This window comes from Chenopodium quinoa, unplaced genomic scaffold (assembly GCF_001683475.1).
Source record: "Chenopodium quinoa cultivar QQ74 unplaced genomic scaffold, ASM168347v1, whole genome shotgun sequence".
Classification (NCBI taxonomy): Eukaryota; Viridiplantae; Streptophyta; class Magnoliopsida; order Caryophyllales; family Amaranthaceae; genus Chenopodium; species Chenopodium quinoa.
The window spans coordinates 3076518-3220696 of record NW_018743616.1 but is presented as its reverse complement, the minus strand read 5'-3'; the positions used below and the strand labels follow the sequence as shown (position 1 = coordinate 3220696).

Sequence of the window (144179 nt, the reverse complement as noted above, 5' to 3'; positions counted from 1 at the left end):
CATTCGTCCTGACGACTCCATGATGGTAAGGGGCCGCTTGATTGGTTGGTCGGTATACACAACGACTGCATGTGCCAAAAAGTAGGGCTTCAATTTTTTAACAGCCATGAAGAGTGCAAGACCAAATTTCTCCACTAGGGGATACCTCAACTCGGCATTTTTCAGTACGTGACTGACAAAGTAGACCGGGAGTTGACAGCCGTCCCTTTCAGCAAGGAGCACAGCGCTTAACGCATGATCAGAGACGGCCAGGTACATGTAGAGATTTTCTTTGGGCAAAGGACTAACCAGCCTTGGCAAGGAATGCAAGTGAGCCTTTAATTTCTGGAAGGCGGCCTCAGCATCCGGCCCCCATTCAAACCTTGCCTTTTTCTTAATTGCCTGGAAAAAGTATAGGCATTTGTCGCCTGATCGGCTTAGGAATCTCCCCAAGGCCGCCAGACAACCTGTTAACTTCTGAACCTCTCGGACGGTACGAGGCGACTGCATGTCAATGACCGCCTGCACCTTCTCAGGGTTCGCCTCTATTCCTCTCTGGTTGATAAGGAATCCGAGAAATTTCCCAGACTCAACTCCAAATACACATTTCTTGGGATTGAGCATGACATGGTGCCGCCTGAGTGTGGCGAAAGTTTCTCGGAGGTCCGTCAGATGATCTTTCTGAAATTTAGTCTTGACAATCATATCATCAATATATGCCTCGACGTTTCTCCCAATCTGATCAAAGAACACTGTATTTATCATTCGTTGGAAGGTAGCCGGGGCATTCTTAAGACCAAACGGCATGACCGTGTAACAGTATAATCCCTGATCTGTGACGAAGGCCGTCTTCTCCTGATCCTTCTTCCATAAAGGAATTTGATGAAAACCAGAATAGGCGTCCATAAAACTCATCAAGGCATGGCCGGCTGTTGAGTCGACCAGGTTATCAATTTTAGGCAGAGGGTAACTGTCTTTGGGGCACGCCTTGTTCAAGTCTGTGTAGTCTACACACATTCGCCAGGTGCCATTCGGCTTTTTAACAAGCACCACATTTGCAAGCCAATCTGGGAAGTAACATTGCCGAATGAACCCTGCATCAAGTAATTTTTTGACTTCGGCGGCTGCCGCCTGACTTCTTTCTTCACCATGGTTCCGCTTCTTTTGCCGTACCGGCTTCTTTTTCGGATCCACAGCGAGTTTATGTACTGCCAGATCAGGACTAATGCCTGGCATTTCATGGACTTCAAATGCAAAGATGTCCTTGTATTCTTTCAACAGGTTGTGAAAGTCATCACCAAGGTTTCTCAGAGCAGTCGTCCCAACTTTGACTGTTCGGTCAGGACGAGAGTCGTCTAATATCAGGTCCGCATGCTCACCACCCGGCTGAGGGCGGAACTCATCCGGCCGGTCCTCTGCCAATGATTGCTATTTTCTTGCTTTTCTTGCGGACTCTGTCTGGGGCGCCTTTCTCTTTTTGTCGCCTGTTTCTTGAACAGGCGCGCTCTCCTTGACGTTGTCAAGGTCTGTTTTTTCTCCACTTGACCCAGTGGCCATAACAGTGGGCTTGACATCCGAGAGATAGCACTCTCGGGCCATCCTCTGATCTCCCCTTAGGGAGCCGACTGTTCCATTATCCCTTTCAAACTTAAGCAGCATAAGTGACGGGATTATAACAGCCTTGGAATTATTCAGGGTTGGTCGACCCAGAATCATGTTGTAGGCCGAGAGTTCCTCTACTACTAGGAATCGGACTACCATGTGTCGTCCTTCCCCTTTTTCGCCCAGGCGAATGGGTAAATCTACTCGTCCCAGTGGGTGGACGACTCCTCCTCCAAAACCTATTAAAGGGTGGGAGGCCGGATGTATGCAGTCCGTCTGATATTTCAGTTTTGACAGACATTTGCTGCTGATGAGATCTGAGGAGCTCCCGGTATCTATAAGAATTCGGCCAACTCTCTGGTTGGCCACTTTACATTCAATAACGAGAGGGTCGTCATGCGGCCCCCTTATTCCTCCTAGATCCTCTTCAGTGATGACAATCTCAGGAAATGTATATTTGGACGGCTGTTCTTGGTGAACGGAATTTACATCTAACCGCCTTATATTATCTTTGTTGCCCCTAATAGTGGGGCCGCCTCCTGAGAAGCCGCCTGCAATAGTGTAGACGACTGCATCATCTGTATCGGAACTGTCGGCCTGTTGATTCTTTTTGGCCGACTGCTTTTTTGAGGAAGTGTTCCCCGTAGATTTCTTGACATAAGTGTCAAGATCACCTTGATCAGCCAAGCGGTCTAGGTACCGCATGAGACTGATGCAGTCATTGGTGTGATGCCCAACGTCATCATGATAAGCACATATTTTGTCTTGGTTCCGGTTGCTCACAGAACCCTTCATGGGGAGCGGCTTCTCAATTGAGAGCCGTCCCTTTATTTCTTTTAGGATAAACTGGTTATCCTTGTTAAACACATACTTCGGGGAGTATGGTTTGAATTCTTTTTTCTTTTTCTGAGTCGGCTGTTTAGAGGAATCAGCCGCCCAGACCTCTTTTCTTTTCTCATCTTTGTTGGACGACTGTTTCTGTCGTCCCTCTCTTTTGTCGAACCTCTTCCCGTCCGACTGTTTCATCGTACACAGATCAGTTGCCTGTATATAGGCTTCTGCTTCAATCAAGGCCTCTTGAAGAGTCGCCACCCTTTTTCGAACTAAATCAAATTTGAAGGTAGACCCGTCTTTGAGACCTCTAAAAAAGTCAGTATAAGCTACCTCATCCGGTAACCCTTGAATCTGTATTCTCATCAGGTTGAACCGCCTGATGTAGGAACGAAGCCCCTCCTTTTCACCCTGCTGAATTGTTCCCAAATCAAGGGTCGTTTTCTTCGCAGGGATGTTCATAGCGAAGTTGGAGGCAAATAAGTAAGCAAGCGTCCTGAAGTTGTTTACACAACCAGTCGGCAGGTTGCCGAACCATTGCTGTGCGATTCCCTTGAGAGTCGCTGGGAAACACTTGCACCAGGTGGGATCGTCCAACCCTTGAAGGTACATCAGGTTGGTGAATGCCATCAGATGGTCTTCTGGGTTAGTAGTGCCGTCATAGGCGCCTACTAGAACATTTTTTACTTTGGCCGGCTGAGCGGCTTCAGTAATTTCCTTGGAGAAGGCCGACGGCTGTTCACCAAGTCTAAGCAGCCGTAGCTGCCAGTCCATAGGTTGGACGTTTTTTGCTGCAGGTCCGCCAAATGGAGGTGGCTGCATAAAATACTGTTGTTGCGGCACAAATGGTAAGTTTGGTACCGCCTGGGCACTATGAAAGCCGGACTGACGGGAGGTGCCGCCTGACTGACTCTCATGGTACGACTGAGTAGGCCTCATCGAGGCATTTCGCAAACTGTCCTGAAAATTTGAAGTAGAAGCCGACTCTGATAATCGGTCACTCTTCTTCTGCTCTAGCAGGTGCCGAGCATCTGTGAACGTTTGCTTTGACCCGTCCGCCTGAATATGACGAACCGGTTTCCTATTTCCCGTAGGATAACGGAGTTTTGTGAAATCAAGAGCAGATGGCTCCCGCTTCTTGGATTTAGGATGAGGAGTCGCCTCTCGCCCTTGAACTGGCTTCCTCTTCAGTGAAGTGGAAGGTTTCTTGGCCGACTGCTCTTTGACTGAAGCAGGCGGTTTTTTGTTGATCAACTCTTGGATCTCTCCCTTGAAGTCCCTCATGAAGGTCATGAGTTCGTTTCTTGTGATGGGAGCAGACCCATCAGTCGGCTGTTGCCGAGCAAGCGGTGCGCCTGCTGGCTCGCTTCCTGTTTGAAGATACTCCCGTTCCCTCATTTCGGTATGACGGGTACGTCGGGCCCTTAGGGTCCCGTCTGGAGCTGTATGAGTTTCAACTTCAAATTCACTTTCGGTATCATGGTCCGATTGGACTTGAGGGTCGTCTAGGGGACGCCTCTCTTCTGGAGTCGGTACAGACTTGGATGCCATCTCTGAAGTACTCTCCCCACAGACGGCGCCAAATGTTTCGGGGTTTTCTGATGTCCTGCGGGAGAGTTACAATTCCGAGACTGGAACCGGACGCCTGTACCTGCAAAATAACGGAGACTCCTGAGAGCTCCGCCTCCAACGGTCAAGTTAGTACCTGATTAAGGAGTAATTAATACAGAAATTAAAGTAATGAGATCTCTCCAGGTGAGAGTGCTTAGTGTTGGTAATCTGCGTCGCTAGCGAGATTAGCCGGTTGTTAATAACTCTGTTCTTCTCTGCTTGATCTCTTGATTATTCGATCCTTTGATTAATGAGGATTAATCGAGTATTTATAGCCTTGGGAAGCGTGCAACTCTCTAGGTTTAAGGTAAACCTAGGGCTGACCGGGCCTCTAGACTGGACTGGGCCTTGATGGCCGGTTTTCCCATTTGGCATGGGCGGACACGTGGCGTGTCTTAAGTGGTCCGTAGAGGACGTATCTGTGATTGACACGTGGCAGGCTCCTGTTGGCCTTCGTGAAGGACACGTGGCGGAACCTGGTTGGTCCACTTGTCAGACGGTGATTGGTGGATAAAAATCCCCTAATCAGCTTGCTTCGCCAATCTTTATATTTTTCCGTCATCTTTTCAATGATGGTCTTCACATTCTTGTTGGCTGATTCTACCACACGATTTGTTTGTGGCCTGTAGGGCGATGATCTTGTGATGTTTGACGTGGTATTTCTTTAATAGTTCTGCGCACTGGGCTTGGAAATGCGTCTTATTATCACTGATCATTTCACGAGGCACACTATAGCGACATATAATGTTTTTCTCAATGAATTGAGCTACATGTTTTGCTGTGAGCTTAGCATATGAAGCAACTTCGACCCATTTAGTGAAGAAGTCGATTACTACAAGGATGAACTCATGTCCCCCTTGTCCTGGTGGTGTTATCTTCCCAATGATGTTGATTCCCCAAGTAGAAAAAGGCCATGGAGAAGTGTATGTGTAGAGAAGTGATGGTGGAACATGTTGCAAACTTTCATAGATTTGACACTTCATACATTTCTTAACGTACTCGTGACAATCTTTCTCCATGGTAGTCCATAATAACCTTGTCGTTGAATCTTCTAGACTAACATCTTTGCATTCATATGCGTTCCGGATATTCCGGCATGAAGGTTTTCCATGGTTTTGTGTGCTTCTTTCTTAGCTATGCACAACAAGTTTCTTCCTAGTGCGGTTCTCTTGTGGAGTTCTCTCCTAATGAGCATGTACTATGAGGCCAGGAGCCTCAAAGCACGGCGTGCCCGTTTATCAGTTTTGGGAGGGTATTATCCCTTCGTCACATAGTTAAGGATATCTGTGTACCAGGGCTCTTCATCCTCTTCTTGTGAGTCTTGTTCATCATCAAGTTCATGAACACAAGCCGACTCATATCTTCATTCTATGATCAATGGCATTATGACTGTATCTCTTGGAATCCGGACCATCGAAGCCAACTTAGCTAGCGCATTAGCGAACTGATTTTCTTCTCTAGGCAAGTAACTGTATTCCAATTCATCTAGTTGCTCCGTGGGAGTTTCCAGATGAGCTTGATACGTAGCGTGACTTTTACTTCTTAATTTTCATCTCTTGGAGATTTGATTGATGATTAGTGAAGAGTCACCATAAATTCTCAGCTTCTTGATTCCCAAGGTAACATCTATTTCTAATCCCAAGATGCATGCTTCGTACTCTGCAGCATTATTGGTGACATCAAAATCGAGCTTCATGGAAATTGGGATGTGCTCTTCATTGGGTGATACGAGCAAGACTCCTACACCACAACCTTTTTGGTTTGAAGCTCCATCGAAATAGAGCGTCCAACTATCATCCTCAGTCAAGAGTAGATCTTCATCAGGGAAATCATACTCTTCTTCTGCCGTCTAAGGTTCTTCAATTCTAATGGAAATCTGCTAAGAACTCAGAAACTGCGGAACCTTTGATGGCCTTTTGTGGCATGAACCTCAAATCAAACTCAGTCAAACTCAGCAAGGTTGACTATCCACCTTGACAATCTTCTGTTGAGAGTTGCTTTCTCGAACAAGTACTTGAGAGGATCCATCTTTGACACGACATGTATTGTATGAGTGAGCATATAATGTCTTAGTTTCTTTGCGGCCCACACGAGTGCGAGACACAACTTTTTGAGCTGGGTATACCGGGTCTCGTAGCCTTGAAGCTTCTTGCTTAGGTAATAGATTGCATTCTCTTTTCTCTCGATATCTTGTGCTAGCATTTCCCCCATCGTTTCTCTTGTGACCGTAACGTAGAGTCGAAGAGGAAAGTCAGGTACTGCTGGTGCTAGAACAGGTGGATTTTCCAGGTACGCTTTGATCTTGTTGAAAGCTTTTTGGCATTCATCATCCCACGTGACTGGAACATTCTTCTTGAGCTTTTTAAATATAGGTTCACATACCGCAGTGAGTTTGGATATGAACCTGCTTATATATTGCAACCTTCCAATGAAACTTCGAATCTCCTTCGCAGTCTTGGGTGGTGGCATGGACATGATTGCCTTAACTTTTGTGGGATCTATTTCAATTCCTTGAGAACTAATCACATAGCCAAGGAGCTTGCCTAATGTAACTCTAAATGCACACTTTTCTTGATTCAATCTCATGTTGTACTTGCGGAGTCATTCAAAGAATTTGCGAAGTGCAGTGATGTGGCATGGTCGATCCTTTGATTTGACGATTATATTATCAACATAGACCTCCACTTGTTTATAAATCATGTCATGTAATAATGCTGTTGCTGCTCTTTGGTAGGTGGCACCCGTGTTTTTCAACCGAATGGCATTACCATATAGCAGTATGTACCCCATTGTGTGATGAATATAATTTCCTCCATGTCTTCCTCGACCATCAATACTTGATTATATCCGGCGTACCCATCCATGAAGAAGAGGAGTGCATGGTTTGCTATGTTGTCAACTAGAACGTCGATGTGAGGTAGAGGGAACCCATCTTTTGGGCTTGCTTTGTTGAGATCCCTGTAATCAACAAACATTCTGACTCTCCCATCTTTCTTGGGAACTGGAACCTCATTAGCTATCCATTGTAGATATTTGGACACTTTGATGAACTCTGCGGCTAGTTGTTTTCTGATCTCTTCTTTGATTTTGACAGCCACATCAGGTTTCATGCGGCGTAGCTTTTGTTTAACTGGATTTATACCTGGGATGAGTGGTATCGTATGCTGAGCTATGTCCCTGTCAATACCTGGCATATCTTGGTATGACCAAGCAAATACATCAACAAATTCACTAAGCAAGTTAATTAGTTCTTTGCGTTCGTCAGGTTTTAGTATTAATCCAATTTTAACCTCTCTAAGAGTAGTGTCATTGGAAATATTAATTGTTTCTGTATCTTCAATTATTGCAGTTTTATTATCATGTTCTTCCATTGCTTTTATTATCTCTTTGTCATTTTCATCATTAGCAAAGCAATATTGATCAGGGTTAGGGGAATGGCGCGCATCGTAAGCAAAGGTACTCATTTCATTGAATTCATTAAGCATTATATCAAAGAGGGCAAGGTTAGCTGCGACCTCGCCGGAATTATTTGGGATAGATGGAGGAGATTTGACAAGAGACTTGACACTAGGAGGAACTACAGAAAGGGACTTAATAACATATTGAAGTTTAGCCTTAGATCCTACAGGCTTACAAACAGGCTCAGACTCAGACTTGGACTCGGACTCGGATGATTCAGATTCATCAAACATAGGGCCCTCGCCAGTGGTAACTTCCAGTTTCTCTCCTCTTGGCGTAGTGATCTTCACAGTCTTGCGCCAACCCTTCAAAACACCTTCAGCTGGGACAATGAGCTCAGAAGGGTCAAAATCCTTGTTTGACATGTCAGCATGAATGAGCGTAGAGTTATCATTGCCGATGCGCTTGGGTTCATTCTTTTCGAGCCTAAAGAGAAGATTAATAGTCATATCACCAGGGCCTGGACTAGTTGTTCCCCAGCTATTGAGAACATATCACCTTCATCAACGAAGTCACAATCCATGAACACCTTGAATCCTGGCCCACGCCTCCCATTGTAGATGAGAGGTTCAAGAAATTCATAGCATGGAAAGTCCTCCCCTTACTTAATGTACTGACCATTGAGAGTGAGGGGATAGGGATCCATAGGCGTCTCTTTATTCATAGCACGAGCTGTGTTGCGAGCAACCATCTTGAGCACAACTTGCTTCATGTCTTCTTTTGTTGGCTTGAATCCCAAGCCAAAGGTGTCTTTCTTGGGTTCACCAGGATAACCCAAAATTCAGCCATTTTCTTCTTGATTCCAAGGGTCATTCCAGGGAAATTCCCTTGTTTCTTCATGATTACATTGATATTGACATTGGAATAAGGATCGAAGTCGAGGTGACATTTCTCTTCCTCCTCGATCATGAGAACATCTTCCAGAGAAAAGCCCCAAAGATCGTCATCTTCATCATCGTGTTCAACATGGAAAATGGGGGTTTCGATGACTTGGAAACGCATAGGAGAGGCATTAACGGTGATTGGAATCCCTCTAACTATAGCTTTGGCTTTCTAGTGCAGCGATAAAGGGGTCGCCTTTAACTCATGAAGCCAAGAGCGCCCTAACAATAGATTGAAAGAAGCATTAATGTCCACCACTTGAAACTTGGTACGACGTTTAATAGCTCCAGTAGTAATATTCAACTCGATAATTCCCACAGCTTGACGACGGGTATTATCATAAGCACGAATCCTTTGAGTGAAGGGAATCAATTCTTCATCTTTTATGCCAAGCTTCTTCGCAGTGCAAAGCGGGCACACATTGATTGCTGAGCTATTATCAACTAGGATCATAGGGACATTCATTTTCCTGCATACTACAGTAAGGTGCAGGGCCTTATTATGTTGATCCCCCTATGGGGGCAAATCCTTATCGGAAAATGAAATCAAATTGTTGGTACTTGGTAATTCAGTAATAAGGAAGCTAACTAGCCCTTGAAGAGTCATGTCACTATCAACTCCTATTTTCACGAGAGCATTCATCACAGCCTTTCAATGCTCATGTGAGGTAGCCAAAAGCTTCCATACATTCATTTCCACCTTAGTCTTTTGAAGTTGCTTGATCACATCGTTGCTTAGAAGGTCGATGGGATCAACTACTGGTTGTGCTTGTGGTGGCGGTGGAGGTGGACTAGGTTGTTGCAACATTCCTTTTCTAGTGAGGACCTTGACCTCGAGATCGCCCCAAACATCTTCACTAACTTCATAGTTAACGGTGCCAAGAGGTGGACAGACCATGTCTTTGAGATAGATGTCTTCATCGTCACTATCCCAAATTCCATTAACTTCTTCATAGCTTGGTATAAAAATAATTTATGGCAGAGGTTCATCCACAGATTGAATGAGTAGCGACGGATCAAAGGAGACTTCATCTTCTGTGATAGTCAAAGCATCAGAAAGGGGACCTGTTTGAATATTGGGCTTCTTGGCCCCTGGAGGGACAGGAAGCTGATTGACATCAATCAGGTCTTGAATTGCATCTTTTAACTTCCAGCATTGTTCGGTGGTATGACCCTTACCTTGGTGAAACTTTTTATGAGCATTAAGGTCATAGCTAGCACTTCCATTCTCAAGTCTGGGTTCTGGAAATGGCCCAATAGGCATGATCAACCCTTGACTGTGCAGGCAATTGAAAGCAGTATCATAATTCATTCCCAAAGGTGTATAAACCCTCATTTTCCTTTGGAATTTTTGTGTGGGAGCATTAAGAGCCAACACGTCATTGATATTAATGTTGTTGGTAGCATTGTTGGGCTTGGAAGATGAAGAAGAAGGATTGTTGTTCTTCTTGTTTTTCCAAGTGTTATTGTTATTGTTACTACCACCATTAGACTGAATCAATTCATCTTCAACTCGATGCCTACATTGTACACAGCTTCAAAGGTGTTCAAAAGCAAGAACCTAAGATGTTGCTTGTACTTGTGAGTTAGGTTCTGGATGAAGAGGCGAACCATCTCTCTTTCTTTGGGAGGATCCACCAAGAGTGCAGCTGTTTCCCTCCACCTGTTCAGATAAGCGGTGAAGCCTTCATTCTCTTTCTATTTGAGAATAGAGAGTTCACGTTCAGAAGTCCTAGCTTGGACATTACACTTGTAACGATTCATGAATCTCTCAGTAACATATTCCTAAGTCGTAGTATACTTGGATTCCAAGGAATGGAACCATTGTTGGCAGTCATGCTCCAAGGAAAGAGGGAACACTATAGGGAAGAGTGTTATATCTAGTCCTTTAAGAGCCATAGTTGTAGAGAAAGCCTTCAAGTGGAGCATTGGGTTGTCAGTAGGCTTGAATTTTGGAATATCAGCAGTTGAAAACTTCTTAGGGAATTTTCCCTTCACAGCCAAAGAAGTGGCAGGTTGCTCCACATAGGTGAAGTCCTCATAAATCTTGCTCACTTGCTCTTTGATCCTATCAACTGTAGCAACGGTGACCTTGGTTTGCTTTATGGTATTGACTTGGGTAGTGAGCTTTTCCATCGTGGCAGTAAGAGCCTCAATGGACTTGTGGATTCCCTCAATATCTTCCTTAGTAGCCATGAGTTGAAAATAAACTAGAGATGGAGATGAGCTTTATGGAGACACTTGTGGTGGTTTCCTTGTACGCCTCTTATGTATAAGAGGTTGTTGTGACAGTGACTCAAATCGTACCAATCTACCCCTGTTTCTCGACCAAGCATTGCGATATTAAAACAAACGCACCTTTATTCCTTGACACATCCGGAAAGTAAGAAAAAAAAAGAAAGTTTTCAATTTTTTTTTCTTTTTTTAGAAAAAAGCATGTATGGGAGGATACCATCCGACTTACTCCTAAAATAAATGGAAAAAATGACACAAGACCATCCTAATGTACGGTCATGAACTACATGGTGCATGACTCGAATAAGAAAAAGGTGTGTGAAATCGACTTAACTTGTGAGTGATTAAGTGGGGTTATGGACACGTGTTATAACTGTACAGCTAAACATGACGCTAAACGGGGCACATAAACCACAAAAATACGCACGGGAGAACAAAGCAGGACTGACATCGACAAAATCTGGGCACCGCGCCACGGTGCAAATGTCGTGGCACAGCAAACTGTACTGTGGTGCGGTATAATTTGCCGTGTCACGACATTAATTACTGCACCGCGACATTTCTGGCGTGTCATGGTAATTAATTCCTGGTTCGACTTTGTGTTTTTTCCAATTTTTATTCGATTTTAGGGTCCGTACAAAATACTATGTGGAATGAAAACCCTCGGTCATACGTTAGTCCAAATAACAAGATGAACAAACACACTTGGGGTTAGCAACACAACAAATAAGCCAAGTAGCACTTAGTCACGATGATTCAATGAAAAAGTTCACAACCTAAGGTCAAGATCTATGTTCCACTATGGTCAAGATTTTTGGTGTCAAAGGGTACCATGGTTAAGAGTTTGGACGCGTTAGCAAGGCAGCCTCCCTTGAGGGTGTATGCCAACGGGCGGCTCCGCAAGTTCGTGATTAAATCGAACTCGACTCGATGGTTTGGGTGGATTTAATAACTCGGATAAACTCTTATTGTCATGAACGTTTTCGGGTTCATAGAGCTTAAATCCCCCGGGGCTAAGACGTATGTAGAACACATACGTTTTTTCAGAAAAGTCAAAGGAAGCTGATAACGAGAAAAATTACAGAGCCACTGGAAAGATTTCAAGACTGCCATGACACAGCATAAATTACCGTGTCACGGTACAATTTGCCGCATGACGGTAAACTGTAACGTGACACGACAATTTTTCCGTGGCACGGCGGTCAGAAAATTTGACCAGTGCCCCTGTATTTTTCATTCGCGATCAGGTTATTCGATTTTTCCTACTAGGCGAACCTAAATACGACGTTAAAACGTCAATGCATATGCAAAAAAAATGCCAAATTAATCACAGGAATACGACTCCAGAATCTTTCAAGTCTCGTCCACTCATCTCAATTAAATACCGATCACTCAAATTGATAAATAATCAAGAATCGTCCCAAGTGGAGTCGCCAAATTGCAGGCATCATTCAAAGCGCGCCTAAGTTAAGCATGTTTTGAATATGCTTGGAACTCATAGGAAGTGGGAATTGACATACGATTAGGGACAACAATTAGGGACAAATAAAGTAGGAAGCCGCCAACAATTTTTTAAGGAACTTGTAAACCGTTTGCGAATTATAAAAGGCAACCACGATTAATGGACAACGAAAGGCAACAACGATTGACCCGTGAAAGTTACACCCTATTCATAATCCATGAGATTATTAACTCCATATGGTTTAGAACCAAGGATCGGGGATGATGGTACAAAGTGAGTCATGGAGTCACGTTCGCCCGTATTGACCTCTACTCGATTCTTATTGTGAAAAGTATTCCTGTAATCTCAAAGGTATGCAAACAAAGATTCAATTTGCTCCAAACAATTATTAAGTTAAATTGGTTGAATGTTAATGCAACACATAATTCTAATTATTAGTGATCACTTCAATTAGTGACAAGATTAAAAAGGAACTTAAACCGGTCGTCCAAATTATCTTATTAGGCATTTTATTCAATTACATATTCCCTTTAACATGCAATAGGGTGATCAATATAATAATAAAATAAACATCAACATTGGAAGCAATTTAACAATCATAATAATGATTAATATATGAAAAACATAACAAAAATCGTTAGAAAAATAACAGGAACAAAAGGAACATGATTCCTTACTTTGATTGTGTTTGCTTGCAACTATAAAATAATAAACGCGTTAGTAACTTCAAGGAAAATAATAAAAAATAATGGAAATTAAATTAAATTAAAGTAAAGTTGATTTGAGGCCAAACCCTCAAACAGTTTTACCTTTCACGCCTTGGTTTAATTGTGGAACTTCAGGTAAAGTAAGGACTCCTTGGAGTGCTTAGGGAAGGAATGGTGTAATTAGGAGAATAGGGAAGGCTAGTGTTTAGGGTAGAGCATAAGAGAGAGAAGAGAGAATGATTATTTGGTGCCCCGAAACTGAGAAATCAGCCTCGTATTTATAGAGGAAATGAACAGGGTGATGCACGAAACCCTACAAATGAAATGCGCCGCGGAGGGAACCTTAGAAATTGTTGCGTCACAGCAGGATTTGCCGCGACACGGCGCAGTTTGCCGTGACACGGCAGGATTTGCTGTTGCGCAACATTTCTGCCGTGACATGGCAAATCTGTTTTCCATATTTCCGTCCAAATTCATTTTAACTCTATTTCTTAATCATTAAGTACGTGATATTTAGGTGTCGTTTCAGGTGTTCCGGGCTTATTTCAGGTTTAGGGTTTTGTTATTTTATTAATCGGCCTCAATTAATAAATAACACGAAATGAATCAAAAAGGTTTAAGGCTGAAATGTGAGTTGGATTGAGTTTGACTAAATGTTTGGACTGATTTCTTGACTGATTTGTAAGCTGTATTTGATTGAATGTGGACTTTTAAGCACTCCCGAGATTAAATACTCGACCCGGCCAATAATGGCGGTGAAAGGTTGTTCATCATCGGGTTTGGTTATAGGGAGACATTTTTAGATGTCTACAGGTTGGTCTTGGAATCAAGCTTTGATCTCTAATCTTTCGGCATATGCATGGATGCTTTGTATCCAAAGACTCTCAGGTGTGAATATTAAGGATCACACCCCTTCCATGCTCTCTCAGGATTATCAAGACAAAGAGGAACTGATGGAGAACGGTTGATCAAATACAAGGCACACTGAACTACTTCAGCCCATAATGCCTTAGGAAGATTAGACATTCTAAGCATACATCTCACTTTCTCCACTATGGTTCTTTTCATCCTTTCTGCAACTCCATTGTGTAACGGTGTATCGGGCTCTGTCTTCTCATTTCTAATGCCATGTTGTGAGCAATAATACTTGAACTATTTCAAAGTATATTCACCACCATTGTCAGTTCGAAGACGCTTCAGCTTTCTTTTTGTCTCCCTTTCTACCATGGCATGAAATTTGTGGAAGACCTCGAACACTTGGCCTTTTCTCTTCAACATATACACCCAAGTTCTTCGAGTAGAATCATCAATGAAAGTGACAAAATATCTGTTGCCACCAAGAGATTCGACTTCAATGGGACCACAAACATCGAAGTGTACTAACTCCAAATTGGCTTGCTTTCTAGCAGACTTCCTGGAAAAGGAAGCTCTATGCTACTTTCCTACCAAACAATGATCACAAGGGTCAAGAGAAACAAATTTATCAATAGAAATCAATGTTTTAACTGTTGGAAGTTTCAATCCCTTGTCACTCATATGTCCCAATCTTCGATGCCACAAATTAGGAGAATTCTTCTCTTCAACTGCATTAAGCTCACCAGAAAATACACTAAAGTATGTCTTATACAAAGAGCAACACAAATCTCCTCGAGCAACTGTCATCGAACCCTTAGACAACTTCCACTTACCATCACCAAAAGTATGTCGGAGGCCCTCTAAATCAAGAACATTAGCAGATAACAAGTTAAGGCGTAAATCAGGAATACGGCGCACATTCTTCAATGTAAGCATGCACCCAACACTTGTCTTCACATGAATATCACCTAACCCAACAATGCTTGTCGAGCTCCGATTTCTCATCTTCACACTACCAAAGTCACCAAACTTGTAGTTCATGAAGTACTCTCTCTTGGGAACACAATGGTATAAAGCCCCTGTATCTACAAGCCACTCTGTGTCTAAACTGTCAACATGATGAAACTCACTAGCTAGTTACATAAATCAAAGTGACCTCATTATCACTCTTAGAAGCGGTTGCTGCAGTGTTTTTATCATCTCCCTCTTCGGTGAATCATTCTTCTTTCTCTGTTCCTTTTTTAAACGAATACTTCTTGATGACCAGGCTTCTTGCAATAGTTGCATGTAGTCACATTTCTTCCATCACTGGATTTGGACCTACTCCTTGAGTTATCACGACCATTGGGACTCCTACTCTTGCCTCTTCTCTATTCTCAACAACAAGAGCTTGTGAATTATAAACTCCCATCTCCTTTCTTCTGATTTCTTCATTAAACATGCTCTATTTGATCACATCTAATGATATCACACCCTTTGGAGCAGAGTTACTAATAGTCACAATCATAGTTTTCCAACTATCTGGCAAAGAACTTAAAAAGAACAAAGCCTGCAATTCATCATCAAGAACAATCTTCATAGTAGTCAACTTGTTAATAATATCCTGTAAGTCATTAAGATGCTCAAAAACTGACTTTCCACCCTTCAATTTCAAATTAAAAAGTTTCTTAATCAATGAAGCTTTGTTATGTGCGGTCTTCCTTTCATAAAGACATTCTAGTTTCTTCTACAAACCATATGGGTCGGACTCATGTGACACATGGTTGAATATGCTAATATCAATCCATTGTCTAATAGTCCCTAAAGTCTTTCTTTTCAACTTTACCCAATCTTTCTCATCCATCTTTTCAGGTTTTGTTAGTCTAACAATGCTACCATTAGTCTTTGTGTTTGGTTCATGTAAGTCTTTACATTATAACAAATCTTCCATCATAGGTCTCCAAATTGAATAATTAGTTGATGTCAATTTAACCATCAAACTAGCACTAGTAGACTCCATATTGTGACAAATTAAATTCCGGCTCTAATACCAAGTTGTAGGGATCGAAAGGGGGTCACTACGACACCCACTATGTCACGCACAAGACAATCAACCTAAATTCAATCCAATCAAATCAAATTCTCACACAACCAAGATTACACAACCAAGACAGCAATAGGGAAGTAGAAAAATGACAATAACACCAGCAATACTAGCAAGAACCAATCACAATCAACACACAAGGATTATACGTGGAAAACCCCTTCGATGTGAAGGATAAAAACAACGGGACCGTTTAAGGAGTCCATCCTAGATTCTCTTATTGATAATTGAGGGTAAAATAAACCCAAATAATTCTACACAAGGTTTACACACCCACCAACAACAACATAAAATAAGAGATTGAAATTAGAGAGCAAAAAGAGTAGAATTCACCCAAAAGACAACAATTCTGTCTAGAGAAGATTCTGACCAAACTAGAGCTCAACCGACGATCCAACTGTCCAAAATGAAACCCTTGATGTCAGGAGTAAGCTTTCAAAATTTGAGCATGATCCAACGTTGGAACTTCTGGCAACAGGCAATTTACTGAAAGCTGTCCAGAAAAATCCAAAGTTGGAAGCTCTTGTTTAAACCCTCATTTTCTCTCTGTTTTGTGTGTGTGAATGCCCAGCTGCTAGCTATTTTCTTGGTCACTTGTACACCACAAGATATTCCATTTAAATTTTCCAAGAGAAGCTACAATAGTCATGCCAAATATGGACAAAAAATAAGACTTAATAAGTCCATGATAAGAGCCCATAATACATGTCTAAAAAAAACAATATATGGGTATTGCAAATTGGGCTGGATCCATACCAACATGGTGCTCTCCTATCCATCATACCAAACTTAATTTGATAAATGTACTTGAGATTTATGAAGTATGTATGTAGTACCTTTGTATTAAGATGTGCTGATAGGAAGTAGTGATATTGAAAGGTTCAAGGTGACTACGACCCTTATTGGGTTAATTAAGGGTAGTAGATAGTAGTATGAGAGATAGTGAGGCTTAAGAATTGTGGTTCAAAGTACGGAGTATTATATAAAAATCAACGATTGAGATTGGGAAAAAAATGATAGAAAAGTGTGTCTTATATATGTACCTTACAAAAATGTATAACCGTTAGGTATCTATCTTATAGTAAAAATACAAAACAATTAACCTAGTTGTGTGTGTTGAAATCCCGATTCAATCGTACAATTCTACGATCTTATGATCCAAAGTATGGTGATCGATTCGGATTGTAGGTAGAATCTTAAGATTTGTAGAATCACATGATCCTACTTGGATAAAAAAAATGAGGGGTAGAATCTTAATACGATTTTTAGAGGTGACCGAGAATGAGTACCTATCCCTTACGGGAATCGAACACATGTCTTCGACATGAAAAGACGATGTCCTAACCACTGAACGAAAGGGACTAAAAAGCCATTCTTCATATACCTCAACTCCGAGAATAGAAGTGGTTCGTTATGTTTCTATACGCAATTAAAGATTTAGTTTGTGTTCATGTTGGCGATTTCTGATGTGAATTCGGCCTCACGTAGCTCGCCTTCCTACGGGTTCCCTTGCCAATCTAGTGACACACTAACCACGCCCCTTACCTTTCTCCGATCATAAAACCTTCTGATCTCTATATTTGTCTTTCATCTTCCCTGAATAAGTAGGGCCCCATTCTTTCTAATTAAAAAGAAAAATGGATGTTTCCGGAATGGTGGGGAAGGAGGCCCTCCCTACTTCAACGGAAAGGGGGGCATCGCCCTTTCAAATCCGCTCCTCTAAAACTACCTTTTGCCCAACATGATCACGAACGAAGACAGAAAATAGGGTAGATGGGAGGAGGAAACGAACCAACCCACTTGTCCTAATCGGAACAATTGAAGAATGAAAGTGAATGGTGGCCCCTTCCGTCCAAGGGACATCGTCGGAGAACAATGCCCGGGACAGGGGGAGAACCTTCCGTTGGTTGCGCCCTTTAAGTGCTGGTTCTTCTATATTTAAATTCTGCTTTCAAGATATATACCTATGAACAAGAGAGACCTCTAAATATATCCATTTGAAAAAAGAGATGAATAGATAGGGCGGATCCACCTGAAGGAAGAGATCAGCGATCCCTTGCAATCTTTCTAAATCAAGAAGCGAGAAACTTGACTTTGAGAAATAAGGGCATTCTATTAGAAAGTAAAGGCTCCTTATACTATCTATAGCGATCACTATAGAAAGGCTACCCTTTCTTGTTCGTTAGCGCCCTCGCCCTTATATATTTGTTAAGTTATAAAGGAAAGTTTACTTTCGCCTTTTGACAATCTTACTGACTGAAAGGGGTATCCGCTCAAACATGCGAAGAATGTCCAAGACGAAACGCCTTATATTATAGAAAAGCTCTTTGAGCGGGCTTTTCCTAATATCCTATTAAATGAAAAAGTAGGGGCTTCAAAGCGTGTAGTTTAGGGGTGCGCTTCTTCCAGAACCTATACTTTGTTTTGCAAGAATGGCTTTCTTTGATAGAGTCTCGCTTCGCTTTTGTTGTGCCGAAGCTTGCTGCTTTTCATATTGTTAGGAGTAGGTGCTTGCTGCTTGCTCGTTGTATATTAAATTAGCCTTCACTACCCGCATGCCCCTATCTTTACTTTAATCTTAAGTAAAGTGAAGTAAAATGAATGAAGTGAACAACCCAAACTTTGAAGCTTTGCCAGGCAATCGGAATCTATTGTTGAAGCCAGGCTTCAACCTAATTCCAAAACACAACAATAGACTTATAGTATAGGAAAAAGCCTCTCTTTGATAGTGGTCATAGGGGTTGGTTCTGAAAGGATCTGATCGTCGATAGAGACTTAAACCCATTCAGGGGTAGGGGCGGATGTAGCCAAGTGGATCAAGGCAGTGGATTGTGAATCCACCACGCATGGGTTCAATCTTTGTCATTCGCCCATCAATAAATGGACCATTTTTTACGAAGACACAAAGCAAACCTAGAAAGATTTTTTTTCAGCAAGCAAGTCATCTCGAGGCTTTCAAAAGCATCCAAGCAATTGGTATCCGATTAAAACATAGAAGCCAATCGCCTTGCCTAGCACAAACAAATAGAATTCATGGCTGATCATGAATTCTATTAAGTTCTGACCTCAATAATAAGCCTTACTTAACTTAGTGGAAAATGAAAGAAATGAACCCCCGGATGAAGAAAAAATATCCCATCCCTATTATTAAAGGGGAGCCCCTATAGACGTAAAGACTTGACTTCACTGAACCGGCACTACTATTTGTCTTGTCGGCTCTTACCATTTGTTCTTCGTCTTCTCGTTGAGTGCCATCCTCGTCCTTTGCTCCTTTCTAGTAGCCGATCGAGTTTTTTTGCCCTAATCAATAAGCAGGAGATGGCCTTGAAGTTGCCTCTTTTTGGTAAAAAGGTTGGGCGTAAATAGCGCCTCTAGACCAAGTATAACAACGGATATGAGGCTTTGACCCTTTAAATGAAAGTTATTACCATTGGCAAACGCTTTTTTTGCTTGAAAGCCTGAAGCTGATTCAAGCTAAAGCTTGCCTCCGCTATGGGCCACTGCTTTTTTGGTTCTCAGTCAACGGGATCGGGGACTGGACGTTTATTTAATTATATCGCTTTTCTCTAAGAAAGGCGGTTGCCTCCGCTCGGTCAACCGTCTCTGGAATTGCTGCCTTTTCTAGTTCTGTTTCCACTCCGCCTAACATCCAGTGGGATCTTCGCCTGGCTAGGATTCTTACTCTTGAACATGGGAATGCAATCTATAAGATTGTTGACCCGGCCTATGAGTTCGTAATAGGCTGAAGTAATGTTCAGCCTATTACCAAATATAGGTATGGAATGATTTTGACCTACCTGATAGATGTGTGCATTTGACCTCTACCCACACCTTTGCTATCTATGCTCCAACCATGATAGCGATTGGTGCTTCTTTCGGGGGTTCAACCAGCCTAGATAAACCACTTCTAGCTTTGATTCCCCACCAGGTATGGAAAGAAAAGTCACAAAAAGCGACCCATCATTAAAGAAAGGCTTGTATATACGTCTTTCTAGCCTACGCTCGGTTCCTTTCGATTGGAGCCTTCCGCTACCTGAATCAATCAGTCTATTCTAGTTTGCCTTGTGTCATCCAATTTTAGGGAATTCATTGAATCGTGAAGTTGCTTCACACCTGGCCTTTGATCTTTCGCTAGGAGTGAGTTATTTTACCCTTAGCTATAAGGGTTAGAACCGAGCCCCTGGTCAGACCTATGAGACTACTCTCATGGGGCCTTTTCAATAAATCTCGCGTAGGGGCTCTCCCCTTCCCCTTTTTTACTTAAAATTGAGTGAACGAATTGACTCTGGTGATGGATCGGGGCCGTAAGAATTCTCCATCCTTTGGGTTGTTTTCAAGCTGAGGGAAGGGTTGGGCTTACCGGCTAACAAGATTTCAAACTAAATTTCCAGCTCTATTTGAAAAGAAAATTCGAATTCCAAAGAGATATTAACAGACACAGAAAGATATCAATCCTGAAGTTGGCGAAACAGAAGTCCCATAAGCACCCACGTCTAAATAAGCAAATGCTCTCGCCTTAGGTAAGCATACACACCTACCGCGAATTAGAGAGACCTGACCTACATTCATTAATCATCTTGTAGAAATTTCCCTTTTCAAGGTAGGTCCAAAGAGCAAGCCGATGAAAGCTCTCGAAGGGTGTCTGCTTGTGGAATAGAAAGAGTTTGTTGCATTAACGTAGTAAAAAACGCTTACTTAAGCTCATCGATGTGTACTCCTCGGTTGTGAATGAGAGGGCGGACCGGGAATTGAATCAGTGCATCGAATGCCCATGCCCTGTTAGTAAGAAAAGAAGGTAATGTCAATTTGCTTACTGGTTAGAGTAAGGAATTGCTATTAAATCTACAGCTAGTCTATCTCTTGTGAACGACTCCGCTACAAGAAGAGTAAGCGCTCTTTTCAATATCCAGTTCGTAAGTAGGAGCTCTAAGCCTATCTGCTGTTGAATAACTGGTGTGAGAGTTAGAAAAGAAAGCTAACTTCACTTCATGCGTATCAGCTGTGATCGAATCATTAAGCGCTGCAGATCTTACCGTATAAAAAAATATGTCATTCGATTTTAGATGGGCAAAGGAAGGCAGGGAGTAGCACTAGTCTCAGAGGCATGCCCGGAAGAGGTTCTTAACGAAGGAGAACTTTGGAAAGACTTTCTTGGGTCTATGGTAATACGTACCGTTTAAAGCAGCCCTCTGTCGGGCGAGAAATTGAAGAAGTTTCGTCTAGGTAGATATACTCCTTAATTATCTCAGTGTCAGTGTTTGGGGAACAACAGCGAGAAAGAGCATAGCCATTTCCTTTGTCTATTTCCTTAGCTTAAGATGAGTTCATAGGCACAGTACAGGTTACGTAGTAAGAGTGAACAAGATCCGCTGCTAGTCTTTGCTTCGGTTGGTCTACCTGCTGTTTACAAGATCCAAGGTTGGGCATGAAGCTTAGGCTCAGTAGGCTTTGGGAAATAGAAGAGATCGCTTACCTTTCTTTGGCATGCTAGAAAGGTAGAACTCTTGCTTAGTGCTTGCAAAGTATTAAGGACTGCAAGAGCTTCGATTTAGACCGAAACAAATAAAAAGAAAGGTAGTTTACTTGCTTACTTATTCAAGTTTTAAAGTAAATTACCTTTCTCTATGCAACCCGAGCGGAGTCGAGCCTTCACTGCCTTTCCTCGGCTTACTTCCCTTATAGTGGTGAATCCCGTGAGTCAAAGGACTAAGATCAGTCTATTGCTACTATACTGACGGTGATAAAGAAAGAGTGATTTTCTTTCCTTAGTAAGCTCTCCACCAGTTATGCCTTATATGCTTGCTAAGCTCTTTATGAATGAAGTCAGACTATTACGGTCGAGTAAAAGCTCTCACTTTTTGCCCATTGGCCTTAGAGGAGGTGTGGACTACAGTGAGTGAGTAGCCCCACTAGGAGGTCAATCGCACATCCGAGATTCTTATTCTGCTTTGACCCTTCTCAAGGAGGGAGGACTATTAGCAAATAATGCATTGCTCAACTCATCAGATTCTTCATTAGCCCGACTATGAAAGATAACTTTATGGCAACAGGATCCACTAGCAACCGCCTTTTCCTTTGACTTTCTTTTATTTAGCTTTTTAACCTAGAGTTCGTAAATACTGGCACAAATACCCGAAGATGGAATAATAGGCTTTGCCAACATTTAGTTCACGAAGTTCCGGTACAAATAAGGTGATTTGCGAACAATTCATTGAGAAAGGGTTTACGGGCCAACATTGGCATCAAGATTTGGGTTTTTCATCCAAGTTTGTTATGAGGAACCCGAGCTCAAAAGCTTTTCCATGAAAGACTTCCCTTTCTTTAGGATACCACCAGGGTGGAAGTAACTGGTTCCTTTCCTTTTCAAGAGGAAGTCACCTAGAAAAAAACCGTTTCTACGCCCGTGGGACACCTCAATCCTCTTTAGAGGAGGACTCACACTAGCCAAGGCCAAGGAAGACTTTTAGACTAAGGGATTTCACTCAATATTCACATTCAAAAGAGCCGAGGAATAATTTCCCCTGAGCTTTTGAGTAATATAATAAGACATCGCAATCGCAGTGAGCAAAGAAGCAGCTTACGGGTCTTTCTTTCCTTTCTTGAGTTTTCCCGGGAAAAAAGCTTCCCTCGAAGTGAAGTTCCCCCGCTCTCGAATAAAAATGAGTAGTCGGCCTTAAGCCTAGCCTCAATAAGAGTGTGTTACAGGATCGTGTTAAAGAAAGGCAAATAGCTAGGCTTCAATGGAGGCCTTGCCCGCTCTCCGTTCTAAAATAGAGAAAGGGAATAGTGGAGCCGGGGAAGAATTCTAACCAGGGGGTTTTTTTTTACTTTTTTTATGACATTCTTTATTTTGTAGCTTAGAAGGTTGTACCCATCCGCGTTTTATCTATCAGATCAGAAAAATTATAGCAAGAAGACAACACAAACCGATCTGGACTTTCTTTAAGGGGGAAATTTAGAAGTTTGACCTGAAGGCCTTCCTCAGAACTAACTATCATGGGAGCCCATACCTAAGAAGAGTTAGCCTGTCAAAGTTTGACTGGCAGATGAGTCTTTCTATCTATTATATTGATACCGGTGTTGCTAAATCTAAGAATATTGGGGAAGATGAAGCGGGAACACTCATTTTAACAATGGCACCAACTGATACTATCACAGCTAATTTAACTATCAGTCCTATACCACCGGGTAGAAGACCCAGATCTCCTCAACGCAGACTCTCTTGGCATAGAAGTTGTCTTCATTTCTGCTCTAAGTCTTACCGGTGCTTTAGCCATATTTGTTGTTAGAGTGAAATCATCTGCTCTTCCAGTAACCGGTGCTAGTGGTAGTAGAAGTTCTTGGTCAACTATCATTGGTGATGCAGAAGAAGATTGAGAAAAAAGAGGATCACAATAAAGCTAGTAAGGCAAGGTGTGTAGTGGGAATGACTAGTCCCACTCCCACGGGCATCAGGAAGAAAATAGGTTGTTCTATAATCTCCTTTCTTACCACTTATATGAAAGACTATTAGATTCCAAAGGCTTTCATATTCATAAACTAGACTCATATTGGATAGTTATAATATTAATTGCCCTAGAAAAACTTGCACGTTCTATTGTCCACACCCTTAGCTTTTGGATATAAGTTTGGCATATATTTTCTTTCTATCGGATGCGGCAAGGCTTGCTTATTTTGATCGTTGGACACATCCTCTAATCGGTCCCGGAGCGTAAAGTGCTTCTGGATGTGAATAAGATTAAGAAAAGGAAATGCCGCTCGTTAATGTTATTAAGCGATTACATACCTAAGGCACTTGGTTAACCTTCATGCTTCCTCATTTCTCAATATCAGTATCACGTATTTCTATCTTAATTAAAAGAAGTTCTTTGTTTGATGTTTTGATGATCTATACATAGGCGTTGTTGTATTAAAAGGAAGGAGAGTGAGTTCCGACTGAATGAGCTGATATGAGCCTAGCCAGGATAAACCTCTTCTTTGAGCCTGGAATTGAATGACATGACTCAATGAATCCAGATAAGAAGACGAGCTTGACTGTCTACATATTAGGCTCTATCGGGAATAGGTACTTACTATAGGTCTTGGTTTCGAAGTGAATGAAAGGGTTTTATTAGCAGCACGAGTCCTGAATGTTTACTTGCAAACTTGATTTGAATCGTATTTCATATTCTGCCTTAGTACAAAATCTTGTCATCAAACTCGCAAAATAATGTTAGTCCTATAGGCCCAAAGTGAGCTTTTTAATTTTATTGGGTCAGGCTTGAGTTTTAAATTAAATATACGAGTTTAAGGTTGCTTAAACCTGTACTTTTTTTGAGTTGAGTAGAGTTAATCCCGATTACATCTAGTAAATTTCATACATATTTATAAAAAAGTGCAATTAAAAATATTTTGCAATAGGTAAACAAGAGCTAAAAGTTTAAATCATGATTAATCTGAATATTTCGGATCTAATTCCATTTGATCTTATTTAACGAAAAGGAAAAATTGCCCGAAATAATCCCACCTTTGGGGCGTTTGCCAAAAATAATACCACCTTTAGGTTATTTTTTAATAATCCCACCTTTAATATCAATCCGCTTTAAATGGTCCTAACCGGTCATTTAACTTGTTATAGCAAGTTACATGACACGTGTCGGCATTTGATTGGTAAAAGAATAAAAAAACATAAAAAAAATTAAATTTTTTTTAAAGAATAAAATAAAAAAAGTTTTTAATTAATTAATTAAAAAACTAACCCCATTAGCCCAACCACCTTCCATGGCCGCGCAGCCCCACCAGCTCGACCCCCTGCCTGGCCACCAGCGCTGGAGCGCCGCGCCAACACCCCCCCTGAACCGTCAACTCCCTTTCCTCTCACCCTGAAGCCTAGCCACCAACACCACCGCCGGGCGGCCCCACTGCTGCGACCCCAACCAAGTCGCCCCGCTGCCGCAAGCCCTACCAGCCCCTACCATCACCGTTTCCAAACTCCTACCACAACAATATCACCGTCGTCGAACCGTCGAACCCCTGCACCTTTGAACCTACCGCAAATACCAATCACAATCACAACCAATTCGAACCCCAACACCTTCGAACCACCGCAAATACCAACCTCGTTCTGATTCAATTATTGTTTAATTCAATTATTGTTAAATTCAATTATTGTTTAATTTTAAATTTTTGATGAATCACGTAGTGACACGTGTATTTTAAACTAAAAAAACAAAAAAAATTACCTATTTAATAGGTTACCGGTCACCTGGGACCAATTAAAGCGGATTGACATTAAAGGTGGGATTTTTAAAAAATAACCCAAATGTGGGATTATTTTTGGCGGATGCCCCAAAAGTGGGATTATTCCGGGCAAATTTTCCTAACAAAAATCAATACTCAGTACTTCATCTGTAATTTATTAAGCGTTACACTTTGACTTTTCGCATTATTCACTTAGTTGTTTTGACTTGATTAATTAACTACGAGTAATATATAAAAAAACAAATGTTATCGTATTATATATTGTTGGATTCGTTATATTGTATACTTTCATAATATTGATTTTTCTGTAAATTTAGTATTAGTAACATATAATTAAATAAATCAATGGTCAAAGTCGTGTCTCAATATGCGTGTTTGGTGAAAGTGTAATATTTATTAAAACACGAAAAGAATACAAAGTACTTCTTAACATGTATTTGAATTATGAAATAGGTTGAACGGAACAATTTTTTTTTTTTTTTTTGTTTATCGAGCCCCAAAGGCGGGTGATGAGAATCAATCCCAAAATCTCTTATAATCGATAGGGGAGATTTAACCACTTAATCTATCTCTCATTCTCTGAACGGAACAAATCTTAATCACCTAACACTGACCTTAATTTCAATATGTTGTTTAACAACCTATGCCGCATTGTCAATATTTAAAAAAAAAAAAAAAACCATGGGCCATTCGGAATTTCATTGTCCAACTAGCAATATAGCGTGCACAATGACGCGCTACTCGCCCATATCATACACGTCACATCCACGTTCAAGTAATTTCTCCCAATTCGTCTACATTTCTACGTACATTCCAGGAAATTATAATTATACGCCGCACTCCTTTACTTGTACGCGTAACAACTAATATTACCAGTATATATGTTACGTAGTATAACTTCCCTCCATATCAAACTACATACTGCATTACATACATTTAAAAACCAGCCTTACATTACAACGTTCGATTACATTGTTAATTATTGCACATCTATATTATACCTATATTCCGATTATCGACCGTCAACTATTAGCCATAACCCAAAATTTTCATTGATAATAGTATTACTATCAGCTAAGAACGCTTTCTAGCAAACAAAGGCATACCAACGTACATGACGAGCACATTACATGCGAGCTTAGTATGCATTGATGTTTTATTGAAGATACCCGAAACCCTCAGCAAGCCGAGCAAAAGGTGGCAAAGGGCTTTTGCTAGCATCTACTATTCGAGAGCGTTACTATTGCCTCCTCGGAAAAGGCAACGCAATGAGTGTAAATTATTGCACTCTTCTTCTTATACTGTCCTAAACCTAGAACCACATCAATCTTTTTCGAATGTTGATCAAATATCCCTAAGCAAACTTACCAAACAAAAAAACCTACAAACACTTCGAGATTTTGGTGGGGTAGACTCCATTGCTTCTGCTATCAATACCAACTTAGAGAATGGTATTGATGGTGATGAGCGAGACCTTGCAAACCGCCATGAAGCCTTTGGCACAAACACGTACAAAAAACCACCTTCTCAAGGGTTCCTTCACTTTGTGTGGGAAGCCTTTCAGGACTTCACCATCCTTATTCTTCTTTTTTGTGCTGCTCTTTCTCTTGGTTTCGGTATCAAGCAGAGAGGACCGAAAGAGGGATGGTATGATGGAGGGAGCATATTTGTTGCTGTTTTTCTAGTCATCATTGTTTCTTCTCTAAGTAATTTCAGACAGAGTAAACAGTTTGAAAAACTATCCAAACAAAGCAACAACATCAAGATATATGTAATAAGGGGTGGGCGACGACAACAGGTATCAATATATGAGATTGTTGTCGGCGACATAGTCTGCTTGAACACTGGAGATCAAGTACCAGCAGATGGTTTGTTCATTGACGGCCATTCATTACAAATTGATGAGTCTAGCATGACAGGGGAAAGTGATCATGTGGGCATTGACAGAGTTCAATATCCGTACTTGGTATCAGGGACAAAGGTTGCAGATGGTTATGGTAAGATGCTCGTCACCTCAGTTGGCATGAATACAGTCTGGGGAGAGCTGATGAGTTCTGCAAGCCGCAACTCAGATGAACAAACACCACTACAAGCTCGGCTTAACAAGCTAACTTCTTCCATCGGTAAGCTTGGTTTAGTAGTGGCCTTCCTCGTACTTGTAGTGCTGTTGGTTCGATACTTCACAGGGCATACCAAAGATGAGAGTGGAAGAAAGGAATTCAATGGAAGCAAAACAAATGTGAATGATGTGCTCAATGCTATCGTCAGGATTGTTGCTGCTGCTGTTACGATAGTTGTGGTTGCAATCCCTGAGGGACTGCCATTGGCAGTCACTCTCACACTCGCTTATTCAATGAAAAGAATGATGGCTGATCAGGCTATGGTTCGCAAACTCTCAGCATGTGAGACAATGGGTTCTGCTACCACCATTTGCACAGACAAAACAGGCACACTCACCCAGAACCAGATGAAGGTCACAAAAGTCTGGTTGGGCCAGAATCTTATTGAACACGGCACAACCTCTGAGATTGATGCTGATCTTCTTGCATTCATCCAACAAGGTGTTGGGCTCAATACCACAGGAAGTGTCTACAGGAGTTCATCTTCAAGCTCAGATTACGAGTTCTCAGGCAGCCCAACAGAGAAGGCCTTACTCTCTTGGGCCGTGTTGGAGCTCAACATGGACATCCAGAAGCTGAACCAGGGTTGTACGACCCTTCATGTGGAAGCCTTCAATTCACAGAAGAAAAGAAGTGGGGTGCTAATAAAAGATAAAGAAAACAATAAAGTTTATGTACACTGGAAAGGTGCAGCTGAAATGATACTAGATAAATGCTCCTCTTACTATGATGCATCAGGAAATTTGAAGCCTATGAATAATAAGGCAAAGGAAACTTTCGAGCAGATAATTCAAAGCATGGCAGCTAGCAGCCTCAGATGCATTACCTTTGCTCACAAAGAAGTAGTACATAAGGAAAATGAAGTAATGGATCAAGAAAAGCTCACTGATGATGGTCTGACGTTGCTCGGAATGGTTGGTCTAAAGGACCCGTGTAGACCTGGTGTAAAGAAAGCTGTTCAAGACTGCCAAAATGCCGGAGTTAACATCAAGATGATAACAGGGGATAATGTTTTCACTGCACGAGCAATAGCTGTTGAGTGTGGGATATTGCAGCCTGGTGACGACATTAACAGTGCTGTTGTTGAAGGTCCAGAATTTCGGAGCTACACAGAGAAAGAAAGAAGCGAGAAAGTTGACAAGATACGAGTCATGGCTAGATCCTCTCCTTTTGATAAGCTTCTTATGGTGCAATGCCTCAAACAGAAAGGCCATGTGGTTGCAGTAACCGGAGATGGCACAAATGATGCACCAGCATTGAAAGAGGCTGACATAGGGCTCTCTATGGGAATACAAGGGACCGAAGTAGCAAAAGAGAGCTCAGACATTGTCATCCTGGATGATAATTTTGCTTCGGTAGCAACAGTTTTGAATTGGGGTAGATGTGTCTACAACAACATTCAAAAGTTCATCCAGTTCCAGCTTACTGTAAATGTTGCTGCTCTGACGATCAACTTTGTAGCAGCAGTTTCAGCAGGTGAGGTTCCACTAACCGCAGTTCAACTCTTATGGGTCAATTTGATTATGGACACCTTAGGTGCCTTAGCACTTGCAACTGAGAAGCCGGCAAAAGAATTGATGGACAAAGCACCTGTTGGAAGAACGGAGCCACTCATCACAAACGTGATGTGGAGAAACCTTATGTGTCAAGCCCTATACCAGATAGCAGTACTCTTGACCTTACAGTTTAAGGGAGAATCGATCTTTGGTGTAGGAAGCAAGGTGAAAGATACACTGCTATTCAATACCTTTGTGTTGTGCCAGGTTTTTAATGAATTTAATGCAAGGAAGCTGGAGAAGAAGAACATACTTGAAGGGATACACAAGAACAGGTTGTTCCTAGCCATCATTGCCATAACCATTATCCTCCAGGTGGTGATGGTTGAATTCCTAAAGAAATTCGCCAACACAGAAAGATTAAATTGGGGACAGTGGGGTGTTTGTATTGGAATTGCAGCAGTGTCCTGGCCTCTAGGGTGGCTCGTCAAGTTTATACCTGTCGCAGAAAGACCATTTTTCAGCTACATCAAATTGCAGAACGCATGCTTCTGGAAGAAAAACTAAGCAAGGATAATTCACATAATATTATTAGTATGTACTGCTAAAATTCTTGTATTGCTATTTATTTCCAGTGTACATTTGCTGACAACAATTTAGCTTAGCTAAAATTCATTGTATGTACATACCAGTTATGTATGTATAGAAAGAATCATATTCCTTTGCCAAATACATGGTACCATCATATGCTTCATACAGCAAAGAAACATAACTCTAAGTACAAAATTGGATACCATCAATAACATATGAAAACTACCACAACATACAATTCAGTTCTTTGCTACTCATATAAACAAGCCTTTTGGCCCATGCAATGCACGGGTTATTGACAGAAAATTACATTGAGAGATGAGTAAGGAAATATCAATAAGTCATTATAGATTTATAGGTATAATGTGTAATCGAATATATGATTAAAGAAATTAAATTGTTGGAATTTTAATTGAAAATGAGGCTTAAATAAAGGAGGTGGAGGGGCTAAAATTAAAGAGAGAAAAGGAAAAGGTTGGATTAAAGAGTGGAGATGAAGATGAAGTGTGCATGGAAGATGAAGTATAAGTTTAATGAAAGAGTTAACAAAAAAACTTAAAACATTAATAATGTAAGAAAACATGTGGCACTTGGGTTAGAGAATAAGATAGAGAAGTGTAATGGGATGGGAACATGTGTTTTTTCTGGTTAGAGTTTTTAAATATTAAGTATAGATGTTTAGTTTTCCAGTGGCAGAACAAAATGTTAAAATAACACTAAATAGATACTTGCTATAACTCAATCAACCAGATTCTTAAACATAAACAAGCAAGTAGCAGCTTACCAAAATCAATCTATCCTATCCTACACCAAAATGCGGTTACTGATAAAAAAATATTTGCATATCTTTCTCTCTCACATACCATCAAGACTACCTTATAAATAAAATTGATTTGAAGTTTTTGGATGACAGCCTCATATGCAAGAAGTTTTCTGCCCTAAATGCAGAATTAGTACCCTGCTACCATCATCTAAATTGACTAGAAGTTTATAAAGAACTAAACATTGTTCCAAAATTATAGTTGTGCATCTTCTGGCAGATGGAGTACAGATAATCTCAGCTATGAATCCCATGATAGGACATTTCATGCAACATCAAAGAACATTTTCCTCTTAGGCTCTTATCAGTGCTCTCAAAAATTCAATCTGTGACGACAATGTATAAACTAGGATACCCACTTTTTTTTTTTTTTTCTTTTAGTCGATTCACAAGGAGTCTTATAGGAAAGAACAATGACGTAGGGTTACAAAGCCGGAGGCTAACTATCTAAGCTAGTTGGCATTGCTATTGGAGCGATGACACTTAAAATTGAGTTTAGGGGAAGGAATTTTTTAACTATAAATAATTCCAACTTTTGGCTATCGTTTATATTGATGTTATATTTGGATTAACTCGAAATAACACAACCTCCAACTTTGAGGGTCTTATTGTTATAGTAATCTGGGATTAACATTTTTGGGCAATTTTGAGGCCTATGAGTAATTAAACATCACTAATCCAATGCTTCACTAGTAATTGCTGTGAATTTATGATATCTGGATTTGGTTGTTTAATGTTAATCAAAATACTTGGGAGTAGAGGGGAGGGTAAGGAAATTTTCTAAACCTAAGCACCCTCACTTGATAGGATACGATTTTTTTCACTCACTGTTTTCCCTCTTTCTTTTACAGTATTGAACATTCTCTCATTTCTCTGTTATTTTTATCTTACACCCACCTAATATTTTACAAAAATTAAAATATGTATCTACATTGAATTGAACAAAATAAACATAGTACTCTCTCTGTTTCCTAATAAATAATTTCCTTTTTTTTTTAATTAATAGTTAATCAATCAAACTCTATTATTTTATTCACATTCCTAAAATTTGTGCAATAAGCTAATGAAACTTTTATTTGGGAAGGAATGGAATATTCATTTCCCCATTTATTAGCCCAAATGAATGCCCATAAACTCAAAATGATACCAGATAAGTATTGTCAAATCAAGTACAATAGGGCACAATTTTATCAAAATTATGGCAAATGTGTGAAAAAGAAAAAACAAAATATTAACTTAAGAAAAATTAGGAAATTAAAAGCACCTTATTAATGTGTGAATTCTGAAAAGAACAGCTTGATGTTGGTCCCAAGCTTGCGGCATGAAGCTGGACCCATGCGGGGGAAGAAAGCGGACAAAAGAGAGCACTTTAGAGCGACTAATTTATGAATTACTCCGTACGAAGTATGATGATTCACAATTTGATACGGTGAAATGAGTAGGCAGCGGAAAGGCCAGGCGGGGCGGAGGGAATGGATTTGGGTATAAAATTCGAGCATTTCTCGGTCTGTAATAATTAGAATAATGCTTGGTATAAAATTGTAAAGAGTGCTCTGAAATAGGGAGAAACATGAGAGATTGAGAGAGAATTAATGTGTATATCTTTATTTCATTTGATGGGGTATATATATATACAATATAATTAGGGTTTGCTTGGATAACAATAAACCCTCGGTCTAGAATATTCTGGATGATACAAGAAGAATAATGGGCATCCACCCAATATTTCATAACACGGATGTCCATTATTGAAGATTGTGTCTCGTTAAAACCTTAATAGAAAAAACCCTGTGGGATAAAAACCTAATTAAGGAAAAAGAGTACAATATTATTAGGAAAATCAATGTGGGACAAAACCATGGTCAAGGGAAAAAGAGTACAGCGCGTATTTTTTCCCCTGATGAATACATAACTCGAGATCTTTTAGTGTCGCAGCAATGAATCCAATATGGTTGGATATCTTCTCATATGTAGTAAAATATCATTCATTGAACTTCGATCCTCCTAAATTGAATTTGCACCTTCAAGTCTCCAAGTCTTTATGTGAACATGTAAAGTGTCTTCATTTCATCATACATGTGTTTATCTCTAATATCATTAATTTCAAATCTCTATTTAATAGTTGATTTAAAAGTTAAACTTATGCAGTTACGCCTTCTTCTGAAGGTTGTGAATAATATATAGAAACTGATGATCATTATTTAACAAAACATTCTTTAATAATTATATGGCAACATATGATATTATTAAAGATGCTCTTCAATCTCATATGAATTAATAATATAACACGTAATTATATTCATTGATCATGGTTCTCCTGGACCATATAAAACAGTTCACGTATAAGTATCATGTTGATATTCTTTAGCATTTTCATAATTGACATGATAGCTCTCTTGCAAATACAAATAGTAAATCTCACTAATTAACTTTCATATGCTCAAACATCAGGTTGAGATGTCAATGATGTAGTCACATACACTTTTCAAGAGTTTGATATATAATAATTGCAATATTCAAGATATAAACTTTATAGGGCTGGATATTTAAATACATCGTATATAAGTTCTTCGGGAACTCTTCTTGCATGATTCATAACATGCCATTAAATTGTTTTCATCAATAATTTTATCACAATTATAAGCCCATCGGAATATAAATATCTCTTTCTAATTTTCCATTAAAGTTGTATATATGTCTTACTATACTTTGAATGAACATTCACATACACCACAATTATTGTATAGAAACTAATGCATCCAATATGGGATATAAACATATTAAACAAAATATATAATGAGTAATGCATCTAACAACTTCTGACATATGCAATGAATAATCCATTAACCTATGACTCACACATGCATATGAACATACATAGGACTCAAAATAATGCAAGACACTGTACAGTGTGGATTTAAAAATCCATATTTCATTGGACTTCTGGTCCATGATAAACTTCTAATTATTATCATTATGCCAACATTAAAATGAACATATATATTTCAGATCCCTTATTCACTAGTCCATTCTATAATGCATATGCATATTATTTATCGGTTTCATAGTATACCGGTATTATAAAATTCAGCAAGATACAATTTCGCATGCTAATTTACTATGATATCTGAATACATCTCCAATTGGTACCATTATAACCTTTTTTCATATCACAGGCCATCTATTATAATTCTTAGATATCTATATATATACCACTTCTATTTGCAGTATTTCATACATTATGGTATTAATATCAACTGCACTATCTTGCCATATATCACATATATTGGAACCGATCTTACAATCTACACTTCAGGTGTAGTGATTCAAAGAAAAATTGGCAAGATCTATCTTACTGTATACACATAATATCATCATCATTATGAGCGGAATGTATCTCTCTATGCCTCTGGTTGGGTCATAACGGTATATAAATCAAATCATAAATGTGCAACATATCTTGATACAAAAGTTGGCATGTAACTTTACAAAGTATCATTATAGGGATCAACTAATTATAAATTTATAATTTTGCCAACTTACTCCAATTCTTCTCCCCCCTAAGTTGGAAAATATCTCAAATATTGGGGCAATTCTTCACCAACTTAGAATATAATTTCATGTGCAACAAATTCATCTCGCGGGATAATCATATTCAACAATTTTCACGTCTTCTGGAAAATAATGTAATTTCTATCTCTTCTGGAGATCAACCTTAATAGGGAGTCATGATTTGTGTAGTTGTCTATTTTCTTATTCTATTTCGTATGTGCTGACATAAAATAGCCCCAATCAAGAGATTAATTTACTATTAAATCACTTGTATGAAAAGCCACTAATCTTCTAATTCTCCAAATACTTTAATAATGAATTTCTAGTTACTCAAAATCTCTACACATACAAGTTGTTTTAGTGAGCTTTATGGCCACTTATTACTTGTTCACATGCAAAAGCATATAATAATCTCTTAAAATTTCTTCAAAACAAACTATTAAATCATAATCTAAATATAGCCCAATCTCAATGTTGTGTCTTGCCATTCAATTCATTTCATAATATCTAGTATGAGAGAGTGTCAGCACATTATTTCTTTCATATCAAGTGAAAGTTAAAGTTTCATGACGGGTAATTAATTATTAAACCCGGATGGCCTAATTTAATTATCACATCCAACCACTTCTCTAAATTTGAACTCTGGTCAGTTTTTCAACACTAGTGATCACTTTATTAAACTTACTTTATGCATGGCCATGAATATGATGTGATATTTGAACACCAACATGTGTTTCTTTATACCATTGGCAAGACAATCAACTAATATTTTATCCAATAGTTAATCATACTTTGCTGGAGTTTTGACTATGATCTTGATACCTGTTAATCTTGTAGGATATTTCATACTCTTCTGGAGTCTTTTATGTAATCATGATACATATGAATTGTACTAAAAGTGATTTCTTCTAGAAATGTAACAGGATCTATCACTTCCTCAAATTTGTCATTATCAATAGCGGTTCCTTTCTTTTTCGAAGATACTTAATTATCTTTAGAACCTATTGATCTATCACGCTTTAGGCGTGCTATAGGTTCATCAGCAATTGATGTTGTCATTCTAGGATATCAATTTTAAATTGGAGCATTTACAACTAGTATATGATCGATGACATTTATTTATATCCATCTTCAGGATGGTAACATTTCAAAATATTTAATTAACATGTTGTCACTTCTATGAAATAAATCATTAGTATTTAAGTTAATGTATGTACCAAACTGACCATCAATATATTTTATTATTTATGTGCAAGGATTACATAAAATAATGGAATAAATACAATCTCCCCCTAATCCTTGCATGTGGGGCATGAAATGAATCCAACAACCTTTAAATCTCTTCCACCTTTTAAAGCATAAATTCTTTTAGCAATGCATGTATCAAGTATAATAAAATTATTTTTATATACTCTTACTCGTAACTCTTGCCCAATTACATTAATCTCTTATAAGTATGGGCATAATAAATATATTTTTCAAGTTAGTTTCTCATAATGTCATGTCTAATATAATTTCTTAAACTCATAAACATTATTTCTCGGTCAAATAGTTGATATATAATCATGTTTGCAATTTTAATTGAACTTTTCAATGATTATAATAACTAAAACATCATGCAAACATGCTTCTTTCCAATCATACAAATTCTCATTCACTTCTGGGAGTGCGTAAATCTAGTAATTTATAAATCATCAATTTTGACCCATAGTTCGATAAACTATACAAAAACTTTTGTATATTCTTTCTCATGACACTGTGTTTATAAAATCACATTAGTATTGTGAAACTAACAGAATTTCTAAGTCACATATGTATCTTCATATTAGTTTTTGAGGGTTTTTAAACCTTCATAAATTTAAAGAACTTCAAGTTCATATGTACGAGTATTTCATGTTCAACTTATTCATCATTCCGATAATCCAACTTAATGTAGGCATATAATATCATGTATAATTGAATTCAATCACACATCACTCAATAATTTCAATGTTGAAAGTGGTAGTATGTTTCATAATAGGTTCCACTTATAAGGTTACTGACAATATGACCATATATGGTACATACCAAGTTAATGTCAATTATAATGCATGTACATTAGATAGTCCAAAGTACTAAAAGAATAATATTTGAAACTTCAAGTCCCATAAATGGAGAGAGATATGTAATTATAGAGTATTAGATTGCAAGTTACTAGTATGACACTATATGTCTGAATCGATCATTTCGTAAATATCTTATATATCTCATGTAATAGTCATTATTGTCATCACAAACTATTGTTCATCAATCAAATCTTTTCCCATCTAACTAACAAAATAAGAGAATTTTAACATTACAGGTGGAAAAATAAGATAGATTGTGATTAGCATAATTTGAGGTCAACTAGAAAAATAAAGAGTGTTGACATCTAGTTAAACATCATAGGCTTGTGAAAGGGAATCGGAATCATATATATTAGTTGTAATGCATATGCATTATTAAAGTTAGCATAATATAAATATGTAACTGTTGAACCCACAAATCACGATTTAAGCAAGTATATAATATTATTATAGTGACCATGCATAAATTAAGTTGATATTCATATAACATGTATATATAATTCACAAGAGTAATATGAAGTATGTTAGTATTTGATGCAAATTATTATGAAGTATGTTATGCAAATTAATAAGAGATAATTCTCTATAGTCTGTTATTGTTTCTTTACATTTGATGCAGTATATACACAATATCATCAAGTAAAACATTGGGCCGCAGGACAAATAAGGACAACTAGGAAAATCAAACATTATGATTTTCTAAGACAGAACTAGTGTCAATAAGATTTCTTTCAAAAACACTTGGTTCTTTATATTGCATGCTTACTAGTAGACTAGATAGAAAGATCAACTATTACACTTCAAGATCAGCATTAACTAACTCTTAAGGATAAGGATTAAAACACATTAACAAGATAAAGATTATGTCTTGAGTGTTAACATGCAACACAAGTACAAAGTACAGTATATAACAATATAAACATAATAAACCAATAAAAGACAAACTAAACATATAATTAGCTCATAGGTGTATAAGATCATGGAAAGTCATGATAAATTTGATAATTTGATTTAACAAGTATAGTTGAATGCATTAAGTTGCGACTGAACATAAAACACAGTAGAAAAAGTATAATAATTATATACATGATAAAGTAACTTAAAATTAATTCACATAAGTATATATAATTTATATGTAATCTAAAGACTAAAACACCCATCATCCAATAGACCAGTAATACTTATATCATGGTTTATCGTATTAAGGAAAGAAGATCATAAATCAAACAGAATAATCATTAGATTAAAAGGCAATAAATTCAATAACATGCACCAACGCTATACAAAGTTGATCATTCGCCATATAAACAATTACGCAAAACATCAAGTAATCAATAAATAGTAACAATAACATAATGGATGAATAAAAAAAAGTATCATTATAAAGTTTGTATAATTAAAGGGCCTATAAATTAACACGAAACAATTTATTACTACTCGTAAATCATAAAATAAGGCCGGGTCTTTATAAAACTCTTTAGAATATCAATTACGATAATTGCAAAATGAATTTCATATGAAATATGTACCAAAAATTTCCAATTCACTATATTGAACTTTGCACTCAAAAAGTCGAGAACCCCCGAAGAGCGAAATAATTCAAATATGAATTACGACACATTAAAATTATGCTTTTAGCTATCTTTCAACCATTAATAATCTTCTTAAGTTTATCAAATCAACCAAAAAAACAAAAATATTCTGACAGATTATACTTTGCTAATAAATTAATAATTGTGCCATGGTATTATACCAATACAAAAGCAAATTTCAAATTAACACAGAATATTAGGCGAATAACAAACCATTGGGAGGAAAATTGTTCCTTTTTTTCAATCAAATTGGCATATCAAGGTACAATCATGATCTTTAATATAATATTCGAGTAGAGCCGTGGTGCTGATAACGTATTGTGAAATAGGGAGAAACATGAGAGATTGAGAGAGAATTAATGTGTATATCTTTATTCCATATGATGGGGGTATATATACTTACAATATAATTAGGGTTTGCTTGGATAATAATAAACCCTAGATCTAGATATTCTGGATGATACAAGAAGGATAATGGGCATCCACCCAATATTTCATAACAAAGAGATCTAATGATTCGAATAAAGCATTTTTCTTTTGCTGGTATTATTGAAAAAGTATATTGGTATAGTATTACCACTTAAGCACAAATTAATACCAACAAATCATTATTAGAGTCATACTGATAATCAACCCTTAGTCCCTTACAACATTAGGAGGAAGTATAGCCCACTACTTGGTATGGGCGGCCCTTGCTCAATACCCCAATATAATATTAATTTTTTTCAAAAAAAATAAATGGAAATGAAATAATAGAAGGTAAATGAAATAAGGGTAGGGTAAAAAAAGAGGAGAGAGAAATTTCCCCCTTGTTTTATCAAATACGCGCGAAAATTCTCCCGGCGCCGAAGAGAGAAATTTCCTCCCTTAAAATCTACAAAATTCTACAGAAAATTCCGGTAAAATTCAACGCTCCCGCTAGAGAAGGCTGTTTTTTGAAATGGAGGATAAGATAAAGTAATCGAGCTGGTGATATTGTTGTTGGAAAAATTAAGGTTTAGTAAAATAATGAATCTGTTGTTTTGGTGTGTGCTATCGGAAGAATTGTCAATGGAAGTCGGTGTAGATCCTTGTGTAAACTGTGAACTTTCTCAACTTTCTTATTCATCTTTTTATTGTTGTTGTTTCTTTTCTTCTTCTTTATCTTCCCCAAACACCTTTGAGAAGAACCACTTCTTGCATTCTCGATCTTGGGAGGGCCAATCACACCCTTCTCAAGAGAGTCTTCAAACAAGGATGAGATTCCTACCAAATGATCCTCATTCATCATAAATACTTTGGCCACCTCCTTTGATTTCTTGAAATGGGACTTAGGACTCCCTTTCAATCCCATCTCTCTTTTCTCAAGATCTTCCTCTTGTGGGGAACCTACCAAATCCACTCTACAAATCTTCTCCACCATGGGATTCTTAAATACCTTGGAAAATTCAAACACTATCTTTTCATCGGCAACTTCACAAGTGATAGTGTTGTTCTTGCAATTGATCACCAATCCCAAGGTCTTAAGAGCTTCTCGACCCAAGATCAAAGGTGTATTGTCATCTTCCTCTATGTCCATGACAACAAAATCACAAGGAACATAGATATGTCCCACTTGAATGGGAACATCCTCAAGCTCTCCGCATGGCAACTTTATCGATCGGTCGGCAAGTTGAATTGTTTTCCTTGCAGGGATCATTTCAATGTTGAGTTGTTGAGGAATGGACAATGGAATCAAACTAACACTAGCTCCAAGATCGGCCAAGGCACCCTTTGCTTCCAAATTCCCAATCTTAACCGGCAAAGTAAAGCTCCTTGGATCTTGTTGCTTCTTGGGCATCTCATGTTACACTAGAGCACTAACTTGAAAAGGAAGAGTGAAGAGATCTTCATCGGTCTTCTTTTTGTTGAAAAGAATTTCCTTGAGAAACTTTGCATAGGAAGGCGTTTGTGTGATTGCCTCAAGGAAGGGAATATTGATATGTAGACCCTTCATCACCCTTAGAAACTTAACAAACTTCTCCTCCAACTTCCTTTCCGCTAACCTACTGGGAGAGGGGACCAGTCCATTAAGATTCCTCGCATCACTAGGGTGTGACGGTGTCTTCTTCTCGTTAAGATTTTTTTTCTCAATGCCCTTTCCTATCTCAACAACTCCATCCTTAACCACCTCATCCTCACTTCTCTTCTCGTCACTAATCTTCTTCTTTGGATCATCATAGGTGGTTTCTGACCTAAAGGTTATAGCTTTGCAAGACTTGGTTTTGTAGGTATGTGAAGGGTTAGGGTTCGGTTGACCGGGAAGTGTAGATGGTGAATTGAAGGAAGACCTTTCGGCCAATTGAGCCAATTGTGAGTCCACCATTTTATTATGGGCTTTGACTTCTTGTATTTTTTGGTTTTGGGTTTGGATTAGTTGGCCAAAAGCTTGGAGTTGTTGGCTCATGGTTTGAAGGAGTTGGGTTTGGGCTTGGTCCATTTGTTATGGGGTTGATTTGGTTGGTTCCATTGTTGGGGTTGAGGTGCAAAACCGGGGGGGGGGGGTGTGGTTGCCTCCAAGCAACTCTAACTTCGTTGCTCACAAAACCATCTTGCCTTGAGTTTAAGGCGGCAACATGCTCAGGGTTCAAACCTCCACAATAAGATGTATCATGGTTTGTACCACCACAATTTTGACAAGAGAAAGCATTGACTTGTGAGGGGCTTGAGCCAACAATTCCACTAGAACCCAACTTGGATACACCTTTACTCAAAAGCTCCACTTGATGTTGAAGTCAATTAAGCTTCCCCAACTCATCCTTTCTCCCCTTCTCAAGAGTAGTCCTTCTTCTACTTCCCCATGAATAGTTCTTGGTCACCTCCTCAATTGTTGCTTCAACTTGGTTTTGGGGAATCTTGATTAATTGACCACCCGCCCCCACATCCAAGTTTGCTCTAGATATAGGTTCCAACCCATCATAAAAGAAACGCATAAACAAGCTTTGATTGTATTCATGGTGAGGACATGCTTGAACCAATTCTTTGAACCTTTCCCATGCTTCACTAAGGGTCTCATCCGCTTCTTGTCCAAATGATGCAATCTTCCTTCTCATTTTGGCGGTCTTTTCCTCAGAAATGAACCTCTTCAAGAATGCCTTGACTATCTCTCTCCATGTTGTGAGAGGCTTGACTTGCTTGAGCCACTTCTTTGTTGTACCCGAAAGAGATTGTCGAAATAAGTGCATTCGGATGTACTCTTGAGAAACTTGATTAGTTTGAATCATGGCACAAAGCTCAAGGAATCTATCAAGGTGCTCAATAGGATCTTCACTTGGAGAACCCAAAAACTGTTCCGCTTGTACCATCCTTGTATATTGGGGATGAATGGTAAAATTGGTTTCCGTGACGGGTAGCAAAATCCCTCCCGTGAGCTCATAATCTTCCCGGATTTCCAAACTCACGAAAAAAAACATCATCTTCTTGTGCCGCCATTGCCTCACTTTGAGAACTTGAAGACCAAGAATCACTCTCATTATCAACAATACCACCACGACCCCGGAATTCTTCTTGATAAAGCCTACGGACTTGTCTCAAAGTACGGTCGATCTCGTGGTCAATGTAATGTGTGGGTAGTCCTTGAGACCTCCTTACCATCCACCAAAGCTAAGCAAACAATTAGCAATGACTAGCAAGAGAGTAAATGAACAAAAGCAAAAGCAACAAATCCAAAAATATCACAATAAAAGTGCAAAACTAGTCGTTTCCCCGGCAACGGCGCCAAAAATTTGATCGCCGGATAATAGGTCATGTCTACTATCCTAAATCAAATCAAAAATTTATATTCCTAACCAAACTCTATCAAGTTCACACTAAATAGTGGAGCGCAAGGGTCGAACCACAAGAAAACGAGGCATTGCACAATCAAAGTGGAATAAAGAATCTATTGCAAGTAACAAGGGGTATTTTGATTGTTTTTGTGAATTTATATGATCAAATTAAGTACTAAAAAGATTAAAGCAAGCAAATCAAGAAAGTTCAAACTAGAAACACTAAAATAAGGATGTAAAACAAGATTTGAGAGAAATATGATCAAAACACTAGGAAGAGGGGGTTCCAATCATGATCAACTAAGACAAAAATGATAATCAACATGGATTCATGCCAAGGAATACAAATTCTACTCAAATAATTCATTCCCATGCAATTACTCAAGCAAATCGATGAAATAGATCAAACCTAAACTAGATCATTCCCATGCATCTAATTTGGAACTCAAACATTGGAATTAAAGGTGCACATCAATAACTCCAAGCAATTTAAGCACAAAATCATCAACTCAAGGCTAAATCCAATCAATCATCAATATAATCCCAATCAATCGTGATCTTCACCCCCTTCTCTAGCTAGAAATCTAAGCTAGAGAAAAGAAAATAACCATCACAACTACACTAAGCATGGATTCAATATTAACAAAGCTAAACATAATTCAAATTCAAAGGAAAAAGCAATCAAACAAGTAAAATCAAGGAAATAGATGGAAATCAACACTATCAAAAGCAATTAAACCAAAAAAAAGGTAAGAGTAAAGAGATTACTACTATGAAGCTTGATTGATGAAGAAAGCATGAAATTCTTTTATTGAATTGAAGAAATCTTGATTATAATGATGAAACTAGAAGATTAAGCAACTTTCTCTCTCTAAAATACTAGAGTTTCTCTCATTACAAAGTTCTAATTATATTTTGAAAAAATAGCCTCCATCATAAATTCAAGAGAAAGTCTATTTATAATGCATCAAAATTTCAGAAATAACGAAATAAGGAGAGCCTTCTCGAGCAAGGTCGCGCCCTCTCCAGGATGGGTACGGAACTGCAAAACCTAGGAGTCCGCGCCCGCATCATGAAGTGTCGCACCCGCGGTGGTTGGTGGAGAGGCCTCTCTCAGCTGGGGAGAGGTCGTGGCTTAGGAGTAGGGGAAATCAGGGCCTCGAAATGCCGTGCCCGCGTCATGAAGTGTCGCGCCCGTGGGTGACTGGGGAGAGCCCTCTCCAAGGGCTTGGCCAGCTTTCTACTGTTTCAAAGGTTGAGCTCCAATTCTGCTTGTCCGCGCCCGCGGCTCCCTGCAGAGCTACGCGCCCTCTCTCTTAAGCATCTCCTCCTCTTCCTTAGCCAAATTTCCTCCTTTAACTCCATCCAAGAGTGCCAAAGACCTTCAAAATCAACACAGAAAAGATATAAAACAAAAGAAAAGATAAAAGAAGAGGAAAATCACGAGAATGAACAAAAATAACCAAAACAAGGGTAAAAACGACTAGAGAAGGCACAAACAAGTGACAAATAGGGGAAAATCATTAAATAGTGGCATAAATGCCACTCATCAATGCTTGGCTTCTTACTAGCAGGAGGCACTAGGAGCTTGTTGTTATCAATTAAGTCTTGGATGGCTTCGTTGAATTTCCAACAGGTCTCAGTAGAGTGGGGCCCCTACCTTGGTGATATTTGCAATGTGCATTCGGATTCCAGCTAGTTGTTCTCTTTTTAGGGGCAGGATCTTGAATAGGTCCAATAGGAGTGATGAGTCCTTTTGCATGAAGACGGTCAAAAGCAGTATTATAGCACATCCCAACAGGAGTGAAGTCTCTCCTAAACTGTTTCTTTTGCCCTTGATTATTCATGGCGAGGACATCATTTAAGTTAAAGGTGCTAACATTGTTACTAGAATGGGTGGCTTTGGAAGAAGAAGGATTGTCGTTCTTCTTTTCTTTCAAGTCATTGTTGTTGCTATTGTTAGCAGCTTTCGGTTTTGCAAGATCATCTTCAATTTCAATGCCTATGTTATAGACAGCTATGAAAGTGTTTAAGTTGCATTGATATTTGAAATGCTTTTGATACTTGTCTTGGAGGTTCTTAAAGAACATCCTTACAGATTCTTTTTCGCTTGGAACTTCGATCATTTTAGAGGAAGTTTCTTTTCATTTATTATAGAAAGCAGTAAATCCTTCATTTTCTTTCTGTTTAAGTATTTCAAGTTCCCTATGATCAGTTTCTACTTGGATATTACATTTATATCTATCAATAAAAGCATGTGTAATAGATTTCCAAGTAGCGAGCTTCTCTTTGTCTGTAGAGAAGAACCATTGCTGACATACTATTTCAAGAGAAAGCGGGAAAAGTGAATGGAAAACTCTCCCATCAATTCCCTTGATGTCCATGATTGTTTCAAAAGCTCTTAAGTGAAAGTAAGGATTGTCAGTTAGCTTGAACTTAGGGATGTCATTGGCAGAGAACTTTTGCGGAAGAAGTTCCTTATCCACTGAGACTCCTTTGGAGCTAATCCCATGGTACTTGTAGTCATTAGACATTTAATTTGACTCAAGCTTTCTTCTATGTATTTGATGGTCTCGACTGGTAATTGCTTGCTAGGGTCGTTAACTTGACTAGTGAGCCCTTTAAGCATCTCGGCAAGTCCATTGACGGTTTGTTTAAGTTGGTCGACTTCTTCTTGACTGACCATTATTCTAAACTTTCTTCTTTGTCGAATCGGTCTATCAAAGAGTAGTACTTGAACGAAGGTGTTGTCCTTGATCAAACACCCTTCTCTCCTCGACCAAACGCTGTGAAATTAAACCATTGACTCTTTAATGACTTGACTCGAATTGACTTTTATTTTTATTGGTTTGAAAAAAAGCAAAAAATGGGCAAAAAATGGGTGCATATTTTGAAAATCAAATGTGGGGATCAAGTTTCAAGCAACATGGTTTATGTTGGGAGGATAATATCCGACTTACCCCCCTTAAAAAAATGAAGGAAAAGCGCACACAAGACTCTAGACATGGTCGTAACATAGACAGAGTGTGTGCATTGGTTAGTGAGTGGAAGTGACAGGCTCAAGACTCGTGTAATGACCATGGGACTATGTGATTAGACTCAATCAAAAACCAAACTAAGACCTTGGTTATTTAAATTAATTAACCAAAATAAGTTTAGACTCGACGTAGAGACTTAGAAAGGAAAACCGAACCATCGCAAAACGATGGAACCATCGCATCTCGTTGGTTCTATCGCAGCGCGATAGAAATATCTATCACGTCGCGATAGACGCGATAGAACTAACGTTCTGCATTACAAGTCAAACTTTTGCGCCAGAACTGGAATGTTAGTTTTACTTGTTTTCGGTAATTCTTTCAAAAGGGAAGCCAATAGTCTAGGTAGGTCGAGTATGTTTAGACTTTACTAATCCAACTTAATTAATTAATTAATTGAGCAAAGTCCGTCTTTAGTCATTAGTTAGTTTGTTAAGACTTTAATTACAAACACAAGTCAATCACAAAAGGTTAGTTTAATCACAAGTAAGCTATGCACAAGTAAGAGATGCACAAGTAGTCACAACGTGATGCAATGAATTTACAACCTACCGATGCCTCTAGTTCTCAAAAGTTCAAGGATTATGGTAGTCAAAGAGAGTCCATGGTTATGAGTCCGAATGCATCGCACGGAAGACTTAGCTTTGGAAGGGTTGGCACGTATGGATGGGACCCCGCAAGTTAGACTTGCTTCCATGGTTTAGTGAATTCACAAACTCGGATGTACCTGTCGTTGCACGCAGCGTTCGATTGGGTAGATGGAGTGTGAATTCCCAGGGGCTAAAACCATATGTAGAACACATATGGGTTCAGAAAAGAAGGAAAAACTCAATCATGAAGTAGAATCGCCGAAACAGTACTAGAATCGGTCAAAACAAGAAGGCAGATTTCTGGCTCGATGTTGGAAGAGCTCGACGCGAGAAAACAAGGTCCATCACACAGCGATGACTCCATCGCATGGCGATGGACACCGTCGTCTCGCGACAGTTCCTACACTTCGAAGCAGTTTTCTGTGCTCTCAAAATTTTCCGATTTTTCAATTCGTAGTATTTTTTCGATTCTAGTTATGAAAGATATTTCAATTCCCAATTTTCCTACGTGTAAAATTCCTATGTTTTTGACACATTTCGGATGGTCTTTCCAATGCGGACCTTTTTATGCTTATGCCACAATGTTAATCAAAATTACGCATAATGAATATCTAGAATATTTCAAGTCTCGTCCACTCATTCTAAAGTTAATTGCCAAAATAAATTTTAGGAATCAAAATTAGAAATCCTCCCCAGTGGAGTCGCCAAAAAACTGTTGGGAATATTTCAAACATCAACTTTAAGCCCCACGGTGATCATGCATTTAAGCATGGTGGCGTCCAAAGGGAAAAAAGCTAGAGCAAAAGAGTCGCCAATAAGTTTTAGAAACTTGTAAACCGTTCACGGGTGTGAAGGTTATACCCCATTCACGATCATGGAGATTGCTAACTCCATAGTGATCCGCAACCATGACTGGATATTCGGGGAAGATACAACACACCCTTATAATACATGTCTCAACATCTCCTTAGTCCTTATTGGATCAAACATGTATCTTAATCATAACTTTAAAATTGAATTTAATATATTTTTCAAAACCTTTCAATTTTGTATACCAAAAAACAAAATTATCACATTAACACAAAATGATAGTTATTAGTAGCCATTAAAAAAACGGCTTAGTTAGTTAAAGTTCCTTGCTATTTCCCGGGGATCATAAGGTCGATTCCCATCACATATCCTTGTGGCTCTCTAAACAAAAAATAATAATTTAATAATAAAAGTGTAATAAAAAATTCTACTTTTAATGATTTTTTTTTTTTGACATTAAGAAGAATATTATCATTAATAAATAGCAATACGCCATCTACAATAACAATAAAGATTTGTAAACCACGGATCTAGAGAAAATAACATAACTTTTACAATCAAAATTATAACTATTTTGCATATCGGGCATAGCTCAAACTCCACCGCTTTAAACTTAATGCGAGCAGTGATTTTCGATATCTGCGCTGATGTTTTGATCGTAGAGTTGATGACACCCTAAACCCATATGAATCCAAATCACCTTCTCAATTATTATTAAAACCCTAAAAATAAAATTCTCAACCATAGATGAGAACCAAAATCCCAGAAAATTGGAAAAAACCCAAAATAATTGGGACAGACTCTCACAAAGGGAGAAAACGAACAAAACAAAGCAAAACAAATCAAATAATAAATAACAAATAAGCGAAATAATTTTTTAAAAAAGGTCAAAAATAGTCTAATTTTTGAAGAAAATTAGACTATTTTCGGCCTAAACAGCCAAGAAAATTTAAACCCTAAAGAGAGAGGAGAGAGAAGAGGGAGGCGTAATTTGACAACTAACATTTACATTTACATTAAAAAAAAAAGGCTCGGTTAGTTAAAACGCTATGTACTTTTATTTTAGTATTTTAGTCAATTTACAAACTATCAGTTATGAATTGTTAAAAACTAAGCGTAAGGAAATTAAAATTTTAGTCAAACAATATGAGATCTTTTTCTCATTATACCTTATATAAAAAGAAAACAATATTTTTTTTTTGAAGAAAAAAGAAAACAATATTATATACAAATTAAATCATTTATATAGATCAGATCCAATAAAATGATCATATAAATTCTTTTTAAAAAAAAAATAAAAATAACAGTAATGCAATCAATTATTTTCATAACGTTAAAGATTCCTTTCATCATATAATTTTGTTAAAAATATGATTCATTTAACAAAGATTATATAGTATTCTGTAAAATTAAGTACTTTACTAAATTATGAATTTTTTTGAAAATTTTTTCACTTTATGATTTTTTTGTTAAAAAAATTATAATTATTTGACAAAGATTTTATACATTTTTATAGTAAACAAAGTAGTACTATGTAGTACCCGTGTGATGTCCCAGATGTTAACTCTGTACATCTATGTTAATAATTATCGGTATTATAAAAATTTAATAGCCAAGCTTAGTAATTTAAATTACAAATATTTATTCAATTGAATGATACAAATATAAAGAATAATGTTGTTTACAAAAATCTTACTCCGTATTATATTACGAACATCGCCTTCAGAAAGTATAGGAGAGAATGTATGTACCAACGATTTCTTCACATGCGTCGAAATTTTAGAACCCTACAAATAAAAATTAATCAACTGAATTAAACTTATTTAATATAATATTAAAATAAAATATCCACTTTTATTCAAAAAAAAATAGTAATTAAAATGTCCACTTTGGGATAATAATAATAATAATAATAATAATAATAATAATAATAATAATAATAATAATAATAATAAAGAAATCATTTACCTTTTCGTCCATGAGGACTATATCAATGGTATTTATTTCGGATGAATTGATAGAACTTCGAGATTTCCATAAACGAATTATTCACACCTTAACCTTCCAGTTATCCTTCATGGGTTTTATTTCTTCAATGAGATTAATATTGAAATCCATCTCCTACGATTGAATTAAAAAAAAATAAAAATAAAAATAAAAAAGTTTGTCTTAACATATTCAGATTAGTAATTATTGGAACATATGCAAAGAAAAAAGAAAAGTTTAACGCGAGGGATTGTGTTGGCTTGCTAAATAATAATTCATAAATTTGAAGCCCCTGACGAAGAAGTTGCACCTTCATCACTAACCTCCCCAAAATCACCCTGTAAGTTGATCTCATCGAGTACTCCCTCTTTTTCTCTAAGTCCGATCCCAACTCTTGGTGAAATAACGTAACACACCTAGATTGCTTGTTTGGGATCCACGGACACGACCAGACAGGGATGCTCAAACCATCACCCACCTTCCACCTCATTCCTCTCTTAATTACCCATTTTGCACCTACTTGAATATACTATCGACTGAATATTGTAATTCTGGCTAGTATAATACAGTAGTAATATTTTTAGCATTATATTAGATTAATTTCATTAGTGTAATAACTTTGATTGGATAAGCTTGAATAGAAAACCAACCAACCAAATGGCAGCAGAAAAAATAGGTAGGTAATAAAAAAAATAAAAAATAAAAAGAAGCAAAATACTAGGTATAATTAAAATCATTAGTGTAACAACTTTAATTAGATAAATTTGAATAGCAAACTAACCAACCAAATGGCAGCAAACAAAGGCCAAATTTTGTATGTGGCTGGCCATAACGTGTGGCCAACCACAAATTTTTTTTTAAAATTTTTTTTTCCCACTTCTCACTCATATTCCTCTTCTCATGCTTTTCTATCTCTTACCTTCCATGAGGATGATTTCTCTCTCCTACCTTCCATGAGAATGATTGGTACAACATACAAACAAATTCATGCAAGAAATGTACATAAAGAGCAAGTAATTTGAAAACCCCCAAATTGATTTTTGGGGTTTTTACGTGCGATCTTTGGAAAAATTCTCAAGCAATTCCGCAACAAAAGCATAAAAGGGGGTAATTAGGTTTCTGGGTTGATTTGGTGGAGTTGGGATTGTTCGTAGTCGTCGTCTTCTTCGGCGCCATTGGAGTAGCTTCGAAGGAGATTTATTAAAGAAGAAGATGAAGAAAAGGGGTTACTTATAATATGGGTTAACTGTTGAGGGGTTATTGATAGTATTGGTTACTTAAAATTAGGGGAAATTTATAATATGGGTTACTTGAAATTAGGGGTTACTTATAATATGGGTTACTTGTTTTTGTCTTATGTTCTGGATATTAGGGTTTACTTGAAATTAGGGGTTACTTATTTTTATCTTATGTTCTGGATATTAAGGGTTACTTGAAATTAGGGGTTACTTATAATATGGGTTACTTGAAATTAGGGGTTACTACTTGAAATATGGATTACTTGAAATTAGGGGTCACTTGAAATTGGGGATTACTTGAAATTGAGGGTTATTTGGGGTTACTTGAAATTGCGCGTGAGTGTTAGACTCCATTATGCACGTTAGACTCCGCTATTTTTTCTGAGTTGGCAGCAAGCCACACGGTGTGGCCTGCTGCACCAAAAAGGTACCGCAAAAAACTTAGGGGCGAAATTATAATGTTTTTGGAGGGGAAAAAAAAAGTATCACTTTAATATTATAGTATAGATAGACATAGATGTGTAGTTTTAAAAGATCAACTTTTTTATTTAAGAAATTTTAAGGAACAACTTATAATTATATTGTTAATATTTACGGAGTAATTACAAATATTGATGGTTAAAACACATTTTTAAAAACTGCCTAAAGTAAAATAAAAATAAATAAATAAATAAATAAACATACGACCATAAACTGTATTATAAAACGAAAGAAATATCAATTAACAAGCTTGCCAGAAAAATTAGAATTTTTTTTTTTTTTTTTTTGACGGGAAAAATAGGAAGTTTCTCACGGGTGGAGAAGTAATTACTCCGTAACTCGTACCATATTCTATAAGTGTGTTGTCAAACAAAATGATTTCAACGCCAAAAGAAAATTTGCTATTTAGTTCCACCAGAATTTCAACTTCTGGCGAAAGCGGCATATTATTATTAAAAGCATTGATCTCCAACCTCACTGATTACGTGCCTACGAAGGACCATTATTTGCTTCACATACAAGTCTTAACTAATTGTTCATTTTAATTTTTTATAAAGTAACACTATAAATATGTATATGAACAAATATTCATAGCACCGCCACTTCCCCTCCAAATTAACTTGCATTTTGCTCAAATTTAATGTTATACCAATCTAAATAACAATACTTCTCATAATATTTCCCATAAGCAGCTTCGTCCTTCAAACCAAAGCCGGCCTAAAAGAGCATCTGGCCTGCTCAACAAATCCTTAATAGCACGAAAATAAGTAGCAACTCAACGACAACATTTGTCTTTACAATTACGTTTTCATAGTACGAACAACAAACATACCATTTTCGTAATACAAACGACAAATATATATCGGCCTAGTAAATCTTACTCCTGTGTGTGTGTATTTTTTTTTTTAACAAAGACATGTCTAATTTGATGCATGCAAACATGGCCTGCATTGAGTTTTTATTGAAGGTACCTGAAAACCTCAGCAAACCCAGCAAAAGGTGGCGGCGTGCTGTTGCTACCATCTACTATTCAAGAGCCCTCCTCTCTACATCCCCCAAAAGAAACGTGGATATAATGAGCCCAGTAAGTTATCGCACCCTTCTTCTTACACTATCTTAAGCCTTGAACCGCAACATTTCACGAATGTAGATCAAAAATCCCTTAGTAATCTTACCAAACAGAAAAACTTCCAACAACTTCAAGAGTCTGGTGGGGTAGACTCTATAGCTTCTGCTCTCAAAACAAATCTTAATGACGGTATTCATGGTGATGAGAAAGACCTTGTAAACCGCCATGAAGCCTTTGGCACAAACACGTACAAAAAACCACCTTCTCAAGGGTTCCTTCACTTTGTATGGGAAGCCTTTAAAGACTTTACCATCCTTATTCTTCTGTTCTGTGCTGCTCTTTCTCTTGGTTTCGGCATCAAGCAGAATGGACCGAAAGACGGATGGTATGATGGAGGAAGCATATTTGTGGCCGTTTTTCTTGTCATCATAGTCTCTTCTCTGAGTAATTTTAGACAGAGTAAACAGTTTGAGAAACTATCCAAACAAAGCAACAACATCAAGATAGATGTAATAAGGGGTGGGCGACGACAAGAAGTCTCAATATATGAGATTGTTGTTGGAGACATTGTCTGTTTGAACACTGGAGATCAAGTACCGGCGGATGGCTTGTTCGTTGATGGCCATTCGTTACAAATTGATGAGTCTAGCATGACGGGGGAGAGTGATCATGTGGGTGTTGACAGAGCTCAAAACCCGTACTTGGTATCAGGGACGAAGGTTGCCGATGGTTATGGTAAGATGCTCGTCACCTCAGTAGGGATGAATACAGTCTGGGGAGAGCTGATGAGTTCTGCAAGCCGCAACACATGAACAAACACCATTACAAGTTCGGCTTAACAAGCTAACTTCTTCAATAGGTAAGCTTGGTTTGGCAGTGGCTTTCCTTGTACTTGTGGTGTTATTGGTTCGATACTTCACAGGACATACCAGAGATGAGAGTGGCAGAAGAGAATTCAATGGAAGCAATAAGAATGTGAACGATGTGCTCAATGCTGTCGTCAGAATTGTTGCAGCTGCTGTTACGATTGTTGTGGTTGCAATACCTGAGGGACTGCCATTGGCCGTCACCCTCACACTCGCTTATTCAATGAAGAGAATGATGGCTGATCAGGCTATGGTTCGTAAACTCTCAGCATGTGAGACAATGGGGTCAGCCACCACCATTTGCACGGACAAGACAGGCACTCTAACCCAGAATCAGATGAAGGTCACAAAAGTCTGGTTGGGCCAGAATCTTCTTGAACAAGGCACAACCTCTGAGATTGATGCTGATCTTCTTGCATTCGTCCAGCAAGGAGTTGGGCTCAATACTACAGGAAGTGTCTACAGGGGTTCTTCTTCTAGTTCAGATTACGAGTTCTCAGGCAGCCCAACAGAGAAGGCTCTACTCTCTTGGGTCGTGTTGGAGCTCAACACGGACATGCAGAAGCTGAACCAGGGTTGTACGATCCTTCATGTAGAAGCCTTCAATTCACAGAAGAAAAGAAGTGGGGTTCTAATAAAAGATAAAGAAAACAATAAAGTTTATGTACACTGGAAAGGTGCAGCTGAAATGATACTAGATAAATGCTCCTCTTACTATGATGCATCAGGAAATTTGAAGCCTATGAATGATAAGGCAAAGGAAACTTTCGAGCAGATAATTCAAAGCATGGCAGCTAGCAGCCTCAGATGCATTGCCTTTGCTCACAAAGAAGTAGTACATAAGGAAAATGAAGTAATGGATCAAGAAAAGCTCACTGATGATGGTCTGACGTTGCTCGGAATGGTTGGTCTAAAGGACCCGTGTAGACCTGGGGTAAAGAAAGCTGTTCAAGATTGTCAAAATGCCGGAGTAAACATTAAGATGATAACAGGGGATAATGTTTTCACTGCACGAGCAATAGCTGTTGAGTGTGGGATATTGCAGCCTGGTGACGACATTAACAGTGCTGTTGTTGAAGGTCCAGAATTTCGGAGCTACACAGATAAAGAAAGAAGCGAGAAAGTTGACAAGATACGCGTCATGGGTAGATCCTCTCCTTTTGATAAGCTACTTATGGTGCAATGTCTCAAACAAAAGGGCTATGTGGTTGCAGTAACAGGAGACGGCACAAATGATGCACCAGCATTAAAAGAGGCAGACATAGGGCTCTCTATGGGGATACAAGGGACTGAAGTTGCCAAAGAGAGCTCAGATATTGTCATCTTGGACGATAATTTTGCTTCAGTAGCAACAGTTTTAAATTGGGGTAGATGTGTCTACAACAACATTCAAAAGTTCATCCAATTCCAGCTTACTGTAAATGTTGCGGCTCTGACGATCAACTTTGTAGCAGCAGTTTCAGCGGGTGAGGTTCCTCTAACCGCGGTTCAACTCTTATGGGTCAATTTGATTATGGACACCTTAGTTGCCTTAGCTCTTGCAACTGAGAAGCCGGCAACAGAATTGATGGAAAAAGCACCAGTTGGAAGAACGGAGCCACTCATCACCAATGTGATGTGGAGAAACCTGATGTCTCAAGCCCTATACCAGATAGCAGTCCTTTTGACCTTACAGTTTAAGGGAGAATCAATCTTTGGCATAGGAAGCAAGGTGAAGGATACGCTGCTATTCAATACCTTTGTGCTGTGCCAGGTTTTTAATGAATTTAATGCAAGAAAGCTCGAGAAGAAGAACATCTTTGAAGGAATACACAAGAACAGGTTGTTCCTAGCCATCATTGCCATAACCATTATCCTCCAGGTGGTGATGGTTGAATTCCTAAAGAAATTCGCCAATACAGAAAGATTAAATTGGGGACAGTGGGGTGTTTGTATCGGAATTGCAGCAGTATCATGGCCTCTAGGGTGGCTCGTCAAGTTCATACCTGTCACAGACAAACCATTTTTTAGCTACATCAAATGGCAGAACGCATGCTTCTGGAATAAAAACTAGTTAGGATTATTCACAGAACAGTTAGGATAGCCGAAATTTATTCATTGCTTGATTGTTTGTAATACTTTACTATTATGTAAGTTAACAGCGATTTATTTTGTTCAAATTTATTGATGTGAGCTGCAGTCAATTTTTTATTATATAAAAAAATATACTTGTATATAATCATCATCGATTGCTTAAGAGTCAAGATTAAATCAATACTTCGTTCTCATTATCTAGTTTTCTGATGGCAAAATATGATACAGAGAAACACATAAACAAGCAAACAGCACTCCCTGATCTCCATCCTAGTCCTATTTCACATGAAAAAGGTAATATGATCACATTGAAGTAACTAAAATGATGCTTATTATGTACACCATGTGACCATGACATCAAGACTACATCGATTACCAAAAGTCGGTGAAGCTGCATCTGATCCTATTGTTCTTATCACTCATTAGCGAAACTGATTGGAAATTGTAAAAAGACAGCTTCATATGCATATATGTGAACTACTTCTCCATTTCCATGCTTGTTGTAGATAGTACCACCTACTTTGAATTTCTAGTTTGATATTTGATGCTTATAATTTCAAATTCCCACTATAATTTACCGTGAAATAAGCAATACAGAACGATATTTTATACCATATTTCTCTCCTAACATAATACTTCCATTAAAATCAACTTGATGACAAATTATAGGATACCTAACTTCGGGGTGAACCAATTCTTACATCTATATTTGTTGACATCCACATTTGTAGAACACTCATGTTACTCTGTGTTGACGGATAAAATTCAACTTATAAACTCCCTATGTCCATAATTAATTGTCGTATTATTAGTAAACTAACAAGTAACACAATGTCACAATCAACTTAACTATTAATTCTCTCACGTCAAGAGTACAACTCCTTATGTCACGCATGCATATAACTCTAGGTATCGTTTGGTTGATATGAGAATTAAAAAATTCTCATATGCATTTGTATCATTGAAATTAAAATCCCATATCAAAATTTCTAGGAATTGGTTAAACTTGTTTGGTTGTTATGAAGGCATTTGCAATTCACGAGTATACTGAGTTAACCGTAGAGTAGTTCCTATGTTTTGTGAACATTGAAAATTTCCATGAATTTACACCTTTTAACCATTCAAACCCCTCAATTCCAATTTTCCAAATTCACATGAATTTTCTTTTGGGCAACCAAATAAACCCTACTCGTATGTATTGCAACTAATCTACCCATACAATCATAAATTGATAAAATGTACAAGTATATATGTTGATTTTGTAGTAGCTGAAAAAAAAAATTAGAAAACGAGAAAGTGAATAGGACCTTAGATTCGTTGAAATCGAAAGAAGTTGAGCAGTTAGTGTCCAGTTTCCAGATTTGCACTACGAAATACAAGCCGAAGGTTATGCCAAAAACAGAGAAGTGAAAGAGAGAGTGAATTACAGGACAAATTGAACAAGATGGTGGACCATGAGTCCATGAGAGATAGATAGTGAAAGGCCATTTTGTCAAAATCAATGGAAATTTGATGGTTTTTTTTTTTTTAAAAAAAAAAAAAAAAAAAATCTATTTATTCTACCCTAGGTTAGGGTTCTTCTAAAAAAAACTTCTTCAAAGAACTTGTTCCCTTCACTTTATTTTTGATGAATTGTAATTAATTTTATTAAATTGAAACTTTTGTTGTTTAACTATATTTGTTTTTTAACATTATTGAATGATAAAACTTCACAAATTCTTATGTGTATTGTGTGGTAGCCATCATGGGTTACTTTGTTAGTGTTACAAGGGTTACTTCGTCAGTGTAACTCGTTCAGTATTTAAGGGGTTACTCGATCAGTATTAGAGGGGTTACTTGGTCTAACGGTCTATATTATAGGGGTTACTTTGTTTTTTTACAAGCAACCACAGGGTTACAGTTTCTTTGCCCCAAGTTATATCAGTTGGGTGGCTTCGAATGGAAACCTACCCATTTAGGTGGGGATGGGTGAAAGTTTGGTGGGGGGATGGCTTGATGGAACAAGGATGAGAATGAAAATTGTGCTCGTCATAAGTGGAGCACGTGTGGAATTTAGAATGACTCTCCCTCATACCTAATCATTCCAACTCATTCCAAACTCTACTAGTTTATAAATGTTTCTTATGTCATACAAGTATCCTAAAGATATAACAATATATATATATTTTAGCAATATAAGCCAATATAATCTAACTATATCAATGTATTATACTTTTATTTTTAGGTATATATATGAGTTGAAAATTTTAAAATCAAAACATCATTTGACAGGTGAGGTGGATTTTGGGAAGAATAAAGTAGAAATGGATCAAATAAGGTGGCTAACTGGGTATTAGGTGTGGATGGATATCCAAGTAGGTGGTGAGATGAGATAAATTTCATTTTAAAATCGGTATGGTAGAGGGTATACGAAATATAAATTTGTACCTACCAAGAATAATGGGATCGAGATAAGGATATAGTTTTGGGGTAGGGATAATTGGATGAAGAAGGAGGGACCAATATTCGCATCCAACCCGTCCTATTAACATCTCTATTCCCTAAATATGCTGATAAATATATATCTAAAACTAATCCGTCCTCGATTTTATAATAACATGATCAAATTTCAAATGACCCGATAAAATCCGAATCCAATATAACCTGGCTCAAATCACACACCTGATTTGACAACTCTACGTACCGGCCAACTTAAAAGACTGGATCCATATTCCTTAACCTTAATACGTGTGCAAGTATAAGATGCACCAACAGTCCAACACTTCTTCATTGAACGGTTGAACCCACTTTGGTGATTGCTTGCAAAACACAAACCCAACACAAAGAGAGCCATTTTTGCCAGATTCCTCTGCGCTCATCTTCCTTCTTTTTACGCGCACACACAGAAAAGGAGAGAGAAAACTTTCAATGGCGGAGAAGCCAGAAGCAGTGAAGGTTTTATACTGCGGTGTATGTGGTTTACCTGCAGAATACTGTGAATTTGGACCTGAATTTGAAAAATGCAAACCCTGGTTGATCCAAAATGCTCCTGATATCTACCCTGATCTTATTAAAGGTAGTAATTTTTCTCTAATTCCATCTTTTTTAATGCCCCCAATTGATTGTTCTTCCGATTAATGGGTATTTTTTTAATTGAAATTTGATTATGTTCTAGCTATTGACAAACCCCACAAAAACCCATTGATTGTAAGCAGAAAGTTTCAATCTTTTGATTCTGGGTGTTTTTCAATAATCTAATTTCTGGCAATAGAAAAAAAAAACCCAGAAAATTCTGGGCATAAAGTTTTCAATTTTTCATAAAATAAAAGAAAAAAAAAGGTTATTGATTGTGTTCTGTCTATTTTAATTGTCAATTAATAGTCTTTTTTTTTCCCCTTTAATGTGATTATTCAGAGAGCGGTGGCAATGAAGTTGATAAGGTATCTGATCAGATGCAGTCCACTTCAATTTCTGCTGGTAACACACTGTCCAAGCTACTTAGTTGTGGAAGCTATTGTTATAAATTTTCCTGTTTTATCTGTTATTAAATGTACTCATTGATTTGCTCTGTTGGTTTTTGACTATTAATGCATCTTATGCTAGTTTTTTTGTGACTTGTAATTTTAATTTCTCATTGTTGGACTGCTCATGTAGCCTATGTAGTAAATTAATAGAATGGTGATAAAGTATGATGTATTCTATGGTTTGAGTGTAGTGTGTAGTTTAAATATGGTTTCTCGAGTATATCCGAATTCGAAGGCATCAAATTTTCTCGGGCATCCACTTTGATGTCACAGTATAGAATAACCAGTTCAAGACCTCAGTGTTGGTGCAAAATACAATAGCTTGGACTTCTATGAAATTTTGAGGATTTGTAATATTGTAGATTTGTAGGTAGAAATTTGGTAATGAAATTTATCCCCCTTTGATTGGTTAGGCGCACTTCATCCTGTCATCTATGTTGTGTATTTGTTTGAGATTTCGGTTATCTTTAGCCTCTTTTATGTGGTCCTTATTCTCGGTGATGAAGGCTCAACTCTTCTCATGTTTGACCTATAATCAAATTTACAATACCCAATGTAGACACTCAACAGAAATAGTCACTTTCTTATTATCAGGATTCGCAATTGAAGCTTCTCGTAAGGACAAGGAAACTGATTAGGAGTTGAATGAAAGAAACTAAGAAAGAAACAAACGATTCTGATTCCACTAGCTTTACATATGAAGTGTGCCCCCTAAGCTCTTGGGCATAATTTAGAGCAATCATCTCATGGCTCTCCCTAGAGCCCATAACTTGAGCTTTGAGATCAACTTATTCTAGGAGTACCAATGCCATCTATTTCTCATTGGTGGTTTTAAAAGTGCTTGGCTGTGCAAATTGATGGCTGCTGCACATAGGCATAGAATGTGTGTTAGTAGAGTGCCATCTCTTTTGTTCTTCCTCAATTTATAAAATAAAAGGTGTAGTGGGCGTTCATTTTGGGAAGCAATAATTTTTTCTCTCATTTTGAACTTTGCTTGTCCTCTTTATTGGTTATCGTTATTATCCCCGATTAAAATTTTTTATCTGTTGCTAAATTTTGCTCTTTGTTTGAAAGCAAAATTTCTGAAAAACTTATTGATCTCATTAAAATTCCCTTTTCTTCCTGGAAAGCAAGAGCATTTGTCCATAAAAGATATGAATATGTCATGTATTTTTGACATTACATTAGGCTTTGTTGACTTATAACGATATGTATGGAAAACTCTTGGTCTTTCGAAAACAATTTGCTGGATGTTTAGCACTTATCATACTTTTACCACGTCAAGTAGTTTACTGTTTTTCCATGTGATTTGTGAACCTGAGTTATATATTTTGGCATATTGGTTTCTTGCATCATTCCAAAAGTGACTAATAAGTATTCACTCTAAATTGATGTATATTAAATGCTATTGTATTTCCTTAATGATATATAGGATATTTCTTGTCTACAACATTTCCTTATTCGATTAGCTTGTGCAGGTGGCTCTTCAACATCTCAACCAGAAGAAGTAAAAAGACTTCCTGGCGGGAAAGTGAAGAAGAAAGTAAGAAATTAGAATTTACCCTTATTTTATTTCTTAATAGTGATGCTACTTACGTGTAACATGGATTTTATAACTATACAATGATGAGCTATGAAATCTCTTTGGGTACACAACTTTATTGGCTGAGGGGCTAACATGCTCAGATTATTTTTTTGTACATGCTATAAAGATGAACCATTGTTACCTAATCTATCCATACCCCCCCCCCCCACCCTTCTGAATTGCAAACTGAAAAAGGCAGATCATACTAGCAAATTGGCAATTTTTGGCTCACTATATCAATTAAATAAAGTATTGCTAACCTGCACCAAATCTCATGCTAGAAAATTAGGTAACATTGGAACAAACTATAAATAATGTCTCATATTTTATTTATTTGAGTTTCTTTATATGTTTCTTAAGTTTTGGAGTGGTGAATGAGTATGGATATCCTATGATGCAAGGGAATTGGACATGAGTCATGTTGTTTTGTTTATCTTGAAGCAAACAGAATAAGCTGTAACAATTCATCATGAAGAACTAATCCTAGTTGAATTCAGTAGTGGGAGATATAAGAGTTAGATTTTGTTTATCTATCTGTTTGAAGCTGAACAGAATAATGGATGATGGCTTTTCCTACTAATTGCTGTCAAGGATGAATTACCAATTGATAGTTTTTACCTTTTGTTTATGGTTTATTTGGATTCCTCACATATCAGATCTACAATGTTTGAAATGCATTAGTTTGGTTTAGCTATTAGCCTCATGCCTTCCTCTGGTTATGTTGACTGGCTCAGATAGACCCCTCAATTAAAATGCATGCTTCAGTTAACAAATCAAATGGCTTCCCCAGTATATCTTCATCTATGATATCTCTATTTTTGGTCAAGGGTGTTCATCTGGTTGGCGTAGGGTGATTGGGGTCTTGGGATTTCATGGACCTAACAATCAACTTTTGAAGAACCACCATATATAATACTACATTACTACCTATTTTGAACGATAACAATAGGGGATGAGGGTTACAAAGGGAAACATACCACTTTGTTATAGATTGTAAGATTGATGGGTGGGTGATTATTGATTCTCTATGTTCCAAGTGGAAAGTTTTTAATATTCTTCTAGTCCTCCTTTGTAGGGGAGAGGCTTATGAGAATTGTTAATGCCGTTGCCTATCACAGCCTTTACCTCACCTAACAGTTACATCATTGCCCTCCTTTCTTCCATTTTGATAGTAAGACCTGTCATAAGTATAATTATGTTAGGTAAAGTCTATCCACACTATCCAAGTCTGGGTATGATCTGGAGTACGGATCGAACCCTGAAGGGGCATGTATGAATTTGGTATTGTTTTCTTTCTACACCTTGTGGATCAATTTATGAGTTAGATGACTCAATCAACAAAAATCCCAAATGTAGGTGCTATATGTGATGAACCAAGATCTATTAACTAAAGGCCTAATCTGTGAAACCAACAATTCATTCATATAATTCGTTAAGGATTTCCTTGTGGGTAGAAGAGTGTATTCACCTGTGTATATCCAGGGCCCTTATTCTCTGCTCCCTTCGTCCTTTACTCTCCCTGTCTTAACCTCAACAGCTGATAGAAGCCTGAATTCAGCAATATTTTGTGTTATTGTGCTGGTCCTTCTGAATTTTAGTGTGTGGCTGTCTTCCTTCTCTCCTCCACTGTTCTCCTGCTATCTGCTCATACTTTGATTTGATGAAGTCCATCTGTCCATGGACCTTGCCCTTTATCAGGCCATGAATCTTATGAAAGCAATCTTCTTAATATCTAGCAGACTAGCACCTGTTTTAATGTTTTTTCTTTAATTTTCAATATATCTTGCTTGCTTATGGTTGATGTTTGAAGAAGCCTTTTCCTTTCACTTTATTCTAGCGTTGAATCTTTGAGAAGGAATGAAATATTTAGTTTGATTTTATTTTTCCAGCTTTGCTTCATAGATATGTACTTACCGGCTTTACCCCTCCTTTCTTGATCTCCATTCACAATAATGCAATTGATGGTGATGCAGACATATTTAAATGAAATGGTGGTTGATTATGATTATAGGCTAGGTTGACTCTTCTAAGACTACAGCTTATATTTTTTACATTGCTCAGCTTTTCAATTCCTATGCTTACAATATACACAACACACATGTGAAGTGTTTGCCTGTATTAAATAAATAGAGCACTTTTGTATCTTGGATAAATGAACTTCAAGTAGGAGGTGGATGCTTGTCTAAGCTAATAGAGAATCATGTAGATGAATCTCGTGCTTGTTTTCTGAGGATATTTGCCTTTAATGCTTTTTTTTACAGTCATTAAGTTAGCACCAGTTTGGGCCACTGCTGTATATTTACAATAGCAATTCTTGTTCTTTTTATTACAATTGGTCTGGTGTGGAGTTGTGCAGCTTGTTTTTGAGTTTGGTTTGCATTAACACACTAACTCTATTTTTTTTTTGCTTGTAGGACAAGAAAGAAGTTATTATTGAGAAGGTTGTACGGAATAAACGAAAATGTATCACTACTGTGAAAGGATTGGAACTTTTTGGTGAGATTTTCTGCTTGGATATTACTTGAACTAGATTAGTCCCGTGTGTTGGACGATTTAAATAGCTAGTGTATTATTTGGTTAAAATACTAGTCATTATTCTTTATTCGAAAAATGTAGTTATAATCTCATTAAATAATTTTTTTTGAAAGAAGTATTTATTTAATAGGAAAAAATAGGGAAAAAAGGATGATGTCAAAAATAGTTTAGGTGGGAATTTATTTTCATAAGAACTTGACATGTGTTAATCAATGATATTAGCATGGCTTATTTTAGCTATAGTTAATAGATATTGTTGCATATGCAATTTACAATTGAGTGATTTCATGTGCAAGTTAAACAGGTTGAAGCTCCCTTGACTAACTCGATCACCTATAACTAACAATAACTGGCGTGTTACTATAGTTTAATGATGTTTATCTGTATTGCTTATTTTATTAGAACTATCGTTGAAGAATTTTGATTAGATAACCTTTTTCTGTCCTTGCTTTTATTTAGATTTTTTCAATTCCTAGCTTTCTAGTACATTGATATTTCCAACTGCTAGTTCAAATTTTGCCAACTAGATACTCGCCTATACATATATAAATAAAATTTCAAAAATATCTAGGTAGATGTTAATGACTGTCATATGATCTCGCTTCAAAAGTCAAAACTCAACATGAATCAGACTTATTCAATTACATGGATTCATCTTGCTGACCTGTTTGTTATTATGTGTTTGATTCTTTTTGGCTTTTAGTAGTAGTTAATTCATTGTCAGTATGGGTTCTGTATGCTAATTTTGTTGAATTTTTCAGGTGTCAAACTCAGTGATGCTTCAAAAAAGCTGGGGAAAAAGTTTGCTACTGGAGCGTCCGTTGTTAAGGTCATATGATTTTTAATGATAGATAATTTATTCGCCTTGCTCAGAGCTCACCTACTTAATAATTAAATCCTGTGGCTGATCTATTTCAGGGACCAACGGAGAAGGAGCAAATTGATGTTCAAGGGGATATAGCCTATGATATTGTGGATTTTATTACAGACACTTGGGCTGATGTAATATACTGTTCAACCATTCTTCCTTAGTTTTGCTCTTACCTTATAATTTGTTGCATGCTGAGCGCCTGAGCGGCAATGCAAGTTCATAGAAATTATACCTTTTCATTTCTGTGCTCTTTTTTGGTATCAGTCATGCAACGATTATTGGATGTTTAACATTTTGGTGTTAGAGTGGGCTTAACATGCCTTCCTTGCTCTCGTGCCTTAACAATACCTATTCCCTTTGAACATTTTGATTTCAATTTTTTGCACCTGGTGATCTTCTTGGTTGTCTTCTCTTTCTAAATAAATCTGTTATTACCTCGCATTGTTTGTTGCACCAGTTTCAAAATGGTATCGTGAGACTTTCTTCATTATGCGCATTTCCCCTATTAATATTTCTACCTTCCTTTCCATTTATCTAATTTTTTTCTTCTGTATTGCAGGTACCAGAAACTTCAATTTTCTTCATCGAGGATGGAAAGAAGGTTCCAGCAGCTTGAATCTGAAAGCGAGATGGGAAACTGAGAAGTTCAATGGGCTGTTACTTCAATACATGCTTAGTACCTTGCAAAACAGGAATCAAGTGTAGTTCATGTGGGGGTATCTGCACAGGAGGTTTGTTTTTTTCTTTTTCCTTGTATTCCGGCGATAGTTGCCCCCTTGTATTTCACGTTCAAATTTTACATCTTTTTTTGGTGAATTATATTTAACAAGTATCCTATCTGTTTAAAGATGTATGCTAGTAGCTGCAATAGTTTTTCTTATTTTTTTTATTTTATATCTTTATTGTGAGGTATATTGAAAATTGTTGAACCTTGTACAACTTGTTTGCATCAATAACAGTTATATACCACTGTGATTGTAACTAGAAAACTTAACCTTGAATCCAAGTGACCGTCTCTCATTTCTTTCTAAATGATCGGATTCATCAGAATTATGTTAGGTCTTGTTCGTTGTGAATTTTCATGGGTTGGTATTATTAGCCTGTAATTATGTTAAATTTGTAGCATATAGAATGGTTTATGAAGTTGTACAACTACAAGGCATATAGGATGATTTATAGAATGGTTTATGTTAAATTAGTAGCATATAGTATATGAACAACAATTTATGAAGTTAGACAAGGTTTATCACTTACGTAGTAGTTTGTAAATAAATAAATAATCCACCTGCAAGTTTGTGAGCTGTGACAAATCTCTAATAGACTTTGAAAACTAGACTTAATTCATTTATGGTTACAACAAATCAATAGACCTTATCGTTGAAAAAGGTAATCGCAGCGTTGTAATAGGGCAATTGAATCATACCACCGGTTGAACTTAGGTATAATTTATTTTATCATATTTACTCGTTTATATGAAATGGGCAAATTTTTTTGTTTGCTCACTTGTAAAATGTTTTTTTTCCCCCTCATATATACAATAAGAGTAAAGAGTAAAGACCTATATTTCTTCTCCTCTCTCAAAATTCATAAGACATATTTTCTCTCTTTAAATCGGTTTATATACTCTATCACGCTTCCTCTTATGAGAGCCCATCGGGTTTGAAGTGTGGAAGTAGCATGGGCCCTACTATACCCAGCGTTTAATATTCCACTTTGAAAGTGGACCAACTCAACCATAAGCTTAGGAATATGTTTTTATACTCTATCACGCCCCCTCATACGAGAGTTCGTTGGACTTGAAGTGTGGATGCAACATGGGCCATTTTCATACCCAATGCTCAATATTCCACTTGAAAGTGGGGGTGGATGAGATTCGATCCCGTGACATTTGTGTCAAGTTGGCTCTTATATCATGTTATAGGACCAACTCAACCGGTTGAAGCCCAGGATCGGTTTATATACTTTATCAACAGCCTCTGGTCAATGGAACAATGTAGGCAAGGGAAGTCGCAAAATGAATCTGTAACTTTGGGAAAAGGATTGGCTCTGAGGGCTGGGCACGGGGGTCCTAGTCCCGAACCCGTCGGATGTCGGCGGATTGCTCGAGCTGCTTTCGTGGCGAGAGCGGGTCACCGTGTGCCGCCCGGGGGACAGACTGGGAACGGTCCCTTCGGGGGCCTTCCTCGAGCGTCGAACAGTCACCTTTGGTACGGACAAGGGGAATCGGACTGTTTAATTAAAACAAAGCATTGCGATGGTCCATGCGGATGTTAAAGCAATGTGATTTCTGCCAGTGCAATGTCAAAGTGAAAAAAATTCAACCAAGCACGGGTAAACGGCAGGAGTAACTTTAACTCTCTTAAGGTAGCCAAATGTCAAGCTTAAACTTTTAGTTGAGATGGTCATTTAACAAAATTCATAAGACCCATATTATTTCTATAAATTCATTCCCGAATAGGACTCTTTGTTCTCCTATTTCATCCTCTAAATTCCTAAGACTAATCTTTTTCTTTCTTGATGAGAATATTCTATTTCAAGTTTGAATTTTTTTCCCCCTCCACTTCTCTTTTGATTTTTTCTTTTTTTCTTCTTTAATGTTGTGAGCCTGTGAAATTTTGTAGCTTAATGAACAATTTGAAATTTATTTACAGGTATTAATTTTATTTTTTTTTCTTCTATATTATAAATAATACTTTATTTGTAAAAATGAGCAGTCTTTTTTTTTTTTTTTTTTTTTGAATGCAGAAGATTAGCAAATGTTTCTGCTCATTTGCAGAAAATAAAGCAAAATTGTCCACGCACTTCTTTTCCCTCCTTTCATTCCATTCTAACAATGAATTTTTTTTGGTGTTCCACCCGGTTTACGCTTTGGGTTAATCCGAATTTGTGGATCAGTTATGAGTGGTTAGGTTTTAGTCTCCTCCCAATTGTTGTTGCGGGGGTTCGAACACACGATCCTCCCTACCAAATGTAGTTCCAATCACCACTATACCAACAACCAATTAGTATTCTAACAATGGATTATGAATAGACAAAAGTGCTTCTGTATCACCTTAACAATAACAATAATAATTCTAAAAATTTAAACCAAGCAAAGTATACCATTCAAACAAGCCTTAGTGAGATATCACCTTTTTTTTCTTTAAATTTTGATTGAAATCTTGCTTTCTTTAGTTAATTACTCTGTTCATTAACAATTATGGTTAATTTCACATCTTTCCGCATTAGACAATAAGGAAACCAAGGGTTACTCAAGGTCAACTTGCAATTTGGATAGGCCGAGATAAGAAAAATAAAATCAAATATGTTCAGATCAAACAAGAAAAAGTTTATTGTTGAATAAAAAGGTTTAAACAAGCTCGATTTACAACTATAATAGTAATTTCATATAACATCAAATATCTTCAAATTTTGGAAAACTTTGATGTTTTGTCTTACAGGTTTTTTTTTTTTAATAAATTTATTTTAGTGTTTTGTCTGACAATTTATACATCAATTCTAGCACATAAAACTATCGATTTGAGCAAAATCCATTACTTTACTAGATATGGGAGCAAATTAAAAGATGAAAACAAAAATTCTCAACTTATTATGAGATCACCTGGGCCAAGATTCTAAAAATCTGCAATTCAATCAGCGTATGAACAAAGGACATCGTATATATTTTACCAGATTCTTTAATTTGTATGTCCTCTCTTTTATGGAATTGATGACAGACTGTAACAAGCCAATGTATGTCATAAACCAGCATTTTTCGCACTGAATCTCCTAACATCAAAATATGTGCACTTTTTTTTGTCAATTTAATTGTTGTACGAGTAGTCAAGTACTACGACAAGGAGCAAAACTTTTATAACAAGGTGCACCTGGATATATGGAAGAATTTTCAAACAATTGATAAAAGAAGACTGAAATTAAAAACAATGTTCGATAAAAATTCAAGATATTGATATTTTATAACACTCCTTTGTTCTACAATACCAAGTACCATAGACCATAGTACGGAGTAATTGTTATGGATTGTTTTTTTATTTATTTATTTATTTATTTATGTATACCAGATTGTCATATTTTCACGAAGTAATATTTTACAAAAACATATTATTTTGAAGAAAAGTTGGTACTTAGTATATACATTCAATGTACTATTCATCTGAGAACATATGGAAATCATAAGGATAATGTTTTACCATACTTAATAAATATCGAAAGACAAGGTGAAGGGCAATGGTTCGCATTCCTTTTAGCATGCATCCACTCAAAGAGATAAATTATTTGCTACTTGCAGAGTTGTAGATTATGAATATTATCAAGAACAATATTTAAATACAAGTGTAATTGTACTCAAATTAAGGTACTAAATCTATTCAAAAAAAAAAAAGGTGGGGGGGGGGGGGGTGGCGGTGCTATATAATTAAAAATGAATGAATATTGCTTCCATTCAAATTGAACCAATTTTGAAAAGAATTATGACTTAAATTATTTAATTTAAATTTTATTTTTTATTTTTTATTTTTTTTTGAATTTACATAACTTAATAAGGTATGAGACATTGAGACAAGCTATCTATTACCCTACAAGAGACAATAATGAATATGATTTATATTAAATATACTCGAACAAAATGTTGATAAAACTAGATTTTACAAGATTTTTTACTAGATTTTGAAGTTTTGAAATAAATTAATCGAGTAGTTAATGTATGATTTGATTGGATTTTGAAGATTTTGCAAGATATTCACCCATGTGAAAATTCATGAGTCTCAAAACCTTATCCTTTCATAATTGATTATAATAGACCAAAAAAATCATCTTTGAAAGAGAATGTTCAAAGTTCAAAGAGAAAGTGATCAATGTAATCGGGTTAGTTGTGTTGAATGTTTTCCATGTTCAAACTAACAAAGGAGTCAAAACAACGCATGTTTTTCTTCCCCTAGCTAGTTACTAGTTAGTTGTGTTGAACGTTTTCTATGTTTAATTCTCCTAGCTAGTACACCATAGTCTAATACGTCCTCAGCTTAATTTTAGTTGCAATGTTTTTAATCTTGATTATCTTTGATAATATAATAATTATGTGAGATTTTGTTAGATTCATCTCAAAATCAAAGTTGATATTTATACATATAAGTAACTAAATTAATGTTTGATATTGAAAAATGGCACAGGTGATGAAGATAGAAACTATGCAATACAAAGTCAATAGAGAATATATTTGTGTTGATTATGTATTTATTTATAGTCGTTATTAGTAAAGGAAATTTATCTTTTTACACGAATTATATAATTACGAAGTATGATTTATAAAATATCATCGACTGCATGCATGATCCCCATATTCCTTAACTCATAAAAGTTTCTCGTCTTATGTCTTGATTTATTTCTCAAGTGTATATGTGAATGATCTTTTCGACTAAAACTTTCCTATTATAACCAAGCAAGCTTGGTGAAATTGGAAAATAACTCACCTTGTAAGTTGTAAATTTAATGTCACAATTCGAGCTCTACCAACTATATATGCTTAGGAATAGGGGAATTCTCTCACCTCCCTTCTCTACTCTCAAGCATTGACCAGCGTAGCTAGGTTGACAGATTTGTGAGAGGTGTTCCCAAACTAATTTGGAGGGTATATAAAAATAGTGGTTAGTATTTCTTGATGAAGTAAGTAGGACATATTTCTATCAAAATCTATCTTGACCAATACAAATGATGAATTCGTTTTGCTTAGATGTCAATTGTCACTAGTACAATTGACAGTTTGACAACACTCTATGAAACATAATTTTCCGAGAGCAACATCCAACTTGTACATGCACCAATAATGTACGTCTTTCTTACTTCGTATTAATTAAAACGCAAAAAAAAAAAAAAAAAAAAAAAAAATGGAAAGTCACTAAGCTATGTATCTATCATATTCATACGACACATAACATCATATACTTCAAGCTTCATAAATGTTACTTTTAATTTTTATAACTAAAAAATTGACGAAATAAGTTTTACTAATTACATCCAACACTATAATTGATGTCATTAAAAAAAATATACTCGTATATATCGGACATATAATTTATGCATGCTATCAATGCTCTATTATTTTCTTATCTTTTTTACATTTCAAGTTGTACTTGGTACGTCAAGAATTGCATATAACTCAGCCTCATAATCATAATTACTAATAGGTGAAAATTCAACAAAACTTTCCCAGCATAATCATAATGTAAATGGAGATAGTCCATTTTACACAAATGCACGTGTGAGTAAAAGATCAAATTATTGATAGATAAAAAGTTCCATTAAGCAAACATATAGAGGTAATTAAACTTAAAAGCTTCTTTTTTCTACCATTATTTGCACGCTAGATGTGATCATTTATAGTATAGAGAGGCTTTCTTTTTGTCGAGAAAACAGCATAATAATAATGCATGTCAACTTTTTAGACGTAGAAAATTTTGTTAACATTCTAATTAAGTCATGAATCCAGCACACAACCTAGCTCACACACACACGCTCAATCGGAACACTAGTAGAAAGTGGCTATGTATGTTCCCTCTTGTTTAGCTAGCTTTCATCATTGTGTCTTGTAATAGTAATTGATGTAATGGTCTTAACTACGTGCGGCCTCTTTTGCCTTTAATTTGCTTGCCTTATTCGCAAGCAGCTAATTAATTGTCGTCCTAAATCTATTCTTAACCTAAAATCCAGCTAAAAAAAAGTTCTTGAATTTCTCTTATTGGTAGTTAACTCATTCGTTGTTAATGGTTTAACAACATTATTGTAGGTGATCATACCCCAATATTTAAACTTACGTTATGTTCATCAACTTGGTGTTAATTTAATTTAGATATTTCTCTAGAGACCCGTCAAATTTCACTAGTCCGACCTTGTCCACAACTAAAAATATATAGTTTGTTTATTACGCTTGTCATATTTGAACTATTGAAAAACAAAGTTTTGGAGGGAGACACGCAAAGTGAGAGCCTAGCGTCTTCTAGGTTTAATCTTCACAATAATAGCGATGAAAACCCTTTTTTCATTGCTCTGCCCATGGGTTATCTTGGCGGCTAAGAGCTAGAAGAAAATGCGTCAAAAGAGTAGCCATCAATTCAACTATGCATTGAATTGAACTATCTTGGACGTTAATTATGTTGGTGGAAAACGTTACATTCAAACAATACTATAGCTTGGTGAATGGTGATGTATTCATGTATCCCCCCGTCTAGCAACACAAATTAAAATTACAATTACATTTCTTATTGACCTTCTATTTCATACCACACATATTAGTCAACAATCTAAAAACTATTTGGCTTAATTAATAAGATGGTTTTAAACATGATTATTATTGTTTAGTAAGAATAGTAACTATTGTTCGTTAGATTAGAATTATATTCCTTCAATTATGAAAGAGTGATAAGATCAGTGTGTGAGGAATGATGTGATCGCTGATAGAAACATATTGTAAACTATTGGCGCACCGTTAGGCCAAGAGCTGGTCCCGTTAGCCCCAAACTTACTAGAAATTATATACTTCGATATAATACAAAATTGATAAAGTTTAAACCTAATGTAATTGAAATTTATTTATTTTCTACTTTTACAATAAGTTAGTTGACCTTAAACCTATGATTGACTTAATTAGCCCATCAAACTGAAAGACTCATTACCCCAACCTAACCTCAACTAAAAAAAATACGGAGTATGAACGAACATGGACACACAAGTTTGGAGTATGGACATTCCTTATAATAAATTAAGAATACACATAATTTTACTCAGTATTTCATTACGAGTAGTACTATTATTCACTATTGACTAATGAGATTGACTATATACCCAAATAAAAGAGACAAGATTGTAATTGTAATTTTTAGGTCATAAACTCTTTGAGAATATTCTTGTCAGAAATTGGGGAGAGGTGAAATTAGGTTAAACATCAAATCACGAGGGATTTAGAGATATCATGCCAGATTGCTAGCTGGCAGCAGCCGTAGGTTGCTTCTTAAAGCACAGGATCATTGCTCACAGTTTTCCTTATGTTTCATACGCATGTTATTAAAATATGGTAAATCTTATAGGTTAAAAATAAATAAATAAATAAATAAATAAATAATCAACCTTTTCGTCTTTACTTGATTATGAAGTTGGCAATTGTTGAATATAGAAAGAAAATTTACACCCTTGAATAATTTTACACTATTCTTGTGGGGAAAATTATTTAGCACAAACTAGCCTTAATTACTTTAGATGTATGGTTTTGAATAGAAGAGATATTTTTAAAATATTAAATATTATTCTCCGTAACATCTTTTTAATTTTCAATATAAAATGCAACTAACCTGATTATCATATTATTGCCGTACTTTAATTTATTATTATCGTATATATCAAACCAATTGTTGTTAGTACTATGAGTGTATTGTCCCTTTTTTGGGATAAAGGGATTTTTTATTTATTTATGCAATTTCAATTTATCAAAAAACAGTGCTAATTGATAACAAAAAGACTTGTGTGGACCTGATCCACAATAATATTATTGTGGACCAAAGGTCTATACACACGCAACTGACATTATATTGAACATAGTGACCATTATTTTTAACATAGTAACCTTATTTTTAACATAGTAACCTTTATTAAAACTACTACAACGTTTAATAATATTGTGAACTTGAAATACGACGCTATTACCCTAATTTTAGCATAGTAGCCTTTATTATTCATATTGATCAGTATATAAAATATTTCATTACAAAAATAACCACTTAGGCCTATATATTACCAAAATGATTTTTATTTCAACATAGTGACTTTTTTAAAATTATAGTGACCTTTTTTTGTTAATAAAACAACCATACTTTCTCTAATATTAGTGGTCCACAATAAATTAGTGTGAACCAGGTCCATTTAAGAATTTGTAAATTGATAAATCTATGTTCTCGATCTCCACCTTACTTAATGTCTAAAGTTACTGAAATAATTTTCTAGATACATTATTCACATGATGTCATATCTAGGTATAGATTATTCACCGAAGTTAATTAAATTCAGGTTAACAAAACCTAACCTCAAATAAATTAAATATACTTTTTTGTGTGACTCTACTTTTTCAATTATATAGAGGATTAGGGAAACAATAATTATAATTAAAACTTAATTCACAATATACTAATGCTAGGATATATACTAGATGGGTCAAGAGATCATGGTATAAACATAACTTTATAGATTTGCATGTAGGCATTAATGCACACAAAATCTATGGAATGTAGAAAATCTTTGATGGAAATGTCTTCTTCATCACTTTACATATACAACAATGTATAGTATATGAATTTAATCTCTAAACCAAGGCTGGATGCATAAAATCATAATAATGGTACCCATTTCAAAGATTCTCATAATCCCTTAAGATGGGTTGTAATAATACCCAATTTGGCCCACTCAATTTTGAAACCCATACTTTGGCAACATACCAACCCTCTTTTCTATAAGCTACCTATACTTTTTTCATTAACCGTGTAATAACTAATTAGAGAGAGAAAAAATCTATAGGATGTTACTTTTCGAATCTTTGCATAATTATGTTTAGAAAAGTGTGCATAAAATGTTCCTAATTCAATTTAGTATTCATTTTTAGTGTATAGTATGTCACACACTCACAACGGATAATGATGTGCATAAGATCTAGCTTGATCCTATTTCTTGAGTTCTATGATGTTACCTTTGATACTCTCACAGCAGATAATGAAGTACACAAGATCTCAATCCTACATCTCGGGTACCACGATGCTAATGCTACGCTGATACTCACACAATGGATAATGACGTACACGAGTTCTTAGGTTGATCGACTTGATCCTAACCCTATTGGCTACTACGTACGATGTTACCTTTGATACTATATTCATATCCAACCAAGGCATATTCTTTTTTATAAGGTGTACTACATAATAACAGAAATAAAGAAAGAAAATCTATTGGGAGTATCTTTCAAATCTTTGCATAGATATGTAAGAGAAGTGTGCAAAAAGTGTTTCTATTTATGTATATGCATATAAGATCTAATTGATATGAAGTTGAAAAAGTCATATGACGTGAGAAAATAAAATTGGCATAACAATTTAAAAGCTAAATATTGCTTCGTCCTTTCATATCTTTGGAAAAATCTATACTAAGTTAGGTCATGCCATTGTCGCTTTAATAAGATCTTTCTCTGTCTAACCAAGATTTTCTTGACTAATCTACTTAATAGCAATTTGCAAAGTGTTTGGAACTCAAGAAGTGAACAACAAGTGGATTTAGATTACAGATTTTATCATTAGATATGGATCATGCATGTGAATAATAAAAGCTTGTTGAAATTGTGATTTTTGTGGGACATTCAAAATTATAAGTATGTATTGAGTAGTATTTGGTCTAATGGAATAATAGATGGTATATAGACTATATACTAAGGTTTGACCCTTAGCTATATATCTATCGTAATCTTTTATGTCTTATATATATGTGATCAAATCGTACTAAGCCAAACTCTTTAATCTAGCGATAGGGATTTAGACGTACTTTCTTCCTTGTCCTCACTTCTAAGGAGCATAGAGGGACACATGAAAGATTATGTATGTTCAAATGAGTTATATATTTTACTTGTCCAAAAATATATTTATGTCAATGACGATTGACAATTATTTCACTCAAAACTTGAAATTATCGATCTATGGAGTAATGTATTTCTTGGTGTCACCTAACAGTCAAATTATTCTTCTCTTTCTTGATGGAAGGGTAGTTGATCTAAGTATAGGTAAGAAATATTCAAATAACTCCTCGTTCAACTCTACTTGATCCATTTGACCTAAAATGTGTATATTTACGTACTTTACTTGCCCGTTTTACTTATAAGCTCTCACATATTTATTTAAAAATGAGTCGACATTTGATGGACATTGGATGAACCTAAGACTCAATTTTCAGACTATACATATATCCATAATCATGTTATAATTAGATAAATATTAGTATTAGTGTTAACCTAGCTAAGCTAGGTGAATGATGAAGAGAGTAACTGGTTACAAAATTTTAAATAGTACTAGTAAAATTATATATGATCATCACTTATTATTATTATCTAGCTACTAATGACCATGCATAACTACATAAGTACAGTTATATATAGTTGGGACATATATATGCTATAAATTTTTGTCATGCACTCTTACGTTTCGACATATAAACCACCAAGGCACCAACCCACATCTTTAAAGTTATTCATTGCCACTTATTTTCATCAAATATATCAAAATTAGATCACCAATAAGAATCCTTATTTTATCAAAATAACGTATTTTAGTTAAAAAAAAAATATTAAACACAATTTATTTGAATTTTTTTTTATGTTGGTACTTTTGTGAGGGATATTGTAAATAATGAATCCATCGGTAAATGCGTGTTTTTTTTATAGTGAATTTATCAATTGACAAACTTGAAGGAACATACAAAAATAAAAAGTGTACGTAAAGAAACTGAAGGAATGAGTTTAATAAATCATGGTTACCATGATATATGGTACAACACCTTATATCCGTGTCTAGAGGTTGCAGGATCGAATCTTGATCCTTGAATGTTTTAGGTGTCTATGACGTTTCCACATCAGAAGTTGAGGAGAACGAAGCTATATATTCTTATGTGGTGGTTGATACCTCAACCTAGTAGAGGCCTTTTGGGTATTACTTCTGTCCTGCACCAAAGTAAATTCTTGCTGCATAGGACTTAAAAAAGGACAATATCTACTAGTAGACTCATGTTGACCTGAGGTGTCATATGAATGGTTAAATTATACGTAGCAAACTAGTAATATAATATATATAAAGCATACTAATAATAAGGTTCTCTTTGATTCCAACTCTACTTTTCTTCTTGGATTGTATAACAGTATAAAAGCGTTTTTTAAATTGAACTTAAAGGATTGAGTTGACTACGGTTTACTAAGGCATGACTTAATTACTTGTACAATTAAGATAAGAAAAATGAATATTATAATACCTTCTTACAATTCAATAATAACTCAACACGTGTGATATATGTAGTAAATTTCATACATTATATAATAATGTAATAAAAGCCATGGTGAATTGGTGATAAACTCTATCTTGCCAAAATTAGTAATATGACAATTTAATGTTATTTAACACAAAAAAACACTAGCAACATATCAGTGATAGTAAATTAGTAATTGGTTAAAAATTGATATATAATTAGATTTTTTTTTTTTTTTGAGGGGAATGATATATAATTAGATTAACAAAGGATCATAAATATGTAGTCGGGAATGTATGATAAGATGTTGTCACATACTCTTTTTGTGTCTATAATAATTCTTTAAAGCTAAATAAACTTGTAGAGTGTATTTAGACAAATTTGTAATAATATTTTTCTAACTATTTGCAAAATTGTGAATGCAATAAATCAAATATTATAAAAAAAATTATTATTATAGGAAGTTGCATAGGAAAGTGCCCTTGACTTGAGATCTTGATATCACATCTCCCTTCGATTTTGTACATACAACATACTCTACATTACCAAACATTATTCTTCATGGTAAGTTCCATTGGTAGCTAAAAGTCTTAAAGTAACCATTTATCAAAGGACAAATTAAATAAATACAAAGGAAAATAACTACATCCACATATCATTATTTCATACCTCTTTTAATTAATTTTTTAATTTTAACTTTTTTATATTATATATATATTTTTTTTGGGTATATATACCTCAAGCTGAGCTTAGCTAGATCTCCTAATACATCATTTCCCAATTCCACTTATTTTCTTTTTCATTCATCATCTACAATTCAACATCATTTTCTCTTGTCAAAAAAATGGCAAAAACTACTCTCACATATTTATCTTACTTCTTCATAATATTCATAATCAGCCGTTTAATACCCATCATAGGTGTTAATCAAAGGTTATGGACTGATTTACTTCCTCCTAATCTTTTAAGTTTAGACATTTCCTCTAGGTTAAGCCTAGACCAATCATCTCTAGCCATGGCTTCCACTGATTTTGGCAACCTAGTCCACACGAACCCGGCCGCCGTGTTACACCCATCTTCCGTTGATGATATAGTTTCCTTACTCAAATTCTCTTACAACAATTCCTTCCCTTTTAAGGTAGCGGCTCGAGGCCGAGGCCATTCTTGTAGGGGACAAGCCATGGTTGAGAATGGTGTTGTTATAGACATGCCATCTTTGAGCATCCCTACACGTAACAACTTTGATCGTAATTACGATAAGAATAATAATTATTATCATAATGATAGGATTAGGGTTTCTCATGATCCTTTACTAGGGTTTTATGCTGATATTGGTGGTGAGCAACTTTGGGTTGATGTGTTACATGCTACACTAGACCACGGTGTTGCACCTGTCTCGTGGACCGACTATTTGTACCTTAGTGTTGGCGGAACCCTATCAAATGCCGGGATTAGTGGTCAAACTTTTCGTTACGGTCCTCAGATAAACAATGTTCATGAATTGGATGTTGTTACTGGTATATTATCATATCCTTCCTCTAATATTTTTTTACTACCTAATTATATGTTCTTCTAAACTTCTAATTGAACTTTGTGTTATACAATATTATATGAGATTGTGAATATTTATTATTCTACACTTATTCTTCAAGCTCCTAGGAACTTAAGGAGTAGTTTTATTTAAGTCATACCGTAAATAAACTTGGATTTTATAGAATTTTTTTTTTAAAAAAAAAAAAGGGTTTTACATAATTAATTATGATGATTATTAAATTCATAAAAGTTAAGATCAAAAAGTTGAATCCATGAATTTTTCTTACAAGATTTTTTTTATGAACTTTTTTTTACATTTTTCTTTGGTATAGAAGATTTACTTTAATTTATTTGGTTTCAGGAAAAGGAGAATTAATCACATGCTCAAAGAAGATGAATTCGGAGTTATTTCATGCGGTTTTAGGCGGACTTGGACAGTTTGGAATTATTACAAGAGCAAGAATTAGACTAGAAGCAGCACCAAAAAGGGTAATTTAATTAAATTATACATTTGATACATAAACTCCTTTTATATTTGTTGAATGTAGTCCGCGTTATCGACCATATGCAACTTGATGTTGCACCAAAATTATGTTTGTGGTGAACATTAGGGAATCTAGTACATGCTCTTATTGCTCTATAGTATTATGACTTACATACTTCTCTACCATGTAATCATGTGATATGAGTCGGAAATATATGGTGAACTCTGAGGAGGATGAGACGCTTAGTTGACATCCTAGGCCTCTTCTTTATTTATTCTTCCATAATTTAATCTTTTTATCCTCATCTACAATCAAAATAAAAATTTTAGCTTTGTCGCACAGTTTGATTTGATTTAACAAATTCCCGACTTTGAGCTAATTTTCTCTCAAAAAAGAGGACATTAAAAACCTCCCTTTTATGTTGATCAATTACTCTTATGAAATGGTCTGTCACATAAATGTTTCACATGATATATAATGTGGCTAATTATTATGAATGTTATTGCTTCCCTACAAAGTACATACAATAATCACAAGACTAATAGTACTAAGTAATTAAATACAAAGCACACATTAATTAAAACTTAGCTTGGAAAAGCCATGACAATGGTGGACCTCTTTTGTTGTACCTTTTTCCATCTTAGTGTAGTCTAAACATGTGCTTTTACATCAATCGTCATCTTATTAATTAATTTGTGTTTAACTTAATTAATTGTTTGATTAATTTTGTAGGTGAAATGGGTCCGGATGCTTTATGATGATTTTTCAACATTTACTAGAGATCAAGAACACTTAATCTCACTTTATGGAAATTACCAAGAGTTAATCAACATCAATCATGGTTTAAACTATGTTGAAGGTTCTATTATTTTGCAACAATCTGATCCAAATAACTGGAGATCCTCTTTCTTTTCATCTAATGATCAAGCTAGAATTACTTCTTTGAATGTTCCTAATGGTGTACTTTACTTCTTAGAAGTGGCAAAGTTTTATTATGATCACGATGATGACACCAACACGGATAAGGTAATAATTAGTTGTTACATTATTCCAACCCCTCGTAATTTATCATATATTACGTACGTGATTTCCTTTTGTGTTTGTTTAACATGTTATGGTACACGAACATGTAGGAACTTAAGAAGCAACTCGAGGGGCTAAATTATATTCCGGAATGTATTTTCACTAGGGATGTATCTTTCGTCGAGTTCTTAAATCGTGTTCGAAAAGGAGAGCTAGAACTTCATTCCAAAGGACTGTGGGAAGTTCCACATCCATGGCTTAATATCTTCATACCAAAATCTCAGATTGAGGATCTTCATCATGTTATTCCTAACATCATTGCCAAGGACAACACAGATTTAGCCGGACCAATCCTCTTTTATCCATTGAACCGTAACAAGTATGTCACGCATGTAATTTTAGTAACTTTATCATCCATATGTTAGGGTGCGTTCTTTTCACCTGAATTTATATGATTTGAACATATCAGACATCATTAGCCTTAAAACTTTTTAAAAGTTGAAGAGAATGCTCCCTTAATTAATTACACATTGCTAATTCAAATTACACCAACAATGTGATCATTATTAAATTCATAACATTTTAAACTCGGATTTTTGACGGGGTACCTATAATGCAGGTGGGATGACAAGATGTCCGCGGTTACACCCGAAGAAGATGTGTTCTACACACTAGGGTTGCTGCATTCTAGTGGTTTTGATGATTGGGAAGCATTGGAGAGAAAAAATGAGGAGATATTAAAATATTGTGAAGAACATGGTATTAAGATTAAGCAATATCTTCCTCATTATACCACAAAGAAAGAGTGGGAAAGTCATTTTGGACACAAAAAATGGAGAATATTTCAACAAAGAAAGAATTCATTTGATCCAAAAATGATTCTGTCACCTGGTCAAAAGATATTTAATAGTGTAGGCCAAGGTGAAGATCGAAGTAGGTCCATGTAGAAGACTTGCATTATGCCTTAGCTTTAGTCGTTGTAAATAGAATATTTTGTAGTTGTTATGAAAATTCTCTCCTTTTTGTCTAGTATGGATGATCAAATATATGCCAATAGATAGTGATTATAGGTAATTATAGTTATGTAATTGTTGTTGTAACTAGTTTTTAGACAAGAGAGAATTAATAAAGTATATAGGGATATCTCTTTGTTTTTTTTTAACCGTGATGTACTTATTCAAAGGCAGACTATTAATAAAACAAGCGGTTTAATGTACTTATTTAAAAACCACACACTAGGTGAATAAATTGGTTAAGATACTGTTATAGAATTAACTTGGTACGGAGTACTCACATAATATTATAACAACGCGCTATGTCTTACTGTATAAGGCTATTACGCACTTACACCAGTTTGTAATTCAATAAATGGAACGTTTTCCGCTCAATCCAAAATTATTTCCCACTTTGCATTGGTTTATAAACTAATTCCCGGAGTATTGCCCACGTAGATTTGTTAACTAGTTTTTTTTTTTTTTAAAAAAAAATCCTGTTTCAACCAAGAACCGCAATCGACGATAGCGGTTTTACAGTTTATAACCGCTATATCATAGATTGCGATTTTATCTTCAATGGAAGCCCTAATGTAGTTTGCGATTTTAGCCTGTACTCCCTGCCACTTATATTAACTAGTATTCCCTACCCACTGATGCTTATTATATTACCTTGCAAAAAGAAAAAGGCATACAACACATCTTGATAATGCTCCAAGTACACCAAAACATAGCAACTTTAATTACTCAAAAATCTAAACCTAATTCCCCCGAGCAAATTTAATTACTCAAGATAAAAAATCCAAGGCATAATGCTCCAAGTAAACCAAATAACATAGTAAACATAATTGAAGGTCGGAAAAGGCGGTGGGGAAGGAATCCAGGCCACAACACAGCGTGTTTACGATGGTGCGAAGCTGGTGGTTGCCGTGAAACGCTATGGAGGAGAGGACAATGGTGGTCGATTTTTTTTAACGTTGCTTAATTTTATTTTTTTTAATGCTGCTCTATTTTTTTCTAAAAAAAGTACTACGTACTTTTGTCGATAGAATGAAATGAGGTGGAAAAAAGAATTGGGTGTAATTATTAAAAGAATAAGAACCGCTATTAGTGATTGCAGTTTTACTCTTTAAACTGCTAATAACGTTAGCGGTTTTACTATTTTAAAAAAATTTAGAAAAAAAAACTAAAATGATATCCGATCCTAGGTGGACAATATTTTGGGAATTATTTTTTAAACCGAAGCAAACAAGGAATAAATTTTAATTTAAGCTATATTGATAAATGTATGTACTTTTTGAAAAAACAAACTAAGATTACTCTGAAAATCTAATTTCAAAAATATTTTTAAAACTACACTTCTTTATACAGTGCATCTGTGCATGTGAATAAAAGAAATATGTGTAGAATAGAAGTATTAGCTAGTACAAGTGATATGCAAATAGTCAAACGAAATAAATAGCTCATCAAATCAAGTAGGGAGAGTAAAAAAAAGGAAGCATTATATGATTTGTAAGAGGTAGTAAATTCATATATTAGGTGTGAAATAACGGTTTGTTGTACGTTGAAGGTATGTAGTAAGCTAATTTAAGGGAGTGTTATCTTCTACGTCAATAAATTCAAGAATGTCAAGCCTTTGAAAGTACAATAATTCATAAAGAATGACGACTTTGATGGCTTAGTAGCATGAATTATCAGTACAAAAAGTTTTGTGTGAGACCGGGCTCACCAACAAAAAGGCGCGGGTCTGAGAAACCCAACCAAAGCCCGCGCGCCAACATTTTATAAAGAAAATTTCTCATTTCGTCATTTTCCTCAAATTTCGAGCACCGTCATTTCCTCAAATTTCAGAGAATTATATTCAAATCTTCAAATATCAGAGAATTCAAATCTTCAATCTCGAAAAATTCACAATGGAGAAATCAAACAACATGATGATAATTCATGAAGAATCTGATTCACCTATAGAATCAATTTCGAGTTCAAATACTCCTGAAAAAGGTACAATTTCATTTAATTTCATATCGCATTTATAAGATTTCGCAGAGCATTAATTTAAATTTCACTAGTACAAAACTAACCTCAAGTAACACCCAAAAAGTGTTACAAAAAGTGGTAAAAGTGTTATTATAGACAATAGGTAACACTTTAGTGGGTGATACATCCGCCCTTGTTACCTAAGGTCTTATGTAACACTTTGGACAACATATGGTAACACTTTTCAAAGTGTTACTATATAACCTCTTATGTAACACTTTTTTATATCATTAGTATCATTTTTAAAGTGTTACTTTTTATTTCTTAAGTAACACTTACTTATTTTTAGTAACATTTTTCAAACATTATGTATCACTTTATCCGACATTATGTATCACTTTTGCAATCTAATGTAACACTTTGTTGATTATTAGGTAACATTTTTCAATCATCTTTTGACATATAGTAGCACTTTATTCGACATTATGTATCACTTTTTGCAAGCTAATGTAACACTTTATTCATTAATAGGTAACATTTGTTATTATTATTGTTATTATTACAACTACTACAAAAAAAAATCCAAGAAACACCAATAATTTGAATTGATAAAATTTAATAGTTTCTTACAAAAAATCCAATCAACACCAATTTTTTTTGTTTGGCTAAGTAATCTAATAAACAAAACAAAAATAAAGTCATGAACTTCGATCTCTAGACTAGACCGCTAGCAGTAACAAAAGATTGCAGTAGCTAGCAGTAACAAAAGATTGCAGCAGACAGTAGTGAAAGCAGCGCGCATCAGCAGACCAGACATTATTCAGCATCAGCGCGCATCAGAAGAATGAGTTGGCAGAAATCTGAAACTTCAGCAATGGTAGCTTGTTGTCTCCAAGGTATAGTGTAATGACAAGCCTGCAGTATGACCAAACATTATTCCTCTTCGATTGAAAAGATTAACAAGGCAAAAACCAGTAAAACAGATGGACTGCAGGTGATTAACAGTTGTTTTTGCAAAAGACATGGAGGCTTGTACATACCCATCAAAGTTTTTAAATGTGAGATTTCGAAATCCAGCTGAAGTCAAGGCTTGAGCAGACTTCTCACCGAATCTGTATGCAACTACTTCATCAGCTGGAAGAGCAAAATGGTGATGTTAGCAATGGTATGTAACTGTCAGCAATGTTAATAGTGCTTTATGCATCATTCGCTATGACTGCCCAAAATACGATTGAAGGATGAGGCAAATCGATGTTCATTACACACACGTTTCACCTCAAAGAAAATGCAACATCATACAAGAATTCTCATACTTGTCATGTGAAGTTTAGAATGATAAGGTTCAAGTGTATAGCCGAGTTATTAACATACTGTTTATATAATTAAAATGCCGAGACTGCTTGTCTCTGAACTGAAGTATGAAGGAGAAAAGGTACAGAAGGACTTACATTTTCCATGACAGAGGAAAATTGGCAAGGACGCGGCCCTCCTGGAACAATGAACATCAATTGAGAAACAAAAACTTGTTTTTGATCAGAACAATGAAAAAACATTAGTTGCATGCTCTATATATGGGTAAATAGAGTATCAGGAAATCTTTAGTATACCTTGCACCTAGAAGCCAACCACTAAGTCCAACTATTGCCCTCAAATTGATTGGATAGAAGTTTCCATTCGCGTATTTCCCAACAGCGAAGCAGGATGCTGAGTAGAGACCAACAGCAGCACCCATACTAAATCCTCCAATACCAAGTTTAACTGTTTGAAAAAGCAATCAGTTTAACAGAAGGTGTAAAATGAAACTCACAAACATTTGTATTGTATTCTGGTTGGAATACACTAGTAAATAAAAATAATTAAGCTATTATAAACTTATTGTTGTCATAAAGTTTTATCATATTATTGCTAAATATATTCTAGCTGTGCAAAGTTCAGACTGTTACCATCAGCAGGCTCTGTTGACAATAGATTTGCAATATGTAACGCCGAGGCATCCAATCCCTTAAGATCTTCTTGGCTATCCTCTGAAATCTCTGTTACATCAAACCCTATTATACAGAGAAGGAAACAATTGTGAATGCATATCAAAAGAAACGCAGAATTCTAATAATGGAATTACAAAGGATCAATTACATACGTAGTCACACTAGCACAATCAATTCCATCGGATAAGTTTCCGGTTCCGGTCCGGATCAGGTTTGTGCTAAACATGTAGATCCTAATAACCCATATCAAATTGTTTTCAAGTTTGTATAGTTTTCTTCTATGCTGATTTTTTGGTCCTGTTGTATGGTAGTTTTTGTGCTAAAAAGGGAGATCCTAATAGCTGTTAACTAATTATAGTTTGGACAGCTGTAACAGATGCTAGTGCTAGATCATATCTTCTTTAGAACCCTATGCAGGTGAAACTGTTAGCATATCTCTCTCTTTCAGAATATATTGCTTTGATTTGAATAAATTATGTACGGTCTTCAATTACCAAGAAGTTGCTAAATTCTGATGTTGTATTATGTACCAGAGGTGAATCTATCTAACGACAATTCATGCTTGCTTCAAAGCTATTGGCTTCTAAGGAGTTGGGTAGCTTGTTTATGCTCAACGCATTTTGTAACACTCCTCCCAAGTCTCGAGCCACTTTTAATTGCTCCTAGCACTTATCCTCAAAAAAATTGTACAATGGGTCGATATTTATGTGAAAAATTAGAATTGTATTCAATGTTTGAAGCATGTGTAAGCCTTTAGGACTGGGCTATGCTCGATTCATTACATTCTCGAGCAGGACTTGGTTAATTTGCAAGCCATTTAGGCTCATTCCTTATCATTGACAATTAATTGGAGCTTTTCTCTAGAATATGATTCTTTGTGGAATCAATTTTGTCTACATACATTAAATTTGCATATGATAAATAGATGAGTTACTAAAAATTTTGGATGTAGTACCTCAGAGGCTCAGACTGTAGATGGAATTTTGAGTCTGTTGTCTTAGTGGCTTCCTTTGAACAGATCAAAATCTTCTGAGATATTGATGTCTAAAATTTCAGATACCAACATTATCAGACTCTCACCTTAACTGGTGTAAAATTTCAGATACCAACATTATCAGACTCTCCAAATACTTCTGGACCTCATGGGCTTGTTATAACAACTGCTTTCATTACGAATCACCTATTTCACCAATTTTTATGGATTTTTGAGGAATGCCGGTGAATACCCAGAAATGATTGTTAGCAGTTAGAGCTGACTAATTATACTAATCCCTTAACTAATGTTTAATTATTAGAGTTAGACCCTAAAACCAACACTCAATTCAATTACAAATTACCCAATTCATTAATTAAAATATCAGAGTAATTTACAAAACCCCCAAATAAGAAATCAAGTATAATTGTACCCCCAATTCAGATTAAATCATAAATTTAATCGCTAAACCCAATTATACATATTTTTACAATCACAAATTCACAATTCATTCATCACAATTATGTTTCAGAAATTCGAAGCTTACCTGTATAGTGAAGTGACGGCGTAGCGGTGCAGCGGAGATCGAGGTGTGGCGGTTGGCCGTGGATCGGTGGGTTCGGCGGAGGACTGGTGAGCGTGGCGGTGGAGCGATAATCAGTGCAGACTCCTTATGGGAGCACGGGTTGCGATAGGGGTAGGCTGCGGTAGGTGGGGGCTACATTGTCGCACCGGGAGGGAGAAGGGGATAGCGGTGGAGCACCGAGAGCGAGAAGCTCCATCAAGCTTGATGGAGAAACCGAGAAATACGAGGGAGGAAGAGAGTTGTGAGGCTATGACGATTTTCTTAAAAAAAAAAATTATATCAAATTTAATTTACAACCAAATTTTGCCTAATATCAAAGTGCTATTACAACCAAGTGCTACCTAATATCAAAGTGTTACTGTAAAGTGTTACCTATTATTAAAGTGTTACAAAAAAGTTACCTAATTCAAGTATTCAATAATGTAACACCTCTTAGTGTTACCATAAAATGTTACTTTTTTTAAAAGTGTTACTATGGAGTGTTACTTATGTTAAAAGTGTTACATTGAGTGTTACTTTCTAATAAAGTGTTACCTAAGTGTTACTTATTACTCTAATATTTTGCATTTCAAGAAGTGTTACCAATTACATGTTACATAAAGTCAATTATGTACTAGTGTTTGCATGGCATTATTGATTAATTTTAAGCTCTAAAATTCAAATATACTAATATTAATGATTATTTTATCAGATGTGAACGCAGCTGATGATATAATTATAGAAGAGACCACCGATCAACAAAGAGATGATGAAGAAAGAGATGAAGATGATGCAAATATACTTGGTATGTTTGTTTGAAATTATAAAAATTAGAAGTATAATACACTGATAATTAAATGCTCTGTAATTATAATGAGGTAATTGTTGACAATTAATTTCGAGATCAATTCGTGACTGTAATTATCAAATTTCTGATTGAAATAATCTAATTCCTGACTGAAATAATCTAATTCCTGTCTAAAATAATCTAATTCCTCACTAAAATAATCTAATTCCCGACTAAAATAATCTAACTCCTGATTGTAATAATCTAATTATTCACTAAAATAATCTAATTCCTGACTGTAATAATCTAATACCTGAATGTAATAATCTAATTCCTGACAAAAAATAATGTAATTCCTGACAAAAAAAAATACCTAATTCCTATCTGAAATAATCTAATTCCTGACTGAAATAATCTAATTCCTGACTAACATAGTTTATTATCAAACTATAGTACTGTAATTCCTGACAAAAGTTAATCTATTATCAAATAAAAATATAATAATACAATAAATTTTTAATAGTATGATTTATATTTTATTTTGTTGCAAATTATTACAAATATGACAAGGATGAAAACATAAGTAGATGTCTAGTAGGCTATACAGTATCAGACTACAATGATGGATATTATTTATACAAAGCTCATTCAAAATATGTTGGTTTCAGTGTCAGAAAGTCAACAAAGAGAAGAGATAATAATTATATTCTGTATGAGTTTTATCATAGATGCTCTAAGGAAGGAAAAACGAATAGTAAAATGAAGATTTCAGGAGAACAAAATTCAGTTGAAATACCGATATTAGGTAAAACTGATGAAAAAAAAAGAGAAAAGAAAGGGAAGTAATTGACACAAGAACTGGATGCAAAGCTCTTATTCGTTTCAAGAAAAATGCAGAAGGTACATTTGATGTTCTTACACATGAGTTGGAACATAATCATGAATTGGTAAAAACAGCTCAACAACATCATCTAAGATCAGAAAGACAAATATCAGCTCCAATGGGTGAGCTAATTAAGAGCATGGTTGAGAGTGGTATTAAACCAATGGATGCTTACAACTATATAAGCAATGAAGCTGGAGGAGAAGAATTTGTAGGTCATACTAAGAGAGACTGCCTTAATTATGTATCAAGGGTGAAAATGAGTATGGTTGAAGGTAGAGACATGCAGAATGTATTAGATACCCTTCAAGAAAGAGCAGATAAAGATCCTTCATTCTTTTATAGACTGAAATTTGGAGAAGAAAATAATGTCACTAGTAAAAAAAAGTAAATGGGAAGCCCCAAATGAGGAGCGGTTATTAAAATCCGCTTCGAAAACCCTAAACCCTTAGCTGGTTTTAATTCCAATATTTTGCACTCTTTCACTCCCGCTTCATCTCTTTCACTCTTTCACTCTCAAACGTCGGCACTGACTCCACCAGCACCACCATTGCTACTGTTGTTGCTGCTTCACTTAACCCCCACCACCACCACCAAGCCGCTGCTTCACACATCCCACCACCACCAAGCCGATGCTTCACTGTTGGTGCTGCTACATTGAGTATCTACCCAGCACGACCACCGCAGCCACCATCGTCGCCTCGACCATGGTCGGCCACCCGTGTTGTTGCTGATATGTAGTCCCTGCTACCCCTCCCTTGTCGCATTCTCTTGATCCCTTGCTGCAGCTACTTCACACGGCACCACCACCACACCTCTGCCTCTCACCCCTCATTCTTTCTCACTCTCAAATTAGGGTGAGTTCATGTTGAATTTTACTTCCTTATCTATACTTTCTCAACAATTTCCCAAATTTCAAAGTTAGGGTTTCAATTTTAGTTAACCCAATTTTATCTTAATTGTTTTATTAATTATTTGTTTCCATAATGTTAATTGTTACTTTAATTGTTTAAATGTTATATGTTGTTTGAATTTGAGTAGCCTAAAAGTGATTTTTTTAATAGAATAGTTATTAGTTAACTAGTTAGTTTGTTTAATTTGGTTATTAAAATATAATGTAGTGGGATTTTTGGCAATTTTAATGAATGAAATAGATAATTTAAATATCGGCAAATCCTAGTTTATTGGTAATGCATTATATGAATTAATGAATGGATTGTTAAGTAGGCTTAGTTTGCTTGTAGGTAGTCTAATTAGCATTATATGAATGAATGAACTTCTGTATTGTTGAATGTCAAATAATTGCAAATTATTGAATGCTTGCATCGTCATTTGCCTAGATAGCCATTCGAGTCTTTCTCATTAGGAGAAAGTCTTGAATAGTCCCCGGTTGGGATTGTTCTTGGACGTTTAATCTTACTTAGGTAGTGAATGTATGTCTCTTTTTCGATTTTAAGGAATATCTCGGCTTAACATTTTCTCACCATGTTCTCTGGGTGCATATGTAGGTAAGTAATTACCTACATTGTGTACTTGGAGAACTAGGGGGAAATGCTGCTGAATTTTCCTTAAAATTGGAAAGTTGACATACATTCACTAGTGAGATTAGACGTTCAAGGATGGGTTAGGTTGGAGTGATAAGGACCTTTTGAGAGCATTCATTTTTACACTATATGAATGATATATACTATGTATTTGATTGACATAATATATGACGAGTTAGGTCAACATATTGGCCAATGGCGCAACAAATATTCCACTTACATTGGCATACTTACTCGTAAAATACCCATTACACTTGAGTGGCCCGAGATACATAAAGGGTTGCTTCAAGAGTTTTGGGATGATACAATGGTAAGTGGTTTTTATTTGCGTTTTTGGCAAAAAACTTTGTACATGAATTCGAAAGAGGAAAAACCCAAACATACACCTGCCCTTGGCTACTGCAGCTACCTGGGTTGCTGCTTAGGCATGAGGACTTACCATTACCGATGCCTAGAAAGGAATATGACTTCCTTATGCTGCTTGGTGCGAAAAGTAGCTTTGTGCAATGGCCACGTGATCGGGTGAGGTTGATAGGAGGGGTAAGTATAAACTACTTAGCTTGTTTTTAAAACATGTCGCAAATATCTTGTAATATGACCATGTGCTTTTATGTTACTAGATTACAAAGGAAAATTAGTCCTCTAAAAGGAAGAAGGTGGAGAAGCCAAAATCCAAGGATGTCCAACCTCCAAAGAACATGGAACAAGGACAAGGGTCGAAGGGTGAACACCTGTTGAAGAAGAGTTCGAGAGGTTCTGCAACGAGTGATAAGGTCGTAAAAATACAATATTTATATCTATTAAACTCTTGATTTTATATTGATATTTGATGGTTTAAAGATATATTACGTAATTTTCTTATCTAGACACAAGTTACTACTATTTATTTTTATTGTTTGTAGGAAAGAAAATATTGGCATCAAATTGCATATTACGACACGCCGGTTAAGAGAAGCAAAGTTTATAAGCCCGTTGACTCTCAACTATTTCAAGCCCAATGTTGTTTTATTGTGTAAGCTATTACAGTTGGGCCTTGAAGTATAACAATCTGTCACATAACATATTAGAAAGAGGAGAGCAGCTCAAACTCTTCATTGTTCTCACTGTTCTTGCGGGTAAGCCAAAGAGTCAATCCCCTGAGCGAGATTGACGGTTGTCAATTTGTCAAGCAAGAAAAGATAGAGATGAAATCAGATAAGGATGAGAGCGTTTTGGATTAAAGATTCCCGATTATAAGATTGGGATGCCGAATTGGAAGGAGAAGGCGTTTTCAGATTGGAAGATTTACATATATTTGGGCTGTTTTGGGTATCAAATCAGGGAGGAGGGAGGCCGAATTGCATGCGAGAAGAAGACCAGCAACAGCGAACTTAGGGGGAAGCTGAACTCGGCGACAGAGGAACTGAGGTGGTTGTAGCTCTCGATTTGCTACGATACTACTTTGGGGATTCCGATCAGCTACTCCAAAACAAAAAAAGGATCTGAGTTTTATTTTGGGGATTTTCTAGGCTACGTTCAGGGCAGCAAATTGATGAGCTTCATCTGAATTTTGAGAGGTACCTAGCGAGCAGGAGGGTAAGCAAAAACGGACTAGTCGAGGTGACTCAGTTCAGCTTGTGTCTACTCTCATTCTCATTAGAAGATTTGGTATTGTATTTATGCTTTCATTTTCTTTTCATTCGATTGTCAGCTTTGGTTTATCTTGGATTAGTAGTAGTATAAGTTTTGCTTTGGAGAATTAAAATGAAAGTTAGTGCTTTTGTTCTTGAATGCATCAGTATACTAGCTGGTATACATCTTGGTAGATTAATTTAATTATTAGTTTTATTCATTTATTTGCTTTGTTTATTAGTTTGATTATGAATTTTATGTATTCTATTATAGTTAACTCAACATTTGTTATGTCAGGCTAAATTATTAGTGGGGTTGGGAGATCAATTATGCATTGGATTATTGGTTTTGTGAGAATAGATATGTTGTAATTCTTGGGTATCATGTTTATATCTTGATTGGATTGATAGTCTATTTTATTGGTATGAATTGGTTGAATTATATTTTAGACCGGCCATCTTTAATATAATCTACTAGTTTGATTGCTAGGATTTTAAATTGTGGTAAGTAATTGTCCTTGTTAATTTCCCTTGGTGGCAATTAGGTGTTTAATAGGTGACTAAAGCTTGTTATAATGCCTAAGATTATCAACCCTTTGAGTTGCACGAGTCCGAGCTTGTGAGATTTGTGGCTAAGTTAACTACTCCCTTGTTATTAACGCTACTAATTAATCGAGTCTAGAGAGCTTGTTCTAGGTTATTAGTTGGTAAGACAATATTCCAAGAGCTTGTTTGGTCTATTTGCAATTAAAGGAAGTTTTGAATGCTTGTTTGTGCTCATTAGTTAACATTAAGATATAGTCATGATTATATATATAATTCAATGATCAATTGACACTCCAACGCTATAATACGTCTCCCGATTCCCTATTTCATTATTCTTGATTTTATAGTATCTTAATTTTATTAGTTTATTTCTCCGTACTTTATTTGTTTTCTAGTTAATAGTTTATTTTTCTTAGATCATATTTTCCTTATGCAAATCAGGGGTTTTTAACATTCACAAGTAATAATTTGATAATCTAATTCTCTGTGGGATCGACCTTAGGTTACCCTACTACATTTTAGGAGGTTTTAGTTAGGTTTATTTTTGGTAGACACGCGACAGTCGAACCAACGAGCTGTACTCCACTAGTAGAAGTCGATGTCCTTCAGTCGCTCTCTAAAGCTTGTACTTTTCTTCACAACCGTGTTAGTGAGTTGCCTAGGGGTAGATCTATTGAAGTGAATATACCTAAGGCATTGTTCCACTATGATGAGGGTGCGATCGCATTTATTACAAGAGTGGATGTGAAGGAATTTCTAACCGGTTCCATGTTTAACATTTCCATCATTGAAACTTTCATGAGGTAATTCAATGCCACTATTCCTCATCATATTGTTGTTACATTTTCGAATGTAAAAAATGTAATTAATAATTATTCCCCACATTACTCTCATGAAGGTCACTACAGGAGCACCTTATTAGTGGATGCAATTCTGAGGCTGCAATTGGGTGGTTTTGCCCTGAGCAGACCTCCCTTACCAGATGCTTATGCAACCCTCATGACGTGGAAGATTACCTTGAGTGGAGTATTAAAGAATCAACGCGTGCGGGAGATAAGTTCATATTAGCCCCATGCTTTGAGGAGTTTGTCTAAATATGTCATAATTCAGTTGTTTGTTTTTTTTTTCAAATTCCGAAAATTCAGTTAACTGTTAAGTATATATGTTGACTTCTAACGACAGATGGTTTGTTTGTTGTAAATATATGTAGTGCTCATTGGAGCCTTTTGGTGATTTGTGTTTCCAATAACACAATCTACCACTTTGATTCGACTCGTGACAATCCACCACGGAAGTTGCTAGTGAAGAACCTACTGAATAGGAACATATTTCTTCCTATTGTTGAATGTCCTCACCTAAGTCATTGAGTATTTATGTTTCTAACTTTGAACTTATTTTCCTAAAGTGTTATGAAGAAGCTAAATTGTGACAGGTCAGGTGCAACAACCAAGGCAGCTGCCCAGGCAGGTGCAGCTAGGGGTGTTTAAAAAAACCCGACCCGGTTGTCCTGTCTTGATTACCCGATAACCCGCAAAAACCCAATGGGAAATTGACAAATTTTTTGTTTTTTTTCAGGTTGGGTACCCGTCCCGCTAAAATAGCAGTTTCGTGGGTCGGGACATGGGACAAACTTTGCTAATCTCGGGTACTCGAATACCCGTTAAAAAAAAATACAAAAGAACAAAAACAAAAAAACGTACTATACCCATTACCCAGTTACCCACCCTATCTTCTTCTCTTTCTTTTTAGATGTTGCTATTCTCTTTCTCTCTCCTCTCCTCTCTGCTTTCTCTTTCCTCCTTTTCACGTTGTTCTGGTGGTGAGGACGAATATGGCGGCATGTGGTGGTGACGAAGAATACGGTGACTTGCGGTGGTGAATTCATTTATTTGACAGCAGCAATTGGTTAGCCATATGATTCATATTTCACCCATTCATCAAATAATCCTCCCGTTGTTCATTAAGTCATCGTTGGTGATACGGAAAATTTTTCGCCATCGATGATAATATAATTAGAGAAGAAGCAGGGTCATCTTTAATTTCTGGGGAATAAAACTAAGAGAAGAATGTGGAAGAAGTAGAGGCGTTTGCAATTGATGGGTCTTTTGCTAATTAGTTTGTTCCTCCTCTAGTTCCTCTTCAACACCATCTTAAGAAAGACAAGGTTTTTTTTTATTTTTCTTTTTTTCGATTTTTGGGTACTAATTTGTTTGTCAAATTATGCTTTTTTGAATTTTGAGAAGTTAATTTCTAATACTTCCTCCGTTTTTTATTATCTGCAACAAAGTACAAGTTCAGCATGCCTAGGCAAAACTTTTAAGAGTTGTTTAGTTGAATAAAAGTAGGAAGTGGGGTATGTAATTAAAGAGTTAAAAAAGGAGGGAAGAAAATCTAAGTTTTTTAATGAAAGAGAAAGTGGTCCAACTTTTTAAAAAAGGTGGACCCTTTTTCAATTTTTGGAACCAATTATTTTCCCTCTAAAATTTTTTCACCCAAATTTTCAAAAAAATCAGCCAACCTTTTAAAACAACCCACCCATTTCCCATGAAATATTTCCCTCCCTTTTACAAAAAAAAAAGCATTTCATCCAAATTTTCCCCCCTTGAAATTTTCATTTAAGGGGGGTATATAAACAACCTGCCCAACAATGTATCAACATAAGAACAGAGTTTCCAAAAGATTACAGAAAATACTTGTTCCTTCCAAAAGATTACATCATTAGTAATGACTAAAACCTAAATTAGTCCTAAGTTAATTGCAGCATCAGCTCCATAACTCTAGTTCAGCAACAGCACAACAATAAAAAAACAGCCCCTCTCACTTCATTACCAGGTCTGAAATCTGGGGAACTCAACATCATCAGCATAAATATCATGGCAGGCAGTGAAGATGATGATTTTTTCAGCATTGAACAAATGCTTAATGATGAAAACAGAATGGGACACGGTGAAGCAAACAATGTGCAAGGGACTGCTAAAAATCAGCATGATGGTGGCATGCAGCAACAGAAAAGCAGAAAACAGCTCACTATTGCCCAGAAAAGGAAACTAGTAGATGGTTATTTGTTGAAGCTAGGGGGGCCCTCTGCCAAGAGGATATATAACACAGCAAGCCAACAAATTTAATGTTCATAGATCCACAATTCAGAGACTCTTTGAGGACATTAAATCCCAGATGGCAAAGGGGAATTTGATAGATGTCAGAAGTAAAAAGCTGGGGAAAACAGGACCAAAACCAAAGGTCTACACAGATGAGTTCCTACAATCAGTCCCCCTGTATAAGAGGACAACTGAGAGAAGCTATGCAGCAGCTCTCAAAGTACCACGTGTCACAATCCACAAACTGAAGAAGCAAGGCAGACTCAGAACACATACAGCCACAAACCATCCATATCTGACAGACAATCACAAGGTAGCAAGATTGAAATGGGTGCTAAGTCATCTAATGCCTGCTGAAGAAAATGGGGACCCAAAGTTTATGGACATGCAACAAGTTGTCCATATTGATGAAAAATGGTTCTACTTGAACCCAGAAACCAGGAAGTTCTACCTCCTATCAAATGAAGCAAACTCATACATGTGCCAACAGTCCAAAAGGTTTAAAGTGAAGGGCATGTTCATGGCAGCCATTGGGAAGCCTATTTTTGACCAACAAGGAGCAGTCATACATGATGGAAAGTATGGTATTTATCCATTTGTGTATGAAAGCACAACAAAGAAAAAAAGCAAAAACAGGAGAGCTGGTGTGGTGGAAATCAAAGCAACACAGAATGTCAACAAAGAAGCTATAAGGGCAATGCTATTGAATCATGTAATTCCAGGCATCAAAGCTAAATGGCCTTCCAATCTACCCAAGGACATATTGGTACAATGGGATAATGCCAGACCTCATCAAGTTCCAAGGGATGAGGAATTTGAGTCAACCTGTCAGTCAAATGGATTCAACATTCAATTCATATACCAGCCCCCTCAGTCTCCAGATTTAAATGTGTTAGTTCTAGGGCTGTTCAGTGTAATACAATCACTACAATACCAATCATTCCCAAAGTATTTAGTGGAACTCATAGATAGGGTTAAAGAAGCATATGAGTTGTTCAACCCAGTGTTGAACAAATATTGTTAGATAACCCTACAATGCTGCATGGAAGAAATACTCAATCACCTAGGAGGGAATAACTTCACCTCACCACACAAAGGGAAGAAGAGGCTAGAAAGGATTGGGATGCTACCAGAACAATTACAGGTGGACAGCAGGGTGGTTCAACAAGCTGTTGACTACCTCAATACCATTTTTATATCAACTGATCAAGGAAATGAAGAAGATGAAGGGATACAAGTTGATGCAGACTAAACACAGCAACTGACACATGTAGAAGTTTTAGTAAGACTGCCACACATAACCAATGGAAGTAAATGAAGCAGCAAGAATCATTGTATGTAATGGTTTCTGTTTTTTTTCTTGTTCATTACTGTAAGTTAATCATTGGTTATGTGTATTTTGTTGTAAGTCAGGCCCATGAATATTGTATGACAGTCTAAGCTAGCTTCTTTTGGAGATTGTAAAATTTTTTGGTTTAATTAATGATTAACATTGTGGAAGGTTTATGACCAACTAGGGACACAAACTAAGCATAAAAAATGCAAAATACAGTGACAAATAAATCCATCAGAGGGTTTTTAATTTTTTCACAAAAATTACATAATTGGTTCCCTCAACAACAACTTCTATATCAAGTTGTTGGAGCTAATCCAAGTTATGAATTGGTTGTATCAAATGAGTCCCTTCATCATATGGATTTCCCAACCACACACAAAAAAAAAGCAAGGGACTCTAAACTGGCTAAGGGACAGATTGCTGTTTAGGGGACTCAAAAAGGATAATCATCATTCACCAAATCAATACTAAATCAACTCAGGCAACCAACAACTTTGAACCCCAATGGCATAGGAACTCCTTATTAGTTCAGCCTCCAAGTTATACTAAATGAACTCAGGCAAATAATGCAACACAGAGCATGATTATGTAAACCAACTTATCAACCCTCCAACAGGCTACAATAATTGTGAAGAACTGTAAACACATCAGGCACAACATAAGTAGGGCAACCAACATGCAACTGAGGCTACTAATCATAGGGAATTTCAAACAAATTATCATAAACAACACAGCATAAAAATTGGTCTAATAAAAATATGAACACCAATTAACAAACCCATCATTGGTAAGGCAAACAACATTGAAAATAAGGCTAAACAACACAAATCAGTACAAGAACTCCACATTATTAGCCAATTACTGTCCACAATAACAAACATCATATATGTGTAGATCCAGGCAACCCATTTCAACCATATAACCTCAAGGCAGCAAAATAATCAAAACCCTAGAATAGATAAAACCCTAAAAGAACAAGAAAACAAACAAACAATTAATTCCAAGGTAAGAAATAAGTTACGCTGCTAGATTAGTAGGAGAATCAAGCTACGGTGCACAACTTTCAGCGCTCTCAGCAGGAAGGGACTCAGATCTCTGGCGCTTTTTCCCACAAGCCCCCCCTTGCCCTAGATTTGACATCAGCCACCCCCTCTTCAACATCTTTAGGAGGCGAATGGGCAGGAACATGGGGTTCTTCATCGTCGTTATCCAGAACAATGACTTCTGGAAGCGTTTTGATGGAACCCTCACCAACCTTACCCAAATCTAGGTTTTTAACAACACAACCCTCATCATCGGACTCATTTGGGACCAGTTTCAAAGGCGCCTCTCCCATACACTTCATATCCAGGTACATCGCAGAACGGGTACCAATCAAACGCTTTTTTCTAGTGCGACGTTGGCACTTATAGGTAGCAATCACGTCCACATCTGGGTTTTTCTTGTCTGAGGAACTTATTTTTCTGGGTTTCAAGTTGAAGAGAGAGAATCGCAAAAATTAGGGTTTGAAGGTGAAGACAGAGAAACGCAAAATGGAAGAACCCAGAAATTTCGAAAAATAAATTGAAGCGTTGGAATAAGTAAAAGAAGGAGGATGAACACAGCCTCATTAATGGATGTGGTTGGGAGCAGCATTGATGAAGGTAGGTGAGGAGGTGAGGATGTGAAAGGGTGATTTAGGGTTCCTGAGTTGTTGATGGAAATAGGGGGTGGGGATTCTGATTTTTTGGTGGGAATGGTTAGATTAGGATGTTAGATTATAGGGTATATTAATCATAGTTAGTGTTTAGGTTAGTTTATAATCAGTTTTTTTAGGGGTATTTTCGTAATTTTACCCTTACTAAACTTACTAAAAAGGGAAACTTGTTGCAAATAATATGAAACACCTATTTTTTTGGTAATTGTTGCAGATAATAAAAAACGGAGGAAGTATTATGTTCTGGTTTTTTGGGATTCTACTTTTTAATTTGAATTCTGGGTTTTACAATTTGATTATGGGTTTATGATTATAATTTTGTGCAATTTCTTTAGCATTATGTTCAGTAGATTCAATTTTTGTTGTTTTATTGTTTGGCTTCTTAAGATCCATTGCATTCAATTTCTGTAGAGTCAATTTTTTATAAAAATATCAAATGTAAACTTTGAAACATATTTTACAGCAGCTTTAGATACCAACTAATTTTAATATTCGGGTACCCGAATTATCCGGGCCGGGACACGGGCTGACTTTTCAACTACCCAAAGATCCGGGTACCCGAATCTGAACACCCCTAGGTGCAGCAGCCCAGGCAGGTGCAACAGCCCATGCAGCAGCACAGGCAGCTGCAGCAGCCCAGTAGCCAAAGCAGCAGCCAAGGCTAGTGCAGCAGCCCAGGTAGCTGCAACAGCCAAGGTAGTAGCCAAGGCAACTACAACAGCCCAGGCAGCAGCCCAAGCAGCTGAAGCAGCCAAGGCAGGTGCAGCAGCCCAAGCAGTTGCCGCAGCCTAGGTGAATTTTGGTGGATTTTGATGAATTTTGGTGAATTTGGTGCCTAATTGTTTGTGAATTTTGATGCCTAAGTGTTTGCAAATTTTGGCGACTAATTTTGAAATATTTGACACACATTTTCTGAATTTTTTGTAATACGCATGATAATGTTTGGTTTTTTTTTTACCCAAAGGTTTGCAAGATTCAAAGGGAAGGCCCGTTAATAAGCAAAGAAATTAATGAAATTCACGACATGTGGGCTTTTTTCGTGACATTTGATGGCATCTAGAATCGTCGGAGTGGGTGCACACACACCAAATTAATTAGTGAGATTGAGTTTATTAGTTATTATGAACATTATTTTAGTTATGTTTTTTTATATATTAACATTAATTATAATTAGTACGTAGTATTTTTGAATGTTATCTTTATATATTTTTGTGTAATTACTAATTATTGTTAATTAAATATATTAATGATGTTACTTTTGATATATATAAGTATTTCATGTTATATATTATTGTATTATTGTTTGTAATATTAATATTATTGTGACAGGTCACTGGTATTATTATGACAGGTCACTATTAATATTATTATTATATTATTATTAATAATAATGTGGAAAAAAAATTAAAATGGGAAGCGGTTTGAACCGCTTGCCATTTAAATGGGCAATGCGAAGCCCTCCAAGCCCAAGCGGTTCAAAACCGCTTCCCATTAGGGGGTTTGAACCGCTTGTCACTTACTTTTTCTACTAGTGTGTGGTGAGCTATTTTTGGCGTGACTCTCAAATGCTTGAAGATTTCAAAGCTTATGGTGATGTTTTAATCTTTGATACAACATACAGAACAAACAAATATGGGTTGATATGTGCACCATTTGTTGGTATAAACAACCATTGGAAATCAACAACGTTTGGATGTGCCTTCATAACTGATGAAAAGACTGTAACATTTGTTTGGCTGCTTTCAATTTTCAAAAAATCAATGTGTGAAATTGAACCAAAATCAATCTTCACTGATCAAGATCTTGCAATGAGTAACACCATACCAAAGGTAAGCAGTTTTAGCTTTATAATATATATTATACACTTTGTATGCCTAACTAATAATTTGTAATACCTGACTAATATACTTTGTAATACTTGACTAATACTTTGTATTACTTGACTAATACTTTGTATTACTTGACTAATACTTTGTAATTCCCTGTCTAAAATTATAAAACCTGACTTGCAATTTGTAATACCTGACTAATATTTTGTAATTCCTAACTAAATTAATGTAAAACCTGAGTGAAATAATCTAAAACATCACTATATATACCTGAAACCTGACTAAAATTATTTAAACCTAACTGATACTTTATAATGCCTGACTAAAATATTGTAATACCTGACTAATACTTATTAATTCCTGGCTTAAATAATGTAATACATGACTAAAATAATCTAATACCTGACTAATAATTTGTAATTCCTGACTTCAATAATTTAAAATCTGACTAAAATAAATGTAATATTAAACTAAACTTATTTATTTTGAACTTGTATTTTCATTTTTAGAGTTTAAATAATCATCAACGTAGGCAATTTTAACAGATGAAACTTTAAAAAATTCAACATGAAATGAAATACAGGTAGATAATAACAAACAATTTTATTATCAGCAAAATATTATTACAATTTCAAACCCTAAACCACCATACTCAATTAAATTGAAAACTAAAACTAAACTTTAAAAGAAAAAGTTACAATTAAAGACAACTAGTTTAAGGATTCTCCAACAACCCTATTCTTCTTCTTCTTCTTCTTCTTCTTCTTCTTCTGCATTTCTTCCCAAACTGCTTCACTAGCCTCTGCAGCGGCGGCTAAATCATCTTCCCACGCCTTTTGCTTCTTCTCTTTCAAGATGTTTTCAAACTTGTTCACCTCCTTTGTTAAATCAATAACAAGCTTTCCTCAGTATTGCATCGATCAATGGCTCCTTGCAATTGGCCTTTAAGATAACTCAACTGGATCTCAGTTGATTTTATATCAACAGTTTCAGTATCAATGGAAACGACCTTTTTTATATCTCTAGTGGATCTTCTGTTTTCCATTTTTGCAGAAAAATTAAGATTTAGGGTTTCTTATGTGGGAAGAGAAAAATAGATTTGAAATCAAACATAAAAATAGAATGGTGTAGTATATATAGGGAGGCAACAACTTATATCTCGTTTAGGGTTAGGTAAAATATTAATATATTATTAAAGATATTTTTAATTTTTAATAATATTATTTTCAGTTTGTTTTTTTTTAAAAAAACTAATATTATTTTCAGTTGACAAACTTATTAGCTCTAAAATAACTTAATATCTGACTAACTAAAAACAGTGTATACCTGACTAATACTTTGTATTACCTGATTAATACTTTGTAATACCTGACTAATAAATTATTTAACACCTGACTAAAACTTTATATTACCTGACTAAAATAATGTATTATCTGACTAATAATGTGTAATACTTGTCTAATAATTTGTAATCTAATTCCTGACTAAAATAATATAATTCCTGATTAGAATAATCTAATTTCTGACTAAAATAATCTAATTCTTCTTATTATTATTGAAGGTTTATCCAAATTCAAGACATAGATTATGTCTATGGCATCTACAAAAGAATTTTGTCTCTCACTTTGGAACTCTAAAAAGCAATCCTGAATTCAAGAATATGTTTCACAAATGCTTAAGTGGTTGTGATTTAGAATTAGAATTTGAAGAATGCTGGCACAAAATGGTTCAAACACATGGATTTAGAAAAAAAAAAAAAAAAAAAAAAAAAAAAAAAAAAAAAAAAGAATGGTTTGATAGGTTATATGGGCTACGAGAAAAATGGTGCACAACATTGAGTAAGGACATATTCTCAGCTGGAATTCTTTCATCTCAAAGAGTAGAGGTGACAAATAGAGCAATTTCATTTAAGGCTAACAGAACCACTAGCCTTTATGAGTTCTTTCACATATTTAAAGCAACTGTGAAAAGATGGAGAAGCATTGAAAAGAGTGACAACTTCAGATGTACTACTGAGAAACCAAAAACAACAACAAAGATATTAAAACATGCAGCTGAAGTTTATACTCTAAACTTATACAAGGATTTTAAGTTGGAATTTGAAACAATTCTAAGAGCATATGCAAGAGAAAAGGTCACTTCAATGCAAAATGTCAAATTCTTTTATGTTTCTCTTGATGAAGATTATAAGCACAGCTATCAAGTAATATATCACAGTCACAACCGTGAGTTTGTATGTTCTTGTATGTGCTTCACAGAGACTGGATTGTTGTGCTTTCACATCCTCAAAATAATGCAAATGTACAGCATACATGCTATACCGGAGAGATACATTCTGAAACGTTGGACAAAGCTTGCAAAATCAATGATATGGATGAAAATGAATCAGGTACGTACATACTTCTTTAAATAAAAATTATTATTTGTTAATTAAATATATAAGGTCAGATATTTAGCTAATATATGACCATTTTCAGATAATATCTTATCTTTTGTAGCTAATATCTGACCTTATTTATTTAATATCTAGATAGTATTTAACCTTATATATATATATATATATATATATATATATATATATATATATATATATATATATATATATATATATATATATATATATATAATTTTTTTTTCTTTTTGTTAGGAGCTCCAACTATTGCTCATTCATTAATAAATTCTCCTTGGAGGCAGTCAATAACAAAAAAAATTTTACAACCTTGTAACAATATGTCAAGGGAACAAAGATGCAACAAAAATTTGTGATGATGCTTTGGAACAACTATACAAATCTGTAAGAAAAGTGTTCCAAACAAATGAAGAAAAATTCGTGAACTTGATGAAGAAGAAGAGAGAAGGAATACAATAAAAGATCCAAAACGACCAAAAACTAAAGGAAGGCCAAAAAAGAACAAAAGAATTAGAGGACATTTTGAAAGGAGAAGGATAGCAACAAGAGATTCAAATGAGTTTGGTACAAAAACTCCAAATCCACAACTCATATAATATAGGGTGATTTTAAATATAATTTATTTTTTCAGAATAATTGTAAAATACTATGTTATGATATCTTTGTTTTGATATTATAATTTTTAAAATATTTTTAATTTTAATATAAATAAAATTTTACCTGACTACAGTAGCTTATTATCAAAGAAAACAAAGCTTATATCTGACTAATATTTTATAATACCTGATTAATAACTTTGTAATATTTGATGAATAATTTGTAATACCTGATTAAAATTATATAAAACCTGACTTATACATCGTAATTTCTGACTAAATAATAAAAAACATGAGTAAAATAATGTAAAACTTGACTAAAATTATGTAAAACCTGACAAAAATTATATAAAACCGGACTAAAAAAGCCTAATTCATAACCAAACTAAACTATTATCTGTTTATACTTAAGTATTATCAAAGAAAAGAAAATTAATATCTGACTATACTTAAGTATTATCAAACAAAAGAAACTTAATATCTGACTATAAAAAGAATATATAAAATTGTAAAAATAACTAAATACATGTACTTCCTAAATTAATTATTTACAAAACCATCTACTTCCTTATCTAACTTTACAACTTTACCTAAATGCTAATCCACCAACTTTTCTTTTTCTTCAATTTCCATTTTTTTTTTTTTTTGCTCCAGCATGAATTGCTTCTCTTTTTCTTTCATTAAAGCAGCTACATCATCTGCATATTTTTTCTCAACCTTTCTCTTTGCAGGCTGAGCATTCAAAATGACGTGCTTCGTAGTAGAAAAAGAAATGCAATCATTCCACACTTTTTTGCGCCAAAAATTTTCTTCTCTATTCATCATATGAAAAGAAATATTGCACCTATAAATCTTCCTATTTTGCTTCTGCAAATTTATAAAAGAACACATAAATAAAAACAATAAAAAATCATTAGTAGAAGTCAAAAATTTAAGAGAAAATAAACTTACAAGTTTCAAATCAACAATTCGAGCATCTAATCCATTGTACTTTTGCATACAAACTAACGCAAAAACACCGCAATCATTATTTTTAGTGGTTGTTCTCCATGAAAAGTGAGGAATATTCCAAGGTAGACCCGTAATAATATCAGCTTTTAAATGACCATGCTTGCCCAAAAATAAACTAGCAGCTTTCACCTATAAATATAAATATATATAAGCATCTAAAAGTATAATTTTCTATAAGAGAACTAAAACTATTATATTCAAAATTCTTACCAAAAATTCATCAATTTTGTCATACCAATCAAAACTCTCACAAAGATCACTTCTATTATTTATTCAATCTATACGTGGATCTTTACCAGGAATGAAATTCAAAACCATCGGAGTATAATGATCACGATAACAAATAGGAAAGAAAATCTACAAAATAAAATAGAAAATAAGTTAAAAACTATTACCATACAAAATAATAATAATAATAATAATAATAATAATAATAATAATAATAATAATAATAATATGTGAATTAAAATAATTACTGACTAAAAGAAAATAATATCTAACTAAAAGAAGTTAATACCTGACTATAAAACGATAATATCTTATTAAAAAGAAATAATAGCTGACTAAAACAAACTATTATCTTACTAGAATGAATTATTACTTGAATATAAGAAGCTAATACCTAACTAAAAGAAGCTAATACCTGACTATAATATGCTAATACCTGACTATAACAAGCTAATACTTGACTATGAAAATATAATACCTGACTAAAAGAAGCTAATACTTGACTATGAAAATATAATACCTGACTAAAAGAAGCTAATACTTGACTAAAAGAAGCTAATACCTAACTATAAATATATATTACCTGAGTAAAAGAAGATAATAGCTTACTATAAAGATATATTACCAGAGTAAAAGAAGATAATAGTTGGCTAAAAGAAATTAATACCTGACTATAATAACCTAAAACCTGACTATAAAATTCTAATATAACAAATGAAGTTAAAAACTTACCAACTCTGCTTTAGCTATATTGAGCAAAGGAGCAAACTCAACCCATTACTTTATACAATTATAAACATCAACAAAATCATGTCTTTTCAACTTCAACGTAAGCTCCTTTTTTTTCAAATCTTCCTTAAACTTTTCAAATTGTTCTGGATCATCTTTCAAAGTCTCCAAAACTTTCTCTTGTTCTTTAATGAATTTAACTTCTGCCAGGTACAATTTTCTCTTTCTTAAGTATCTCTCAACAGATTCCTACAAAACATAATGAAAAAAATATCATAAATAAAAAAATATTATGTTATACAAATAAAAATTTCAAAAACAAATATGTACAGAAAAAGAAAAAACTTACAGAAACTCCAATATGAAAACAAAATCTTTTGTACTAAAAAATGCCTCTGTTAGTTATTTTGCTCTTTTCATCATTCAGTACATAAGCTCAAGCATCAATAACAGCACTGTTAACCCAGACAGAAGGACACAGCGAAGTAAACTCCTCTTTAACCAAAATAATATCAGTTTTTAACTTATCATCGCTACCAAACTCACATACCACATACCCAGTATCTTCATTCTACAGATGTCTGTTACGCTCCTTAATTGCCCATCTGAATCGGAAGGATCTAACTCCTTCTCATCATCATATCGCATATAAAAGAGAAAATCACACATATATCTTTGTTGTTCACCCAAATTTCTTAGATGTAAAGGATTATTTTCCTGCAAACTCCTAGAGACAAGAACCTGTCGATTTCGAATAGGAATCTTATCAATAGGGGTTTCTACCCAATTAGAATCACCAGCTGCTTCCAAATCAGCTTGCAATGTCAACTGCTTCATATCTTTTAAATGTTGCAATCTCTCATCCCTTTTTTCAGAATACATGTCAGCAGGAATAAAATTGATTTAAGGGGAAACAGGAACATTAGGAGCCTTAGGAGTTTTATCTATATCAATCAACTCAATATGTGTGTTTTGGAGTCTGATCTCTAAATACCAAAAGATCATCTTGAGACAAATCAGCAACAGATTCCCTTGTAAGAAATTCCTTTTGAACATCTTTATTCCTCAATAAATTTAAAACTTGACTTGTATGTCTAGGCTCGACTTCTACTTCCTACAAGAAAATAAAAATTTCATATCAAACCAAAGTAATCTAATTCATGACAAAAGTATACTAATTCCTAACAAAAATAATCTAATTCCTGACAAAAATAAACTAATTTCTAAAAAAACAATAATCTAATTCCCGACAAAAATAAACTAATTCCTAACTAAAATAATTTAATTCCTGACTAAAATATACTAATTCCTGACAAAATTAAACTAATTCCCGACTAAAATAATCTAATTCCTAACTAAAATATAAAAATTCCTGACTTAAAAATTTTTAAATCCTGACTAAAATATTTAAATTTCTGACTAAAATATTTTAATTCCTGAATAAAATAATCTATTATCAAACAAAAATATTACTAAATAACATAGAACAATACCTGATAAGCCTGACCAACAGCTACATGATGTTCTTCAGTATCTTTAGATTGAATTAATTCATCAGATCTAGTAGCAACCTGAAAACACACACACACACACACACACAAATACACACACACACATATATATATATATATATAGGTTAATAAAAAAAATACAAATATAAATAAAAAAAAATATTAATTTTTATGATATATCAAACTTAAATACAGATATTATTTTAAAAAAATATTAAAATATTATACAAATATTAGATCTTAGATTTGCTGTCATCATCCTTAGGATTGTTGTTATCCTTGTTTTCATTCTCTTTCTCAATAACTACTGGAGTTACTTCGGAGGAACTTTGTACAGGGAAAACTGTAACTACTGGTGATTCTTGTTAAGATGGTTGAGGTGTAGGAGGAGTAGGAGTAATTAACTGAAACTTAGGCATTGAAACATCTCTCTTTATAAAACTCTTCCCTTCTTGCACAATCCTTGCCTGATTCTCATTCAAACCAGCTGAATAATAATCATTGAGTATCTTAGCTTTCTTTGGTGTTCTTTGAGGTGATGTTGAAGTTTCAAATGATCCTGTGACAGGTTTAGAACCAAGAACAACATCTCCAACAACTAAACCACCAACTGATTGATTCAAACCTTGATCAATATAAGTTTCATCCTCCACAGTGACTTTATTAGCTTCATCTTTATTCTCCTCTCCTATCCCTTCAATTTTAGAATCTACAAGCATATTAGTTTCATCCTCTACATTAACTTCGTTGCCTTGGTTTTTGTTCTCTAAATTACCTTCATTGTCTTCAGTTTGGTCTTTTTTCAAATTATCTTGTTGATAAAGATCAGAATTAACATTATAAACCTATATAAAATCAAGATTAATATCAGATACAAATCTTAAATTTAAGATATAAAATCATAATAAAGATAATAAAACTTACAATATCATCAGTTAAAGCTTATTATTAAATTGATCCAAATCAGAAGCTAACTTTTTGCTCTGCATAGCAACTTCCACTATTTGACCAATTTTTGCAAAGAATTCAGGATTAGAATATATATCATCTTCTCCTTGAGATTGAGACTCTTGTGAAAATGTCCTTGCTTCATCCTTCAAATCAATAGCAAAGTGAATTTGGTTCTCTGATACAAACTTCAAGTTACGACCAAATTTCATCATTTTCTTCTTCACAGACTAGTAAAAAATAGAACAAAAAGTGAATAAGTAACATATAATAAAATAAAACTATGTTAATATCCGACCAAAGTAAAAAAGATTGTAATATCTGATAAAAAAGATCTAATTCCTGACAATTATAATCTAATTCTTGAGAAAAATATTCTAATCCCCGATAAAAATAAACTAATTCCTGACAAAAATAATCTAATTTCTAACTAACATAATATAAATCCTAACTAAAATAATCTAATTCCTGACTAAAATATTCTAATTCCTGACAAAAAAATATAATTTCTGACTGAAATAATCTTATTCCTGACTAATATAATTTAATTCCCGACAAAAATAACTTAATTCCTGACCAAAATAATCTAATTTCTGACTGAAATAATCTTATTCCTGACTGATATAATTTAATTCCTGACAAAAATAACTTAATTCTTGACCAAAATAATCTAATTCCTGACCAAAATAATCTAATTCCTGACCAAAGTAAAAAAAGATCGTAATATTTGATAAAAAAAAAAGATCTATTCCTAACAATTATAATCTAATTCCTGACAAAAATATTCCATTCTTGATAAAAATAAACTAATTCCAAAAATAATCTAATTCCTAACTGACATAATATAAATCCTGACTGAAATAATCTAATTCCTGACTGAAATATTCTAATTCCTGAAAAAAATAATCTAATTTCTGACTGAAATAATCTTATTCCTAACTGTTATAATTTAATTACTGACAAAAATAACTTAATTACTGACCAAAATAATCTAATTCCTGACTGAAATAATATATTTCCAGACTAAATTAATCTATAATCAAACAAAAAATTTAAAATCTGACTAATAAACTTAAATTAATCAAAAGAAAAGATTTTAAACTTTCGTCGATATCCAGCTTGTCAATTTCATCATCAGTTGGAAAATCTTGAGGAATCCTGTACATAACATATCTAGCTTTTTCATCTTCAATTTTGAAACTAAGGCTAGCAGGTTCTACGGCAGGACCTTCCTTCTTTAAATCCAAATCTTCTTCATTACTCTCTTCAATCTTAAACTCCATGCTCTCAAGCTAAAAAGCTTATAAAACAGCCTAATCACTTTTACCAGCATACTGTTTTGGAATGGTCTGAGGATATAACTTCAAAGTACCATAGTCCATATTTTCTACAACAGCCTTAATCCTTTCATTCAGACTTTCACAAGTCCAATTCATTATAAATGACTTCCTATCTAAGGTGGTCCAAAAATCAAACTCTTGCAAAAAGACAATAACAAACGCAACAAGACAACCATTTATTTGTTTTGATGCAGCTTTCCCTCCCCTATCTGCCTTCTTCTTCAGAGGAAAAGCTTGAAATACTGATATTGATTCACATAGAGAATCCATCACATAACCAGCCCAGTTGTAAGTCTTTATAAAACGAACATCTTCCAAAGACTTATTATGTTAAAGTTTGGAGACTTATCACCCATTGGAACCAAAAAGTGGGATACAACAAAAAGAACAAAAAGTCTCTTGAATTGATAACTCTCATCTCTATATTTCTGAAACAACTTAAAATAAGTGTTAAAATTGACATGTCTTTTTTTTTAGTCTCTCCAATTTTCCTTTTCTTACTTTCACCAACTTTTTTAGATTCAACAGCATCATCTAAACCCAAAAATTGCCTCCACTCTGACTTCAAAGCATCATTAGGATTAAATCCTTTCTTAATCTTGGATATTTCTTTCACAGGTTTATCAGTATAAGGAATACCTAACACATTAGCAATATCACAACAATCTATATGAATGGCAAGTTCCTTTTTACCAACAATCAGATTTCTAGCCTTAGGATTATAATGGGTAACTACATAGTTGTATAACTGATGGCTAATGTTATCCTTCAAATTAAGATGCAGCAAACCACCAAAATCAATCTGTATAACTGCCTTATTTTGCTGCTCACTACGATCTTCAAGAACTTACAAAGTTGATTATAAGTGGATTTAGTACCAACTGTTATGTCTGTAATATCATCTTCAGTAATAGCACTGAAAATTTGAAAAGTAAAAAATAACATTAAAATTATATATAACTTGAGAGAAATTATATCATTCCTGACAAACATAATCTTATTCTTGACAAACATATTTTATTATCAAATTAAAATAATCTAATTCCAGACAAGGATAATCTAATTCCTGATAGAAACAATATAATACCTGACAAAATTAATGTAAACCTTGACAAAAATAATCTATTATCAAACAAAAACAATGTAATATCACACAATAATAAATTAATGTAAACCTTGACAAAAATAATCTATTATCAACAAAAAATAATGTAATATCACACAATAATAAGCTAATTCCTGACAAAAATATTCTATTTCCGAACAAAAAAAATTCTATTTCCTGACAAAAACATTCTATTATCAAACAAAAATAATTTAATTCCTGACTGAAATAATCTGACAAAATTATTGTAAATCCTAACAAAAATAATATATTATCAAATAACAACAATGTAATTTCAGACAACAATAAGCTAATTCCAGACAAAAATATTCTGTATCAAACAAGAAATGCTCTATTTCCTGACAAAAATATTCTATTATCAAACAAGAAATGCTCTATCCACACTACACTTTTTGCGAAATAAATAGAATAGAAATTCAAACCTAACAATTTGACTTTTTTAACAACTCAACCTCATTCAGAAGAATTCCTTCAAATCGAAATAATAAGTTAAAAAAAAAGGATTTCAAAAAAAAATGTATAACCTAAAAATATTTGAAATATAATAAACCTTTCAGCCATTGGTACTGTCTTCTCCTGTTTTTTTGATAACTTAGCTTGAGATTGTTTACTTCGTTTATGATAAACTTTTAAAGGTGAAGAATCTTTAATCGACGAAAATTCACCGGACATTATGAACTCAAAAATTACGAAAGTTAGGGTTTATATATAAGTATGAACTAACTGAAAATTTATTAAATGTAAATAAATTTAAAGTTGAAACGTGAATTAGTGCTGCGAATTAATCGGAAAAATGGAGTTAATTCGATAGTTATGGAGTATAACTGATAAAAATGGAGTAAAACGTGGGTAAGAAGAAGAAGAAGAAGGAAGACGAACGTTGGTCTTTTTTGTTTTTTTTTTCTTAATATTTGATGGAAATGAATAGGTCAGGGCGCACGCGGGCCGAACTTTAAGTAAACGGGTCGCGCGCGGGTCGAATAATATAACGGACTCACATGAGTCTGTTCTACACAATATTTTTCGTTATCAGTATCATGTACAAAGTACTTCGTATTCTAGAAGACAATGAAGTTATTTGAGTGAAATTAAAATTTTGAGAGGATGTCCAACGATTTACCTACTTTGCACTTCGTGTTTTGTTAAAGGAGGCACCATCAATAATACGTGTTATATCAGTAACATTTTATACTAGCTGATTGCCTGATTAGCATCATTGTTGCTATTTTTTTTTAATATCTATATGTTGATGGATTGGTTTATTATATCTCTATTATCTAAGTCAAGGGAGGAGGGGGAGTGAAAAGTTGGTATCTAAAATATGGACTATTAAAAATTAGGGGTGTAAATGAGCCAAGCCGAGTAATACCTTGTTCACGTTCAAGTTCATTTAACTTAGGCGAGTTCGAGCACGATCCTGAGCTTTCAAGCGAGCTCAAAAATCTGTTCAATCTCGGCTCATTTAGTACACTATATATATGTTCGCGAACGGTTCGTGAACGGCTCGATTATTAAACGAGTTGATGAATGAGCTTTTCATGAACAAACTTAGTAATAAACGAGCTTTGTACTTTTGTCATTTGAAAATCTCAACATTATCACAATAATTAAATCCTAATTATAAACCTAAGAATTAAATCTTAATTATTAAAAAACTTAAGAATCAAATTAACAATTTTGAATGAATCAATAATTCATGAATATATATAAATGAGTAGTTCGCAAACATAAATAAACGAATTGTTCATGAACTAATCTAAATGAGCATATCTATGTTCATGTTCAAGCTCATTTATTAAACGAGCTTCAAAATTTGTTCAAGCTCGGCTCATTTATCAGATAAACAAACATGAACGAGCTTGCTTCAACCGAGCCTGAACCCGAGTAGTTTATTGATCGGCTTGGTTCATTTACACCCCTATTAAAAATACCCCAAATCAGGGTTGATTAATTGACATAGAATACAAATTATGGTTTGTAATAAAATATTATCAAATCTAAATCTTGAAAAAGCAATCATATAAAAATAACCACTTAACCACAAATAAGAAGCCAACTCCTCAAAAAAAACTTTAAAAACACAACATACTCTTATTACTAACCAAGTTAAACCCCCCGTGCAGTAGATGTACGATTGTTAAATAATTGTAGTGACAACAAAATTTTAAAAGTAGCATACAAAAAAGGACTCAACACATAATTATTAGAAGTATGAAGTTTTGAGCGGGTGAAGTGTAAAGTAGGTATTATTCTTGGGACTGTTTGAGCGGATGAAGTATAAATTTGGGATTATTTTAGGCAGACGGAGCAAAATTAGGATTATTTTTGTCAATTTTTCCAAAAAAAATAACCACTTATAATAGTTATAATGAACAATTTAATATTGTAGAAAGTTTAGTTTAGATTTTATGTAAAGTAAATGTCAATATTTTGATACAATAAGCCTTTGTTATGATAAGAATATTTTTTATAATATACAAGCAAATACTTTTGGATGACAAATTTTCAAATTTTCAAATTTCAATTAAATTGCCTACAACTATGTGTCGATCAAAGTGTAACACTTATTAAAACACGAAGGGAGTATTATAGTTGAAATAAAATCTATAACTATTTTTAAAGTAAAAACCAATACTCCCTCTAATTCATAATGTTAGACCCATATGAAATCAATCATATAAAATAAGAAAAGAAGAATATTTGGAATCTAACATTAAAGTACAAAGTAATTCATAATTAGTTACATTATTTAAGTTTTTTGATTTATTTTTTTGGGTCATAAGTCATAATGCATAATTCAAAATAGAGATTTCCTTTCTCAGAGTCATGTCATCAATCCACAACCAATTAATTCCAAAAAAAAAAAATTAAAAATGCAACCTATTCAATATGGGTGAGTAGATCTTTTTTAAACACCCAAAATAGTATATGGGACTAACATTATGAAATGGAGGGAATATAATTTTTTCCCTTTAATTTCTATTTTTCTTTTTTTTTACTCCCTGAATTTTAGTATGGTTTTTAGTTGCTTTTCCTTAAATTTTCTTTTAGTTATTAAAATGAGGTTAGTATTCATTTTTCTTTCAAAAAAAAATAAAAAAAAATAGTATGTATTTATTTCCCTATAAAATAAATTAGTTTCGATTAGTAAGTGTATTATATTCTACAATTTTTCTTATGATAATTTTAAAACTATTCCCTTTGTTTTTTATAAGCTAACGTTAGATTTACACATTTGCCGAGATAAAACTTTGACCATCAATATCTTTAATTGGTTAGTAAAAATTAATTCATAAAAGTAGTCATTTTAACAAATCTAACAACATATTATATGATCATATTTATATGTTATATATTGGTAAAAAATTAAGTCAATGATGCATATAAATAGTGAAAAATCCCAACTTTAGCTTATAAAAAAACGGAGGGAGTACAAATTTTTTTTTGAATAATTACTATTGATGATGTCAAAATTTATTAAAGATATTGATTTTGTAATATTTTGTATTTCTATTATTGCCAAAATTTTAATAATTATATTTTTTAAAAAAAAAAATCGTTATTTGCAAATAATTTAAAAATTCGGGCTATTTATGTAACTAAATTTGAAAAGTTACTTGAAATAAATTATATTAAATTTTTTTTTATAAATTAACGAATTACGTGAAACTTAAACATTTAAAAATTTATAGCTAAATTAGTAGTAAAATTCCTTACAAAATATAGTTGTGATTAAATAACCAAAAACAACATACAACAACATAATAAGACGCCAATAACATTTTAAGAACAACAACAACATGATTTTAAAACAACAACAAGCTAGTCAATTATCAATGAACATATGAAGCATTAGTAAGATAAGCTTTGTCAAGTTGTCAAAGGAGTAATTTAAAGTGGTACTAAATATGGTTAGAAATTTGCTCATTGCAGTAAGACCATGATTTACAGCATTAACAGATCTCTTAACATGAAGAACTATCTTAACATGATTTACACATATAGCTGTGTATCGATAAAATACTCAAAATATAGATATTATCTTTTACAAATTAAATAATTCAATGTTAATCATTATTTCTTTATCTTTTAAATATTTGTATCAAGGATTTTTTTAAACCATATGCTTTGAACTTAAATCTGTCTCTAAATCGAAGTGTTTATAATTTGAGAATTAATATCTATTTAAATTCGCCTGTTGATTAATTGAAATTAACATGCAATTAGATCTATATAAGTTTTTAACTAGTGTACATGTGTACAAGTATATACGAACTGAACAAGAGATACTCCGTATGAATAATATAAGTTGTCAAACCAAATTAACATTTAATCAATTTTTACACTTTCTCGGTTTTTGTTTTAATTACACCATTTACCTTTGGAAAATTCTCTTTCGTAACACTATATTTTTAAGTTTTCTCTTTAGTGAATTGCAAAAAAACTTATTATCTTCGGTAAACTTGAATTATTGATTACCAAAAGATAATAGCTATTTCAATTTAAACTCATTAACCATGGTTAGTTTTATTATTTTTTAATAATTAAATTATTTTTTAAAAATTAAAAAAAAAAAAAAAAAAAAAAACCCCACCTACCGGTGCCCCAGCCAACCCCAGCACCCTCTCCCCTCTGCCAGCGCCACCTCGTCTCTCTGCAGTCACCTAGACCCCTTCCCCCGACGCTGGTGACCACCCAACCCTTCCCCGAAAATCCTAGAAACCCCCTCCCCCATCCCTGAAATCCGCCACCCACTGCCAGCTCCCCCTACCATCGCCAACGACCACCTCCCTTCCCCAACGGCAGTGACTCCTCTTCACCCTTTCCCCCACCCACAACACCCTCACCCCTCCCTTTCCCTTTTATCGCTTCCCCCACCCCCACCGCGACAAAAAACCTTCCTTCCCAAAAAATTCTCAGACAAACAAGATCAAAACCCTTGAGATTATCGAATTGTTGCAGAAGGGGATGAAAATCAATGGTCGCCGACGTAGGTAGGGGCGGGGGAGTGGTGACAGGTTGGTGGGGGAAGGGCATAAATTTTTCTTAAAAAAAAATATTTCTAAAATCATTTAAATGTTAAAAAAAAAGTCTAACTATAGTTAAATATTTTATTTAAATTAATCATTTATAGTTAGCTTAATATAAAATATTCATGATTACCAATGATAATAAGTTTTGCAAGTCATCAAAGAGAAAACTTAAAAATACGGTGTTACCAAAGAAAAATTCCCTTTTATCTTTTTGGGAAGTTGCATGTTAATTGCATCATTTTCTTAATTGGTATGCGTTATTTACTTTTTATTTGCGTTCACATACCAAATACCCTAATTATCCTTTTGATAACAATTAATGTCAGCCCACTTTTTTTCACTCTCATTTGTTTGTGTCATAGAATACGTAATTTTGGTAATCCCCACATTTTACACTTTTTCTTAAATATTATGCCCATACCAAATTGTGCGATTGAAAGAAACGATGAAAGTATTATTTTTTGTTCTTTTTAAGTTGACACGTATTGTCTTTTGACATTATTTACAAACTCTAATTTTGATTATCATTATCTGTGATTAAGAAAAATGTAAGATTTTGTTTGATTCGTCTCATTATATTTTTAAAATATCATTATTTTCTAATTTTCACTTTTTTATAATTAAAAATATAGGTCATATAAATGATTTAAGTTATGCATTGAAAAACATGATAAAACATAAAGTATATGTCAACTAAAAAACGAAGGAATTATATAGTTTCACTTTTTTGATTGGATTGGGTTATAAATCAAGTCCACGATTGATTTCATGTTAGTTTTTGGTCGGATCAACAATGATTTGGATAGAATCAAGTTATGGAACACCATAAGTCGGATCAATAACAAGTTGTGGCGGGTTATAACCATTTACGATTTCTAGTTGGGTTGGGTGTCAGATCCGGGTTCCTATTGTGTTCATTGTTTAGGTGGGTTAAATATATGTTGTCGGTTACAAGTCCAGGTATAAGGTTCAAATCATAATGTATCAAGTCAAATAAGTTGTTGGTTAATATTGAGTCGGGTTTGAGTTGAGTACGTTATGGGTCATTAGTATCACCCATTTTTCAAATATGGATCGGGTTCTAATCATTCTTGTTTTATGTCGATTTCTTAGATTGGGACAATTTTTAATAACTCTTTAGTTACATAGATTAAAAGAGAGAGATGAAACTTTTGAATGGTGTTTAAAGAGCTTTGGTAGATAAGAGGTCAAAGAGGATAATCAGATTAGGTCATAATGCAATAATGAACAATTCGTAGTTTTGCTGAAAGCATGTTTTTATAATAGTCAGTTTATTGCATCTCATATGAAACAAAGGATTAATACTTAATAAATTATACTCTATACTTTTTGTCAAAATAAAATTATACTGTGTATTTTATACTCCACCGAGACAAATTGTTTATTTGTCAAAATATAATATTGTCAAAATACACTTTAAACCTCTATTTATTTTTTTAATCTATTTATTTTACGGATTTTGTGTAAATAACCACCCTAAATGTGTCCTGTATTGAACTAACCACCCGTTTTTTTTCGAAATTAAAAAATACCACCCATTAATGTCAAAACCACTAGATTTCACCACCCTTCACCAATTTCGGGTTCCGGCTAGTTTTCCGACTTAGAGTACACGTGTCACCACGTAATTGCTCAAAAATAAAAAAAGATAAAATAAAATAAATTTTAAAAAATAAAAATTAAAAAACCCCTGGCAGCTCCCACATCTCCTGCCACCCCACCCACATCAACCACCTGCCGGACCACCATCACCCCAACCAGCCACTATTCCTGTCGGCGAACCTCACCAAGCCCCAACCCTTGCTTGCGAAACCCCACCTAGCCCCCACGTCGCCGCTTCCTCACAAAACCCCTTCCCACGTCGCCGTTTCCTCACAAAACCCCTTCCCACGTCGCCGTTTCCTCACGAAACCCCCACGTCGCCGCTTCCTCTGCTCATTCCAAGGTTGCACTCTTTATTTTCATTTTTTTAATTTAATTTTCTGTTTTTTAGGGTTTTGATTTGTTGGTTTGATAAGATTGTTGAATTAATTCAACCAACAATGGATTTGTAGCATGTACAAAACTTCTGAAATTTGCAAGTGAGTTTGTAATTGATTGAAGAAGAGAGAGAAAGAGGAAGAGGAGGAGATTCAAAGAGTTGTTGATTTCTTTAGAGATATGGGTTGACAGTGGTGACGATGGATAGAAGAGGTGGGTTGTGGTGGTTGTGAAGGGGGTGGTGAGGTTGAGAAGTGGAGGAGATTGCTGGAACGGGGACGGAGACGGGGAAGGTAAGGGGTGCCGGAAATGGAAACGGGGAAGGTGAGGGGTTGTCGGAGGTGGCAGAGCTGCTGCCTACCGGAGGTGGCAGTGGTGGGTTTGGTTTATTTTTTATAATGTAATTTTGATTTTATATTTTGTGGTCCCTAAGTTGGGAAACTGGTCGGAATTAGATAAGGGTGGTGAAATGTACTGATTTTGACATTAATGGGTGGTATTTTTTAATTTCGAAATAAATGGGTGGTTAGTTCAATACAGGGTAATTTTAGGGTGATTATTTACAAAACAAATTCTTATTTTACTATATTTTTTTCCCTCCAATTTCTCCAATAGTATTTTATCTCTTTGTTGGGCATTGTTCTTCCCCAATTGAACACAACAACCAGTTGGATCTCTTCACCAAACTACAAATTTGCTTCACTGAACTTCAATTAACACAAAATCGAAGCCGGTAATTCTATTGATTCCCTCTTTTTTATTCAAGATTTCTGATTCTTGATTATTCTTGTTGAATTAGGGTTTATAATCGCAGATTTTTTCTTTTCAATTATGCACTAATTATGGCTACAATTGCTCATTTAGCATGTTTTTAGCTCTAATTTTGAAGAACCAAAAGTGTCATTTTGGGATTTTAGTATAATTATCTTGCTCATTTACAATTTTTAAGAGGGTATTTGTATAATTTTGTATTTGGTCCGAAAAATACAATTTTAGATTTAAGATTACCATATTTTTATGGGTTTGTGCAATCTTGAGTGAAGATAAGCCAATCCAATTGCTAAATTGAGGGCAATGCTGTACATCACATTCATTTGTTGGACACTGGGACTCAATGTTGTTATCTGTTCATAAAAACACAGTTATTTAAGATGCATGCTCTTTGAATTGCCAATATCATTTGAGTTAAAACTTAGTACGAGTACAATCCAAAAAGCAACCAAAAATAATGGCATTAGTAATCATGACAAACTGTATTCAAATAAGGAATTAATTAGTTGTTATAGGGCTGCAGAGTTTAAGGATGGACTGGTTCAGCTAGTAAATTAGGTTTTAACTTCGAATGGGAAGAATTCATAGTTTTTGAGAATACGTAAATATAAAAAATAACAGAAAAAAGTGAAGAAAATAGGGTATTTGACAAAAAAAAATAAGAAAAAAAAGGTTCTTTTTGCCAATAAAATTATATAAGGTGGTTACTCATGAAGTCGGACTTTTATAAGGTGGTTTTAACAAAAAATTTCTTAAAACGAATTAATTTTAGGTTAAAATTTCAAGAAATTTGTATCATTATCATAAGTGTATAATTCTTCCATCATTCCATGTCCAAGTTGTTAAACCATTGTATCATATTATTTTTTTACTACTCCCTAGCAAGCTAGAATTGATTCCGACTATGCTAACTCATGCCTTTATAGTGTGATAAAACATCGTTGTGTAATTTCCTTATATGATTCAAGTCAAGTAAGTAAAGTCGTGTTAGTTTCAGGTAGAAAAACCTCAACACTAATTAAACCAATTTATTAAAATGATGAAATTTGTGTTGATCCGCTTATATAATTGGGTTAAAAGGCTCAAAATTATCTTGATTTTTTTCATGTTCATGGTAGTGTTGTGTTATCCTTAGTTCCTTACAGATTAGCCTGTGCTAGCTCTACTCTCACTCTCTCACAAGTCACAACCCCTTCCTCCCAAACTTCTCACATTTTACACCTTTTCCCCACCCTTGACTCCTCTCCTTACTTTGTTCATTTCACTAGCATTGTTGTCGCCCTTGGCTCAGTGCTTTTATAGTTCTGCTTCAAACTCTCCACAAGTCTACAGCCACTGCTGCCATCACCACCACCACTGATTCCTATTTTCACATCTTCCCTGCCAATTCCTCGTTCTTCCGTTGTCCAACCAAATTCTTATCTTCTTATGTTCTAGTTTCAAGGCATAATTTTTTGATTCATCAATTAAACAACTTCTCATCTTATTCTCTTTGCCTCTGCCTGACTGCCTTTACCCCATTCACTCATTTTATCTAGCTTTAAGAATTAAATTCTTTCTTTTGTTAAAATTGTTTTACAACCTTTTTTACATTTGTTTTTACCCTACTTATTTCTGTGTCAATATATGCAATTATATCATTTTGGGCAATTATACTATAAAACCAGGTGAAAGATTAATAGATGGTTATTTTGGGGAATATAAGCTCTTAAGTGGAATCAGTTGCAGCAAAATCCATTATGGGGATCATGGGTTTTCTACCATTGCTGTCAAAAGAAGTTGTCCTCACAAAATTGTTAATGATGTTTGGTTAAAATTGGGTTTCCATTGGGTGTTTTTGAGGAGATAATCTGCTGCATCGTCATCTGATCAGATTGGTCTCATAAGCATAAGAAGTGCTCCCTTCAACACATCTTTGAAAGTGCCAATTTTTTTATCCACTCTTAGAATTTTTGTAGTTAAAACTAACATATATAAGGACAATTGGGCATTCCAAAGACAAAATAAGAGGACATTTAGGGAAATAAAACTTGAGAGCAGTTAGTACTTCAGTAAGTGGGAATTCATTTTTAAAGATGGTTATCCTTGTGTACAAATGATAGAATTCTAGTAGAAACTTGAAATAAATGAGGAAAATTTAGTTGTTTAAAATGCTCTCAGCATTAGAATAATCATAGAGATACAACCATGGAAAATGCTGGCAGTCTTCAATAGAGGAACTACTCTTTGTTGAATATATAATCCTATCCCTACACCTATTCTCTCTTCTCCTAATTTTTTCTCTTTGATGCTCAATGCTTCTTATTCATCTCTCTTACATGTATATGTTGAAAACAAGGCTGTGGTGGGTTTTATGGGTGGTGGGGATGAAGGTTGGAAGGGTTTTCAAACTCCTCTCTCTACCTTTAGTGAAGAAGGGTGATTTTGTGGAGTAATGATGGAGTAATGGGTGGTGATGGTGATTTGGAGGGAGGTACCATGGTTGTGTATGATGTTATATGGCTTGTTGCCCAAGATATTTGCAGACAAAAGACTTTGAGAAAGACCTTTTTTATTTTTTCATTAGAAAATAAAGGTATCTAAATAAGGAGATATGTTGCACCCAGATTCATGAATCCACATTGAATATGGCCCTATAACACACAGTTCACACATTGGTTGGCGAAGAGTTGTACATACCTTAGTGCATCCAGCGTGTATGGTATAACCTTTCCATGGGAGAAGTGGAGCTTGCTTGGCCTTCTCTGTTAGTAAGTTATTAGTATCTATTGATGCAACCCACTCCAACTCATAAAATTCTTGGAAATGTGAAAAATCAATGACAAGTTTTATGTTGTTTAAGATTGGCTTGGTTGTACGACATAACACTTATCATGATTATATAGATTATATGGATTCTTTTATAGCAGTTTTAAGTCATTGCCTCTTCTCCCTAGCTCCAAACTTCACTAGTGAGTAAACATGGGTTACCATGTCTTTTTTGTGTACTAATATCTGTTCCTGCCTGTCATTGACTGCCTCAAATCCTCATACTCTCTCTCTTTTCTTATCACTTCTATCCCTCTTTTCTTACTTTTCTCACTTAAGCTCATGTGAGAATCATCCTTAAGGTGAAAAGGGTGAGAAGTATTCATAACCTTACTCCCGTATCAAGTTTAAGCAAGCTCCTCTCATTTTTATTTTTTGAAACATATACAATTTTCATTCCTTTTCTTATTTTTTCAGCTTTCAATTCATATGCTCAAAGATGTTCCAATTCCCAAGCATTGAATTCTATTGTTTGAAGCTGGTTTCTAAATTCAATTGTATAAATAAGAGAGAACTACTTCATTGAATTATTGTAGCATTAAGGTTATCAAATTTCCAGTGTGCTGATTAATTTTGCATAATTATTATGTTTTGATCCATAGCTTTTGGTAAATGATGCTCAATTTAGTTTCTTTAAGAGCGTGCTAATATATTAGAATTTCTAATTCCTGTATTAGAATTTTCTGTATCTGCAATGTATTTTTAATGTATTTATAATATATTTATTATGTATCTATAAAACATTTTTTATGTATCTTGGCTTCTCATGCTTCTCATGTTAATTATGCTTCTTACCGAATCTCAACCCTTGTATATATAGGGCTTTTGTGCTGAATAATTCGGTTTTACCTCTTGGGACTTATTTCTACCATAAAAATTTATATGCAAGGGTTTTTGGGTTTTCAGGAAACAAGACATTCTGAAATAATCTTCAGGTTCGATGGGGTCTCGTTTGCAAATTGAAGGCGATGAGTCAGTCCTTTGTCGTGTAACACATTCGAATCTTAAAAGCTTCAATGCTGATATTCGCTTCTCACTTCAGGTTCGTGAGCTGGTTATCCCTTAATTACTATTTCTAGTCATTTGGAAAATCCTAATTTAAATAAAATTAATGTGATATATGTGGTCAGATGACTGTGGAAGCCATGAAAGAGAAGCTCTGGAAAAAATGTGGTACCACTGTAGATTCAATGTCCCTTGAGCTTTATGATGACGCAGGAGCTAAAATTGCTGATCTCACTGATAATGCAAGATCCTTTGGGTTCTATTTTCCAATGGATGGGTAAGATAGCTACCCATAGTTTTCTCTTTTGCATTTGTTGTTGACTTAATTCTTTGCAATATTTTCAATTGATATTGTGTCTGGTATCTAAATTAGATGAATTTCATTTAATGTTTTCTTTTTCCTTCTCTCTCAATGGGTCACAAAAGATATCGGCTGCATGTTGTAGATCTTGACCCAGCATCAGTAACTTCTGGTGGCTGGCTGGAAGACATGTCTTTGGTGGAGAAATACAAAATTTCTGATGAAGCCTATAAACAACGTGATGGCAAGTATCTTAAAAACTACTTTATAATCCAAATTTTTGTAATATCTTGAATACATTTTAGTGTTTCTATCTTATTTCTTGGGGTGTATTTTTTTTAACTTACCTTATTTTAATTTAATGTATGATCATTGATGCAACTTTTTTTTTTTACTTAATTTTTTTTTTTCAATTTTTTTTTTTACTATATTTAAGAATCTGTTGGCTAGACTATCTTTAGTCTTGTGCATATTCTTTACCCCAAATGTTCTCTGCCAAGCAATTATAGGAAACCGTTCTGGACTTCTTTTCTCCTATCCTTCTTAATTTGAATGTTTTGATATTGTAGGTACTTTTAGAAAATTCAAGGAAAAGTTAGAACTTAAAAGCCCTTCAGGTGCCAGTACTAAGGTAAGCCTTGAAGATATTGCTATGCATATGGGATCTTTGTGATATTGCTCATCTTGTATGTTTTGAATCTGCTCTTCTAGTCTGCTGTGTTTCTGTGAAATTTGTACATGTAAATGTATCTTATTCATCTAACTTTGATTACTACTGGTGAAGTGTGTAACTCTCAAATTGGTCTGAACGTGATTACAACACCTCTTTTGACAATTTTTGCTCTTTCTCTTATGCAGTTACCTGAAAATTACATGGAAGATCTTTGTGCTAATATCAAGGTTAGTTATTTTCTGTTCTTAGCAATTAGCACTTTCAGTCCATCTCTGTTTGATTTGTGGAGCTGTATGTCACGTGACATGTAGCTGCACTTTATACTGGGATGCTATCGTATGATGTAATGAGGTGATTCTTTCTTCATGTTTGGCATACAAACAAATGCTTAGGGGCTAAGGAAGAGCATACCAGCCCTCAAGCCAGTGGCTTACCAGATTGCTTTTTCTGACCTCCTTGGTCAAAAGATATTGAAACTGAGAATCTAGATCACAAGTAGCTATTTTGTCATACTTACTATAACAACCACTCGGTATTTGACATTCTTATAGTTTTTAGTTAACATTCTCTATTTACTACATTCTTTCAAGGTTTTTTTTTTTTTTTTTTTTTTTTTTTTTTTTTTTTTTTTTTTTTGGGGGGGGGGGGGGGGGGGGCTGTGGTAGAAACTAGAATTTATAGGGGGTGTTGTCACTTATCTTTTTTGTATCCCTGTTCTATTCTCAATGTTGAAAAGCCAAGTGCAACATAACTTATAACTTACAGGCATTCTGAAATAGTTGTGCTGCATCTTTAAATTAGTGAAAGAAATGTTCATTCTCTTACCATTTTATCAATATGATATCAAGAAATACCTTGGTATTCCCCTGTTCACTTTCTAATGTTTAAACTTTTAAATTTTATTGGGAGCTTGATTGGATTGATGTAGTATGTTATATCGTTATGCTTTGCTGGTTCTTCGTCTGGGTGATGTATTGGTTCTCTCAGTTTTAGCTCTTGTAACAACATAATCGGTTTCAAGATCACCTGTACTTGTAACTATATGATTCGATTCAATATACCATTCCATTTTTTTTGCTAACTGCTTTCAGGAATTCCTATACCTTGTGTAGGATTGTTGATGCTATTATTGAACCTTCCATTTAGTTATGTGTTATGGTCATTTGTCAACTTTCACTATAAGGATGTCTTATGCTTCACTTCCTCAAGTAGCCTATGAACAATTTTATATTATGTGTTGAGTACCTGAGTTTCATTAACTTTATAAAATCCCATCCCTGAAACTGCTCTCCTCATGTTTTTGTGTTATCAAACTCTATCACTGCTGGTATTATTTCATGCTTGAATGCATGGAAACAGCTTTGTATATGCTAGCCTAGCTGGTTTATAGCTATTCACCATTTCCTGTCTTTTAGTGTAATTTTTTTTGTTTGTGTCTTTTTGGTTGACTGGCTGGCTGATTGTGCCTACCTATAACTTCTTACTTTTCTTTCAGGTGGGAGATAGATGTCAAGTTCAACCAGGAGACAAACGTGGTATTGTGAAATATGTCGGCCAAGCAGAAAATCTAGGCCCTGGTTTCTGGGTTGGAGTTCAGTATGATGAACCGCTGGGGAAGCATGATGGATTGTAAGTAAATCAAATCCCTCAGCTATTATTCACGTAGCAACTTTCTGATGCTCTTACAATTCATAACCCTTGTAGTAACCATGTGTTTCTTTTGTTAGAAATTTTCACTTGAAGATGACTAGTAATTCTTGCTGCAAAACTTAATCCGTTGTATGTTAAGATTGTTCATTTCAGCTTTTCATGTTGCAGGGTCAAAGGGACTCGCTACTTTGACTGTCCACCACTTCACGGTGCGATGGTTAGACCAGATAAAGTACAGGTTTGTTTTTTTACTAATCCAGCAATATTTTCTGTCACTTATTGGAAAGGACCATTAAAGTCCTATTCATCTACCATGTTAATAGGCTGATACATTAGTTAGTAATTAGAGGTTTCATTCAGATTACTTGATTCATTGAGATAGATTTGTCAGCTGTCCTAACTCCCATCCTTTTGCTAGCATACTAAATTATGCTAGAAAAATTGTTAGTATGTACAAGACATTCAATTTGCCATGCCTTATATGACTTTCTCTAAGTCCTATTCATCTTTCATGAACTCAACCTCTTTTATGCCTGAATAGCTTACTGGGAATGCTGGTTATATTTAGTTTTTGCTTTCCGAAAATTGAGTTGCTTGCTGTGAATCTATCATGGGTACCAAGGAGATTATATATTTGGCATTTGAATAGTTCTTTTCTATTGCCTCTTCAAATACTTTCATCTGTGTCCACTGCAAGTATTTGGATATTTGTTGGCTCCCCAATGATATCAAAACGTTACATTATACGTTCTGAACCTTCATTTTCCAGGTGGGAGACTTTCCTGAACGTGATCCATTCGAAGAAGAGGAGATATAGAAACAGGCCCAAACGGCTGATATAACATCTAAAATTCTTATTTGTCAAGTATTTTTGCCGATGTTCTTCAATTGAGATAAGTACATTGCTGACCTGCTACTGAAATGGAACTTTACCGGCCTTGCTGTAAGAAAATAGAAGAAAAAGATTTCTATCCTTTATTCATTTTTTCGTGTTTTTTCCGAAGTTGTGGATATATATTTCAGTATTTGTCTTGTCACCAGAATTCTACAGCAATTAAATTGAAGATTTGCGTGCATCAAATTGTACTTTTTTTGTTCCTAATTTAAAGCACATTTTGTAGTGATTGTACAATGTACTTTTTACTAGTATTAGTTATAACTGTCAACGATCAACAGTATTTAATCACTGCTGCTATTGGCCGTTAGAAAATCTCAGATTTGCGTACATCAATTAGGCATGTTCACGGATCGGATATCCGAATGCTCGGATATCAGAAACTGATATCCAAATTCGATCCGAAAATATTGGATATCCGAAATTTTCGGATTGGATGCTTCGGATATCCATTATCCAATTTAAGTAAAATTGATTATGATTACTCTCTAAATTTCACTAATTTTACCACTTGTTTTATTGCTAAGTTGTACGACATATGTTAACAAAATAATAGTCTTTTTGCAATAAAAATTATCATAAAATATATTAAGAATATTATAATAAGTTAATAATACAGGGTTAGTTTTATATGAACAATTTAAAAAATTTATATATATATTTCACTATTTCAGCCTTTATATTTCAGATATCGGATATCCGAAATTTTGAAAATCAATATCCAAATTCGTATCCGATATCCGCTTTTTCAGATTGAATATCCAAAAATTCGGATCGGTTGCGGATCGGATTATCGGATCCTCTGATAGTTTTGTACAGGCCTAACATCAATAGTATTAGGCTTGATTCTGAGATTTTCTAATGTCCAAAGCAAAAATCCTACTTGTGAAAATATTGAACTTGTAGCAGGTAATAATTTGCATGAGATACTCAAAAGGTACTAATTTTTTTTTTTACTACTTTAGAGATGGCAAAAGTTGACACGATATGAATCGGACACGATAAAAGCTGATTAATGCTAAACAGGTCAAAATGACAGAATATGTTAATTAGGTCAGACTAGTGTTGAGATTACCAACATGAAATTGACATAACTTAACCTAAAGAAATTACCAATAATTTAATTTATTTGATAATAAATAGTAGTACCAGGCCAATTCTATTTTGTGCGACACGATAACACGACATGAACCGTACACGAAAAAGTGGGTTAGTGTTAAAGATTTTCGACATGTTTACAAAATTGGGTTACACGACATAACGCATTTGATAGAACGAGTAGAGATGGTGTTAGGGTTTTCCATTCTTTCTCTGACACTAGCACAAAAACAATCTGACATGACACATTTTCCAGCTTTATAACTAGTGTAGACACCAAAAATAACTAGATTTTATTGTCACTCGCAATTTAGCATGTCAAACTCTAAGATGCCCCAACTCATTATTTCAATCCTACGACTCGATCAACCGCCATAAGCCATTAAACCCTAAACACCCCTCATTCTTGTCAGAGTTGTCACCGATACGCAACACCGCCACCTCAAAATCAAATACCCATTCATGTTGCTTTGTGCCCACAACCTCATCCTTATCACCTATAAACAAGAGCGCATTGATGTCAAAACACTCACATCATATGTCATTCAAGACCGCATCTTGGTACCGGGTCAGCCCAACTGCCAAGCCCATATTCTACCCCTCCAACTTTCCTCCGCTTGAAAAATGAGATATTGCCAAGCTCATATGATAACTGGTTATGGCAATTTCAGGGCATCAACAATATTGTCACCCCTTCTTAAACCCCACTTCATCTTCTTTCTTTCTCTCTCCTAAACTTCACACCAATTTCCCTCCTTTCTTCCTCAATCCTCTCCACTTCAAACTTCACTGTTCACAGAACAATACAATCCAACTAGAAACCCAGAAATCCCAACCTCTTAATACTTACAAGAAGAAAAGGAAGCCAAAACCAAGCTTTTCTGATCAAATTCGTGATAAATGGTCTGTTAAACCCGTTTCTCATACTCAGAAATTTCCATGGCAGATTCAGCAACAACAAGATGAAGAAGATGAGGAAGAGGAAGAAGAACACCCACCTTCAATTTCATCGTCAGAATTTGTGGGAAAGCATAAGGAGGTAGAATCAATTTCTGGGGTTGCTCAAACTCCTAAATTTGATGTTAATTTCAATAATAGAAGCAAAATTGAAGAACCCATTTCAAATTTTAGTAGAAAATTTGATAAAAAGTTGAGTAATAAAGTTAGTAATAATGTTAACATTGAATTGGGTAATGTTTCGATTTCATCTTCAATTGCTGAGAAAAAGGAATTGACGAAATCTGAGTTAATTAGTGGGAATTTAGTGAATAAATTAGCTCCTGAGAAAATAGTTGAATTCAAGGAAAATGTTGAGAAAAATGTTGCAACTGTTAGATTATTGCAGAAAGATAGTAGTAGTAAAGTAACATTATCTAGAGGCAACTATGATGATGTTAATGGTGGCGATTTTCGGAAAGTTAAGGCTGTTAGTGAGAATGATATTAAAGAGAAAAGGTTAGATAGGTTGCCATGGGTACCCGATCCTGAGAAAGCTGATGAAGATAGGCGCTCGAAGAGCAAGACCTGGTTAGCCGAGAAATCGATTCCGGAATATGAACTTAATAGATTGAGGAATGTAGCATTGAGGATGAAAGAGAGGATAAAAGTTGGGGCAGCAGGTGTTACACAAGCCTTGGTGGATGCCATTCATGACAAATGGAAGATTGATGAAGTTGTGAAACTCAAATTCGAAGGGCAGTCCACGGTTAATATGAAAAGGATGCATGAGGTTCTTGAGGTCAGATTGCTTTCCTAAATAATGTTTCTTGATTCCTGTATTTTTATTCACTTTTGTAGACTAAAATATATAATGTGGCATAATTATGCATTGGATTTAGTTTTTAGCTGCTTGTAGTTTTTTTTTTGGTTATGTTTATGATTCAGTTGGTTGTTTTCATTGCTGTTATGCTGTATACTCATGCTTCATATATGAATTTGTGGTGTAGTTGGTTTTGGCTTTTCGAGTATTTGAGTATGTAAATTTAAGATATGTTTTCATATTGTTTGCTAGAGTAAAACAGGAGGCTTGGTGATATGGAGATCAGGTAGTTCCATGGTGCTATTTAGGGGATTGACCTACAAACTAGACTGTGTACAAACATATAAGAAAGAGAAAAACATAGATGTAGATGTTTCAGATCATCCAGGAATACGTGTCCCTGATTCTGCGAGAGTTCAAAAGATACTGTCTGAAGAAGAGTCGACGGAGATAAGTGAGCTCAACAATCTGTTGGATGAGTTGGGTCCACGATTTGTCGACTGGTCTGGCCCTCCTCCATTGCCTGTTGATGCAGATTTGCTTCCAGCTGTAGTTCCTGGTTATAAAACTCCATTCAGACTTCTTCCTTATGGTGTACGGCAATGTTTAAAAGATGCGCAAACAACTGAATACCGTAGGATTGCAAGGAACACCCATCCACATTTTGCTTTGGGTATGTCAGAAATGATTACAGTGACCACAATTTAGATTGTAAAATCTTACTGACTGAAGCGATATTATTCAATTGATTGTGGTAGGGAGGAGCAGAGATCTCCAAGGGCTGGCTGCTGCTATGGTAAAGTTATGGGAGAAAAGTGCTATAGCCAAAATTGCCATTAAACGTGGTGTCTTAAATACTTCCAATGAGAGAATGGCTTGGGAGCTGAAGGTAAGACTTATCTTGTTTGTTTGCTTGGTGAATTTCCAGAAAAGTTGAAATCTAATATTAATTCCTTTTGAAAGTGAGGGTGCAACCTCTCATTTTTGTTAACTAAATTATGTACATCCAAGATCATAGCTAGTTTGTCTTCACTTGTAATCTAATATGCATCACATATTGAAGAAAATTATATTTGACGTGTCAAATGAAAAGCTTTGATCTCTTTTTGTCAATAATGCAAGGGTCTATAATATACCCTGTTTTCTTAGAGCACTTTCAACTTCCAATTGCAGAGACTGACTAGGGGGACATTACTCTCAAGAAATAAAGAGTACATTGTCTTTTATCGAGGAAATGACTTCTTGCCCCCAAATGTAACAAAATCGCTGAAGGAAAGGGATAGGCTGTCGATGCTTAATTATCAAGAAGAAGAAGAACGGCGGAATGCATTTGCTTTGGTTAACTCAAACTCTAAAAACTACAAGGTTCCTATGGTCGCGGGGACTCTTGCAGAGACTGTTGCTGCAAACTCTCGTTGGGGAAAGCAAGTAGACGATGAAGATGTGGAGAAAATGATAAAAGATTCAGCTCTGGCTAGACATGCTTCACTGGTTAATTATCATAAAAAGAAATTAGCTATTGTAAGTTATTGTTACTTTATAAAGGATCTCACATCTTGATTTGAAAGACATGAGCTATTTAACCCTCTCAAAAATGCTCTCTGATTCACCATTTCTCGTTCTAAATTGCTTGCAGGCAAATCAGAAGCTCAAGAAGGCTGAAAAGGCTTTGGAAAAGGTGCAAGGATATCTAGAACCGGAAGAGCTCCCTACAGATTTAGAAACGATAACTGATGAGGAGAGATTAGTATTCCGTAAAATTGGCTTAAGCATGAAACCTTTCTTGCTTGTGGGTAAGCATGTGAACTTAGCTCTTAGGTATATATATGCATCCTAAAGAACTACTTACAAAAGCTGCTTCTTTTACAGGGAGGCGAGAAGTTTTTGATGGTACCATAGAGAACATACATCTGCACTGGAAATTCAGGGAGTTGGTGAAGGTAATTGTGAGGGGCAAAAATTTTGGACAAGTTAAACATCTTGCAATATCGTTGGAGGCAGAGAGTGGTGGTGTGCTTGTATCAATAGATAAAACTACTAGAGGCTATGCAATCATTCTATATCGAGGAAAGAACTATCAGCAACCTCTTCGGTTGAGGCCTAGGAATCTACTGACAAGAAGGCAAGCATTAGCTCGGTCAATCGAACTGCAAAGACGTGAGGTGAGCTCTGGTGATCTGTCTTTTATCATTTTGACATAATGAAAACATTCCTCTTACATTTGTCATACTGACTCACACAGGGACTGAAGCATCACATATCGAGTTTACAGGAACAAATGGAGTTGCTGAAGTCTGAAATAGTATGTATTCTCATTTATATGTAGTATATACATATATTTTGTTGCATCTTTGAAAGAGAGTTTTAAGGTTGTCCCACTTTTGTATAAAATTTTGCAGGAAGATATGAAAAATGGAAAAGAGATTGATGATATGGCGTTTTATAAAAAATTGGATGATTCTTCTATTCCTTCAGATGATGAGATGGAACAGGTAAGATAAGAGGGATTTTGTATGCTTGTACAACATTATAGGATAGTTTTGTCACCTATAGTGTGTTTTGGTAAAGGGGGATTTGGAGGGAAGGGAAAGAGAAGGAGATTGAATGATGCATTTTCAAATGGACATAAAATGGGGAAGAGTAGAATATATTCCTTTGCGTTCAATAAATTAAATCCATTTAAAACCTCGAAAGATTTGGAAGGATATAAATGCCCAACTCTCTCTGCCCTCCCTTCAATTCTCTATCCTGTCTTTCCCTTCCTTCAATGGTTGCTAAGAACACTAAACAAACATACCATTAGTGTGGGAGGTAATAGGCATTCAAGCACATTTTTGGGTTGGTAAAGACTAAGAGTTGAGTGCTGACTTTCGGAATGGATGGGATTTTTCCCAAGGGATCCTTAATGTCACTGAGTTCTTGCTGATTAATTATTCAATTTTCTTAATTGTAGGATGAAGATGAAGAGGCCTACTTGCAAACATATGACAGTGGAGATGAAAATAGTGCTTTCATAGATGCCGAGTCGTCTCAAGATGACTTAGATCCATAGAAGTTACCAGAGTAATTATAGGTATCCAGATGTATGAAACTTACCAATGTACTCTGTATATAATATCTAAGATACATACAAAAATTGACTGAAAGCAGTTCCATGCCTTTGGTATCTCATCATTCATTCATTTATCAGCAACTGTGTGCGTCACAACATCGGGATTGGGGACGAGTTTTAAAAAAGACTTTCAGTTTAAGGGAGGTGATACACATAGAGTTATTCTATGTGTAGCCCCGCATAGACATCCAATGGTATGGCGACACGTCAGAGTTGAGCGGGAGAGTTAAGCGGTAAAAAGCTTGCGAGATTCCTGCCTAAGAAGAGAGGAGCGGTAAAGGAGTTGTGAATGAAATTATAGCGCCATTTTATTAAAACTTATTACTTCTTCGAGCAAGGTATTGTTCTATAGTTTTAGAAACAATTTCTATGACAATGGCGAACGAAGTTCAAGAAATTCGTTGAATTGAAACTAAAGTAAGAACGTCGAAACTTTTTTGGGCAACATTATTAGAGATAAGTTTAAGGCAATTGATCAGGTTTAAATTGTATAATTGAAAATTTTTCTCTTTATTTAACATAGCTATAGCGAGTAAATTAGGAATATGTTATATTTGATGAAAAGGTTTTTACAAAGAAATATAATTGATTTGAAGTTGTAAGGGTTGAAGAAGATATGTTTTTAGTTTTGCAATGAATTTGCCATCCATGGTTTTAGTTTTAATGTAATATGTCGATGCACTTGTGTGGGAAGTTAATGGTTTATAGTTAATAGTGTACAAGTATAATATAGTTTTCTCTTGAGTTTTGAAAATTATAACCAATATTAATGGATATGAATTTTTTTAGTATCAATATAATTACTGTGGTATAATTAAGTGATATATGTAGTTTTCGGAGGTCTTTGTGGAGAATGATTTGTGAGTTTTATTTTGTAGGGTTATTATATAGTGGTGAATGTGGAGGGCAATTCAGAAAGAAATATTGATCTAAGTGAGGTGTTTAAGGATTGTGAAGAGGACGATCGTAGAATAGAAAACGACCCGAAAGTGGGAATGAGTTGGTAAAAAAATAAAAAAGGTGGAAAATGTAATGATAAAGAAAATTTTTGAAGCTCTCAATGTGTTGATAGAAAAATTCTCAAGGAAAGAATTGAATTATGATGTAAATAACCAACAGTTCCTAACCAAAATGTTTGATGCCATAAACAATGAAAGATATTTCATCAAATTGATATATGTCTTCCTCTTTTGCATTGTAATTTTTTTTAGCCTTTTCTGCTAAATGGTGGCATTAAACCTCTTGTAATAGTCTTCTACTGTATATTTCTTTCTTCAACCATTAATGTAATGCAATTCTTATAACTTTATTTTCACATTTATAACAAACAAATTTATTTATTTATTTACATGTTGATTCCAAAATGATACCACATCTAATATTTTGATACTAAAATAATACAAAAGATGAATTATTTAAAAATTTCATACCAATTTCAATACTAGCACAATACAAATGGAGAATTAAACCATGTTTCTTCTGTTGAAAAGATGCTCTTTCACCCAGTATAGTTTTCCTCCGTTCTCCGTCATCTACTCCGCTCGCTCACCTCGTCGTAGTTTGCCTATGATTTCACCCTCCATTGTTGTTTATCATTTCTAAAACCACATCTCTCTGATTCTGCCGACCGTCCCTTACCTTCCTATCAAACACCTCATACAACACCGTCGTCGCCCCGCCAATCCGCCATAGTATCTTCTCGCCAATCCTCTAACATTAGTCACCGTCATATATACAATTAAATTCAAAATTCAAATTTTTTCGTTCGCAAAATTTTCAAACTGGAATTCTAAAATATTCAAGTGGGACCAAGTGCGCCAATTCCTCTCAACCAATAGAAAGCTTTGGCTATGTAGTGTGTACCCTTTTCGGTTATTTAAGCTATAAACAAAAATTCGGCTTTATACGAAGTAATCCTGTTATGAACTATTTTCAGTCTTAAAAGCTAAAACCATTGCTTGTGCAGTTATAATGAAACCTGTCTTTTCCACAGAAATATGACATGCTGGTACCAACTACCAAGTGAACTATGTGCTTAAAATCGCAACGTAATAATTATGTTTTCTTAAAATGTGTTGTTGGATTATACAGCCAAAACTCATCACCATTACAGCCTTATTTTTACCTGGCTTCCGCGCGTAGTTTACGTTTATGGAAGCAAATTAAGCCATTGTTAAATTGCTCTTGAAGTTTTAATGAGTGACAATACTACCACAGATGATTTAGTCTGCCTGATTTCACAATTTTAATTGTTTCATCGGAAAATTTAACTTCCTTATTTATCCATAATCTAGCTCAACACATGCCCAGCAGTCAGCAAATACTGAATATGCTTGAATTTTAAAAGGAATCCCTGAGGTTAACATTACAATCACCATTGCAAAATCAATTTTTGATAGGTAAGGAGGGCCATATCACGCTGGAACCTCTCACTGATCAACCCAGCCCAAATTAGCGGGTTAGGTCCTTTGGGAAAGGGGGGTGGGGGAGGGGAGAAGGGTAAGAGAATCCCCACCCCAAAGTACCTCTAGTGAAGTTTCCCGATGACAAACCTTACCATTAGACTAATCTTTGCTTGGTAGGTAATTTTTTGACGGAAATTACCTACCAAACAAAGATTAGTCTAATGGTAGGTAATTGGTGCCATTACAAAATCAATCGTCATGATAGTTTACAATGTAAAATTGGCAGGTAGATGTCTGTAGAATACATATTATTGGACCAAAATGTAGACTAGAGTGCATGTTGCAATCACTAATCCTGTAAGGCCTTAGCAGAAAAGGATGCAATTAAACTTGAAACATTGAACGGGTTGAAGTCGTCAATCAGACAGAAAATTTGTCCACATAATGAACATCAATGGGACCTGTTATTACCATTTTATCGAGCTAACACAAGTCTTTGATTTGGGGCATCATCTTTAGAAAATAGGACATAGTAATCAGTACTAGTAAAAATGAAAACAAAAGCAAAGCAAAATTTCTTCCAATGCCACACAAACCACATAGCGGTTATTATCCCTCCTTTCACGAGTGAAACCCATGATTGTGGCATTCAAATATACATCAGTCTATTGATTAAATAAATAACATGCCTCAGAATCACACACTCACTTCTGCCTTTTCTTCTTCCTTCTTTCCATTCTTGCTCATTGTGTTAACACCTTGTTGCTCTGTCTTCTTTTGGGCACGAATCAAAGCTCTTCTAGCACGGGGCCTCATTTCTCGCACTTGTCTAGGAGGCATAATGTATGGCTCAAGGGGTTTATCAGCAAATGGGTGTTCATCGCCAGTAAATATCCTAAGTTTGCGATCTCTATCCTGCATCCATTAGAGTCAAAAGTAAGCAGGTTTTTCTAATTGATTCCTTCACAGATCAGCAAAATGGTTGATATTAGCTGTACATACCAAATAGGCATCATGTCACACAATATAATTACATTAACTAGTAGAATACAAGGCAAATATGAAGTAATAAGAAGGGAAAACAATAGAACATACAGACTAGACCCGGCAATTCTGACCCAGACCCGATGACCTGAATTAACCCAAAAACATTGACCCGAAACCCAAAATTGACCCAACCCAACCCATACCCAACCTGAAAATGGAGTTGACCCGATCCTAACCCAACACCCAAACAGACCCGACCCAAAGTGTTTGATCCGAAGAGACCCGATACCCGAAATTGACTCAAACAGACTCGATACCCGTAATGCCCTGAACTAAAATTACCTTATAATTGAACTTAAAATGTCTTGTACCAAAAATAACTCAAATTGTTCATCTTCAACCGTAGCTAAGCTCATAAACTGAATTAATAGTTTTTATTATAACAATAACAAAATATATACTCCGCATAAAATTATTGATTTGAGCTTGATTCACAAATAAAACAACCCGAACATGACCCGACCAGATTTTAACCTGATTCGAATATGACCTGAACATACTTGACCCGAAATTGACCCGACCCGACACCTGACCCGAAGTTGACCCGAAACCCAAATCGACCCAACCCGACCCGAATGACCCATATGCCAAATCTAATACAGACGGTAGAAGGGAAAGTGTTAAAGGACTAAAAAATAAACAACTATATCATGAGATCTCCCAACGAACTTCATAAAGTAAGTGTTTAGGCTCAAGATGTAATACTTACATCACGTAATTTATTCCTAGGAAGCATGCGCAGGACAGCTTTACGAATAACTTCAGTAGGATCCTTGGACATCTGATCCTTTAAACTTCTTTCCTTGAGGTGGCCCACATACCTATAAAACCAATATAGACAAACATAAGCATAAAAAGGTTTTTTAAAAAAAAAAAGAAAAAAAAAAAAACAACACCTATCTTCATTTTCCCTTCCTGCATCTCATAAACCCCCCCCCCAAAAAAAAAATAAAAAATAGTTTGAACTTTGAAACTATCTTTGTACGATCACTATTACGGAGTAATCTACTAAACTTGTAAGACAAAGCATCAGACAAAGTTATTGCCTGATTGCCATCTACAAAACTTTCTACGTTAAGCAAATAACACGGAAGAATCACTCCACCACCCAGCATAGTATCCATCATATTCATACCCAAGTTGTCCAAGGAGCTTACCCAGTGTGCCATCGATAATATTTATCTGTAAGTTTCCTCCCTGTAACACAGATGTCTTTTGCATTGAGGACAATGCACATATCTCCATCATCACGATTAGGAGCATATGTAGGTTTATCTTTCCCTTGGATCACAGTAGAAATTTGAGATGCTAACCTCCCAAGAACCTAAGCAAAAGCGACAGAACTATTACAGAAAAATCAATACAAATTCAAAGTACAAGACATCACTGAGATATAACAATAATGTAAGTCAACGTGGAGTATTAAAAGATAGTAGATCTGAGCTTCCTTCAAACTGGAGGAAGGGAGCTTGAAGATGGTTAAGCAAGATAGATACAGTAGAGGAAAACTAAGCAGATCAATTGATGAATCATCTATTATTTTCAAGGGTCCAACTCAACTACATTATAGATCTACCCATACTTTCTATTTTGTTTGAAGTTTGACCGTTGTATATATATATTTTCTTTTCAAAGATGCCGAAAATGATACTAGTTTGTTTGAAAATAAGGATCCAAAAACAAACATAGCTTTTACCTATGAATATAGGATTGGCAAGCTAACCTCAACAAAGTGAACATTTAATAGAAATTAAATAAAAATAGTACTTAAGTAACACCCTCATACTTCGTCACATAAAACTCAATAACCTTAGAATTACTTTCCATTATAGATTACTAATATAGATGATCAAAAACATGCAACAAGAATTAATGAAAATAATGCACAGTTTTTCAATCATCCATATGAGGCAAATTCATTACAGCGTAGAAGGGGAGAGAGAGAGAGAGAGAGAGAGAGAGAGAGAGAGAGAGAGGGGGGGGGGGGAGGGAGTAGCATCATCTATATTAGTAATCTATAATGGAAAGTAATTCTAAGGTTATTGAGTTTTATGTGACATCATTTAACGGGAAAAAAGATTCTAACCTGGCCTTTGGCATCAAAAACCCTCCAACGCAAACCATCCAAATCAATACGCCTCAAGCCAGCAAGGGCTCTCTGCAAAAAGAAAAAATATAGTATGCCAGAAAATGCATATAAGTTGACTATAATACTTGAATCTGCACAGAAAATCATATACAACAGGGAATTATCTCAATGAAGAAAATTAATAGCATATCATCCCTTCAATACATTGGAATGCAAATCAGTCCAAGAGTGAATGAGCACGAATTTTTAAACATGTTCAAACAAGATACATAGCCAAACACAACATCAGCTAATAGATTCCAAGAATAAGATATGCCTACCAAACTCTAGTCTCAAAAATTCTCATTGTGAATGAATAAAGCATGAAAGTACTAGAATTAAAAGAAGCCCAGATTCTGCATAACAACAGTACTTGAACATCCAGATATAATTAGATGTAACAGGAATTTTCCCAATGAAGGCTATAAAATACAACTTATCTCTTCAAAACATTGCAAATGCAATCAGTCCAATATTGAATGATCACAAATCTTAAACACGATCAAGCGAGACACATAGCTAAACACAGCATCCACTACCATATTCCAAGAGAAGGTATGCCTACTATTATGGTTTCGAAAAATTCCTATCAGCATGACAGTACTTTGAATGAAAACAAGCCTTGACTCTGCAGATAATTGGATGCTGAAGTATAATCGCAAAGGTGACAGATGAACTCCTCAATCGACACAAATGTTGCATCAATGATCAACATTATGTTTCGACAACCGATTAGCTTTCTCCATATCCTCATTCGCTAATCACCAAGAAATTCAACAAAAGCCATTCCCAAATCCAATACAAAAAGCTACCTAATTTACCAAAACACGTGAATTTCTAAAACTTACCCATTTTTCCATAGTTCAAGTAGTACAACTAACAATCATCAACCAAAGCAATGATACATCTAATTACACCACAGTTCTTTTGGGCATTTTCACAAACACATTGCGCGCATTCAATAGTGGGTCTTTTCAAGTACCAAAAAACGACATAGGTACTTAAATTTTACCCAGAAATCAAAAAGGGTACCCCAAAAATCCAAGAATTCGAAGTGATAATGTACAAATTGAAGCAAATGATAAGTAAAAGTAAAAATCAGAAGGAAAAGAAGAGATGAGATTACCTTCATGTTGCTATTGAAGGCTCCAGTAACCATCTTCATATTGAACGCAGATGTAAGAACAGATCTTGAAAGAAATACAAAACGAAGGAGAAAGCAAGCTACTTGAAGAATGGAAGGTTGCTGATATGAGGGGACTGTTAAACCCTTGAAGAGAAAGAGAGAAATACCAATAAGGAAGAATTAGACTGATACTCCGTATGTGTACTTCATATACTCGTATAAATTTGTTCTACTTCGTACTGTATTTCACAGTAGAGTGGGCTGGGCTGGGCCAAACCGTGCCAATTTCGGGTCTTTTTTTTTAAATATGTTTAGCGACCTATTTCTATATTCCTACACCCAAGACTAGCCAACTATTCCTACCCCCTCCCCCCCCCCCCCCAACAACGTGTTTAATCACCATAGCACAGTAACTTTGCTTGTACCTCCTCTATATTTTTCTGTATTTTCTCTCTCGTCAAAAGCTTTAATTGTGAAATTATTACGAAATTATTACAAAGAATTGTTCAATTACTACAGAATTCAACAAAACAAGGTCGAAAATTCAAAAGAGTAAGTGATTTTGTGCATATTTGGAACGAAAAAATAGTATAAACCCTAGGTTTTACTAAATTTTTTGGTTGCAATTGTATTTGATGAACATAATCGAAACATCAAGCATGGAAAATGTACGTAAGTATTATACTATAATTTTAGTAATTTTTTTCAAAAACTAATAAATTAAACCAATACATCATCAAAAAATTTTGCAGAGAGAAGGAAATAGGTTTAGAGAAGAAAAACAAAGATTTCGGAGAAAGTATTAATAAATTTAGTTCATTGTGATTTTTTTTTTTTTTGGATGAAAGTTCATTTCCATTTTGATAAATGTTCATTTATATATTAGTTTACTGTCATTCACATGTTAGTAGATGATTAATATAAATGTTCATTTATTTATTAGTACATAGTCATTCATGTAATAATATACATTTATCTATATATATTAGTACATAGCCATTCACGTAATAAGTCATTCTTTTTCATAGTTTGGATGTAAAATTATTTTGATGAATGTTCATTTTTATTTTGGTTAATGTTCAATCACATAATAGTATGTCGTCAATCACAATATCACATATTAACATAAGATTATTAGAATTTGATAAATGTTCATATTTTTGTTATCTTGAAATATTTCATGTTCATTTCAATTTTGAATTTCAATATACTCCCTCCGTTTCTTATTTCGTGCAACATTGCCATTTATGGTTGCTTCACATTTCTTGCAACAAGTTTTTTTTTTCCTTTTATAGTAAGTTTTTTAAGTATAATTTACCATATTACCCTTTTATACTCTGATTAATGGGTGGATTTATACTAACCTAAAATTAATTACTCTCCTAATATCTTATCATCTTTTAATCGTTCGCAACAAAAATTCATCAAACCCTAACTCATCCATATTTATTCATTCATCAGATTGAAGAACAAAACTTGTTCATCTTCCTAACTGCTGCATTCATTGCCATCTCTCCACCTACCGGCATTAACTACATGGCCACTCTTCTCTCTCATCTGCAAATAAATTTACTTCATCCCCTTTCTAGTTCCTTCGAAACCCTAATTCTGCTTCACTGCTCTCCTTCTCCGCAACCTCACCTCTTTCAGCATCACACCTTTCCTATTCCCAGATCTATCGTACAATCTTCACCAAAATGAGTTCCTCTAACCCTGAAGACGCTTCCCTTTTTTGCTATGAGAATCTCCCACCAGAAGAACTGAAAGATGATCTACCTCCTGGAGCCACAAGGTACATCTGTGAACGGGGAACTGGGAAAATGAAACTTGTTCGTCGCGTTAGGATGAGGCCTCTCTGTCGGAGTGACATTCGCTGTGCGAAGCTTACTGAGTATATTTCATTAGATGATGAAAGTGAGCCGAAGTCAGATCTGGGAGACAAGAGCCCTAAAAAGGGTGTTGATGTGATAGATCTGGAAGGTGAGGTTGCTGGGGAGGCATCTGGGACGGTTGTTCAGGCTCGGTCTAAAGCTGATGGGCCAATTCCCCGTTCAAAGGCGGTGCTTAAGAAAGCCAAGTCCCTGAATTCCAAGTAGCAGAAGAAGGGCTCCCTTTCGGGGATGAAAAGGGTCAAATCCGGCTTACCTGTTGATCTAGAGAATCTTAACGAAGGCTATCTGGCATTTCTGAGGGAATTTCACCTCGAATGGTTTGCTGACAAGTGACCCTGCGGCGTATAACTCTTCGAACCCTAATTTATTTATTTTTTGTCTATTTAATTCTTGTTAATTTTTTGCATTTGAACTGTGGTTTGAGTCCTTGAATCTCTACTGGTCAGTCTTTGCTTGATCTTGTTAGTCAGTATACAATTATGATGAATATGAGTCCTTTCGAAATGAAAATACATGCTATCATGTGTAACACCCCCAAATCTCCCTCTACGGAAATACCAGTATAACACGTATAATTATACTGTAGAGATAGATTTAGGCGTGTTACCGACGCGTGATTACGCGAGGCTACTCAAAATACTTAACTCAATAACAAAACTTGTAGCAGAAAACTCAACTTTCTTTTATTAATTCTTATAAAAATAGTAGCATTGTTATGAGTACTCAAAGTAAAGACAAAACCAACATTCCTAAACTAGGTGAAGCAAATCCCAAGACTCCCATATGCTCATTGATCGCCGGATAATACGTCGTGGTCTACTATCCTAGATCAAATTTACAATTTGTAACCCTAACCTTTCTCTATCAAGTTCACACTAGATAGTGGCAAGCTAGGGTCGAACCACAAAGACTAAGTGTATTAATTTGAGTTAGTTAAACTAGTAGGAAGGTTGTGAGATAGAGATAGAAACAACTAAAACACTACTTAAAGCAATTAACAAGATACTAGGGAAAGGGGAATCCAATTACATAAATGAATTCAATAACAAATTGCAATTAGATGATCATGATCTCAATTAGGAACGATCAACACACCCAACTCACTCTCGCGCAATTAAGCATGCTAATTGATTAGGGGATTTTGCTCCCACCAATCGGAATGCGCCACGTGGGCCAATCAGGTCCTGCCAAGTGTCCCCCAGTTGGACATCTCAGGGCTTGCCACGTGGCACACGCTTATTCGTCCACCACTGGACTTATTATGTCATGACACGTGGCATACTCCATGCCTAATGGAGAAGCCGGTCACCTAGGCCCAACTTCCGAGGGAAGCCCAATCAGCCCAAGGTTAACCTAAACCTAGATTGGCACGTTTCCCGAGGTTATAAATACCTCCCTTAATCCTCATTAAGGGAGATTACACGAACAACGCAGATTACACACATTAAACACTCTCACCTAGAGAGACCCAATCACTTTAATTTCCGCATTAATTACTCCTTAATCAAGTACTAACTTGACCGTCGGAGGCGGATCTCCAACCATCCGGAGCATCCGTTTGTTTTGCAGGTACAGGCGTCCGGTTCCAGTCTCAGAATTGTAACTCTCTCGCAGGACATCAGAAAACCCCGAAACATTTTGGCGCCGTCGTGGGGAGAGTACTTTTGAGATGGCACCCACGTTTGTACCGGCTCCTGAACAGAGACGTCCCCTGGACGATCCTCTAGTTCAGTCGGACCGCGATACTGAGAATGAATTTGAAGTTGAAGCTCACACAGCTTCAGACGGGACCCTAAGGGCCCGACGTACCCGTCATACCGAAAGGAGGGAACGGGAACATCTTCAAACTGGAAGCGAGCCAGCAGGCGCACCGCCTGTTCGGCAGCAGCCGACTGATGGGTCTGCTCCCATCACAAGGGACGAACTCATGACCTTCATGAGGGACTTCAAGGGAGAAATTCAAGAGTTGATCAACAAGAAGCCGCCTGCTCTGGACAAGGAGCAGTCGGCTAAGAAACCCTCCACTTCACGGAAGAGGAAGCCAGTTCAAGGGCGAGAGGCGACCCCTCATCCTAAATCTAGGAAGTGGGAGCCACCTGCCCTTGATTTCACAAAATACTGTTTTCCTACTCCAGGAAATAGGACACCTGTTCGTCATATTCAGGCGGACGGGTCGAGGAAAATATACACAGACGCTCGGCTACTGCTAGAGCAGAAGAAGAGTGCCCGATTGTCAGAGTCGGCCTCTACTTCATACTTCCAAGACAGTCTGCGAAATACCTCGATGAGGCATACTCAGTCGTATCATGAGAGTTAGTCAGGCGGCACCTCCTGTCAGTCCGGCTTTCATAACGACCAGGCGGTACCAAACTTACCGTTTGTACCGCAACAACAGTATTTTTTACAGCCACCTCCGTTTGGTGGACATGCAACAAAAAATGTCCAACCTATGGACTGGCAGCTACGGTTGCTTAGACTTGGTGAACAGCCGTCGGCCTTCTCCAAGGAAATTACTGAAGCCGCTCAGCCGGCCAAAGTGAAAAATGTATTAGTAGGCGCCTATGACGGCACTACTAACCCAGAAGACCATCTGATGGCATTCACCAACCTGATGTACCTTCAAGGGTTGGATGATCCCACTTGGTGCAAGTGTTTCCCAGCGACTCTCAAAGGAATCGCACAACAATGGTTCGGCAACCTGCCGACTGGTTGTGTAAATAACTTCAAGACGCTTGCTTACTTATTCACCTCCAACTTCGCCATGAACATCCCTGCGAAGAAGACGACCCTTGATTTAGGAACAATTCAGCAGGGCGAGAAGGAGGGGCTTCGTTCTTACATCAGGCGGTTTAACCTGATGAGAATACAGATTCAAGGGTTACCGGATGAAGTAGCCTATACTGACTTTTTCAGAGGTCTCAAAGACGGGTCAACCTTCAAATTTGATTTGGTCCGCAAGAGGGTGGCGACTCTTCAAGAGGCCTTGATTGAAGCGGAAGCCTATATACAGGCGACTGATCTTTGTAGTACGGTAAAACAGTCAGACGGGAGAAGGTCCGACAAAAGAGAAGGACGACAGAAACAGTCGTCAAACAAAGACGAGAAGAGAAAAGAGGTCTGGGCGGCTGATTCCTCTAAACAGCCGGCCCAGAAGAAGAAAAAAGAATTCAAACCATACTCCCCAAAGTATGCGTTTAACAAGGATAGCCAATTTATCCTAAAGGAAATCAAGGGACGGATCTCAATTGAGAAGCCGGTCACCATGAAGGGTTCTGCAAACAACCGGAACCAAGAAAAATTCTGTGATTATCATGAAGATGTTGGTCATCACACTAATGAATGCATCAGTCTCATGCGGTATCTGGACCGCTTGGCTGAGCAAGGTGATCTTGACACTTATGTCAAGAAATCTACGGGGAACACTTCCTCGAAAAAGCAGTCGGCCAAAAAGAATCAACAGGCCGACAGCTCCGATACAAATGATGCAGACGTCTACACCATTGCAGGCGGCTTCTCAGGAGGCGGCCCCACTATTAGGGGCAACAAAGACAATATCAGACGGTTAGATGTAAATTCCGTTCACCAAGAACGACCCTCCAAATATTTATTTCCTGAGATTGTCATCACTGAAGAAGATCTAGGAGGGGTAAGAGGGCCGCATGACGACCCTATCGTTATTGAATGTAAAAGTGGCCAACCAGAGAGTTGGCCAAATCCTCATAGATACCGGAAGCTCCTCAGATCTCATCAGTAGCAAATGTCTGTCGAAACTAAAATATTAGACTGATTGCATACATCCGGCATCCCACCCTTTAGTAGGGTTTGGAGGAGGAGTCGTCCACCCAGTGGGACGAGTGGATTTACCCATCCGCCTGGGCGAAAAAGGGGAAGGACGACACATGGTAGTCCGGTTCCTGGTAGTAGAAGAACTCTCGGCCTACAACATGATTCTGGGACGACCAACCCTGAATAATTCCAAGGCTGTTATAATCCCATCTCTTATGTTGCTCAAGTTTGAGAGGGATAATGGAACAGTCGGGTCCCTAAGGGGAGATCAGAGGATGGCCCGAGAGTGCTATCTCTCAAATGTCAAGCCCACTGTTATGGCCACTGGGTCGAGAGGTAAAAAAATAGACCTTGACAATGTTAAGGAGAGTGCGCATGTTCAAGAAGCAGGCGGCAAGAAGAGAAAGGCATCCCAGACAGGGGCCGCAAGAAAAGACAGAAAATAACAATCATTGGCAGAAGAGCGGTCGGATGAATTCCGCCCTCAGCCAGCTGGTGAGCATACGGACCTGATCTTAGATGACTCGCGTCCTGACAGAACAATCAAGGTTGGGACGACTGCTCTAAGGGACCTGGGTGACGACTTGCACAAACTATTGAAAGAATACAAGGACATCTTTGCATTCGAAGTCCATGAAATGCCAGGCATTAGTCTTGATCTGGCGGTACATAAACTGGCCGTGGATTCGAAAAAGAAGCCGGTACGGCAGAAGAAGCGGAACCATGGCGAAGAAAGAAGTCAGGCGGCAGCCGCCGAAGTTAAAAAATTACTTGATGCAGGGTTCATTCGGCAATGTTACTTCCCAGACAGGGTTGCAAATGTGGTGCTTGTTAAAAAGCCGAATGGCACCTGGCGAATGTGTGTAGACTACACAGACTTAAACAAGGCGTGCCCCAAAGACAGTTACCCTCTACCTAAAATTGATAACCTGGTCGACTCAACAGCCGGCCATGCTTTGATGAGCTTTATGGACGCCTACTCTGGTTTCCATCAAATTCCTTTATGGAAGAAAGATCAGGAGAAGACGGCCTTCGTCACTGATCAGGGGTTATACTGTTACACGGTCATGCCGTTTGGTCTTAAGAATGCCCCGGCCACTTTCCAGCAAATGATAAACACTGTGTTCTTTGATCAGATTGGGAGAAATGTCGAGGCATATATTGATGATATGATTGTCAAGTCTAAACTTCAGAAAGATCATCTGTCGGACCTTCGAGAAACTTTCGCCACACTCAGGCGGCACCATGTCATGCTCAATCCCAGGAAATGTTTCTTTGGAGTTGAGTCTGGGAAATTTCTCGGATTCCTTATCAATCAGAGAGGAATAAAGGCGAACCCTGAGAAGGTGCAGGCGGTCATCGACATGCAGTCGCCTCGTACCATCCGAGAGGTTCAGAAGTTAACAGGTTGTCTGGCGGCCTTGGGAAGATTTCTAAGCCGATCAGGCGACAAATGCCTATACTTTTTCCAGGCAATTAAGAAAAAGGCAAGGTTTGAATGGGGGCCGGATGCTGAGGCGGCCTTCCTGAAATTGAAAGTTCACTTGCATTCCTTGCCGAGGCTGGTCAGCCCTTTGCCCAAAGAAGTACTCTACATGTACCTGGCCGTCTCTGATCATGCGTTAAGCGCTGTTCTCCTTGCTGAAAGAGACGGCTGTCAGCTCCCGGTCTACTTTGTCAGTCACGTACTGAAAAATGCCGAGTTGAGGTATCCCTTAGTGGAGAAATTTGGTCTTGCACTCTTCATGGCTGTTAAAAAATTGAAGCCCTACTTTTTGGCACATGCAGTCGTCGTGTATACAGACCAACCTATCAAGCGGCCACTGACCATCATGGAGTCGTCAGGCCGAATGATCAAATGGGCCATAGAAATACAGAGCCTCGAAGTTACCTTCGAGCCTAGAAAAGCAGTGAAGGGGCAAGCCTTTGCTGACTTTATTGTTGAGATGACTCGTCCTCCTGACTCTCAAGTTCCAGACCAAGTCTGGAAGGTATATGTGGATGGAAGCTCTACTTCAAATGGTTGTGGAGCAGGCGTCATATGTCAGTCGCCAGAGGGCGACAGGTACGAGTATGCTCTACGCTTCAGTTTTCAGGCCTCAAACAATGAGGCAGAATATGAAGCTTTACTAGCCGGAATCCGCATGTGCAAAGCGGCAGGGGCAAGAAAAATAGACGCCTGTTCCGATTCACAATTGATAGTGAGTCAGTACAATGGCGAATACGAAGCAACCCATCCGGCCATGATCAAGTATTTACAGGCGGTCCGACAAGAAGTCGGCTCCCTTGAGGATTTCCATCTGACCCAAGTGCCGAGATCAGAAAACAACCAGGCGGATGCACTTTCAAAATTAGCATCATCCGCCTCCTGTGATACTCCTCGAACTGTATTTTTGGAAGTAATGGAGAGGAGAAGCATTGAGGAAGAACCTATTGGAATCTTAGACAGAAGCTCAACCTGGATGGATCCAATCAGGGCATATCTGACAAATGGTACCCTGCCGGATGATCATCAACAGGCGGCAGCACTGAAAAAACGAGCAACCAGCTTTGAAATAATAAAGGGAGAACTTCACAAAAGGGGGTACCTTCAACCCTTCTTAAAGTGTGTTACTCCAGAAAAGGGGCGAGAGATACTGGACGATCTTCACTCTGGTTACTGTGCTTCCCATATAGGCGGTAGGACGCTTGCTCAACGGGCAAGGCGGCAGGGCTACTTTTGGCCTACTTTAGAAGCAGATGCGATGGTGATGGTGAAAAAATGTGACAAGTGCCAAAGGTTTGGCAAGCTAATTCACCGTCCGGCTACTGACCTCGCTACCATTCATAGCCCACTACCGTTTGCTAAGTGGGGCATGGATATTCTGGGTCCATATATGCCTGCTACAGGCGGAAGGAGGTACATACTTGTTGCCGTCGACTACTTCACTAAATGGGTAGAGGCGGAGGCTGTAAAGGGAATCAAGACGAAGGATGTAATTTCATTCATTTGGAAAAATGTCATCACTCGGTTCGGGGTTCCCGTGTCTATGGTTTTTGATAATGGTCTCCAATTTGAGACGCCTGTTCTCAAAAGCTGGTTGGGTGACCAAGGAATTGCACACTACTTTGCATCTGTCGGCCGTCCACAAGCAAACGGCCAGGTAGAAGCCTTTAATAAAATCATCTCAGACGGTCTCAAGAAAAATATTGAACGAGCAGGCGGCCTATGGGCGGATGAATTACCACATGTTCTCTGGGCCATTAGGACGACTGAAAAAGGGGCGACTGGAGAAACTCCATTCCTCCTAACTTATGGTGCGGAAGCTGTTCTTCCAATAGAACACTACGAGCCGACTCTTTGAGTAATGCTATATGACGAAGAGGCAAACTGGGAAGCCATGCGCCTGGCATTAGACTCACTTCCTGAAAGGAGGGGCAATGCTGTCTTGCGCCATGAAATTTACCGCCTGAGAATGACTAGATCATACAACAAAAAAGTACACAGGCGTCCACTCAAAGTGGGGGACTTTGTACTTAGAAAATGGAAGCAGTTGGAAGGGCTAATGAGTCTGGAAAACTAACTCCCAACTGGGAAGGACCCTACCGAATCTGTGAAGAGGTCAGGGACGGTACCTACCGTCTGGAAACACCAGACGGCCAACCGTTGCCTCGAACTTGGAATGCAGATAATCTTAAGAAATATTTCTTTTGAATGATATAAATAGTCAAGGGCTACTTAATAAAAGTTTGCATACTTAATATTCAATTTTGTACTAAGAGGGGCACGCCTACTAACAAACAGTCGTCTACTCTCCATACTCAGTTTTCATTTTTACTTAAGAGGGGCATGCCTACTGACAAACAGTCGGCTACTGTCCATGTTTAATTTTTATTCTTACTTAAGAGGGGCAGGCCACCTATACATTTACAGTCGCCTACTCTCCATTGAGTATTTCACTTTATCATCAGAGGGGCATGCCGTCTGTACCTTTACAGTCGGCTACTCTCCATTGAGTATTTTACTCTATCTTCAAAGCATGCCGCCTGTACCTTTACAGTCGGCTACTCTCCATTGAGTATTTTACTCTTTCAGAGGGGCATGCCGCCTGTACCATTACAGTCGGCTACTCTCCATTGAATATTTTACTCTATCACCATAGGGGCATGCCGTCTGGATATATAGTCGGCTACTCTCCATAGAAGAGGGCCGACTGGTTCCAAAGCACACAGTCACCCCCCTTATACTTAGCTAAAAATGATCAGGGTCTG

General features: G+C 35.8%; 7 protein-coding genes and 1 pseudogene across 7 annotated transcripts; 7 read left to right on the top strand and 1 right to left on the bottom strand.

Annotated features, from left to right (window-relative positions):
* The first annotated feature begins 25319 nt into the window (after positions 1-25319).
* Positions 25320-29291, top strand: LOC110683079 (putative calcium-transporting ATPase 13, plasma membrane-type). Its single transcript, XM_021859424.1, has one exon. The coding sequence runs from the start codon at positions 26060-26062 to the stop codon at positions 29126-29128; it is 3069 nt and encodes a 1022-aa protein (XP_021715116.1). The 5' UTR covers positions 25320-26059; the 3' UTR covers positions 29129-29291.
* A 20462-nt stretch (positions 29292-49753) lies between these two features.
* Positions 49754-53217, top strand: LOC110683078 (annotated as a pseudogene).
* A 2686-nt stretch (positions 53218-55903) lies between these two features.
* Positions 55904-62636, top strand: LOC110683077 (translation machinery-associated protein 22-like). The gene is made up of 7 exons (XM_021859422.1): positions 55904-56208; positions 56547-56609; positions 58135-58199; positions 60656-60737; positions 61538-61605; positions 61695-61778; positions 62207-62636. Exons 1-7 carry the CDS (start codon positions 56061-56063, stop codon positions 62261-62263), a joined length of 567 nt encoding a protein of 188 aa, XP_021715114.1. The 5' UTR covers positions 55904-56060; the 3' UTR covers positions 62264-62636.
* Positions 62637-74492: 11856 nt separating this feature from the next.
* LOC110683076 (cytokinin dehydrogenase 3-like) lies at positions 74493-77954 on the top strand. The gene is made up of 5 exons (XM_021859421.1): positions 74493-75194; positions 75572-75699; positions 76428-76721; positions 76829-77097; positions 77338-77954. Exons 1-5 carry the CDS (start codon positions 74522-74524, stop codon positions 77663-77665), a joined length of 1692 nt encoding a protein of 563 aa, XP_021715113.1. The 5' UTR covers positions 74493-74521; the 3' UTR covers positions 77666-77954.
* Positions 77955-87348: 9394 nt separating this feature from the next.
* LOC110683074 lies at positions 87349-93388 on the top strand. Its single transcript, XM_021859420.1, has 2 exons — positions 87349-89383; positions 89479-93388. Exon 2 carries the CDS (start codon positions 91755-91757, stop codon positions 92700-92702), a length of 948 nt encoding a protein of 315 aa, XP_021715112.1. The 5' UTR covers positions 87349-89383; positions 89479-91754; the 3' UTR covers positions 92703-93388.
* Positions 93389-113608: 20220 nt separating this feature from the next.
* LOC110683073 (tubulin-folding cofactor B-like) lies at positions 113609-121756 on the top strand. Its single transcript, XM_021859419.1, has 9 exons — positions 113609-114205; positions 117958-118093; positions 118182-118333; positions 118483-118601; positions 118927-118988; positions 119216-119257; positions 120526-120659; positions 120849-120918; positions 121450-121756. Exons 2-9 carry the CDS (start codon positions 117992-117994, stop codon positions 121495-121497), a joined length of 729 nt encoding a protein of 242 aa, XP_021715111.1. The 5' UTR covers positions 113609-114205; positions 117958-117991; the 3' UTR covers positions 121498-121756.
* Positions 121757-123022: 1266 nt separating this feature from the next.
* LOC110683072 (CRM-domain containing factor CFM3, chloroplastic/mitochondrial-like) lies at positions 123023-127603 on the top strand. The gene is made up of 9 exons (XM_021859418.1): positions 123023-124411; positions 124685-125105; positions 125191-125321; positions 125606-125953; positions 126069-126225; positions 126302-126594; positions 126675-126734; positions 126832-126924; positions 127386-127603. The coding sequence occupies exons 1-9, from the start codon at positions 123332-123334 to the stop codon at positions 127482-127484; spliced, it is 2682 nt and encodes an 893-aa protein (XP_021715110.1). The 5' UTR covers positions 123023-123331; the 3' UTR covers positions 127485-127603.
* A 2766-nt stretch (positions 127604-130369) lies between these two features.
* Positions 130370-134455, bottom strand: LOC110683071 (50S ribosomal protein L13-like). The gene is made up of 5 exons (XM_021859417.1): positions 134251-134455; positions 133083-133154; positions 132154-132320; positions 131706-131817; positions 130370-130864 (listed from the first exon to the last, which is right to left on the bottom strand). The coding sequence occupies exons 1-5, from the start codon at positions 134287-134289 to the stop codon at positions 130646-130648; spliced, it is 609 nt and encodes a 202-aa protein (XP_021715109.1). The 5' UTR covers positions 134290-134455; the 3' UTR covers positions 130370-130645.
* Between the last annotated feature and the right edge of the window lie 9724 nt (positions 134456-144179).

Bases quoted from the DNA above. Each gene is read 5' to 3' on its own strand.
- LOC110683074 (XM_021859420.1), top strand. From the start codon at position 91,755: ATGGCAAAGGGGAATTTGATAGATGTCAGAAGTAAAAAGCTGGGGAAA.
- LOC110683071 (XM_021859417.1), bottom strand. From the start codon at position 134,289: ATGAAGATGGTTACTGGAGCCTTCAATAGCAACATGAAG. The intron at 132,321-133,082 runs GTTAGAATCTTT...GCTTTTGCTTAG, and splicing joins TTTTTGATGCCAAAGGCCAG to GTTCTTGGGAGGTTAGCATC. The intron at 131,818-132,153 runs GTAAGCTCCTTG...TTGGTTTTATAG, and splicing joins TATTATCGATGGCACACTGG to GTATGTGGGCCACCTCAAGG.
- LOC110683079 (XM_021859424.1), top strand. From the start codon at position 26,060: ATGACGAGCACATTACATGCGAGCTTAGTATGCATTGATGTTTTATTG.
- LOC110683077 (XM_021859422.1), top strand. From the start codon at position 56,061: ATGGCGGAGAAGCCAGAAGCAGTGAAGGTTTTATACTGCGGTGTATGT. The intron at 56,209-56,546 runs GTAGTAATTTTT...GTGATTATTCAG, and splicing joins CTACCCTGATCTTATTAAAG to AGAGCGGTGGCAATGAAGTT. The intron at 61,779-62,206 runs GTAATATACTGT...TCTGTATTGCAG, and splicing joins TTACAGACACTTGGGCTGAT to GTACCAGAAACTTCAATTTT.
- LOC110683072 (XM_021859418.1), top strand. From the start codon at position 123,332: ATGGCAATTTCAGGGCATCAACAATATTGTCACCCCTTCTTAAACCCC. The intron at 124,412-124,684 runs GTCAGATTGCTT...ATTGTTTGCTAG, and splicing joins GGATGCATGAGGTTCTTGAG to AGTAAAACAGGAGGCTTGGT. The intron at 125,954-126,068 runs GTAAGTTATTGT...AATTGCTTGCAG, and splicing joins ATAAAAAGAAATTAGCTATT to GCAAATCAGAAGCTCAAGAA.
- LOC110683073 (XM_021859419.1), top strand. From the start codon at position 117,992: ATGGGGTCTCGTTTGCAAATTGAAGGCGATGAGTCAGTCCTTTGTCGT. The intron at 118,602-118,926 runs GCAAGTATCTTA...TTGATATTGTAG, and splicing joins AGCCTATAAACAACGTGATG to GTACTTTTAGAAAATTCAAG. The intron at 119,258-120,525 runs GTTAGTTATTTT...CTTTTCTTTCAG, and splicing joins ATCTTTGTGCTAATATCAAG to GTGGGAGATAGATGTCAAGT.
- LOC110683076 (XM_021859421.1), top strand. From the start codon at position 74,522: ATGGCAAAAACTACTCTCACATATTTATCTTACTTCTTCATAATATTC. The intron at 75,195-75,571 runs GTATATTATCAT...ATTTGGTTTCAG, and splicing joins TGAATTGGATGTTGTTACTG to GAAAAGGAGAATTAATCACA. The intron at 75,700-76,427 runs GTAATTTAATTA...TTAATTTTGTAG, and splicing joins TAGAAGCAGCACCAAAAAGG to GTGAAATGGGTCCGGATGCT.